Source organism: Xenopus tropicalis, chromosome 3 (assembly GCF_000004195.4).
Source record: "Xenopus tropicalis strain Nigerian chromosome 3, UCB_Xtro_10.0, whole genome shotgun sequence".
In the NCBI taxonomy this organism is placed as follows: Eukaryota; Metazoa; Chordata; class Amphibia; order Anura; family Pipidae; genus Xenopus; species Xenopus tropicalis.
This window is the reverse complement of record NC_030679.2, coordinates 26574927-26719105: the sequence shown is the minus strand read 5'-3', so window position 1 is coordinate 26719105 and position 144179 is coordinate 26574927. Positions and strand designations below refer to the sequence as shown.

Here is a 144179-nt window from a genome sequence, read left to right as displayed (position 1 = left end):
CTGTATAATAAAAGCCCTTTTTAAATTAAATATGAAACCCAAAGCCATTTTTTATTAACACATCCATGCCCAATATAAAAGCATTTAAAAATCCCAGCTGTCAATCATATATTGCCTGCCCCGCCTCTATGCCTTAGGCATAGGAGTGGGGAAGACAGTTACTTTCACTTTCAATTCAGAACTTCTTAGATGTTGCTGTGCCCCTCCCATTCACCCTCCCTTCTCACAATCTAATTTTGTAACCAGTGCATGGTCATGGGTATCAGGTCCCTCCATACTGGCACAGAAACAAGATTTTGGCAGGATTCAAAGCTTTCCTTACTAACAGTGTCCACAAAATGGTGCCTGCCTGCTTGCTGCAATTGTGAATTCCAAGGCTGAAGAAAATAAGATTCAAATAATTTCTACAGTGTAGGTGAAGTTTATTTTGCTTGACAAATACAATAGAAAACAATTTGCAATTATTTCATAGGGTGACAGGTCCCCTTTAAGAATACTAGTATGAATGCAAAGCTACACCTTTATTAATGAAAAAAGTGTGATGTTTAAATAGCAAATATAAACAAATTGCCTTAAAAGAGTAGTGTAAATCAGTGCTGTCCAACTGGCGGCCCGCGACCCCCCTCTGTGTGGCCCCCCGCCTGTCTGGCTGCTTTGATGGCTTACTCTTGTGTAAACTTTAAATGGTATCAGTACTGAGATTAACTGCCCCCCGCATGGTTCTCACCTCAGATTCAGGCTGTAATCCCTCTGTATTGTTTAAAATGTAATCCCCTGTGTTGTTCACACCTGCATTGTTCACCCCCTGCATTGGTCACACCTCAGGCTCAGGCTGTAATCCCTCTGTATTGTTTAAAATGTAATCCCCTGTGTTGTTCACACCTGCATTGTTCACCCCCTGCATTGGTCACACCTCAGGCTCAGGCTGTACTCACCCCCATTGTTCATCTGTTCACACCTCAGACTGTAGGAGCAGTAGAAACCCACAAATAATCCCTGCACACTACAAAAAGAACATATACTGAGGTGGTACTGCAATTAAAAAGTTTTTAAATAAATAGTTATTGTGCAGACTGTAGGAGCAGTGCCAGCATTGTGTCACTGTAGGCTGCCTGTGTGTGCCATACAGCATAGGGCAAGCAGAGTATGGCACACACAGGCAGGGTAGGGCAAGCAGAGTATGGCACACACAGGCAGGGTAGGGCAGGCAGATTATGGCACACACAGGCAGGGTAGGGCAGGCAGAGTATGGCACACACAGGCAGGGTAGGGCAGGCAGAGTATGGCACACACAGGCAGGGTAGGGCAGGCAGAGTATGGCACACACAGGCAGGGTAGGGCAGGCAGAATATGGCACACACAGGCAGGGTAGGGCAGGCAGAGTATGGCACACACATGCCAAGTATGGCACAAACCAGCCAAGAATGGCACACACAGTCAAAGTATGGCACACGCAGGCAGGGTAGGGAAGGCAGAGTATGGCACACACAGGCAGGGTAGGGAAGGCAGAGTATGGCACACACAGACAGGGTAGAGAAGGCAGAGTATGGCACACACATGCAGGGTAGGGAAGGCAGAGTATGGCACACACAGGCAGGGTAGGGAAGGCAGAGTATGGCACACACAAGCAGGGTAGGGAAGGCAGAGTAGGGCAGGTTTTTGCTGTACTACAACCATTAATATGGGTATGGTCATGTGATAACATGGGTGTGGTTTCAAGTTGGTGCGGTTTCAAAAAGAGGAGTGGTCAAACTGGCTTCCATTATCGGCCCTCCACCACGTAGGTCGGAAAAATTCTGGCTCTCCGTACCACAGAAGTTGGACAGCACTGGTGTAAATTATTAATGATAATCAGAATTACATAATACTGCAACCTGCATCGGTCGATTATTATTACATTGGTTTCTCTTTTTGTATTAGGGAAACTAAATATTAGGGGGCATTTACTAAAGACCGGGAAAGAACTTGCAATTAGTGCTCATTCAGCAATTACTTCTTCATCCGGTCTGACTGCAGCCTGTGCCTCACACCTGATAAAAAAAATAAAAATCTGGTGCAAGGTGCAGACTGCAGCGTTGGGGGCTCAAGACATTCCGTCCTTTCAGCCTGTGCCCTCAGCCGCTCCCTAACTTTCATTAACACACAAGTTAGGGGGACATAAAAGGATGCATATGTGCCTAGGGTTGCCACCTGTCTGGTTTTGACCCGGACAGCCCAGGTCAAAACCATCTGCCCGGTTTCCCAAAATACGAAAACCAGGCAGGACTCAGTAACATTGTCACAGCGATTGACCAATTGCAATTGCTATGTCATGGCCCTGCCACCCTGCTACGTCGCCCCTGCCCCCTGCCCAGCTAAGAAAGCCGGCAGAGGTGGGAACCCTATGGGGAAGATTCATCAAGTATGAGTTCGAATCCCAAAATGGGTAAAATTTGGATTAGATACAATAATTTCTGATGATCGAAAATGTCACGAAAATGCTTATGATAAATAGTCACGATAATATAGTATTGGCGATCCGAAAGTCACAAAATTTTCGTATCCGAACGATCGTAAACAGTGGGAAAACCTTTCTGACTTTGATCCTTCTGTGCATGATTTTGGAAGCCTCCCATAGGACTCAATGGTACTCTGCAGCTCCTACCCGGCCCAAGGAAAGTCTCCCATAGGGCTCAATGGCACTCTGCAGCTCCTACCCGGCCCAAGGAAAGTCTCCCATAGGGCTCAATGGCACTCTGCAGCTCCAACCTGGCCCAAGGAAAGTCTCCTATAGGGCTCAATGGCACTCTGCAGCTCCAACCCGGCCCAAGGAAAGATTCCTATAGGGCTCAATGGCACTCTGCAGCTCCAACCCGGCACAAGGAAAATCTCCCATAGGGCTCAATGGCACTCTGCAGCTCCAACCCGGCACAAGGAAAGTCTCCCATAGGGCTCAATGGCACTCTGCAGCTCCAACCCGGCCCAAGGAAAGTCTCTCATAGGGCTCAATGGCACTCTGCAGCTCCAACCTGGCCCAAGGAAAGTCACCCATAGGGCTCAATGGCACTCTGCAGCTCCAACCTGGCCCAAGGAAAGTCACAATACCGAAGCCTGAATGAATCCGAAACTTTTGTACTCGGCGCGACAAATGCGATTTTGTCGCAAGGTAAGTTGCGCAAATTAACGAAAAAGTCGCAAAAAATACACACAGTACGAAAATCTAGAAAAAATAAGTTTTTTGTATTCGGATTCAATCGTACTTTTATGAATGTGCCCCTATTTGTTTCCCCCTACCCATAATTCATAAATGCAACGCAGGCAACGGTGTACTCATAGGGTATCTCTGGGCTCTGAAATGCCAAATCCTGCAGCAATTCTGCAACAAAGGAAGGTGGTGTGCATTGCACCCTTTTTTTCTCTCTTGGAGGTTATAAATTAACCCTATGGAGTTTCCTTGATGAGAAAATGTGTTTTAAAATGTGCATAATTCGTAATTGTGTCATTTTTGTATTTTTTTCTACTTCAAATAACATCAGTGTTTTTAAAAACAAAAATGTTACCTTATTTATTAAAAAATCCAAATAAAAGAAAACGTGAATTGACTAAATAATTTGAATTTTGCCTAGGACAGCTCCCATTGACATGCCATTGCAAGCTTTTTGATACTGACGTTTTATATTTAAGGTTTTTGCATTTTTTTCCCACCTCATAAATTTTGAAAAATTGTGTTTTTAAAACCATAATTGAAATTTATGAATATTAGTGCCTTTCTTTTTCCATTCCTATTATTTAAATCCTTATCTGATATCAAATTACAGTGTATTTTCTGCACAATTCTGATTTTGTTCTTTTTCCTCAGTACCAATAGGGAGTGTGCCTAGTAGTCATCTGCCTATCTGTACAACAGAGCTAAAACAATGCCCTGTAATTAAACTTGTGATAACCATGTAAACTAAATGATCTTTCTCCTTAATGAGGCTTTTATATTCTGCATGATTAAGTCTGATCTTTTCAGCATGCATTATTATTTCATGTCTTCAAAGCAACACAGGACACCTGGTCTTATTATATTTTGACACTTTCTAAGCAGATCAGAATGGTTAGAATACAATAACAGTGGCTTCAAGGCTTTGAAATGCAGGGTTTGTGCTATCAACAATTTCACTTCATTGCATCAAAGGGACCCAAGTATTAATTATTTCGCAAGGTTTTTCAGTGTCGTTTATTGTGTGTATTGGGAATGTTCAGCAGTATTATGATCTCTGGTATGTAGAGTGTATATGTTCCTTTAATAAACCTAGACAGAGCAAAAATGTTAAGGCTCTTTGTTTAAAGGGATGGGGGAGGATTGTGTCTCTGTATAGAGCACAGTTTGCAGAAGGGGAAGCCCATTGGTGGAATTAAAGCATCCCCTTGCACGCATCTTTTGTCATTTATGTTACAAAGACAGTCTTTTAGATATATTAACATTGAGGGCATTTTCATCAGTGCAGTCACCCATGCCAACTGGAGATATGCTCTCAGTATTGCAACTGCGGTAGGTTGAAGAACACGGATCGATCATTTCTTTTTAGTTACTGTACTTGCGCCATTTCCCCAATATTACTAAATGATCATTTTTGGTATATGTTACCCATCTTTATCTCAACTCAAAATTGTGTAATAGAAATGAAGGGATTTTCTTAATTGTCCAAGAAAGGCCTTTTTTAATGGTATGTGTAGTAGGTAGCCTAATGTATTTTTTCAGGTACTGATCCATTTACTCCATAAAAAAGAACCTCAGCTCCTAATCTAAACGGATGCCTTCATGTCTGCTCAGCTGGTGAATATGAGTGAGAAGTCTCACACATATTTCATAGAATTCAAGGGGGCAGGCAAATTAGTTATAGGAAAATACTACAGACCCCTTCATATAAGTGAAGAGGAAAAGACTCACTTCCTGTTCCTGCAAACCAAAATGGTGGCAAATTTTGGGACTAGTCATAATAGTGAGGTATTTTGAGCAGATCATTACTACACCAAGGACATTTTTAATTTTATATTTTGAATTCTTTATTTTATTTTTTTATGGGGATAATAAGGGAAGAGGAAAACAAATGTTTCCAGGTGTAGAATAGAAACTACATTTGCAACAAAAACTTATGTTCCATGTTATGATGAAACACTGCCAAAAAGACTCTTGTCTTCAAAACTATGGTCCATTGATTATGGTAATGCAGTTTTAGAAACTTGGCTAAAAATTGTACAAAGAGTGAAATTATCAGTGGCACTTTCTCTACATTAAAATGGGGATCTTAGTGGGGTTCTGTATTTGGTCAACTTTTATCTAATTTGCTCAGTAATGACTTGGGGGAGGACCAACGACACATGATCCATGCATTAAGTATTAGTCTTACAGGAAGATCTTAAGAAAACAGCTAATTGAGGCTTCTAATGAGATTCAGTGTTAGCAAATGTATATGTAAATGTATCTGGGATTGAAAAATGTGCAGCCATTTACAGTACTGTTACAGTATTTACAGTAAACTTTGTTAACTTTATAGAAGAAGAGGGCAATTCTTCCCCCCTCTGTATTTACCAGCAAACACAAGAGCATCAGTTGACAATAGAAGAAAGCATGTCCCGTTTTAAAGGAGAAGGAAAGTTACAATCACTGGGGGTGCCAAAATATTAGGCACCCCCCAGTGATTGTAATCGATTACCCGAAACCCCCTGTCAGAGGAATACTGAACTGGCCCTGGGTAAATGCAGGCAAGTGATCCACTTCTTCCAGAGTGTATGTAGGCAAGCGTTCCTCCTGCTCCCCCCATCTTTGCGCATGCGCAGTAAAGTGAGAGGCCAAATGTTAACAAAAAAGCCGGCTTTTTCGCTCAACTGCACATGCCTGGGCCCCTGGGATCACTTCTAAAGGAAAAGCAAGGAGCAAAGAGGAGCTCTGAGGGAGCACACAGCCCATCACTAAATAGTAAATCAAGGGAAAGGCTGTAAAAGGGCAATATTTACTGACATATATATTCTAGTTAAACAGGTTACAATCAATGTTACATTAGTTCTGTTCCATATGCTTCCAGTTTAAGTGAAAGCAACATAATGTTTAATGTCTGGGTATTTTGTATGTATGCTTGTGATATTTTGCTTAGTATTTTTGAAATGTAAGTTTTGTTTCACATTCATTCAATGTCTTTTAGTTGTAGGGCTTCTGATGTATTTAAATTCATTTTGAATCCTGCTACGGGACTACATTTGATGTTGTTTACAATAATTGTCGGATTTATAAAAAAGGAGAACATTATCCACAAACGCTATTAGTTTTGTTGGATGGGCCTACCATAACTCTGAAATTCTTTTGAGAAGTAATTTAGTGCTAGAATAAAGGGATAGTAAAAGGGACATACTTGCCTTGTGCCCCTTGATTGGAAATCTACTTGTATTAACATTTTTTGATAGTTCAATACAGTAATAGCTTTGCGCATAGATTGCTGACTAAATGTAACATTTATATTCTCTGCAAATATATATGTGTAAGATTTATCATAGTCTGGATCTAAAGGTAATAAAAAATAAGTAGACAACGTTCCTGTCTCCTGCCTAGAATTGTAAGCCCCCAGGAGTCCAGCAGTACAGCTCTAAATTAGTACAGGTATAGGATCCATTATCTGGAAACCTAGTATCCAGAAAGTTCCAAATTAAGGGAAAGACCATCTCCATAGAATTTTTAAAAATAATTTCCTTTTTCTCTGTAATAATAAAATTACCTTGTACTTGATCCCAGCTAAGATATAATTAATCCTTATTGGAGGCAAAACAATTCTATTGGGTTTATTTAATGTTTAAATTATTTTTTAGTAAACTTAAAGCATGGAGATCCAAACTATGGATCCCTTATCCTGAAGACCCCAGGTCCCGAGCATTCTGGATAACAGATGCCATACCAGCATCGCTTAAGAGCCATCTATTACTTTTTGCAAACAAAAATACTTTGCTATTCCAGTCGGTTTCCTATAGTAGTGCAATATGAACTCTCTCAATTCTGAGCTTTTGCACTTTATCTTTATACATAAATATAATCCTCCAGCATTTCAAAATGTTATTTTTAGAAAGTCTGAGAATAGGGTAGGTTGGATTTCTTTATACTCCATTACAGATTTCAGCCGCTACCTATCCTGTTCCTTTTTTTGGTAATGGTTTTATTCTTATGATGGTGGTATCTTAAGTGTGGTCTGTCCCAAGGAGCATTTTTGGCTTTCTGGAATGTTGGTTTAGTGAGTGGTTTTATGTTTTCAAGAACTGGAGGAAAAGGCATTACATAACAAAACAAAGTTACTACATACAAGCAGTTAGCCAGAGAAATGCCCCAGTGAAAAGAGGTTACATTAGCTTTATTCTCAGACCCAATCTTCTTAGGAATTTGTGTGGTTTGACTGAGGCTTTTCTTCCAGTTCTTGGTATATTTTCTTGTTACAGTTGTGTAACTCCCCAAACGGAAAAGCTTGGCAGCCAGCTCTTTTGTTGAGTGCTTTGGTAGGATTGAGGAAGGTTTGTAGGATTGTTGGTGTCTGTGGGTGGTCTCTGAGTTGCAGCTTACTTTCTACTGCATTTGAGAAATGGTTTGGGGACTTTGGGTAGTTTGTGCCAGCTTCACTGTGTTGGTCACTTGGAGTTGATATTAGGTTTTGTCTCTTCTGCTCCATTCAAACTAGATTGTGATGCTGTTTGTGAGCAGTTCCCCTGTGACTTTCTATGGCCAATCAGTATTGGGCTGAGTAACTTCTCTAGAAGGAACTTCTTGGCTTCCATATGGGGAGGTATGTTGGTGAGGTTATTAACACTTAATTAATAAGTGATTTAAGAGATGGCAAAGAATTCTGGTTCCCCTTCTCTTTTTTGTTTTTATATCTGGCTTCAGAAATCACATTGTGTGTTTCAGCAGAATAGACAGTCCAACTGGAACTGTTGGCTTCTTATCTTCTTATTGTGGCAAAAGGATTCATGGGCAACCCACCTGAGCCTTTCTGGGGTTCTTTGCAGAATGTTGACCTGGGGGGTACCTCCTGGATCCAGATGGTACTCATCATTGGGTAGTATTGAGCTTCATTGGGGAAATTATTTTTAATTTTTGTGGGTGATATTAAAGGAGTTTTTGATGTGTTCTGCAGCCTCCTTTTGTGGGTAGTTATTTATGGGCCTTTTTTCTCTGTCCGTTCTAAACTAGGCCCCAAAGAGATGGATGACATTCAGATGTGTGCTGCAGCCACAGTTTGTGGGTAGTCATGAGCCTTTTGTCCTTGTCTGTTGTACACAAAGCCCCAAAATAGCGGACGACATTCAACTTACCCCCACATATGGCTAATTCTCTCCTATTGCAATTGGAGAACCAGACTCTGGCTCAGCAGTATGTTTTGTGCCACCAGGTCGCACAACTGTGGCTTCTGTATGCAAATAGGAGTTAAGACTTGCCAAAACCCTGAACATGGCTTCCCACGGCAGTTTTCACCAATGCAGGATCAGCCAGGACTCGAACGCTGGTTTGTGTGTTTCTCGCTATGTGCATCTACCTTCTGAGCCCCTGGAGGAGCTTTGGGCTGGTCCTGATCAATTCTCCTGTCACTCTCCTTGTATTCTCTCTGCCTGCTCCCTTTCCTCTGCCCACCTCATTATCTTCATGTGTTTTCCATCTTTAATTATGACCCTTTATAAGACTGTCCTGGACCATTGCACAGTGTGAAAAACCCTTCAGTGTGGGTAAAAACATGGTGGCTTGCATCTGAAAATATCACTTTACACTCTGAGCTGCTTTTGTAAATGATACTTCTGATTTTTCAATGATGGTCCCTTGTTTAAACCCTTTGGAATAAAGCAGATTATGATCTGGTGTAGGATTTGAAAGTCTGCTACCTTGGAAGAGTTTGTTCTCCTTTGGAGCCTTGGTTTATTCCATCTGATTTGTACTCCAAGGAAAAAAGGTGGGGTAATGAACTCTCTATTAAACAGAATAACATGGACCTAAGCTAAATGTTTGGATAAAATTTGCTCCATTTCTACATTGTACCTGCAATCTACTAAATCTACTATTTTGTGTGCCCCTGGCCTAATCAGTATCGGAGGCCCACCGGGCCTGCCACCTCAAGGGACCCCACCCCAGTTCCTGACTCTTTCAGCCAGTCACACTCTTTTCCTTCCAGCACCACTCCACGCATTCGTACAGGCTGTGTCGGGTTACTTTTATTTGCGGCTGGGCAAAGAGCACAAATTCCAGGCACAGGAGGGACCAGGGTCAGTGGAGCCCACAAGGCCTGGGACCCACTGTCTTTTTTCCTGGTGTCCCGCAGGCCCAGTCTGACTCTGGGCCTAATAACAATTAAAGAGAATTAAAGAGATATATGAAAATCTTTTTGAGCTTCCAGGTTTTAGTTCAAAGGTGTATCATCTCCTTTGAGCTGCAATAGAAAGTAAAACTTTACTTTTTTATTTCTAGGAAATAAAAATTGTGTATTTTGCTATGCCGTGCTTTGTGAGTTTTCAACAGGCAGAAATCATAGAGAAGGTACTATGTACAATTTAAAAACAAAACCAAAACGTCTGCACACAGTGACCTTTAACAAAATTTCACAGTTAAAGCGGGTACCACAAAATATGGAACAAATTCCACAACATAAAGTATCGCAAGGGGGTGTTTGTTGTCATATCAGCCACATTAAGCATGGCAGGTACTGTATATCAGAGATGAAAAGATTTTCCGCCGGGGTCACATATTCATATACATTTTTCGTTTTGTCCTTGTGGTGTATTGTTTTCCACTTCTGATATTATCTGCTGCTTTTTGCATGGCTTTTCGATAGGTAATACGCATGCACGGCGTAGGCTGCTAGGAATCAGCCAAACCCAAACAACGTTCAGTGATCATTCTCATTAATTCACAGTACACAAAATTAACCTTTTGAAACTTGCGGTTAGCAGTATATGTAACTGCTTTATCCTGCCCAGTTTACACTCATCGACACCTCCACTGCTTGCAACTGTATTTCACAGAAAGGCAACCTTTGATTTTTTTTTTTTTCTTGTGTGAACTGCCTTTAGTTACTTTCATACACAGGGTCATTTTGAAGAAGGCATGGGGGAGACATGCATTAAATATCCAATAGAGTTATGGGATCTGTTATCCAGTATACTCAGGACCTGGGGTTTTTCGTACAAGTGATCTTACCCATGGATATTCATACTTTTAAGGTGCCCATACACGTGAAGATTTGCTCGCTTGGCGAGGTCACCAAGCAAGCGGATCTTCACTCGATATCCCCACCTAGGGGTGGGCAATATCGGGGAACATGTAGGCCCCAGGGCCAAACAATTGAATTATATTGGCGGCAATGGGGCAGTCGGTTCGGGGACTGCATCAACGAGCCGATGCGGTTGCCGATCCAACTGAATCTTTTAACCTGCCCGATCAATTTCAGGCCAGATATCGGTCAGGTATGGCCGTCGTTTCTGCCCCTACATGGCCCAATAAGCTGCCCAATCGGCCCGTGTATGGGGACCTTAAGTAGAAGGTTTATCAAACTGTGAAATTACAGTAAAATTCCCCCACTCTCTATCAATTCCTATGGGATTTTCAGAGGCATATTTATCAAATGGTGAACTCTAGAGGTGTATTTATCAAATGGCAAACGCTAAGGGGCAGATTTATCAAAATATGAGATTAGAGCTCAGCACAGAAAAAAGGAACCACTTTTTATTCATTCCTATGGGGATTTTTAGGATTGGCGAGGTCACCAAGCAAGCGGATCTTCACTCGATATCCCCACCTAGGGGTGGGCAATATCGGGGAACATGTAGGCCCCAGGGCCAAACAATTGAATTATATTGGCGGCAATGGGGCAGTCGGTTCGGGGACTGCATCAACGAGCCGATGCGGTTGCCGATCCAACTGAATCTTTTAACCTGCCCGATCAATTTCAGGCCAGATATCGGTCAGGTATGGCCGTCGTTTCTGCCCCTACATGGCCCAATAAGCTGCCCAATCGGCCCGTGTATGGGGACCTTAAGTAGAAGGTTTATCAAACTGTGAAATTACAGTAAAATTCCCCCACTCTCTATCAATTCCTATGGGATTTTCAGAGGCATATTTATCAAATGGTGAACTCTAGAGGTGTATTTATCAAATGGCAAACGCTAAGGGGCAGATTTATCAAAATATGAGATTAGAGCTCAGCACAGAAAAAAGGAACCACTTTTTATTCATTCCTATGGGGATTTTTAGGATTGTATTTATAAATGGGTGAAAGTCACAGCTCACTATTTGATAAATATGCTTCTGAAAGTAAATCAAAAATAAATCATTTAAACATTAAATAAACCCAATAGGATTGTTTAGGGAGCAGTGCAGAGTCATTTTAGGGGATTTTAAAATAAAAAGCTTATTTATATATGTCATATTTATATATGTCATCTTTTATTCCAAATGTATTTAAGACTGTGTATGCAGATATATTATTGTGCACACCTTTTAAAAGAGTCTGCAGATCATAAGCTGTGTGGTGGGTGGGTCCGTCCAATGCAAGAACTACATTTTCTTAGCAGACTCAACATTTTATATGTGCTCTGCCATTTGCAAGTAGTAATAAAAAGGCAGGTGACTGCTTCTCATTACTACGTTTATTGTATACTATTAACTATTGCCTTTATATAGCTCTGGTCATTTTATACCGATACACACATCTTCTTTCGCAGCTGCATGTAAGTACGGTTAAGGGTGAGAGATAGAGATGAAGGCACTGATAAAGACTGACATTTCAGCAGAATACTCCTCAGCCCAAGCATTACGGTAAAATGTACCTTGCAGTGTTACCCACATGTTGTGTGAAACTAGAGAAAGTAGTTTGGTGTATGGTTGTGCTTTTCAGTTTCGATTCATTTCAACTTGCAAATCATCTGCTTCATGTGGGTTGAAAATAGGGATTCAAAGTAGACCCTGGCATTTTAAGTCCACAGAGGCCCAAACAGCCCCCACCAGCCCACTAAATAGTGAGTGTCTATGGCATCTTACAGCAGCCCCTGTGACTCCACAGATTGCCAGTCCAGGGCTGTGGGTAATTTTTGATGGACCACTGCATGAATTCATTACTCCATATTTTTATTATTATTATGCTAAAGGAGAAGGAAAGGTAAATACTAACTAAGCTTTATCAGAAAGGTCTATGTAAATACAGCCATAAGCACTCACAGAAACGCTGCACTGACTTCTCTGTCAAAAGAAACAGGATTGGTTGTCTCTTTGTTTTCCTGTGCCAGAGACACACAGCTCTCACCTGCTCCCCCCTCCCTCAAGAATGCTAAGAACTCACTCCCCCCCCTTAGGAATGTGGATCTGAGCCAATCAGCAGGAAGCTGACTCATAGTCCTACAAACTGAGCATGTTCACCGGTCTTGGTCTTGGTGCCGGAGCGAGGCCTTATCATCTGAACAGGGAAATATGGGGAGACTTCAGGGCACTATTGAGGGAACTGAAGGTATGCCTGCAGCTTGGGATTAACTCTTTATTAGCCGTTTCTTCTACTTTAAGGTTGTCAAGAAGAGATAACAATACTGACTAAGCTTTCCTTGCAGGAATCTCACAGTAGTGAAAGCAGGATGGAGCACAAGAATGTTAAGTATCAAGAGTTATTTTAAGGTTTATACTGAAATAAGGTGTATTTATGTGTATCTTTTCCCTCACAGGTAAAGGCAAAGTAGGGAAATAGCAGCAAAGATTCAACAAGGTAAGTACATAGGTGACAAATCAGGAGCATCAGTAACCAAAAACCACAGAAAGAAAAGGGGTTGTTCACCTTAAAATTAAGTTTTAGTATGATGTTAACATTAATATTCTGTGACAGTTTGCAAGAGGTTTTAATTTTTATTTAATTTTTGTGGTTTTTCAGTTATTTAGCTTTTTGTTTAGCAGCTCTCCAGTCTTGAATCTCAGCAGCTATCAGGTTGCAAGGGTCTTCTTTACCTTAGCAAAGAGGTGGTGCTTTGAATCAGACAGACTGTATAGAAAGATAAAGAATAAAATGTAAAAATATAAAAAACAAATAATAATAAGAGTGTAGCCTCACAGAGCAATAGTGGTTTGGCTGCCGGGGTCAGTGACCCATTTGAAAGCTGGAAAGTTGTAGAGGAGAAGGGAAAATAATTCAAAACCTATAGTTTAGAAACATAAAATAGACTGGTTGGAGAAATCAAATGCAAGGGATAGAGTTAACTAGTAGACGATAAGTACATTTTGTATAGAGCTGGAAGTATGAAATTGAATATTACATGGACCAGAGTTATATGGGCACCAGCAGGGTAGAACTAAAGTCCAGAGTTTTGATAACCGAAGGGCAAATGAATAAAAGCAACGTATAAACAATAATAAGTGATTCTGGAACAAGACAGAAGGCAAAAGGCTAAGCAGGAATTTAGTGGAAACTGTCAAAAGGAGCAGGCAGGTTCTGAAAGGTCAAGAAGTCTCTGAAGGCAGAGGAGAGAAAATGGAATGTAGATGATGTGGAATGTGTAAATTTACAGGTAACCCAATGCACAATGCACTCCTGCTAACAAAACGAGAGTGAATGACGAATACAGGAGAGTATTGGGTATCTAATTATCTACCTCTCAAGGACCAAATATGGAGAAGCTTCAGTTCCCCTGTTTGCCCTGTTTAGCTGAAAAATACATATCATACATAAGTGTAACTATACAAATAAAAAATATCCATACAATAGACAAAAAGTGTGCTCAGTACAAGCCCAATTCATTGCACTCATGTACAACAACTGGTTATACTGCCCCTTGAAGGAAGCATGGCTTCATGATGGAACATGCATCATATAAATTACTGAGATTTTCCCTTCTTCCACTATAGGGGTCATTACTAAAACCCCAGAGAGAAGTGCAGGAGCACTAAGGGTGCAAACCGTGCCATTCATAATACTAATCCAAAAAGCATCCATATTTTATATATAGAAGTTTTATAAGAGAATCTTAACCTGGTGCAGACCATGCCAGTTGTGCCTCGGTAAGATGCTTCAGTGGGAGTACAGAATTCTGACAATAGAAAATATTGCCATATACACAACTGGTACACCAAGTGCTTGGTTTCAGTGTGGCTCTTGTAAATAGAGGCCACGGTACAACTTTTTTCTGGGTTTTTCTGGGGCCCCAGGTGCAGTCTCAACCCATGTAGTTGTGCCCCTACTTCTGTATTAATGATTTCAGCAATGGATTAAACTAGTGACCAACTATAGCTGACTGCATTAGGCATGGGGTTTACAACAGTAATCTGCCATTGTATAACAGGACCCACTTTTTTTTATTAATAATTAATATATTCCCTACAAGTACCCAAACCTTGGCAGTTAGCATGATAAAATAGTTACAGCATGGCATGGGGGGTTTCACCCGCCAAACTTACCAACCCTATAGAAGAAAATCATTTGAGCCACTGTTTAGGGAGTAATGATTCTACAGGTATAAGATCTATTATCTGGATACAAGAGGGGTCATTAACAACCACATGTGCAGTGAGCAAAGTGCATTTTTGAGTGCATTTGCAATGTTTTTTTCTTATAATACAGTGTTATTTTTATCCAAAATAAACATAACTGCGCTCACACTTTGCCAATTGCGCTGAAAGTTGCATCTAAAGATTCATTAGATACAAGCAGTGGCATAACTAGATGTTACTGGACCCCGTAGAAAATTTCATTTAGGGCCCCACAATATTATTAAGTTGACCTATTCTACCAAAATATATTGAAAGTGTTCATTAATTAGGGCCACCTGCAGTACTGCACCCCCCTGCAACCCCAGGGTCTGTTTCCTCTGTAGTTACATACCTGGATGCAAGTGTGCTGCTTTTATTGATGCAGGGAACTCTGATGCTAGCACCTGGTCCGGAGGTGGCAGTAGCTCCAGGGTTCCCCAACATCAATAGATGAAACAGCATGTGATCCTAAACAGGAGGCAAGAAAAGTTCTCTTTGCACTTCCATAAAGTTTCACTCAGCGCCACTAAGCGCAAGTTTAAGATATCTTAGTAGAATAGGTCAACTTACGAATGGCTTGGAGCCCTAAATTGAATTTGCTGTAGGGCTCAGTAACATCTAGTTATGATACTGGTTTTATGTGCAAATGACTGTGGGATTATTTGTGCAAATACAACTGCACTTAGGGTCATAAATGAGCCCTAGTGTCTTACCATAAGTTGGAGATCCTTGCAGTAAGGTTTTGCCACCAATATGGATTTATCAGTCACTTTTTCTAAGGCTTTTTGCTTACGTAACTAAAGCATTTTGTGCATTCTGTATTTAGGTAATAGTGTGTCTTTATTTATATCAGTTTGCAGGTATTTTACTGGCCTTGCCAGCAATATCCCAGCCAAGGCTGGAGCCAGTTTTACTAATTTTTTACTAATTTAGTTGTTCCGCCTCCACCCACCTCTGCCCCAAATCCTGCTTCTTAGCCTAATCTGAAAAGCAGTGGCCCAGCCAGTCCCTAAAAGTGCCCGGCAACTGATATCAGTATTGAAATTATGTCATCATAAAATTTGTAATTTGCCATTTTTTCTTTGCAATTATTGTATACTTGTGTATTTACCAGACATTTAAAATATTCCAAGTTTCAGCCCTTGTAACAGTTAAAGGAAGTGAAACGTGTTGGCTTGAATCCATCTCACTCACCCCCCCACATCGCCCACAAACTTATATTGTGGTTTTCAACTGTCAGAGAGTTATTGTGTGGTGGGATAGCTGGGGCCACATTCTGCATTGTGCTTGTGATATAGCACTCTCTATTTCTTCACTTTCTCTCTGCTTTATGCCTTGGAACCTGACACACCCAAGAACTGAAACAACTAAATGGGTTTCTGTTAAGGAATATAAACCTAACATCTTGCCGTCACTGGCGTGACTATAGCGCAGACAGGGGGTCTGGACCGCAGGTCAGCTTTCTCTGTAGTTAAGAAGCAAAGAAAATAGTAATGAAATAGCCCCCTCCTCACCGGCTCTATCTGTGGGCTGGGAGCAGGGGACACAGGTGAGCTCTGAAGATTTTTTTGCAGGGGGGCCTGGTGCCGACTAATTATACCACTGCTTGTACAACAAGGCTCCTGTCATCTTATTCCCATAATGCAGAGTTTTCCCCATAATTCCATAATCAAAACAAACATAATCGCTTGTGTGAGCAAATGGCATGTAGGTTGCAGCTAACAGGGTTCCACAGTGTCAGTTGCACAGGATTCAGCAGAAGAGATCCCCCGATCACTAGAGGAATCATTTATGCTTAGAACTCAACAAATCGTGGCATACAATTGCCTTGCAGCTAACAGTCATTAAAATCCCCGATTACTAAAGGAGAAGGAAAGGTCACTTTATAAAACATAACCCACATATTTAGTCCAGTGTTCCAAGCTGAACGCTCAAGTTTGTTTCTTATGATATTTCAGGGGGTGGATGCAACAAAGGGAAATGAACAGACTTTATACAAGTGTTATCTTATATGGAAACATATGGATTACAGTAGAATAGTGACATATACTATCAATGTACAATGGCAAACATGCCTAAGCTCTGTTTATTTTGGGCTTTTCGTCTCCTTTAAGACTTTGCCCAAATGAACATAGCTACATAGTAAATTGTGGGTTGAAAAAGACAATGGTCAATAAAGCTCAACCATTTGGGTGAAACCCCAGCATCACTGACCTACCTTAGCACCACTCTCTGTAGTTACATAAACATGTACATATACACATACATAGAAGCACACGGATACCTGTATTTTCACATATACTCTGAAATATACACAAATACATAAAAACTTACATACATACACAAAATTAAATTTAGCACTGGGGTTTAAACTTAAAACATTTAACCAGCTGTTGATGCAGTCAATATAAAGGTGTTTATATTTAATAAAGAGTTATCAACATCCTTTCTAGGGAACTGGGTCCAAAACTGCACTGCAAAATCCTGTAAAACTACCAGTGTTTCTAGACCCACTTACATAGAACAATATACGTATACAGGGCCCTGTGGAGCTTAAAACAACATTACATGTGAAAGACCAAATTTTAGCATGAATGTGACTATATTTATATATATATATATATATATATATATATATATATATATATATATATATATTTTTTTTTTTTTTTTTTTTTTTTTTAATGGTTTTTAGTTTAGGGTTTTAAAGAACTAGCAATATTTGTTCATCATCATAAAAAGACCTTGGCCTCAGCTTGCATATTTTCTGGTGCTAAAACAACCTGTAATGAGCAGTGCCAGGGACTTTCCATGATAGGAGGCAAATGGGGGGTATCAGGCATTTCTCTACTGGCACATAAAGCCCTATATCCACAAAGGAAGGGGTGCAGAGAATACTATTGGTGGAACAAACAAGCATACAAAAGTGTTGAGCAATGCATATTCTTTGGTCCTGCTACATTAGTAATGTAGTGCAGGTATAGGACCCATTATCCAGAATGCTCGGGACCAAGGATATTCCGGATAAGGGGTCTAAGGGGTCTTTCCGTAATTTGGATCTCCATAACTGAAGACTACTAAAGAATCAATAAAACATTAATAAAACCATATGGGATTGTTTTGCATCCAATAAGGATTATTTATATCTTAGTTGGGATCAATTACAAGGTACTGTTTTATTACTACAGAGAAAAAGGAAATCAGTTTAAAATTCTGAATTATTTGATTAAAATGGAGTCAATGGGAGACAGCCATTCCATAATTCAGAGCTTCCTGGATAATGGGTTTCCGGATAAGGGATCCCATACCTGTATTTGTGTAAATGCAAATATTTCAATAACCAGCTGATTTTAGTTTCAAAGTTATGGCCATAAAATTGTCAAACCACCATACCATGTCAATGTATATGGTGGTCCTAACTATTTACCTCCGCACTTTTGTACTTAGTGATAATAAATGATGATTCTATTTTCCAATTCAAAAATGTACCAAATGCATCATTTCAATTAAGTCTAAAACAACTGGACTTTTCTGAGTTTTTCTTGAAAACGTTTCACCACTCATCCGAGTGGCTTCTCAAGAAAAACTCAGAAAAGTCCAGTTGTTTTAGACTTAATTCTACTAGATACTGTATATCATGACCTGGATGAATGAGAATCTTCATAGACATCATTTCAATTGATTTTTTACTCTAATAATAACATTTTAAATCTGGTTGCTAGCCTCTGTTAGCTTAGCAACCAGGCATTCATGTGAAAGAATAAAATATGAATAGGAGATGGCCTGAACAGAAGCATAACCATTAAGCAATACTAACAATAATTTTTTACCTGGGGGCAAAGGGGTAAAACTTTAAGGTTCCTGTCAATACTGAGAACAAAATTGCTGTTTTTTTTTTACATGTTACATTTCGGGGGGTACCTCAGTAAAAAGGTGTATATTTGCTGGCAGCCCTGCATAACTGCCAAATCCCAAGTCTGTGTCTCCCAACCAGCGCTAAGATTAGTAGCACCTCTAAAGCCTTTTTTCGGGGGAAAGTACATACACAGCTTATTATGGACCCAGAGCATTGCTTTGTATGTTACAGTGCTGCCATATCTGTTGCAAAGATCCATTCATTCATCAGCCATGGTTTCACTCACTGCTGCTGCTGTTGCTAAGCCTGTTGATCAGTTAAACCTTTTAAGTGCCTCTTCTAACTAGGCCATGCATTGGCAAGTAGTAAAATTACAATTGTAAAAAATGCCTATATAGACCATAGGGCCCTGCCTAAATTGACTGTATGCTGGCTCAGAGAAATCTGCGAAAAGGATTACCACATACGTTAAAGGGCTGTCTATTTTGCTAGCTGTGTGACCGCTATAGGGATACCCACTTAATTGTTGCTGAAGTAGCATTCTGCATTAGAGTCTAATTTAATTTCATGCAGAGCTAGCAGTTAACCCACTAGTATATGAATGATTATATATAGTACCCCACTTAACATGACTTGTCAAGTGAGATATTTTATTCTTTCTATTACTAGAATTATTGGCACCAAGGCAGGTGACACAGTTTTGGTTGATGGCTCCTTGCAGTATGTATTGCATGTGTATATATATATTATTTCAATGCAACTGAAGCTTGTTTAACTTTCTGGGCTCTCTGCCAAACGCTACTTTTAATTAAATTTATATCTTTTTTAGCATTCAGTGCAGGAGATCAAAGCGAAATGAGGGACTTTTCAGTATCAATCTGGGAATGCGGGTTGAGCAGTCAAAAGAGGGACTGTACTGCGAAAATCGGGACAGTTTGGCGCTATGCACAATCCACACAAGGTTTGTAAGGTAAACTGTCCCTTTAATAGCTTATTTGTATATTTAGTCTGTTTTAAAAAGGTTAGCTGGCCCTAATAGAGCCCCACAGGGCTTTATGCTTATAAACCACATACATATTCTGTATATTGTCTTTATAATCCATCACTATAGGCAGCATTATAATGGGCATTTATCATTGGGTGGAACAGTGTTTTATACAAATGGGACAATATAGATTAGGAAATACTTGACTATAAGCTCTGTAGCATTCAAGTAACAGTTTTGCACCTTCTCCTATTGCTGTTCCTAATATAATGCCCATGTGTCTCTCGTGTCTGCTTTTAGGTTGCGAGAGTATCAGGAGCAAGCCAGGGCTGCAGGTAATGCATCTGTTTCTTCTGTAATTCCCTTTCCTACAACTTCAATAGAAACTATTCTCTCGGTCTGTCTGTGTCTCTCGGTGTTTTGCTTTTACACACATAGGTGGGAGCTGCCATACTCTTTGCCCCTGTGCAATGTGGGAGATAAAAAGGAGGGTCGGGCCAAACACGTTAAAAACAAATGGAGGGCTACAGGTTGGGCGCTCTCATTTAAAACATAACTCCTGGTAGTTTAACAAACTCAGAGGATTCTTAGGTGATATGTACAAAGCATCATCATGACTGTCATGTTATAGATGTATAATTGGGATGAGCTGGTTATTTGTGTTTTTCATTTTTAAATCACCAGTTAGATGCTCTATGGGAGAGAAAGTTACTCACTTGTAGACAATACCATCTATTAACAGTGTAAGCCTATACTTGAATAGAGGTACTGTATGCTCCAAAAAAACTCTCTGCTTACCATACAGATAAACTTGTGACTCTTGATCTCTAGGAATAGGACGTAGGGGAGTTAGTCGAGGCAGAGTGTCCCTGAACTATACTCTCAGGTTGATTAAATCACTAGGGCACAAGTAGTTCTTAAAACAACCCCAACCCCGTCTTTATTTGCAGGAATGTAGAACAGATCCATTAAAGAATAGATGATGATAGAGTACAGTTGTCCAGTATATACTCACAAATGGAACTTCTAGAAGTGTTCGCCCTTTAGCGGCAAGTAATGGGTCTGTGAATAGTCTACTTGAAATATCCAACCACAAGCATCAGGCCATCCAGGTGAAACCAGGCAGAACATATCTAACCCTAGGTCTATACACTTGAGTCCCTATAATGAGGGTTGTTCACCAAGGACTCTGCTTTACTCATAGGAATATCAGGCTGCTTACTTCCTACCCTGATCCTAATTCTCACTTTTATAGTGAGCTATTATAAATCTATCCTGACACTAGCTTCCCCAACTGGGCCTACCTCCACCTAGACTCTAACCTTCAACCACCCTTCTGCACAGGTGGAATCCAAAGAGAGAGTGAACATATGTTGACTCCCCCTTCCATAGAATAGAACAATAACCCCTCCTCACCAGTTAATAACTGGCATAGGCTGACATAACAGGTCAGAGGTCAGGACTAAAAAAACAGACCAAGTAACAAGCAGCAACCTACAGAAACCAAACAAGGAATTCAGGAACCAGGGCAGTTTGTAAACTTAATTATAAGCCAACAATATTTGCAGTAGCTCACCGGGTAAAAACTAGCAGCAAGATACTGTCCAGGTTTTGTAATCCGGCAGGTCCTAATACTTCCTTTTAAACTGCTAAAGCTATCAGTGGCGACTGCTTTCTTAAATACATGTATATCATATGTCAGTATTAAAATCCAGAGATATTTCTAAGCACAGTCACAATGAGAGACATGCCCTATCAAAATGGAAACTATGACAATGCTATATTACATAGCTACATGTGTGCATAACAAATTGTCATGCAATACGACACAGCAAAAACAGACATTAATCTTTCTGATACCTTCTTAGTATTTGTGGTGATATATAAGGCAATTGCCCTTGTAGGAAGCAGAAATTTGATTTAAAATTTCAACATAGACAAAAATTAGACACCTCATAATTGGGAAAGTGGTTTAAACTTATGAACCCAGAGCAGAGAAGAACATTACAATTAATTGAAAATTTTTTTTGACTCATATCCTGTAAATTGGGTTTGTGTTATTATCACCAGCAGAAAGTGCTTGAATATATTTAAACAATGGCGTTTTAACACCCAGACACAAATAATTAAAGCTCTTCCAAAATGGCCCTAAAAAAAAGAGGTCAGCATCCCGAAAATCCAAAAAAAGGAGACAGGAAAAAATATATATACAGTTTTTTAATATCTTGAAAAAATCAGTTAATATTCCTCCAAAGTGTTTATCACATATGTCTATGGAGAGCAACCACCTGTACTGAAATGATATCTATAGGGTAGGTATTCTAAACCACCACCAATTGCTTCTATGTTTCTATGTACAGTTTAAAGTCTTTACGCTTTTTTTTTTTTTTTTTACAAAGGTTTAGCAACACTGGCTACTGAAAATTAAGGTTAAATAGGAATATCAGTGCATGCTCCAACTCCTGTCAGTTCCTTTGAATTGTTAAAGTTCATGTATGGGCACGAACGACAGGACTCCCCGACTGACATCTGGCCTGAAATCGGCCAGACCTTGATTGGGCAGGTTTGATTTTTTTGTCAGATTGGTGACAACATTGGCTTGTTGTTGCGGTACCCGAACCGACGGCGCCTATACCCATTGTGTATGGCCAGCTTAACCTGGCATAGACTTGACTGATCCTCAAGCATTGCCCACTCCCCATAAAGACTTTTCATATCTTTTGCAAAAATTCTGCTCATACTCTGCCACCTTATTGCCCATAATATTGGCTGTTGAATTCCTTCTTGGGGTACTAGGCCAAGCCTACCCTCTGTCTCCTTCCAAAGCCAAATCTATGAAGATCTATTGATTAAAAGAACTGGAATAAAATCACAGTCATCTCCATCTGCTTATTTCAGAATTCTTGGCTAACTGAAAAGGGAAAAAGTTCCTTCTAGACTCAGATCAAGAGGGTCCTACATTTTCATTTAAACTGGAGAGTATGAAGGCAGTCTTTAACACCAGAAATAACCACTATAAGTCTCTGATAATATGTTCTGAGTTTTACAATATCCAAGCTGTCTTTCAAGAACCTCATCAACCTAACTGATAGCCTTGTATTTTCTAAGAACTTATCTGCTCATCATTTCTTTATTTGAGAATTCCTTTCAAGCTTCAAGAAATACTCTCTTTATGCTAAACTTGATAAATATTTTTTGTTAAGGTTTGTATATACAGTATTTCTGAAGTTCATTTGAAACCTTTGTGGCAAAACAGTTTTGTGTAGGCCAGGTTTGAGTGGCAAGAATATAAACACTGTTTTAGCTAGGTTTTGTTTGAGTTGGTGTTGCTTCAGCCTAGAGGAGATAGTTAGAGATCTGGGTCCATGTGCATCGAGATGTCTGCATATAATTGATATTTAAACCCAGATTAAGAGATAAGGGGCCTGATTCACTAAAGTGCGATAAAAATTATCGCACGCTTTTTTGCGTTAAAAAACGCAAAATAATTTGCGCACGATTCACCATAGTATTATCGCGTGCGAAAAATCGCCATTTTCACATGCGGTATTTCTCGCGCTAGTTTAACGTTTTTTCCGCGCTGAAAAGAATACGATCGCATGATTCACTATAACTTTTGCACGCTAAATATCGCATTCGGCTATGCGAAAATTAACACCTACTACAGGCAGGCGAAAAATTATACAAAAGTACAGTAAATGAGTTTTTGCAATAAAATATGGACTTACAGTGTTATTTATTCAAGTCTGTGTTTCCCCTAGAGTGACGCAGCCGCCAGTTTGCAGCGAAATGTTCATTTTTAATACAGTAATTTTCTGCAAGTATTGGCGTGTATGGCTAACATGGCATGCGTTCATTTGCGCAACTATTTATATTTGGCTACAAGTGATGAAATGTTTCGCCAGGCATGGATTCGCAGCGAATTTTTGGACGTGCGTTGAATTTTTTTGTGGCGGATTTTTTCATGCGTTTCGCAAAACAATCCGCCAATGGCAAAACGCATGAAAAAATTCGCCACGCAAAAATTCACCGCACATAAAAAAATTTATACAAGCATCAAAAAATAATAGTCACAGCAACAATTTTTTTGCCCGCACAACATTTTTGCCGTTTCGTGGATCTTTCGAAAGATTTGCTAATTTTTCACTAAAGATAACCAGAACACATTTGCTCATCACTAGTGGCTACTATTTATAAGCATCTACTATTTATATGATACCATTTATATGCTACCATTTATATGTGGCTAATATTTATGTACACCATTTATATGCGGCGACAATTTTTATACACTATTTCTAAGCTACCATTCATATGCGGCGACTATTCGTCATGTACCAGCAAATACCGCATTGAAATAGTCTTCACGAGTTAAATAACGCATGCAATATCGCGCGTAAAAAAAGCGCGAGTATGCTTATAGTGAATCGTGCGAAAAATCGCCAAAATTAAGCTGCGGTAAAAATTTTAGTGCACAATAAAAATAGCGCACGTTTTATCGCCCTTTAGTGAATCAGGCCCAAGGTCTACTAAAGGAAAGATTGTTCAGGCAGAACAAAATAGGAAGCCAGGGGCACTCCAACACAGCTCAACTGGGGAAGAGAATTTGTAAATAAACAGAGAATGAGTGCTAAGAGAACCGGGATGTAGCTTGATCACAGATACCAAGAGAACAGAGAATTTGCATTAGAATGGAATATTCAAAGGTATAAAAGCAGAGGATAAATCAAGAGAATGATAATAAAATTGTGCCCTTTGGCCTTGGCAGTCTGGAGACTTGCAACCGTACATATGGGGGAAAGTTAGTAATACAAGCAAAAGAAAATATGTTCCAGTAGGTTACAGTCTAGTGGTAAAAGGAGACAGGGCAGTAGTGAGATAGGCAGACTTTGTCCATTGTAGCCTTTATAAGAATGGGCTTGACACAGGCATGTTTGAGTAAAGAGGGGAAAGCACCAAAAGCTAGAGAGGAATTTAGTATATGAGTAAAAGCAGGAGTTATCACAGGAGCAGACTTGTTTTAGTGATGGTAGGGGCCTCATTTTTGTGATTGTAAGGGCCAGGTTGGTGTCTGTTACCAACCTGAATTGTCTACAATTGCTAATACCTGGTTTGGCCTCTTAACATCTAGCTGTCTATGAGAGCCGTCATCTGACCAGTGCTTAAAGTGAGTGATTCCCAATATTCCCAATATTGGTTGAAACTCGAGAATAGTGTTCAGATTATCTAAAGAGAACACCTGAGTGATGATGCAAGAGATAGTCATCTACTCAGCAACCATAGCAGCCAATAAATGGATTTTTCCATATAATATCCAGTATAAATTGAACATGACTTAATGGAAATATTTGCTACTTGTATTAATGTAATATTAGGCTTTATAAAATTGTTTTTATTTCTCTCTGTGTGCTTTGCTGCGGAGTGTTTTGATTGATTTGCCATGCATTTTTCAGGGGAACAATTGTATAAACAATTAACAATAATGTTTTAAAAAAAGAAGATAGACTTAATTTGCTTTCTAACTTACTGTCCTACCTGCTAATATTTATGTTGACGAGCACAACTGCAAATCTCTAAAGAAAATTCTCAGTATATAAAAAGGTATAAGTTGTAAAAAATGGCCCTTCCCTTTGTAGTCAGATTAGGTGTAATTATAGTTTACAGCATAAGTGTGCAGCTTTCATCGGGTAAACACAACATCAAAGGAAATATAATATTCACTATCTTTCCACACAGCAATTTACAAGCAATAGCCAAGACAACAGTGGTTAATTCCTTGTATGCCCTTCTCTTAGATACATCCAGTTATATATTCTAAAACATTTGGATTTTTGGACATTGTACTGGTTTGGTGACACAGAGATTCCAAAATTTCAGCACTTAATTTAGGTTTGCTTATATCTAAACTAAAACTAAAGTAAAATACTTTGGAAACTGAATTCTGCTCACTAGTTTTTAACATGTGAAAATGTTTTATGCAGGGATTATATAACCAAGAAACTAAGAGGAAGAAAATGTTATACATTGTAAAGTATTTGTTATGAAACCAAGTCATTCTTATTAAGAAACTATGTTTCCCCTGTCTTCCAGCCCTTACTCACCACCATGCTAGAAGATTCCTAAGTTATGCATCACTTTGAGGGAATTTTCAGCAAATACTACTTGGTTATCTTGGCAGCATTACTGATACAAGGGGCTGTCTGGGGAGCTCCAGTTAGCAGCACTCTGCTTTGGATCCAAGATGGCGTTGTATATAGCTGCAACACCACATTGGTGCATTGCTCCACAGCAATGTGACGTCATTGTGTCTCTTTCGGCGCAAAAATTCATAATGCTTTACAGCCCCCACCTGTGCTTGAAACTGACTAAGAGGCTCTTTTTAACCCTTCTGATACCATGCATTCTAGCTTGCTCTTTGGTCCTGACTACAAATCCAACAGGAGCTGAGCAGGCCCTTGACAGGGGTCACTTACTATAGACACCCTGAATGTAAGTGCAAGTGTTCCTTCCTTTACTTCTGAATCACTTGTGGAATAACAATGGTAATTCTGCATATGTTGGATGAGTATGGCCTTTTTATATAAGTGGCTTACAAAATTGTTGGTACATCCTTCTGGATGGCCTTAAAACGAAAAATTATACACCTTACATACCCATGCATAAGACTAGGGGGCACATTTACTAACCCACGAACGAGCCGAATGCGTCCGATTGCGTTTTTTTCGTAATGATCGGTATTTTGCCATTTTTTTGGAAATTATCGCGACTTTTTCGTTACCAATGCGATTTGCGCGAAAAAACGCGAGTTTTTCGTAGCCATTCCGAAAGTTGCGCAAAATCTGGCGATTTTTTCGTAGCGTTAAAACTTGTGCGAAAAGTCGCGCCTTTTTCGTAGCGTTAAAACTTAAAAGGTGCAACGTTTCGCGCAAGTTTTAACTCTACGAAAAAATCGCGACTTTTCGCACAAGTTTTAACGCTACGAAAAAATCGCCAGATTTTGCGCAACTTTCGGAATGGCTACGAAAAACTCGCGTTTTTTCGCGCAAGTCGTAATGGCTACGAAAAACTCACGTTTTTTCGCGCAAATTGTATTGGTAACGAAAAAGACGCGATAATTTCCGAAAAGTCGTAAAGGCACCGAAAAAATCGCAAAAAATACGAAAAAGTCGCAAAATGTTCGTTTTCCAATCGGAATTTTTCCAATTCGGATTCGCATTCGTGTCTTAGTAAATCAGCCCCTAGGTGTAGGCACTTTTGGTGTAAGGTGTAGCACTTTTGAAACACAAAAAAACAAAAGCATTTTGCCAGTGAAAATCCATGCATCCAAAGTTGCTCCTTAATCCCCATATTCCTTGATTGGCTCTTTCCAGGTGATGTTATAAGTCGATAATAGAATGCACACTCAACTCATTAGGATCTTTAGAAGCTCTAAAAACATATGCACTACCGTCAACATTATGCAAAGGACCCACCAAGTTCAGAAAGGTATGGAAAAATAATGGATACGTATAGAGCAAAGACTATTTAGTGTAATAGAGCAGATAGTTACATAGTTACATAGGGTTGAAAAAAGACCAGTGTCCATCAAGTTCAACCCATCCAAGTAAACCCAGCACACCTAACCCACACCTACCAATCTATACACTCACATACATAACTATAAATACAACCACTAGTACTAACTGTAGATATTAGTATCACAATAGCCTTGGATATTCTGATTGTTCAAGAACTCATCTAGGCCCCTCTTAAAGGCATTAACAGAATCTGCCATTACCACATCACTAGGAAGGGCATTCCACAACCTCACTGCCCTCACCGTGAGGAACCCCCTACGCTGCTTCAAATGGAAGCTCCGTTCCTCTAATCTAAAGGGGGGGGCTCTGGTGCGCTGATTGTTTTTATGGGAAAAAAGAACATCCCCCATCTGCCTATAATCGCCTCTAATGTACTTGTACAGAGTAATCATGTCCCCTCGCAAGCGCCTCTTTTCCAGGGAAAACAACCTCAACCTCGACAGTCTAACCTCATAGTTTAAATTTTTCATCCCCTTAACCAGTTTAGTTGCACGTCTCTGCACTTTCTCCAGCTCATTAATATCCTTCTTAAGGACTGGAGCCCAAAACTGCACTGCATACTCAAGGTGAGGCCTTACCAGGGACCTATAAAGGGGCAAAATTATGTTCTCATCCCTTGAGTCAATGCCCTTTTTTATACAAGACAGCACTTTATTTGCTGTAGTAGCCACAGAATGACACTGCCTGGAATTAGACAATTTGTTATTAACAAAAACCCCTAGATCCTTCTCCATTAAGGAAACCCCCAACACACTACCATTCAGTAGATAGTTCGCATTTATATTATTCCTACCAAAATGCATAACTTTGCTCTTGTCAACATTGAACCTCATTTTCCAGTTTGCTGCCCAGTTTTCCAATTTTGTCAAATCGCTCTGCAAAGCGGCAGCATCCTGCATGGAACTTATAGTTTTGCACAATTTTGTGTCATCAGCAAAAATAGAAACAGTACTCTCTATGCCCTCCAAGAGAGTACTGTTCTATTTTTGCTGTTTCTTCTGGTTGGTATGGTAAGGTTTTCTTATGGCTGCACATGTGCTGTAGAGTAAAAAGCCAAACTTTAACAAAGAAATCACCTTTTTAACCCTACTGCACATGCGTCTGGCCCGGGATCCCAGCAAAACAAGAAGAAAGGAAGAGGATCGCTCACTTGCATGTACCCCAAGCTGCCTAACATTTGGAACCTCCCCCCCCCCCCCCCCCCCCCGTGATTTCTAACTTTTCTTCTCCTTCAACTTAATGTATAAAAATCAGAACGAGATAACAAAGTTTGGTGTCAGCATTTAACTGTCCTGCTGTGACAGTCAAGTATTTGTGTTGTGAGTTTAGAGACAACTTCCTACAAAAACACTTGAGTTTCCTTACAAACAAAAATGTCAACAGAGGAAAATAATTCATTCATTAAGCATATTTTTGTATTTTTGGTGATACGTATATTAGAGGTTTCTGTGTTGTGTCATTCTCTTTTGGTTCAGAAGCCGGAGTTCCCCTCTAAACACGAATTCACTAAATGTGCACGCTAATTGTAATGTCACATGAAGGATGCGGCAATGCAACATAGCACATGGCTGCTTTTACACTGGAATTCTGGGGAAAGATGCTGGAATGTTAGCATAAAATCTTAATTTGTGTCCAAAACTGCACTTTGCCCTATTCCTTGTTTGCAAATCCAGCTGGGTCTTGTTATATCCTAACTTAACTGCAAAGGAAACATGGGGATGAAAACCTTGGTTCAAAATACATTAGCATCTCTGGGTTTTATATTTTTGTATGTATGTTTAAATATATATATATATATATATATATACACATACATACATACGTGTTACTATAAACAGTGCTACTGTATCTACTTTTACAGACTTCTTGAATTCAGCATACCGTATATTGCAAGGTGGTGAGAGAATGAATTAGAACAATATAAATTATCTCGAGTAAACGTTGTGTTTATCACCAGACCACTCTGAATCATCTCCGACATTCCACCGCTGTTGAGTGGAGCTTTCAATACCAGCTTTGTGCAACCTCCTTTCTTTAGTATAGGGAGATTTCATGTGAATGCACGTTCAGAGGGCATTATGCTCAAAATAATAATTATTATTTGTGCTAGAAAACAATATGTGATATTGTGGGAAGTAAAACCGGCTTGGAGAGAAAAAAAATACTTACACTTTAGGTCCCTTTTACTTTTAGCTTTTGTTATAGCTTTTTTGGTCTGGTTAAAGCCAAGTTTGAAGCAAGTGGGACCAGAACTATGCTGAATGCACTGCATTAGAACAGGGTCAGAGCAACATGAAGCCAATGAAACATCTGAACCCTCACTCAATGGTTTACAGATTACAACATATAAAAAACAGTGGTTAGCATTTTTTATACCCCTAGAGTCTTGGTTCTATCTTAAGAATGGCAGTTTGAAAAGGGACAGATTATTCCATAAATTGAAATAATAAAACAAAAAAGAACAATTGCAAGATGTAGGGGCACATTTACTAACCCACGAACGGGCCGAATGCGTCCGATTGCGTTTTTTTCGTAATGATCTGTATTTTGCGATTTTTTCGGAAATTATCGCGACTTTTTCGTTACCAATACGATTTTTGCGAAAAAACGCAAGTTTTTCGTAGCCATTCCGAAAGTTGCGCAAAATCTGGCGATTTTTTCGTAGCGTTAAAACTTGCGCGAAAAGTCGCGATTTTTTCGTAGAGTTAAAACTTGCGCGAAACGTTGCGCCTTTTAAGTTTTAACGCTACGAAAAAGGCGCGACTTTTCTCGCAAGTTTTAACGCTATGAAAAAATCGCCAGATTTTGCGCAACTTTCGGAATGGCTACGAAAAACTTGTGTTTTTTCGCGCAAGTCGTAATGGCTCCGAAAAGCTCGCGTTTTTTCGCGCAAATCGTATTGGTAACGAAAAAGTCGCGATAATTTCCGAAAAGTTGTATAGGCGCCGAAAAAAATCGCAAAAAATACGAAAAAGTCGCAAAATGTTCGTTTTCCAATCGGAATTTTTCCAATTCGGATTCGAATTCATGTCTTAGTAAATCAGCCCCTTAGGATTGCAGTCTTTTCTTTTTTCTTTTCAGTTTTTTTTTTTTTAAACCATGACTAAACTCATATACACAAATGTCATTTATCAGAAGATCCAAATTGAAAAAGCACACATGAAAAAAAAGATGCAGAAAAACCAACTTTTTCGTTTTGTTACACGAAATTCGAGACTTTTTTGTATCATTGCACAAAAGCTAGTGTCTGAAAAACCCAAACACCTCTACAACAATGAAGCAAAGAAAGATCTTCCAGTTGTAAAATGGGCATCTGGCATTGACATTGAGTACCCAGATTTTACTATTCCCATAAATCGATATAACATTTGTAATTCTGGTACTTCCTCTCTTCCTTTCCTTCACTGGCAGTTACACTTCCCCTGGTGGAACATTAATAACTTATTAATAGTTGCACAAATATTGAGTACTGCACTACAAACATCACTGTAACACACTAATGGTGTTAGGGCAAATATAACACTGTCGTCTCCATCAGACCTGATTTGGAAGTACTGCCCTAATGAATGAATACACATTTATAGCACCCAGGGGGGGCCAAGCCGACTAGGCGCCCTAGGCAACTCGGTTGGCCACCTCATCCCTGCACTTCCCCCCCTCATGTGTGTGCACATGCGCGTCAAGCAGGGGGGGAGGGAGTCATTGCCCCCACTGCGTTATGACAACTGGCGGGGGCAAAAGAAGGGAGCGCGGGCTAGGGGTAGGCAGCAGAGATTGCTGCCTGGTGCCCCCCAATTGTTGCGCCCTAGGCAGGTGCCTCCTCTGCCTACCCCTAGTTCCGGCCCTGATAGCAGCAGTAGTTCCAAAGCACTCAATACTATATAACAGGGATCCCCAACCTTTTTTCCTCATGTATAAAGTGTTGGTGGGCCACACAAGCATGAAAAAAGTTATTGCGGATGCCAAATAAGGTCTTTTGGTAGCCCCATGCGGACTGATAGCCTGCAGGAGAATCTGCTTGGAATAAAACTTTGTTTCTATGCTTTTGTTTCTAAGTTGTTTTGTTTCTAAGAGATTAGAAAATGGCTTTGAGGCCACTGGGAACAACATCAAAGATAAAAGGGGGTGGTAAGCAACATGTTGCCCCTGAGCCACTGGTTGGGGATCACTGCTGTATTACAACAGGGGTTTGAGATATCAACTAACCCAAAGTCATAAGGGAGACATAGGTGTCAACTACCCCAAGTCATAAAGGAGACATTGATCCAATTTCTGATTCCATGTTAAACAGCAACAAGGAATTATGACTAAAAACATCCAGGACTCCAATCCATCATCCTCCTGACATGTCAGTGTTAGTGGACATCTCTGCTCTTACGATACTTAGGCCATTGCGTCAGTAAGGAAGCTTAGAGTTGTAGATGTTGGAACGACTACTGTTTTTGGCCAGAAATGGATAATAAGCATTAATCGCAGACATGCCAGTAAGAAATGGACAATGAGCAAATGAACCCCAGACATGCCAGTAAAAAAATGGCTAATACACATATTAACCCATAGACAAGTTAGTAAGAAATGGACTTGGTCATGTTAGTAATGACCATATTATCCCCAGACAAGCCAGATCACTTCAAAAAATGGAAATAAACAAATGAATCCCACATGCCAGTAGGAGCAAGAAAAATAATAGATTAAAAAACATTACCTGACCCACTGCACAAGTAGGGATGATGGAAAGGGTAGCGGGGGGCCCAGCAGGGTGATAAGGAAAGCAGTGGGGGAGGCAAGCAAAATAAAGAGGATGTTGACAGGGGCCAAGCAAGGTGATAAGCCAGGCAACGGGGGGGTCAGAAAAAACAGTGTAAAATAAAAGATGGCTGTGCACTTCACAGTAGATCATACGGCCATCTTTCCCATACTAGGCAGATGGTGGATGGCCCAGCAGAGCGATGACTCCGAAGGTGGTATGGGGCCCACCAAAGCGACAGTGTCAAGGGTGGTAGGGGGCCCAGCAAGGTGACAAGGAGTGTTGGGGTGGTGGGGCCAACAGGGAGAGAGACCAGTAATTTGCTGTAAGCAGGGCTCAGAAGGACCAGGGCCCACCAGGATATTTCCCAGTGTCCCAGTCCGGCACTGACCAAACCCTAAATGTTGGACTGTATTTCCCCTAGCGTCTATTCTGGAGGTTTGGCAATAAATGTTAATTTTGTACCCTCTTGTTAACCAACCAGACATGGAGACTGATACCTACTATCAGTGTAAGCTAACACCAATTAGGAGGTTTTTCCATTCATTGGCTATGAAATGAGTTTGTGTAGCATGTGCATCTTTGCATACATATTTATGACTATATGCATGCATATTTAGCATTAGCACTAATCTTTGGAAGATAACAGCCAAAAAGAATTGAGCCATTTTCTATTTTACTGTCCCAGATACCCAACCATTGCTAGGTCAGCGTTACCCTTGTTAGACCAATGTTACAATCTATCTGTATATCTTTAGTTCCACTGGGTGCCAGAGATGCAAGAAATAAGCACATGGGTAATGCCCTTAAAATGCTATGATTGAAAATTATGGATCTTACACACTGCTTTGAAAGAAGTACCTATACATGTCCTAACAAGCTGGCATTAAAACAGGGTAGGGACAATTCTTTAGAAAAAGCAAACCTTGCAACTGGTGGCTCAGAAGGTGTAGGGGACCCAGTTTGCAGATTCAGTATATGTTTATAAAACATATCTTATTCACAAACTTTAGGGGGACTCTAAAATGATTTTGCTGTGGGGCCCAGTAATTTTTAGCTAAGCAACTGAAACAGGTATTTTGGGAAAACTAAAGCCAGAGGACTTGATGGGGAGTCAGGTAGCTTAAGGTGCACCTAGTTGGTCAGGAATTTTAAAGGTTTATGATGAAAAAGCCTGGCCTTCTCCCTCATCAAGCTTACCCTATTAACCAGAGGTTCCAAAAAGAGATTTGAAAAAATCTGCAGCCCATGGTGGGAGGCAGGTCTAGGTGGACAAGGCTCTTTGATGTAAAAGGTGACGTCCCATACAGCATATACTGAGGACCCTTGGTGTAGTAACTGCCTAATTCTAATACTGCTATGTCATCCATAAGGCCTACTATAACTCAGTAGAAGCTGAATAATCGAAATCACAGTCACACCAACCAGGTTTACCTTATTACTTTATTACTTCCATAACCAAACTGTAATATGTATCTCATTTCACCGCAGACCAGTACTTACTTTTTTTATGTTAATTTTTGTTCTTTTGTCTTGTTTTTGCTTTGATGTATTTTGTTAAAAAAAAAAAAAACAATAAAACATGACCTATTTAAAAAAAAACAAAAAAAAACCTGGCCATCTAAGTATGTATGGACCTCTGGGGTTGGTTTTGACAGATCACACTCATTCCATCAGAACTAAAATCAAATCCATTGTCATTCAGCAAGATTATCTCTGGAGGCATTTTCGCTGAGCTTCCTGTCAGGGATCCCCACAAGAAGGGGTCCATTGTGACCACTAGCTGGTCTTGGTATGTTCATTATCCTGTGAGAAGTTTATTTAGGGGTGGAGGCAGACGCATCGAGTTTGGTAATTTCCCATTTTTACCTCCTTTACACTACTTGATCCTAGCTAACATAAAATTAATCTTTATTTGACGCAAAAAAAATCCTATTGAGCATATTTAATGTTAAGGTATAGCGATATAAATTACAGACAATTATCCAGAAAACCCCAGGTCCCATACCTGTATAAGGGCAGCTCTACAATATTTTAACTGGGAAAGGCTTTTTGCAGGGTTAAACAAAGAAGGAAAATGGCATGTGTTTAAAATGTTGCTTAATAATTTTTTTATATTCCCCTTGTAAGCAAGGAAAGACATCACAAAGCAAAACCTTTATGGTTTGATAACATTTTTGGTGGTGAAGTTGGTAAGAAAGAATGTGCTTTTAAGGCATTCAAGTCAGTTGGGACAGCTGAAACCTTCATCAAGTACAAGCAGGTCAATAAAGCATGCATAAAAGCTGTCAAGCAAGTTAAATAGGGATGGGAAAGGTATTGAACAGAATTGTGTAATGATGTGGTAATGGCAGATTCTGCTAATGTCTATAAGTGGGGCCTGGATGAGTTCTTGAACAAGCATAGTATCCAAGGCTATTGTGATACTAAAATCTATATCTAATTATATAGCTATTGGTATATATATTGGTTATACAGTATATGAGTGTATAGAAAGGTCAGTAAGAGTGAGTGTTTATATGTGCACCGGGGTTCTGTTGAAAGGGTTGAACTTGAGTTTGGCTTTTTTTTTACCCAACTTCACTATGTATATTTGTGTGGACCCTGTGCAGGGCATTTATTAATGTTTGTATTTTTATTTTTGCGTTAATTTTTCATGTAAACAAACACAAAATTTGTGTGATTTATTAAGCGTCACTGGTTGGGGATCACTGCTGTATTACAACAGGGGTTTGAGATATCACCTAACCCAAAGTCATAAGGGAGACATAGGTGTCAACTACCCCAAGTCATAAAGGAGACATTGATCCAATTTCTGATTCCATGTTAAACAGCAACAAGGAATTATGACTAAAAACATCCAGGACTCCAATCCATCATCCTCCTGACATGTCAGTGTTAGTGGACATCTCTGCTCTTACGATACTTAGGCCATTGCGTCAGTAAGGAAGCTTAGAGTTGTAGATGTTGGAACGACTACTGTTTTTGGCCAGAAATGGATAATAAGCATTAATCGCAGACATGCCAGTAAGAATTACTTTTTTCATGTAAACAAACACAAAATGTGTGTGATTTATTAAGCGTCAAAACCACGAAAACCACCAATACTAAACCTGCCCTTCTAAAAGCTGTCGGGGTCATGTAGAAGAATATGAGCTGCTGTCCTGTTTTCAGTTGGAAGATTTTCTTTTCCTTCGTGGTATTAGAGGTTTTTAGATTTTTCAGACACCCCATTAGTTGAAAAATGGGAAAAAATTTGGGTGGTTTTTGCATTTTATTTCCTTCATGTAATTTTAATAAATTACTAGAAATCTGAGGTTTTAGGGGGAATGAGTTTAGTCATGGTTTCAAAAACCATGAAAATGAAAATGTTGATAAATGGGCCTTCCCATGTTCAATACACTTAATAAATAAGGGGCAAATATATCAATATATGTGAGACTGCTTTTTGTTAGTGGTTCGTGAAGAAACACAAACACTGTCAAGATTTTTTCAAGAACCCAATTAACTATGTAACTATCTAATACTTGATGGACCTTGTGGAGGGCATTTACTAATGTTTGTATTTTTTTTTAACAATTCATGGTTATTTTGCACTCAAACTTTTCATGTAAAAAAAAATGTGTGAGTTATTAAAGGAGAAAAAAGGTAAAAACTAAGTAAGCTTTATCAGAAAAGTCTATGTAAATACAGCCATAAGCACTCACACAAACGCTGCACTGAGTTCTCTGTCAAAAGATTTGTTGTGTCTGTTTTCCTGTGCCAGAGACACGCAGCTCTCTGCTGCTCACCCCTCCCTCAAGAATGCTAAGAACTCACCCCCCCCTTAGGAATGTGGATCTGAGCCAATCAGCAGGAAGCTTCTGCATAGTCTTACAAACTGAGCATGTATAGGGGTCTTGGTGCAGGAGTGAGGCATTATGGGAACTTTCTTTACACAGCTCAGCGTTTTTTCTCTCTTATGATCATCTAAACAGGAGAAATATGGGGAGGCTTAAGGGCACTATTGAGAGAACTGAAGGTATGCCTGCAGCTTGAGATTAACTCTATTAGTCTTTCCTTCTCCTTTAAGCTTCCAAACCACCAAAAGCACAAATACAAAACATTTTTTGCGTTCTTTTTTGTTTATGCTTTTTCAATTCAGATTGTTTAATAAATTACTGGAAATCTGTGGTTTGAGTGGAAATGAGTTTAGTCATGGTTTCAAAAACCATGCATATGAGAATGCTGATAAATGGGCCTCCCCATGTTCAATACACTTTATAAATAAGGGGCAAATATATCAATATATGCGAGACTGCATTTAATTTATTGATTCATGAAAAAACACAAACACTGTCAAGGTTTGAAAAAGTAAAAGCTGACGAGTTTCTATAGAAGCTGTCGCTAACAACTTTTGCGATTTCCACGAGAGCGTCTTTTCTTCAGGAAAAAATGTGGCTGCAATATATTCTGTTGTATTCTGTTTCTTAAATAAACAAATGCTTGAGGTAAAAGAAATGCAAGAGCTTTAAAGTAATAAAAATATAATGCACTGTTGCCCTGCACTGGTAAAACTGGTGTGTTTGCTACAGTAACACTACTATAATTTATATAATAAGCTGCTGTGTAGCCACGGGGGCAGCCATTCAAGCTGGAAAAAAGGAGAAAAGGCACAGGTTACATAGCAGATAACGGATAAGTTCTGTAGAATACAATAGTGTTTTATCAGTTATCTGCTAAGTGCCTGTGCCTTTTCTCCTTTGAATGGCTGCCCCCATGGCTACATAGCAGCTTATTTATATAAATTATAGTAGACTTTCTGAAGTAAACACACAACTTTTACCAGTGCAGGGCAGCAGTACATTATATTTTAGTTACTTTTATACACTTTCATTTTTTGGTGTTACTGTTCCTTTAATTGTTTTTAATTATAGTTTATTTGCAGCCCCCTTTTTGGGAACACTGAAAAGTGAATTTCATCCTCTTCAGTACAGTTTAAGAAATTATTGATTTTAAGAAGAAAGCACTGCATTTGTCATACATATATATTTATATACATACGGAAACCACATCAAACTTTACTTTAAAGAGGTTTTGTCTCCCTAAAAATAACGTTTTCTTTTATATTCGTGGTTAAGAATATAAGCAAATAAGGGTGAAGTGGGGGCACTAATTTTACAAAAATAACATGATTTTAAAGTAAATTGCAACTTTAGTGTAACCTGAGTTTGCAAGGTGTTTACGAGAGCGAGTCTATTGCGTAATTTTGTTTTACCGAACCACCATAATTATGAGCCATGCACTCGGTATGAACATTATGTGATATTTGTATTCTAAGCCTTGCCACAGTGGGTTTCTTTAAATAGAAGCTATACTTTACTCCCAAATTGCTTAAGGCAAGGGAAGCTGAAATGATGTTTAAATGCAAATGGCGCTACAGTGAATACTGGCTAGTTAACATCAAAGCTTTACCAAAGTCTCTGCATTAATGAGCTTCTTTGTTTCCTGAATCAGACCTTACAACAGGTTTCCCACTCATTGCCAAGGTTTTATCTCCATTTGGGAGGGCTGTCATTTTGAAACCATTTTTTCACATGCAAAACAAGAGTATCAGCTTAACGGGGAAAAATATGCTAAGAAAAAGAAATGCAACTAATCCTTCTCATGGCTGGCACCATTTAAAAAAGGAGAAACGCGTTAGCAAATAGATCTTTGCACTGCTATAAACTGCCACAGTGAGCAAAACCGGTTTAAATTAATTTAATGGCAGTAACAGAACAGAGTAAAATGCTTGAAAGCAAGAAATTTGAAATTATTAAGCAGCTAAAAAGCCATTGTGTACGTAACCCCATTTTACGTTTTTCAGGGGACCAGAAAAAAATTGTGTGAAATCTGGGAAGTACATACTTGTGGGACCACAAAAAAAGTGTAAAATTAGATTCAATTTAAAATCATGGAATGTATAACTGAGGTTTCACTGTACTGTGCATATGTGTGTGTTTTAAGTTGAAAACTTTGAATAATAGCATTTCAGAATTTTAGAACGGCCATATCAGTGCTGTAGTCTCCCGAACTGCCCAGGATTCTTTTCTGTGAAATCACAGGGGTCACCGAGACTCCAGCAAAGAAGGTGATCAACACAACTTTTACTATTATCCAATGACTGGGAGGTGCCAAATGTTAGGTGCACTGGCCCTAATATTTTGCACCCCCCTCCCCCAGTGATTTACATTTTACTTCTCCTTGAAACGCATGCAGGGGTCATTTATTAACTTGAAAGCTGCCATAGGTCACCAAACAAGCAGATCTTTCCCCCACTATTGCCACCGTTGGCAATATCACATTGATCCAATTATTTTGCCTTCAGGATAAACAACCTGATAATTTTACACCTTGCTCACTGTCTTTCCCTGAAGATATTTGCTTCTGTTTTGGCTGCCTACATTTAGCAGTATTGTGTTCCTGAGGGGAAGGTAGGGTATGTACAGTAGTGGTTGTGGCCTACATCCCATTCAGAGGATGTAGGCAACAAACATAAGCTAGACTGGGGGATTAGCACTAAGGGAACCCCAGTTTGTAGTAAATGACCCCAGTGTACCCTTTGTGGGACAGGTTTAGCAAGTTCACAGCACTAATAAGGTTAAGGCAAGCCTAGTTATATAAACTTTTTAGCACCTTTGTGATTAACAGTTTTACTATATAATGAGGTCAAAAAGTAAGGTAATAAATAACAATATCTTTTTTTTAACTTTAGGTGTTTATTAAAGATTTGAGTTTCACAACATCGATACATTCAATAAATAATGATATTAATTATATCATGTTTAAAACTAGAGTGAAAAATAGTAATGCTATCCCTTTAAATCATATAACATGTTAGCAAGAAAGAAAAGAAATGTATCACATTCTAAGAAAAACAGACTTGCTGCGTTATTCTGTGTTTCATAGGACTGTGTTAACAGATCAACCAAAGCTAAAGTAGTAAAGACAGTAAGAGATCTTTAATGTTATCCCAGGCTACACACATGGAGGACATATAATTGCAATTATTTGCAGTTATGGAATATTATATGCTATGCAAAACAGATGTTCTGTAGATAATGTGTTTCTCATTATTAGCCCAGCAATGAGCAGAGATGAACATTTACATCTCCATCTGTTTTCTTTACAGGATGCACTTACTTTTATTATATCTGATTTTTACATTTTAAGCTTTTAATTGTTATTACTGTAACACATTGGATAGATTGGCCACTTGAGGGTTCCTTTTTCCTTCACAGATCCATCCCACTGAAATCTCTAAAACAGCACTGCAAGTTTTTAGGGCTCATCTACAATGTCTTCAAGCTAGGGAGCGAAATGGCAAGCAGTAAATATTGGGCCTCATTGCAGCCACTTCGTAACTTGCATGAAACTTTACACAAAAAGGCATAATATACATTTAATTAAGTACTTGGGTTTATTCAGACACTGATTTGTAAAATATCACTGTGCAAGGATACCACAAGGCTGTGGATCAGGTGCAGAAGTTTTGCCCAGAAGTATCTTCCTTCTGAGGATAAGAGACCAATTATTCCCCCTTCCAATATAATTTACTCTATTCATCCTCTTCCCAAATCCCAGTCAGCTCCCTAGACATTGCCTACATTTCTCCTGATCTACATCTCACAGTTTTACAGCAGACCCATAGTTCCAGACAAACTGGCCACCCAGGAGTGCAATAGAATTTGGAAAGAGGTAGCATGGGTTGGAAGGAATGTTAGAAAAGACGTGCACTGTTCTTGCATTTGTCTTTAAGTTAGAAAATGGCACGTTCTAATGTCAGTAGGTGCCGTTTATAAGGCTATCATTTACAGTTTGGGCATAGGTAAATGGACAAACAGCAGATTATAAACAATTATTAATTCTGCTTATTAGTCAGTGCCCAATTGCGCCCCACATTTATCCTGAACCCATAAGCAGTCACAGGTTCTGCTTCCTCCACAGTTACACCTCTGCTGCTACACCACCAAGTACAACAGTTGTGTACTCCAGGGACACCCCAAGCTATTACTGAACTACAACTGAAGACACTCCTAAATGCAGTTTGAGGGATAGTTTACCAACAGCTTTCTATAGACTGGAAATGATTATTCTTTTTGTAGTGCAGACATATTATGCAATGGATTACACAGATTATACATTATGCTCTGCCTCAGTGGCGCTTACAATCTAAGGAGATGAAAAGGGGATGTCATGAAAGGCACTACATTTGCCCAGGAGCAATAACCCATAGCAACTAATCAGCAGGTAACATTTACTGATCACTTGTTTTAAAGCAAACATCTTATTAATTGCTATGGGTTACTGCTAATGGGCAAACTTACTGCCTTTTATTACATATGGGGGCATTCAATATATTATGGTAAATTTTACCAGGAGTCAGTTCACCTGCCTGTATAAGTTTTTTTTGTTGTGTTTGACAGAAAAGAAATTGGGATTGCCCCCTAGAAGAACATAGAAGAAGAATCTACTAATTACTTATCTCCATGGCATTAATTGCAGACCACAAAAGGTCAGGGGTTGCAGTGTTGGGATAGGCTGTAGGCACTGTTTGGGGGTAAAGTAATGTGGGATCCCTGTTTTAGTCGTTGGCAGGGGCCCAGGTTGCTAGTGAGCCTACTGACTTAGTAGTATGGAAGCCCTTTTAGGACCCCAGAACTACAAGCCACCAGTGCTATAACCATTGTACAATGGTATATATACACTATTCACTATACTCAGTGTTCACAAACACATATTATCAATGTCTATAAAGCTACTAAAATAACTTCAAAATAGGACAAAGCAAACAACGTGAAACAGTACCAATAAAACCTCACCTAGTCAAGAAGAAAAAAAGACAGAAATATTTTAACTTATTAACTTATTTGCATTTTACACGAAAAACATACAACGTATATCAAGCCTGCTGTGAGAATAGCAGCGAATTCCTCATGGGCACCCCTGTCTGGTAGTGAAAGTATGGGTAGTGATAGTAGGGGCAGTGATAGTACGGGCAGCGAAAGTATAGGCAGTGATATAGTACGGGCAGCGATAGTACGGGCAGCGATAGTACGGGCAGTGATATATTACGGGCAGCGATATAGTACAGGCAGCGATATAGTACGGGCAGCGATATAGTACGGGCAGTGATATAGTACGGGCAGCGATAGTACGGGCAGCGATAGTACGGGCAGCGATAGTACGGGCAGCGATAGTACGGGCAGCGATAGTACGGGCAGCGATAGTAGGGGTAGCGATAGTACTGGCAGCGAAAGTATGGGCAGTGATATAGTACGTAAACACAACAAAAGACCTTATACGCACACCCTTAACTCTCCTCAAAAATTTGCGCTCGGTGCTCACTGCTGGGGGATCGGCACCCTCCCAAAGAATCCAAATAGAAGAAAGCAACGGCACTCAGGAGCTACAACTGGGACTAGCCCTTTAGATACTTTATTACGGAAGTGCAACGTTTCGGGGCAAAACAACCCCTTTGTCAGTGATATAGTACGGGCAGCGATAGTACGGGCAGTGATAGTACGGGCAGTGATAGTACGGGCAGTGATAGTACGGGCAGCGAAAGTATGGGCAGCGAAAGTATGGGCAGTGAAAGTATGGGCAGTGATAGTAGGGGTAGCGATAGTAGAGGCAGCGAAAGTATGGGCAGTGATAGTAGAGGCAGTGATAGTACTGGCAGCGAAAGTAAGGGCAGTGATAGTAGGGGCAGTGATAGTAGAGGCAGTGATAGTACTGGCAGCGAAAGTATGCGCAGTGATAGTACGGGCAGTGATAGTAGAGGCAGCGATAGTAGAGGCAGCGATAGTACTGGCAGCGAAAGTACTAGCAGTGAAAGTACGGGCAGTGATAGTAGAGGCAGTAATAGTAGAGGCAGTAATAGTAGAGGCAGCGGAAGTAGGGGCAGTGATAGTAGGGGCAGTGATAGTAGGGGCAGCGATAGTAGGGGCAGCGATAGTAGGGGCAGCGATAGTAGGGGCAGCGATAGTAGGGGCAGCGATAGTAGGGGCAGCGATAGTAGGGGCAGCGATAGTAGGGGCAGCGATAGTAGGGGCAGTGATAGTACTGGCAGCGAAAGTAAGGGCAGCGATAGTAGGGGCAGTGATAGTAGAGGCAGTGATAGTATGGGCAGTGATAGTACTGGCAGCAAAAGTAAGGGCAGTCATAGTACGGGCAGTGATAGTAGGGGCAGCGATAGTAGGGGCAGCGATAGTAGGGGCAGCGATAGTAGGGGCAGCGATAGTAGGGGCAGCGATAGTAGGGGCAGCGATAGTAGGGGCAGCGATAGTAGGGGCAGCGAAAGTAAGGGCAGTGATAGTAGGGGCAGCGATAGTAGGGGCAGCCATAGTACGGGCAGCCATAGTACGGGCAGTCACAGTACGGGCAGTCACAGTACGGGCAGTCACAGTACGGGCAGTCACAGTACGGGCAGTCACAGTACGGGCAGTCACAGTAGGGGCAGCGATAGTAGGGGCAGCGATAGTAGGGGCAGCGATAGTAGGGGCAGGGATAGTAGGGGCAGGGATAGTAGGGGCAGGGATAGTAGGGGCAGGGATAGTACTGGCAGCAAAAGTATGGGCAGTGATAGTAGAGGCAGCGATAGTAGGGCAGCGATAGTAGGGGCAGCGATAGTAGGGGCAGCGATAGTAGGGGCAGGGATAGTAGGGGCAGGGATAGTAGGGGCAGGGATAGTACTGGCAGCAAAAGTATGGGCAGTGATAGTAGGGGCAGAGATAGTAGGGGCAGCGATAGTAGGGGCAGCGATTGTACTAGCAGCGAAAGTAAGGGCAGCGATAGTAGGGGCAGTCATAGTAGGGGCAGCGATAGTAGGGGCAGCGATAGTAGGGGCAGCCATAGTAGGGGCAGCCATAGTAGGGGCAGCCATAGTACGGGCAGCCATAGTACGGGCAGCCATAGTACGGGCAGCCATAGTACGGGCAGCCATAGTACGGGCAGCCATAGTACGGGCAGCCATAGTAGGGGCAGCCATAGTAGGGGCAGCGATAGTAGGGGCAGGGATAGTACTGGCAGCAAAAGTATGGGCAGTGATAGTAGGGGCAGCGATAGTAGGGGCAGCGATAGTAGGGGCAGCGATAGTAGGGGCAGTGATAGTAGGGGCAGTGATAGTACTGGCAGCAAAAGTATGGGCAGTGATAGTAGGGGCAGCGATAGTAGGGGCAGTGATAGTACTGGCAGCGAAAGTAAGGGCAGTGATAGTAGGGGCAGCGATAGTAGGGGCAGCCATAGTAGAGGCAGAATAATGAAGTCGCTGTGACTTTAAGAAGCCGGCGCTGCTGTGAATGCTCAGCCCCCAGTGCTCACAATCAGCAGGAGGTGCGCTTTGATGTGCTTGTGCCTTCCCTTCCCTCACACGGTCACAGGCACCGCGCTCAGTGCATCGCTCTCTGGCCGGCTCCTGCCATTCCATCACTTTCACTCGCCCTGCCACTCAGCCACTCAGCCCCCCAGCACAACTTCCCCAGCCCCCCGTACGGACACCCACAGAACTTTTTCAATGCTCTGGCTGTGAGCTCCGCGATTCCACAGCCGTTCCCTTTGCACTGCCACCCTCAGCGCTAGCCCTCTCCCTCCCTGTAGCCCCGGCAGGGGTAACTCACAGAAATGCCCCAAATGAACAGCGCCGGCGAAGATGACTTGGGGGCCAGCGATGAAATGATTTCCTTCAAGGACGAAGGGGACCAGGAAGAAAAGATACGGGAAAGCGCCTTTACCGAGAGGGATCTGGCAGATCTGAAGTCATCGCTCGTAAACGAGTCCGAAGTCAGCTCGCATCCCCGTGTCCCGGAGAGTCATCCCGAGGTAAGGGCCAACTTACTTTTGGGGGGTGTCTGAAGTTTCGGGGGTACATAGGTGGGGGGTGCCATGCTGCACAACTGCTCAATCCCTGCTCTTTTCACAGGCGATGAGGCGCACACAGGATGCCCAGCTAGTGTATCAGGACAAACTCACAGATCACATGGAAGATGGTAAGTTCCATTAACGAGATACCCCCTCCGCCTCGTCCTTCTTTACGCACGAATCCGCGATTCTGGGATAGATTGGCCAGGCTGGGAGGGCGCTTTACTTCACAGGAGTTCAGGAGAGACTTATTCCTGGCACCTGTGGGCACGTTATGGATGGGCCTTAAAAAGACATGTTTTATAGGCTTGTTCTAGTCACAATAGGATACTCTTGCATAATTCCATCCCTTAGCTAAGCTAGAACCACTGCATCCCCTGGGAACAAAGCGGTGTAGTAGAGGGCTCTGGGAGTTGTAGTGCTGGGGAAACAAAGACAGTTTGCTGGTTATGCAGTCCATGTAGCAATTAGATTGCATGCTCTGTGGTATAAGTGACTTATCATGTTCTCTAGGCTACTTGACCCTTACTTACCAGTTTATTCATTAACTAAAGTAACAAAAAGACACATTAATTACATCTACTCTCAACAGTGCTCTGGGTTGGGTACCCTAGCAACGCTTGGCACTTTAAATTTGATGTGTGTGTGCACACATTTGACTATTTTAATATATTTAGCATTCTTTATGTGATTGGCGCCAACATATTACACAGCCCTACACTGATGCAGTTTCCACTGATATCTGTCTTGTCAGAAGCTGATGGGAAGCCATAGTAGCGCCATGTAACTAATGCCCTGGTTTGTATGGAAACCAAGGCAGGGAGGCAGTGCTAACTGTGTGCACATTTAGATCTACAAAATAGATTTAAGGTATATATAATTATTTCTCCTATAAAGTCATTTTTTTCCAGCCCATTTTAAAGGACAAGGAAAGCCAGATTCACTGTTACCTTTCCAGGTGTACCTAGCACAGAGTAGTTGTAGCTAGCTGTACAATTATAGAGACACTAATTTAGTGACTTAGCCAAAGAAGCAGATCTTACCATCATATGCCTGCCTTTAGGGGGGTGATATTGAGCTCAGGATTTTTATACCTGCTCAGATCAATATGGCCAATTTGCAGCCATATATTGGTCAGTCAGGCTTGTCAGAGGGCCCCATACATGGACCAATAAGCAGCTGAATTGCCAGCTTTTATTGCCCCCTGCATGGCCACCTTTAGACAGTAGAATAACATTTTCTGATTTCACTCTACTGCCCATGCTTGAATCTAAGTCTCAATGCCTAGGAAAGGTAAGTAAAATGTATTGGCACTGCTCTACTTTTTTCCACGGGCCTTAGCATTAGAGATTACAATTAATGTTGAGTTTCTAACATAATGGCACACCCAGTGAATTGAGTTTTTCTTGCCCTTTATCAAGTGATGTAGGCCAGAAAGGGAGCATCCATTTCTACAGGCCTAGAAATCAAAAAGTACAAAAGGAGTTCTTGCCCAAGTATTGGAGGATAAGGATATTTAAAAATCTCGTTATCTTTCTTGCTGGAGAAGCCACCAAGCTCAGTTCTTATATCTACATTTTTATTCTTTGGGTAAAAACTGTACCAAGTATAACTCCTTTTGGCAAGCAAATTATATGTACCGGATGCAGCTTCAAATCTGCAAGCACTGTACCCCTTCGCTTACTTTGAGAGAGCTCCCTAATTGTGTAGGAATAAAGTAGCCTTTAACTTTTCTAAAACTACAACTCTTAGCACCCCACTATTATTTTAGGGATGTTCTGCAGCATCTGGAGCACCAACAATTTCCTTTAACACGTCTGTTCTATTGTTGTCAGCCATAGTATATGATTTTATAGGATGCATAAATGAATTTGCACATCTTTGCACCAATTGCATGTCCTTCCCAGTCATTATAGCTGCTAAAGTTTTGTTTGTGCTCAGAAAATATTATTTGTGCTTGCGCACCACATCAGTGGCATTTCCTCTGCAAGTGTTGTTTGTTGGGTCAGGGGAGTGGTACTAAAATACCACAGGGGAAAATATGCTGTCGGAAAACTTTCACCTCAAGAGTGGAGCCAACAGAACAAGAACGGCGTCGTACTGTACCTGTGTTTTGATTAGTTTCTCTGGCCGACCACTTTGTTTTTGCCTTGAAGTGACACCTTGTGGCATTAGTCATCGCTTTGCCTGCGATCATAGGGTAAACGAAGCTGAAATAAATCACGTTTGAAGTGCAAAGATAAGTCCAATTTTATCAAGAACAAAAGCTGGGTGTCTAGACATTGGTTCGATAAGGAAAGCTTTTAAGCTGACAATTTATTGATGAGAATATGTTTAATATGGATGCAATAAGGGATTTTAAAGCAAAATATTTTCATATTATAAAGGTTTTTAGTTCAATTTTCTGTATGCACATTAGTAATTCTTTGCACTTTTAGGTGTTAAGCACCAAGACGAAGGTATGTACAAAGGATCTGGATATCCCAGCTACCCATTCCTTATGTTATCGGATCCCTACCTTTCCAACGGATCTGTGTCAGCACTGGTGAGTTTTACCTATTTATTACTGAACTGTAATTTGCAGAAATATGTAAGCTCATGTAAGGTCAAAATCCTCAGATGTGCAGTGTCTTTAGTGATGTCTAACTGTAGGAAATGCTTTACCTTTATATTATGTCATGTATTTTACATACCTAAAGTTATAAAACAAACAAGTTGTTTTTGTTCTGTAGCTATATCGATTTAATAGTAATGATAAAACAGTTTCCTCAGAACATGATTTTTCAAGCGTCTACCTTAAAAGTGTTGGTTACCTTCCAAAGAGAGAGTATACTGTAAATAAAGATGTTTTTCTAATATTAAGGGTGAAGACACACAGAGCTACTAGTAGCAGCTACTTGTCGTGGCTACTAAAATAGACAATGCTGATCATATACTGATAACAGTCTCTACATGTGTTTTAGCAGAGGCAATTCTCAGTGTTGTCTATGGCAGGGTATTTTCTGGCATTTTGTAGCCGTGAAAAAGTAGCTTCTACTAGTAGCTCTCTGTGTCTTCACCCTAAAGTTTCATTTGTCCCCACCTCCGGTGTCTCTGGAGCAGCTATGATATGTGTGTGTGTGAGGGGGGTCATTGCTTTTTAAACTGTTTTAATTTGCTACATTAGTTGGTACATTTCTTATATCTGGCCTTGCCAGATAGAAATAGTCTACTACAGGTATAGGATCCATTATCCAAAAAAACTCCAAATTATGGGAAGGCCATCTCCCACAGACTCAATTTTAAACAATTATTTACATTTTTTTAAAAGGTTTCCTTTTTCTCTAATAATAAAAGTACGGTGTACTTGATCCCATGATAAATATAAATAATCCTTATTGGAGGCAAAACAATCATTACTGGGTTTATTTAATATTCAAATGCTTTTTTAGTAGACTTAAAATATGGAGATAAAAATTACGGAGACCTCAGGTCTTGAGCATTCTGGATAACTAGTACCACGCCTGTATATGAAAACACCTGAAAAAGTGTTTGCGAACAACCCTTTATAATGTTCAACAAAGTAGAGTACTTCTCATTGTTTTTATTTTAAAGTGGACCTATATTTATTCTAAAATCAGTTCCCAACCCAAAATTTAATAGAGATGTTTTACTGAGATTTTTTTTTTTTTTTAACATCACTGAGTTTAAAGTTTTGAAGCTGAACATAATAGAGGTATGAGAAGAGAAACAATGAGAGAGGTGACATGACGTAAAGTAGAGAGAAGATCTAGCTGGGATGGTAATTCCCTGTAAGTAGCCCATTGAGGTACTTTCCCTTAGAACTACATTGATATGAGATGAGAGAATTTTCTATTCCCAGGCTGGGACAGTGATGGGTCTAACTCTCAGGAGGGTAATAATTCTGTTATGTATCAGCCATCCAGACTCTTGCCATGCCAGTTTTGGCTGGGGAGGATGTTGATGTTTTTAATGACATTTGTTATCCACCCACTCCAGAAGTCTGAACTTTCTATAGAAATTCAATAGAAAATTGTGTTTTCTCGAATTATGCTGTAATACCTAGATTCTCTTGTAGATCTATATTGCTATTGTATATAGAAGTAGTGGAAACCTTACTTTTCCTTGTTCAGTTTAATTACAATGAGTTTGGTAGTTGAAATGATAATAAGCGGCATGTGGAATATATTATAAAACACATGTGGCCTTTCACATAACATACGGTGGAAAGTATGGGTAGCACACTATTCGTCTTCCTTAAATGAACTCTTCTTGCTCGACTAACTTCTATGATGATTAAAATGGCAATATATTTTACACTAGGTCTTTAAGAGAAATATATTTCCTGCCTGAAAAAAATGAACTAGCTAAGTGATGTCTATTATGTTGCATTGACTTTAATATTTGTGCAAACTTTGATATAAATTTTAAAAGAAGTTTCACCAATGGCATGTCCCCTAATGTCCTATTTAAACTAATAACTGATAACTGTATCATTTGTTTTTTTTTCTCTTTAATGATAAGATGGTATTATTGAGGTTCAGTTAATCTAGTAAAAAATCCACACTTACAGAAAACAACCCTATTGCGTTTTTTTTATCCCTTAATATGGTTTTAGTATATTGTTTTCTACATTATGGAAAGGCCCAGGTTTCAATAGTATATTAGATCCTGTACATAACTAGATAAAAATGTAATTTATTAGATTACAGCATTGCTTTTGCTTATCCTTTGCAAATTTAAAACATTTCTCATTCTAGGACTACTTTTTGCAGGTATATTGGGCTCTAAATAGCTTTAACCACTTTTGTACTTGTATTGATCAACCAACCAATAAGTAAGTCAATATAAAAATCAAATATCTAAAAATGTGTCTCTTATTTGTTTTCATTGTTACAATGTATTGTGTCCAGAGAGTCAAATCATCCTTTTGATTTCCTGGCACAATGCACCTTTCTTACATTATATATTTCTATGTATATAATGAAACATTTTTATAGTGTTGGGAGTGGGTTGCAAAATAATCTGTTATCAAACTTAATTGGTAATAGGGTTACCAGCTGGCTGGTATTCAACCAGCCAAATGAGTAAATCACCAGCTAGGGCCAGTAAATTTGTAATACCTTACAAACCCCTCTCTGTTGACAGATTACCCCTTATAAGGCCAGACCCACCTATACTCTGCCCATTTCCCCACCCAATCCACCCATTTTTCCACCCCATGTAATGCCCACTATCTGCTCCCCCAACCCAAAGGCCAGTACATTGGAGGAAAAAAAGTGGCAACCGTAATTGAGACACATGACATGGACATTGGATAAATGTAAAGAGTAGATGAAAACAGAAGTACATGTATTGGATCTATTATCCAGAATGCTTGGGACCTGGGGTTTTCCAGATAAGGTATCTTTCTGTAATTTGGATCATTATACCTTAGGTCTGCTAAAAATCATTTATTATTAAATAAACCCAATTGCATTGGGTTTTGCCTCCAGTAAGGATTAATTATATCTTAGTTGGTATCAAGTTGGTGTCAAGTACAAGGTACTGTTTTATTATTACAGAGAAAAAAGAAATTAAATCTAAAAATCTGAATCATTTGATTAATTATGGGAGATGTCCCTTCCATAATTTAAAGCTTTTTGGATAATAGGTTTCTGGATAATAGATCCCTACTTGTACAGTGGGAGCTGAGTGATCTTGAATATTTTATTGCTAGAGCTAAACTATTGCTTTATTTTTTCAACACATGAAAAGAGGACTTTATAGGCTGTAAGCCAAAATATAGATATGCAGTTATCAACCCACTAAATCACTTTCAAAATACTGAATCCAGTGGTCATGCAAGTCTGGTCCACCAAGGACTAAGGCTGATGGCCTACGGAACAAGTTAGTCATCCGTGATAGATCTGCTACTGTGGGCGACTAACCGCTTTTCACAGTAGAAGATGCCTTTTCACAGTAGAAAGTTGCTGGTAGAAAGGCCTGCACATCGTTTCGGCTCTCCAAAGTCACACAAAGATGTCTCCTGCAGCCAACTTTGCATGAGTGACTAACTCACTCTGTGGGCCATCAGCCTACATGGTCACGGAATTAAATAAATGGCTGATTTTACTGCCCAGAATCCCCTATGAGCCATTTGTCAAAGGTCTTAGTTATAGCATGATCAGGCCAAACAAGTTTTTACCTGGCTAATTTTTAGACTAGACTATTTTATACTAAGCAGGACTAAAGTAGAAGGTAGTAATATTATAGAGATTATGGGAGCATGGGAGGGTTGGTGCTGTTAGATTCCAGAGACAGTTACTATTTAGTGGGTTGTTTGTGCCTTTGTGTATTTGAAATGCCAGGGCCTATTTTGAAGCCCAGTAATCATGAAGTAAGCACATCTTAAAATGTACACAGAAACTAAAAAGTGTGTCTTTTATGTGTTTTATATACCTTTTTAGCAGTAACTTCCAGTACATTACGCATAGCTGCTACGTCTGGTTGTGCAAGGTCATTGCAGCCAGAGCTACCTGGATAATAATACAGGTATATGATCTATTATCTGGAATGCGTGGGACCTGTAGTTTTCCTAGATATTTTTTTTTTGGTGGTTTTGCCACCAGTATGGTTTCATACACGCCCATGTTAAGTAGCTGTCAGGATTAGTATACCAATCCCCAGCTTTCAAAATGTTGTTGGTTTTTGTCACGTTCTATAAAAAAGAAAAAAAAACTGGGTGAATTACTGTTTTTATATTTCATAGCTCTACCTACCTGAGGCTTTTAACCCACTGTAAACAGTGTTAAATCTCAGTTATGCATAGTTGAAGTTAGGCTTCAAGGAATTTTCTTTCTTTTCTAAAAATGTTATTCTTAAGGCTTTTTAGATAAAAGGAGCTGTAATATTTACTTATTCAGCTTCAAGTTCAGATTCATTTGCGGTTACAATATGTAGACCAATCAAGTTACACTATGTATTCAAACAATGATTGTCTTTACAATGTAAAACTGCCCTAGAACATGTCTCAAAAGGCTAAGCCACATTCTTACACTATAAAGTTTGGACTGGTGTCTCTAGATCTAGTTAGTTCATAATTGTTCTTCTTGCATTTGTAGTTTTATTTTGCCTTTAGAAAAACCATTCTGTTAATGGACCTTCTGGATCCCAAAGCCTTGCAACCTCTTGCTAACTTTGCTGATAAAAGTTAATGTGGTTGTGTTTTTATCCATCAAAATAAATGCAGTCAAAAATAGCCATGTTTTTGGTAATGTGGGTTTCATGGCTGAGAAGCTCTGTATTATAAATATTTTGCTGGTGTGTAAGATGCAGATAAAAATTTTATTTTCTGTATCCTTGCTGTTATAATTTACATTTCTCTTACTTGCACTTTTCTTCATAAATATGAAAGGATTCTTAACAAAAGAGAATGTTTGTCTTTTTTTTTTGTAATGAAAACAAATTAAATAAAAATTCAAGATTTTCTTTCATATTTTGAATCGATAAATGTCACTCTGTATTAAAAAACTAGCCTATAACAGTGGAAAATAGTGTTTTCTGTGCAAATGTGAAGAGCAATTGACATAAATCCTGCAATGCCTATTTTGAAGTCAATCATTCAATGCTAAATACCACACCCTTGAGTTCAAAATTAGGTTTGTGACGAATTTTTCTGTTTTTACTTTTTACTTTTACGTAATTAACTACTTAGTCTGACAGATTATGTTAGAGTCCAAACACTAATGTAAAGATTAAATACTTACTTTGTGAGGCTACAAATTTATTGTTGTTGTTATGTTTTATTACTTATCTTTCTATTTAGGCCCTCCTCTATTCATATTCCTAACTCTTATTCAAACAACTGCCTGGTTGCTTGAGTAAACAGCACCATAGCAGCCCAGATAGCATCTAAAATACCAAACTGGAGAGCTGCTGAACAAAACTCTAAATAACTGGACAACCATAAAAAAATGAAGAATTTATTGACATAATATATGATAGTTTTGTAGATGAAGCATCAGTTCACATCCTGAACTGACTGATTAGCCTGCTGAAGCTTTATTGGGCAATTCTGACATTGGTTCAGAGGGCATGTAGCCTCAGTCATGTACCCACTGAGGTCGCTGTCATCTCTGACTGTTACGTTTCTTGAATTAGCACTAGGTAATCACTTACAGTGCAGCACAATTGTGTAGATCAGGGGTCCCCAAACTTTTGTAGCTGTAATCCAAATTCAAATGTAGAAAATGCTTAGTGCCAGTTGGCTGCCATGTCTATGCTGTTTTAGCCCACGTTTGATAGTACACATAGTAACTTTTTGCTTGCAAGACTTGCCTTGAGTCCCTGTTTTGAAGCCATTGGGAGTAACATCAAGATTGCTGAGCAACATGTGGCTTTTAAGCCATTGGTCGTAATGGTCAGTTTATAATATGTGGTGACATATTATTCTCATATAGCATGGACTGGATTATGTTAAAATGATAATGTCATCAGATATTATGATGTTATACAATGAAATCTGTGAACCCTTTGAGCAGACTGGGGGCCGTAATCATTTGGAGGGCCACATCCAACCTCCAGCTGGACAGTCCTGTCGTAGATGAATAACAAGGTACCAAAGGTAGATTCTGCACTTGCTAAAGGATGTCAGGGGAGTTAAAGATATATTGTAAACCTATGTTCTGTGATTTGGCTCATCCCTACAGACATGCTACATCATGTGCTGTGAGATTTGGTTGCAGCATACTTGATCCCAGTATGTCTGGGGTCTACTGGGGAGCCCCAACCCCCCTTGCATCACATAGTTTTATTTACATTTGCCCAAGATCAGGGGTCGGGTGGCAAAAGCTCGGCAGGAACTGAGTCGGCAGGGCCCACTGCGTTTTTTCCTTGTGTTCCGCCAGCACAGTCTGACCCTGTTTGATCCTAGTAAGGAAAAATTGAAAAACCAAGATCTGCCTCGAAATTTGACTTAGATATTATGTTAATAATAGCATTTTAAATCCTCCAGGATAATTTTACAGTCTGGTTGCTAGTGATCTTTTGAATTTTTGCAAGGCGTTAATGAGCAGAATTATGAGCACCCGAATGAAAGCACAGCATCGGTTCCACAGCTGATTTTGAAAGCATCTATGTGGAAGCTTTTGATGTCTATTTGGCACGGGTGGGTGAAACATCCTTTTCAATACCATCCCACTTATAAAGCTTTTGTTTTGTATTCAGACAAGCAGAATTCTCTCAGTAAATACCACGGACCTTCAAATTTGAAATGGGGCACATATATGTGAACAAATAATAACCCCTGGGAATCCTTTCCTCCTTAACTATTCCTACACATTCAGTGATATATTACATTTTATTACTGCTGCGGTTTTCAGTTAGCTTTCCATATTTGAAGGCAAACAAAGATTCGGGGATGTGGCACACATTAAAAGGACAGTGTGAGTGTTGAAAGCCACACATCATGTTTGACTCATTTCAGAATGAAAACATTCTTAAATCCTGTTAACCCACTGAAAAATAATAAAACACTAAAGGTCAATGTGCTATCCTCAAAACAGACGGTTTCTGATTTTGTTGACATGTTTAAACATGAGAATTTAGCAACAGTTTCTGGTTGCTACCTTAAATGGATACTGTATTGTACAGGTATGGGATCCCTTATCCGGAAACCCGTTATCCAGAAAGCTCAGAATTACAGAATGCCCGTCTCCCATAGACTCCATTATAAGCAAATAATTCTAATTTTTAAAAATGATTCCCTTTTTCTCTTTAGAAATAAAACAGTACTTTGTATTGATGCCAACTAAGATATAAATAATGCTTATTGGAGGCAAAACAATCCTATTGGGTTTCATTAATTTTTTAGTAGACTTAAGGTATGGAGATCCAAATTATGGAAAGACCTCTTATCCGTAATACTCTTGGTCCCGAGCATTCTGGATAATGGGTTCCATACCTGTATCATACTCCTACTTAACTTTTTCATACTACAGGTATGGGACCTCTTATCCAGAATGATTGGTACCTGGGGGTTTTCCCAATAAGGGATCTTTCTGTACTCCAAACCTTACGTTTGGTCAAGATCTGACCAAACCATAATTGTGTGCCACTTGAAAACAAGTTTAAGATCAAGTCGATTAACCAAAATGATCTAAATCATTTATGCTCATTTTTTTATTTGGCCCTAAAAATGAAAATAAAGGCCATTTATAGGTGAAGACGGAGTTGGCCTGCAGATGCATATGCCACACTTTCTTGCTATTGTACCAAATGATCCTGCTGATTAATTTCATAGGTACAGTGGTGGTCATCCATGTGTGTATCTGTTATCTGCTATGTAACCTGTGCCTTTTCTCCTTTATTCCAGCTTAAATGGCTGCCCCCATGGCTACACAAGCAGGTTATTTATATAAACTATCGTAGTGCTTTGGAAGCAGACACAGACCGTTTACCAGTACAGGGCAACAGTACATTATATTTTAAATATTTTAAAACACTTTTTTTTTGTTACAGTTCATTTAAGTATGTTACAGGAAGCCCTGTTTTAGCAACATTTGAATTGGTCGTCTTTAATTTTTATTTTTATATTTTAATATTTTTTTAAATTGCAAGTATAAGGTCTGCAGAATGCTTGGGACCTGTGGGTTTCTGGATAAGGTTTTTTCCCATTATTTGGAAGCTTCAAATTATTTTTGAAGCTTAGTTACCTTATAAGTATAAGGTTCTGCCTTTATTACAGAGAAAAAGGACTTTAATTCCTGTAATTCTGAGCTTTCTACATTAGGGGTTCTAGATAAGTGATACCATATCTGTATTTGCCTCTCTCCAGCCTTTTTCCAACATTCAGTTTAAAATGATGTCTGGCGATTATACCAGCATATAAAAACTTTGTGAGACTACAATTGTACTGTTATTGTAACTTTTTATTACTATCTTTTTATTCAGGCCCTTTTTTATCTTCTAACTTTCATTCAAAACACTGCCAAGTTACATAGTTAAGTTGGGTTGAAAAAAGACCATCAGGTTCAACCCCTTCCAATGCACCCAAGTGCACATACTGATACATACAAACCTAGCTATTATACTCGGGTAAACTATATACTTTAGTACCACAATAGCCTTGTATATAAGGCTTGTTCAAGAAATCATCCAGTCCCCTCTTAAAGGCATTATTAGAGTATGCCTATGCTTAATTTACACCCATTGATATATATGCCTTAAAAATTCCATAGGAATGGGACTGTACTATATGGTGAGATAAATCTATGTATCGAATCGAATGTATGAATGTATTCAAATGCAATATGTCCAGATAACCTCTTTATCTATTTTTTTCTTCTTGCTAGCAGTGTTTTTGAAGTCACTTTGCTGTGTTACATGAAATAGACAACCCAAAACTGAAATTATGTAATATTTTATATGTATTTTAGTATATCATTCAAGATATAGATCCAGTTAGAAATCTGTTTCATTGAAGAGGTGATGTCTGCATGTTATACATTTCTAATATTAGAGGGTGGCCATTAAGTTGTATATAAGAGGTTCCTGCTGTAGGGGGGTTCACCTCACGCCTCTAAAACTGAATACCAGTAAAACCATTTGGCCAGATCATCCCTGAAATCCTCTTAATAAGTAAGGCTTTATAAAAAATATCATGATTATATTTAAGGCTAATGTTTACATAGGGGCAGGTCATAGCCTGAAAGGCTCATGTGTTCATTTACGGGCCAATACTCACCCTGAAGTAGATGCCATTGCTGACTTGGGCATCTATTGGTGTTTATTGGCATCTGGCATCTTTTTGACGGCTAATATAGTTTGTTGTAAGTGCCTATTTGTGCTGATTTCTATGTGCAAGAACCCTATACAATGTATTTTCTGCTTTATGTCCATGAGCTAGTGAACTACTCGTTTAATTCACTGGTTAAAGGAATAATTAAGCAAGACGTTGTCTTTGAAATTTCAGTACGCATCATCCAACTCCATTTTAAGGGCAAGGCTTCTCTCTTTAATTTTTTTTTTAATTTTATTTTTGTTAGACTGTATTTTTTTTTTTCTCATAGAAATGAGTTGTTCTTTGACTCAGCCATATGAAACCCATTAAAATCACTCTTGTAAAATCCACATCACTCTACCACATGAAAGAGTGGATCCTATAAATAACCCTGTTCAGAGGATGCTGGGGTAGTCACAATTTCACTGATCGTGAAATGGGTTTGTTCTTAATCTATGCCTAGAACAAGCCTGCGCTTTGAACTTTCTAAACCATGTTTGTGTTGGGTGTCTTCCTATCATTTAAGTCTCTCTTAGCCATTTATAAGTAGCGCCTTCTTACATAATTAGAGTGTAAATTAAGAGTCCCACAGCACCCATGTTTGCGTACCCTGTGTCTTGGGGCAGCATTCCAAATAAGTATCTGGGCATTTGCAGAGAGTGCGAATGAATGTTTGTGATACAAACTGCCTGCTGGACCTTTTAGAAACCAATAAATCTACATGGAAGTCTTAAAAAATAAAACATTTAAAAAAAGAAATGTTGCATCTATATGTTGTATGCCTTTCATGAGATCATAAAAGCACTCTAGTATCGAAGGAGGATTTTTTTTTCCTCTTTTGGTCTCTCCTATAGCCTGCTGTACAACAACAACAACAAACATTTGTAAAGCGCTTTTCTCCCGTTGGACCCAAAGCGCTGTAATATATAACCCTTTCACCACTGGTAGAAGTTTGCTTTAACAGAACTAAATAGTTATCCCATTTCCAGAAGTTTCACTTTATGGGCACAAAAAGCAATCAGCAGCAATGTGGAACTGCCATTGCCCTCAATCTGCTTTATTTGATTGTTGTTTGTGCTGAAATTTGCTTGTAAAGTATTGAAATATTCTGTGCAGTACCAGTCTTGTACTACACGTGGCAGCAGAGAGGTTTTAAAAAACAGAAGAGCACCAAAGACTGATATTTAATGTGGAACTCCGGCTTCCAAGCCTTAATTTGTTAAAGAGCCTCACACAACACAGAAACCCCTAATACAGCGTTTTTCAACCGCTGTTCCGCGAGATGTTACCTGGTGTGCCGTAGGCAGGGCCGCAATTTTTACTTTCAAAGATACCTAGAGGTGTGGCTTAGAAAGTTGGCGGGATCAGGCTTACTAAGCAGTCAAGGCAAGGGCGGGCGTAACTTATTTTAAGCAAGCGGAGCTTAGGGCGTGGCCTTGCGATACAGGCGCCGATAGAGCGGAGGGGGTGGGGATAGGAGGCGGAGGGTTGGGAGGCGTGGCTTTGTGGGACTGGCGCCGATAGAGCGGAGGGGGTGGGGATAGGAGGCGGAGGGTTGGGAGGCGTGGCTTTGTGGGACTGGCGCCGATAGATCGGAGGGGGTGGGAGGCGTGGCCCTGTGGTACAGTCGCTGATAGAGCGGAGGTGGTGGGGATGGGAGGCGTGGCTCTCGGGTGTCAGGAAGTCACGGAGCGCGGGATTTTTCAATATGCCAGATGAACAGATGAATACGACGAAGAGCATGGAGGCAATTCTGGAATTCTTTGTGCTGTGTGATCCAAAGAAGCGGCCAGTCAGACTGAACCGGTAACCATAGCATTCGGGCTGTTAATATTTCCTCCGCTAATGCTGTATTTATGTCTTTTCACAGCGCCATGCATACTGCACAGAATAGTATGGGCCTGCTCTGGCAACCTGCTGTCCTATTGCTCCATCTGTTTTATAACTTTGTAAAACCTTTGCTGGATTTTATTTGATTATATGCCTTAATTTGGGGCTGGCTCTTGGCACCAATGTACTGGGGGGCACTGCTGCTGGGCACCAATGTACTGGGGGGCACTGCTGCTGGGCACCAATGTACTAGGGGGCACTGCTCTTGGCACCAATGTACTAGGGGGGCACTGCTCTTGGCACCAATGTACTAGGGGGGCACTGCTCTTGGCACCAATGTACTAGGGGGGCACTGCTCTTGGCACCAATGTACTAGGGGGGCACTGCTGCTGGGCACCAATGTACTAGGGGGGCTGGCTCTTGGCACCAATGTACTAGGGGGCACTGCTGCTGGGCACCAATGTACTAGGGGGGCTGGCTCTTGGCACCAATGTACTAGGGGGGCACTGCTGCTGGGCACCAATGTACTAGGGGGGCTGGCTCTTGGCACCAATGTACTAGGGGGGCACTGCTGCTGGGCACCAATGTACTAGGGGGGCACTGCTCTTGGCACCAATGTACTAGGGGGGCACTGCTGCTGGGCACCAATGTACTAGGGGGGCACTGCTCTTGGCACCAATGTACTAGGGGGGCACTGCTGCTGGGCACCAATGTACTAGGGGGGCACTGCTGCTGGGCACAGAGTTAAATTTTTTAACATTTTCTAATGGTGGTGTGCCTCGTGATTTTTTTGATGAAACAAGTGTGCCTTTGCCCAAAAAAGGTTGAAAAACACTGCCCTAATATACCTATCGCTGCAATCTGTTCCTTCAAAAGTATGAGTAAATGCCATTTTATATGCTGAAATACAACTGCAAAACGGTTACTCTTTCTGCATTATTTGAAATGTTGGCAGGGGAAGAGGGCCTAAAACATTGATGTTACAAACTGTAACAACTTCTCCACAGCTTACATACAGCATGCAGGAACTATATAACCCACAATGCATTGCAAACACTTCTTATGTTCTTATTTCTCTGTAGTACTAAAACAGTACCTTGTACTGCATAAATCCATGTTTTTAATAAGGTAATACAAATTACAGAAATACATCCATATCAGAAAGCAAGCATTCTGGAAAATAGAAACCATACTTATGCTGTCTTTTGCAATACCACTCTATAGTAAAAAGAGGATATATGTTGTATGCAGAATGTGTATAAATATTTTTGTCGTACAATTGTATATGTATACTCAATTAATACTGTCAATGCGAGTAGCAGTCCGCTACGAAGCCCTCTGTTTAAACACCTCCCCCCTTCCATCCAGCTACAGCCTGTTAGGCTTTGAGATTGGGAGCAGCTAATAATAAAGAGGGCTTCTCCATGGACTAAGGGTTAACCATATCAAGGATTGCATATCACACCATATCACACACTTCTATATGGAAAGATGGTACAAAAGGAGATTGCCCATAAAGACCTGGATATGAAGTTTGCCATTGCTCTTATGGAAGGCACTGATCTTTTATTATTTTTCATATTTTCTTCCATGCCTATTTGCTATATTGATTCCTCTATGAAAGCACTCGATTTGCATGTCTGAAACAGAACTGGTCATACTTATATTTTTCTGTCTGTAGCAGAAAATACATCTGCTGGCTTTAGGAAACCCTCTGCTATATAAGAATGCAGATATACAGGGGAAGTTTCTTTGCATACAAGTTATGCTCATATGTTTTCTGTTAACTGAATGGGTTGCTTAAACCTGAAACAAACATTTGTACACTGCCCTGCCTCATAGTATGCCTCTCCTGATCCTTCTTTGCCTGGGAAAAAGGACTTTTACTACCTTAGATGTAGGTAGTAACAAGAAATCAGCAATTTTGTTTTGGTTTATCTGAATGCATCTCCTTCATCCAGTTTCTGATACACTCAGCTAAACAATACTTATCTTCTTTAATCTCCACTCTGTCCTCTAAACCACAGCATTGTTTGCCACATTTAACTCGCTACTGTGCCCCCCTCCGCATCGTTACTGTAACTGCCCAAGCCCTCGCTCATTTCTTTAAGGACAAAATTGACCTTATTAGACAGAGCATACCATTTGATGACAATCTCAAATTACCTTGCAACTCACTTACATCCGCTTTAAACTTTCTCCCCTGCAACATTAGATGAACTTACCAAACGTCAGCCTGCTCAAACCCCACAACCCGCTACCTCGACCCCATTACCTTCTCACCTCCATCACCCATTTTCTGATACACTCAGCCCTGCACCTACCCACCTTTTTAACCTCTCACTTTCTACTGGTTCTTTTCCTTAGTCATATAAACAAGCATTAATCACTCCCATCTTCGAAAAACTTTCCCTTGATCCCAGCTTCCCTGCAAACTATCGTACAGTTTCCCTTCTAGTTTGTTAAACTATTTAAGATCCCTGTTTAAGTTTATTGTGAAGTGCTGTGTAATTTGCTGGCGCTATATAAATAAATGATGATGATGAATGCGCTGCATGATCCAGCATGTCCATTGTCCATAAAAGGTGCACAATTTTGCACCCTTAGAAATATATAAGAACCCCGTATAGCAGCATGGTCTAGGATGGGTTGCATGACCTAATTCAGCATTGATAATAGGTTTGAAGTTAAGGGGGGGTTTGTGGTGGAGGGGACATATAGTTAGGTCATAGGCATGTGTAGCTATCCACCATTGTGCTCAGTAAGGGCTGTGGCACACTGGAAGACTAGTCGCCCGCAACAAATCTCCCTTGTCACAGGTGACTAATCTCCCCGGAATAACATCCCACCGGCGAGTATGTAAATCGCCGGTGGGATGGCTTACGCCATTTTATTTTAGGTTTTTTTGTTTTCTTGGTGTCACTCATGTGGCCTTGGAGGTTGGGGGGTACATTAGTCATTAGTTAGCTAGTTAGGGTTTTGGGGATGAATTAGGTAAATTTGGTGAAGTACATTTCTGCTATTTGGTATTTACAGTTCAGTGGGTCCTATGCTGGTTGGCCCTAAAGATGGTTGACTGGCAAAGGTGGGCAGTAGAGGGTCCGGATAGGCGGTGGGTATTCTCTGATCCTCTGCTTGGAGAGTGGTGACTAGATATTAGATATATCTAATATTGCCTGTTGTAGCAAGGGCAGACTGACGGGGAGAGAGAGTGTTTGATATGCTTTCTACTTGTATTATTGTTATGAATTGCTTATCTGTGTTCATTTAAAATGTGTTGATGTTTGGTTGTAACTTTAAAGGAACAGTAACACCAAAAAATGAAAGTGTATAAAAGTAATTACTATATAATGTAATGTTGCCCTGTACTGGTACAACTGGTGTGCTTTCCTTAGAAAGACTACTATAGTTTATATAAATAAAGCTTCTGTGTAGCCACGGGGGCAGCCATTTACAGGAGAAAAGGCACAGGTTACTTAGCAGATAACAGATAAAACCCCATTATATTCTACAAAGCTTATCTGTTATCTGCTATGTGCCTGTGCCTTTTCTCCTTTTTCCCAGCTTCAATGGCTGCCCCCGTGTTGACACAGCAGCTCATTTATATAAACTATAGTAGCGTTTCTGTTGCAAACTTACCAGTTTTACCAGCGCAGGGCAACTGAACATTATATTTTAATTACTTTAAAACACTTTCATTTTTTGGTGTTACTGTTCCTTTAATAAAGCTATGGCCATTATTTTCAACTATGAGATCATTGCACATTTGAATTGAGTAGTTAGGCGTGCAAGTGCTGGATGACGCCTGGTCATGAATTCTTATAACGTCACTGTACATTGAAAAAGAAACTGAAATATTCTGAATGATCTTGGCTAATAAACATATCACCATAACGCCATGTTTGTTGTTTCATTTCAGAAAGGTTACCATGTAACTTTTTAAAACATGCCAATTAAAATGATAAATAATTACCTATCTGCAGAAATCCAGGTCCCAAGTATCCCAAATCCTAAATCCCACTTAATAAAGCCCATACTTGGTGAGTGTAAATAAGCAAATTGCAATGAATATTTAACTTTCTATTAAACATGATTTTAATTCTCCTATGGGCTGGAACCTTGCAATTACACATTCTGCAGACAATCATTTAATACTTGCAGTTAACTAGCATCATCCAACTTAATTGTTGCCTGAAGTGAGTCTTATATCAAATCCAGTGGTGCTTTGAAATGGTAAGACTGTAATCCCTTTTCAAAATGTATTAAATGATTAGTACAATACAGCAATTCATCCTAACAGGTATACTTTTACTAGGACTTCCTCTGGGTGAGGCAACACACTTTAATATATTAAGTGCTGTGGTCTCCTATATAATTTAGTAACCATTTTAGTTATTTTTAATAAATACTTGAGTCTTCTTGCCATCTGAGAAAAAATAAGAATTTATTTGAATGAGGTTCAAATATCTGGCCAGAAAACCTAGTTGGATCGGGGACCGCATCAGCTCGTTGATGCGGTCCCTGAACCGACTGCCCCATTGCCGCCAATATAATACGATCGAATTAGCCTACACGCTCCCCGATATCGCCCACCTGTAGGTGGCAATCTTGCCAAGCGAGCGAATCTTAACGTGTATGGGCACCTTAACAATGCTATTTAATCTTTCCTTAATTAATTTGGTTGAATAGAAATGTTTTTGCTTATTCATTGATAAAGATTGCTTGTTCAAAAGAATTCCCTCTGCACTGATACAAAGTACAGGTGTCATGAGATAGGCCTGTAAGGGTTAATCAAGCAGGCCAAGGTATCACAAAAATCTTCCTCAGGCCTCTGGTCACTAGGGTCTGGAACCAGCCATGTGTAAAGGCCTCACATCCTGGAATGCCCAACTCTAATCCCTGGCTGATAAGAGCCATGCCATGTGGGGGAGTGAAAGCCCACATGGGGGTGAATTAGAGTTCACATTGGGACCCATCATAGGTGATGTGGAGGTCACACCATAACCCAAACTCACAAACATTTATTGTCCCAGAACCCATACCATTTATACTAGAGGTACCAAAACCTGAGTATATGTGTAATTTACTACGGCCGTTCATACAAGTCCAAACATGACTAGATTTGGGTACTCGGTTTGTCAGATAGGAGTATCTGGGCAGGGGCAGGTCACACAGTAGTGATGTTTAGTCTGTATGGGACCGGTGGGATCATTTAGAATTGATGAAGCTAATTTCATCTTTCTATTATGTTCCCACAAGGAGTTATGGACATTGGTATCATTGGACCAGTCCCATACACTCAGTCCATACACAGGAGGCCATAAAACTCGCACTGTGTCCTGCTAATGGTGACACCCCTTGCATTCCTGAGGGAGGGGGAGTGTCCAGTTACCTGATCCCCTGCAAACTGGGATAAATAGTCAGCTCTTCTGACTATACGCTGATATTCTGTGGAGAACCAATTTCTATTGGAAGTTTATCCTGTGGTTTCCCCTTGCCTCCAGGACTAGAAGGACTTTACTTGGTATAGTATAGGACTTCTGTATTTTTCCCTTTTATTTTAAAACTGTTTGTACTTGTTTTACCGTATGTCCTTTTTTGTAACATCTTGTTTTAAACTTGCACTGTTATACTTTTTATAATATTAAATATAAAATTTAATAAGTTTGTCCTTGATGCTCTAAAACGTACCTAACTGTGTTGTGTGCCTTAGCCCTCTGTATGCTGTGTGCTGATTAACCCTTTGACTGCTGGTAAGGAGAGTGTGTGTGTTGGTTCTTTACATTAACCCTTTCCCTACCAGTGTGCTTGGCATCTCTCATCGCCAGTATAAGAAGTATGAGAGTGGTGGCAGCAAGTTGTGTTTGAGTTTGTGAGCGTTGGTTGGTCTTTGGGGTGCTGTGATGCTAGTCTGACCTAGGTGTCAGGTGTGTGAGACTGAGCAGGGGACCCTCTAGACAGCCACGCCTAAAGTCACGTGCGTCTGAAGTGGCGTAATCGTGACGACAGGTATGGGACCTATTACCCAGAATGCTCGGGACTTGGAGTTTTCCAGATAGGGATCTTTCTGTTATTTGGATCTCCATACCCTAAGTCTGCTAAAAATCATTTAAATGTTTAATAAACCCAATAAGGTTGTTTTGCCCCAAATAAGGATTAATTATATCTTAGTTGGGATCAAGTACAAGGTACTGTTTTATTATTACAGAGAAAAAGGAAATTAGAATTATTTGTTTATAATGGAGTTATTGGACTCCACCTTCCGTAATTCGGAACTTTCTGGATAACTGGTTATCCGGTTAACAGATCCTATATCTGTAATCCGTATGTCTGATTCCTGCAGCTATGTTATTACATAGTACTAGAATGTTTTATAAAGGGGTAATGTGTACCCACCCCCCATATAAGGAAACCCTGTAATCCAGGTCCGGGTTTATGGTAATTTCAAGGTTCCCTTGTGTCAGAGCATGTTAAAGAGGACATTGTCTCTCTCCAAGGAGCCTGTATAGATACAAGTACCTACAGTGGAGGAAATAATTATTTGACCCCTCACTGATTTTGTAAGTTTGTCCAATGACAAAGAAATTAAAAGTCTCAGAACAGTATCATTTCAATGGTAGGTTTATTTTAACAGTGGCAGATAGCACATCAAAAGGAAAATCGAAAAAATAACTTTAAATAAAAGATAGCAACTGATTTGCATTTCATTGAGTGAAATAAGTTTTTGAACCCCTACCAACCATTAATAGTTCTGGCTCCCACAGAGTGGTTAGACACTTCTACTCAATTAGTCAACCTCATTAAGGACACCTGTCTTAACTAGTCACCTGTATAAAAGACACCTGTCCACAGAATCAATCAATCAAGCAGACTCCAAACTCTCCAACATGTGAAAGAGCAAAGAGCTGTCCAAGGATGTCAGAGACAAAATTGTAGACCTGCACAAGGCTGGAATGGGCTACAAAACCATTAGCAAGAAGCTGGGAGAGAAGGTGACAACTGTTGGTGCGATTGTTCGAAAATGGAAGGAGCACAAAATGACCATCAATCGACCTCGCTCTGGGGCTCCACGCAAGATCTCACCTCGTGGGGTGTCAATGATTCTGAGAAAGGTGAAAAAGCATCCCAGAACTACTCGGGAGGAGTTAGTTAATGACCTCAAATTAGCAGGGACCACAGTCACCAAGAAAACCATTGGAAACACATTACACCGCAATGGATTAAAATCCTGCAGGGCTCGCAAGGTCCCCCTGCTCAAGAAGGCACATGTGCAGGCCCGTCTGAAGTTTGCCAATGAACACCTGAATGATTCTGTGAGTGACTGGGAGAAGGTGCTGTGGTCTGATGAGACCAAAATAGAGCTCTTTGGCATTAACTCAACTCGCTGTGTTTGGAGGAAGAAAAATGCTGCCTATGACCCCCAAAACACCGTCCCCACCGTCAAGCATGGGGGTGGAAACATTTTGCTTTGGGGGTGTTTTTCTGCTAAGGGCACAGGACAACTTATTCGCATTAACGGGAAAATGGACGGAGCCATGTATCGTGAAATCCTGAACGACAACCTCCTTCCCTCTGCCAGGAAACTGAAAATGGGTCGTGGATGGGTGTTACAGCACGACAATGACCCAAAACCTACAGCAAAGGCAACAAAGGAGTGGCTCAAGAAGAAGCACATTAAGGTCATGGAGTGGCCTAGTCAGTCTCCGGACCTTAATCCAATAGAAAACCTATGGAGGGAGCTCAAGCTCAGAGTTGCACAGAGACAGCCTCGAAACCTTAGGGATTTAGAGATGATCTGCAAAGAGGAGTGGACCAACATTCCTCCTAAAATGTGCGCAAACTTGGTCATCAATTACAAGAAACGTTTGACCTCTGTGCATGCAAACAAGGGTTTTTCCACTAAGTATTAAGTCTTTTTTTGTAAGAGGGTTCAAAAACTTATTTCACTCAATGAAATGCAAATCAGTTGCTATCTTTTATTTAAAGTTATTTTTTCGATTTTCCTTTTGATGTGCTATCTGCCACTGTTAAAATAAACCTACCATTGAAATGATACTGTTCTGAGACTTTTCATTTCTTTGTCATTGGACAAACTTACAAAATCAGTGAGGGGTCAAATAATTATTTCCTCCACTGTACATTTCTATCTTGGAACCCTGGTTTTGGAAATATATGAACTTTCACAGAATACATTACTAATAAAACAGGGGCCAGGAAATGTACCTTGATCAATTGCCTCTTTTTGTGCCTTTGCAGGAAAATTTGGTTGAATTTTAGCTATAATTTGCATTTACGTTATACAGCCTTGTAGCCTTGAGAATTACATGACTGCAGTGGGATTTCTGGGATCCTACAAAGGAGGTTACTTGTAAGAGTAGCAAGGGAACTAGCCCCGACTCCATAGGCCTTGCAGTAAAGTGCAGCAATTCTTGGAACACAGCAATGATTCTCAAAGGAGGAAAGGCTTTAAAAAAAAAAACAAAACTGAAACATTAAAGTTGACTGGTTAAAGAAATATTACACATGTAATTAGAAAAATATTTTTAAACATGCTTGAATTGGTGCCCCTGGAGAGATGATCAATGTCAAACATATGTTTTAGATTTTTAAATCTTAATATTCATTGTATTGTATAAGTAATTACTTGGAGCCATTTAGTACATAAGTATATATAATGAAAATATAAGACATTTAGCAATCCAATGACATTTTGTTTTTGACCCACTGAATTAAAAGGTGGAAAAAGCAGACCTACATGTAAAAATATTTTGGCTTAGATTCTAACCACAAAGAGTCAATAAACCTTCACTCCTGTGCATTAAACAGAGCACCTTGCAACACAGGGTGACAGCGGAGGAGGAAATGGTCAGTGCCTTATCATGTGAACCCTGTTACAAAATGGGTTAAGTATTATTTCTGAGCACTAGACAGAGAAATTCTTGGTAATTTATGACAAGTGTAAAACCAACCCTTACGGTAACCTGCATTATTTGTTTTGTGAGATACAGCTAACCTGTATTATTTGTTTTGTGAGATACAGCCACTGGGCTGTATTGGAGACTGGCAAGACTGAGCATTACATGAGACTTAGACAGAGGCACATAGCTTGTATGGTGCAAGAAAAACCACATAGCATTGATTAGATTGGGCAACTTGGGACAATGCTGGTAACTTCATAGCCATGGCATCTACATTTTCAGATCATTTTTCAGATAAATGGATAAACAATACAAAAAAACCACTTTAAATCTTATGGAAATATGGATATATTTTTGACTAAAGGCTAGATATAGTATATAAAACAGAAGCAGAGAGAGCAGGAATTCTGTTGGAAGAAAGGTCTCTCTCTATAGTAGAGGCCTATTTATTATGCTGTGTAAAACAAAATTTGCCAAAAAACACTGTGCAAAATAAATGCCAAATTTATCAAGGTCTGTTTCATTTTAAGCCATCTAAATGCCAGATTTGATGCTGTTATTTTACACTGCTTTAGACCTTGTGTAAGTAAGTTCTGGTGAAAGTCATTGTGAGAAAAAACACCTACAAATTAAGTTGTTTTTAAGTGTTAAGGTGGCCATACACTAGCAGATCCGCTCGCTTGGCGATGTCGCCAAGCGAGCGGATCTTCCCCCGATATCCCCACCTACGGGTGGGCGATATCGGGGAGCATTTAGGTAAAAAAAAAAATAATCCGATCGTTTGGCCCTGGGGCCAAACGATCGGATTATGTGGGCGGCAATGGGGCAGTCGGATCGGGGACCGCATCAACGAGCCGATGCGGTCCCCGATCTGACCGGATTTTCTAACCTGGCCGATCGAGATCTGGCCAATTTCAGGCCAGATATCGGTCGGCCAGGCCGCTCTGCTCTCCCCCATACACGGGCCGATTAGCTGCCAAATCGGTCCAAGGGACCGATATCGGCAGCTATAGTCGGCCCGTGTATGGGGACCTTTAAAGCCCAGCGTTGTGCTGACTTTTGATGCTGTTTTTTGCACCACATAATAAATAAATAAATAATAATAAGTGTCCAACATAACCTATAAATTAGGATTATAAAATAATTACATGTAACTAGACCAGGGCCAGATATCTATTGGATAGGTTTAAAAGTCCCATCAGGGCGAGGGTCAGATCGGCTAGTTGATGGTACTACGATAGAATACTATGATCTACATACAGTAGCAGTTTGCAGACTTTACAACATAGAGAAAACTGATCTCATTTTATGAAAACATATAGATGGCCACCACTCCACAATCATAGATTTCAGTGTTTTTGATATATTTTGTCTATCCAGTTATACCAGGTCTGTAGCAGTCACAAGCATCTGATTTTTCAAACAATGAGTTTCATGAGTTCCAAAAGGACTGGTCCAAGGTCTTTGATTTTACCTGCTGTAAACCTAAAAATAATAAACTGTGTTTTACGGAACTGTCTGGAAAGGGTTGGAAATGTTTTCCAAATAACTACTGGATTAAGACATATCAGTTGAGGTTTGAAGTGGTTTCAGGGATAGGGAACAAGTATAAAGGAAGTAGGCAGTGGCTAGAGGAAAGCAAAACAAGAATAGGGCAGAAGGAAATAGCAGACTGAAGTCTATAAATCCTTGGACAAGGCTGTAGGCCAGTGGAGGGAACCAAAACCTCTGCAGGCCACAGTTAGAATGCCTTGTTCTATAATATTTCCCATAAAACTGAAAGCATTTAAGAGATAAAAAAAAAAACATTCCTGCCTGCCCTGCATTTGGATCCTACAACCAATGTCCCTGCTGGTTGACTGTGTAATTAACACATTATGGAAGACAGAACCAACAACCCTTTACAATTTTAGACCTCTGATACAAGGTTAAGGGAACCTTGTGGAGAATATAGTAGATGCAGAACTAATCAAAAGGTGACAACAGGAATTGTTAATGTAGCTCTGGACTGTGTATAATAACTACTTGTCAGTTTATTTGTTTTTTTCATTTTTGCATCTGTACATGTTCGGCTGACAGCTTACATTGGCTTTAACCACAACAATATTGTGCTCTCTACATCACTTAGTAGAAAACAGCCAGGTGTGTTTGTGGTTAGCCGCCTTTAATTGTTTATTTGTTCCACCCTTCCACCACTGATTAGTGTACAACATCAGAAAGGCATCCTTGAATTAACTAAGTAAAACTAGGATTAGATTTAGGCTGCAAAGATATTTCATCATACGAACATGCCAGAGCATTGCCTCTTAAATTAAATATCATACTTTCTAGCATTACTTTTTAATTTTCACACTTTTTTACATACATACAACATTTTCAAAATGTACAGACTAAAGCTGGCCATACCAATATTATCGTATGAAAACTTGTTTCTTACAATATCCAGTGCGTGTAAGGCAAAGGCTGTGGATATCAGTCGTCTCGTCGATTGGGCAGGTTAAAAGATTTGGATCTTAGTTCGTTTAGGGCTGAATCGGCAGAAGGAGGTAGAATTTCTATTGTTTCTACCTCCATATCTGACAATTCAGCCCTGAATGTCAATGGAGGGTAAGAACGATCTTTCCTACAACCAATGGTCGCACGAAAGATCGTTATGGCTACGTGTATGACCACCTTAAGCGAACATAATGTGTAAATGTATACAGGGTTGCAAAGGGGTAATGCCCCTACATTGCACCTACCGCAATTTCGGGAGCAGTTGTGCCAAATATCTTTACAGTCTGCCTGCCTTTATTTTCGGTGTTCAGCATGTGCCTATTCTTTTGTCACAACTGACCAGGGTGCTGAGGGAACCCAGGAGCGACCGGATGGTCTGGAGGTGGCTGTAGCTCCAGGCTTCCCATGCCCTTTAATAGTGGCAGCTGGGCTTGACTTGGAACAGAAGGCAGGAAGCACTGAATGACAATGAGCACAAACGTACATAAGTGCAGGGAGTGCAGGGTGTATCTTTAACGAAAGTGATTTTAAGAAGAATTGACTGCGGAGAAAGTGCAGGAACTGCAGCTGCGCTTGTGGCTGTGACTCCTTATTGGAGCCTTATAATAGGAAATCAATTTTTATTTACATTTTTTTAAATTAAATAATAGGCAGAGTACATTTCCAACACGTTCTATTGTTTTTACCAAATGTGTTTACATGTTTATATGGCCCCATTAATACCAATCAGGTGGGCTAAATATAAATATACACAGGCCTATGGGTTTAAACTATATTCTAAAAGCTACACAAAAAAAAAAAAAACACAGGCATTGGTGAAGGCAACAATTTTGCTTGTTTCGTGCTGCATTTATTAAAGTACAGGGAAAGCCCACAAACATGAACTCTTTTATGAAAGGCTATAACTACAGTGGCTTGCAAAAGTATTCGGCCCCCTTGAACTTTTCCACATTGTCACATTACAGTCACAAACATGAATCAATTTTATTGGAATTCCACGTGAAAGACCAATACAAAGTGGTGTACACGTGAGAAGTGGAACGAATATCATACATGATTCCAAACATTTTTTACAAATAAATAACTGCAAAGTGGGGTGTGCGTAATTATTCAGCCCCCTTTGGTCTGAGTGCAGTCAGTTGCCCATAGACATTGCCTGATGAGTGCTAATGACTAAACAGACTGCACCTGTGTGTAATCTAATGTCAGTACAAATACAGCTGCTCTGTGACGGCCTCAGAGGTTGTCTAAGACATGGGTGGGCAAACTTTTTGGCTCACGGGCCACATTTACTTACCCCCGGGCCGGACCGGGGCAGGGCCAGGCCAGCGTTACGCCCCCTTCGTCTCTTTAATTCCGTCCCGCCAAGGACACTAAGTCTCGCGTGATGAGACTTGGCGTCGTCGGCGAGCCGGATTAAAAAGGCCAAGGGGCCGGATGTGGCCCGCGGGCCGTAGTTTTCCCACCCCTGGTCTAAGAGAATATTGGGAGCAACAACACCATGAAGTCCAAAGAACACACCAGACAGGTCAGGGATAAAGTTATTGAGAAATTTAAAGCAGGCTTAGGCTACAAAAACATTTCCAAAGCCTTGAACATCCCACGGAGCACTGTTCCACCGATCATTCAGAAATGGAAGGAGCATGGCACAACTGTAAACCTACCAAGACAAGGCCATCCATCTAAACTCACAGGCCGAGCAAGGAGAGTGCTGATCAGAAATGCAGCCAAGAGGCCCATGGTGACTCTGGGGGAGCTGCAGAGATCTACAGCTCAGGTGGGGGAATCTGTCCATAGGACAATTATTAGTCGTGCACTGCACAAAGTTGGCCTTTATGGAAGAGTGGCAAGAAGAAAGCCATTGTTAACAGAAAACCATAAGAAGTCCCGTTTGCAGTTTGCCACAAGCCATGTAGGGGACACAGCAAACATGTGGAAGAAGGTGCTCTGGTCAGATGAGACCAAAATGGAACTTTTTGGCCAAAATGCAAAACGCTATGTGTGGCGGAAAACTAACACTGCACATCACTCTGAAAACACCATCCCCACTGTCAAATATGGTGGTGGCAGCATCATGCTCTGGGGGTGCTTCTCTTCAGCAGGGACAGGGAAGCTGGTCAGAGTTGATGGGAAGATGGATGGAGCCAAATACAGGGCAATCTTGGAAGAAATCCTCTTGGAGTCTGCAAAAGACTTGAGACTGGGGCGGAGGTTCACCTTCCAGCAGGACAACGACCCTAAACATAAAGCCAGGGCAACAATGGAATGGTTTAAAACAAAACATATCCATGTGTTAGAATGGCCCAGTCAAAGTCCAGATCTATCCAATCGAGAATCCTTGGCAAGATCTGAAAACTGCTGTTCACAAACGCTGTCCATCTAATCTGACTGAGCTGGAGCTGTTTGGCAAAGAAGAATGGGCAAGGATTTCAGTCTGTAGATGTGCAAAGCTGGTAGAGACATACCCTAAAAGACTGGCAGCTGTAATTGCACAAAAGGTGGTTCTACAAAGTATTGACTCAGGGGGCTGAATAATTACGCACACCCCACTTTGCAGTTATTTATTTGTAAAAAATGTTTGGAATCATGTATGATTTTCGTTCCACTTCTCAAGTGTACACCACTTTGTATCGGTCTTTCACGTGGAATTCCAATAAAATTGATTCATGTTTGTGGCTGTAATGTGACAAAATGTGGAAAAGTTCAAGGGGGCCAAATACTTTTGCAAGCCACTGTACATATAAAGTGCTCTTGCTTCGTATGAAATCATGTTTTTTTTTCATGTGGTACTAGCATCCTTGCCAAAAATAGCACTTACTAACCCCATCAGTTTCCCATGATGCTTTGGTCTGAGACTCAGACCAAGACTACAGTTCTGAGCATTGGAATCTGTCTAACTTTGCACATAACACAGCGGGTAGAGCAAGTATTCCGCTGTCAAGCCACTAGTGACCCCTCAAATGCCTGCCTGCAAGAACACTTTGGGCAATAGCAATAGCTTTCCATTCCCATAGCAACACAGCTACTGAGGTAGTTTAGTCCAGCACCGATCAGGGAGAGGTCTTTAGCTACCTTGCTTCTTTGGATGACTTAAATTAAAGTCCACAAGAGTGTCAGATGGGCAAACATGCTAATACATGGTTGTGTTGTCCTATAATGCTAATGAACATTTTATGGAAGAACGCATGAGCAGTGCTTCTGATAAAACATCTCTGGGCACATATAAAGGAAATTCATATACAAATATCAAGATATGTCAAGAATAAACAATTCAAATAAGAATAATGTTGCTGCATCATTAGTTTAAACCCAAGTGAATGAGCCCCAGCTTACAGCACCTTTAGGCAGGGTGGGACAATAAAATACTAAATGGACAATGTTGAGGTTATAAAAGGGATGGCTCGGCTTGGCCAAGATGGAACTGTGATTAGGTTATAAAACAATAGATCTACTAGCCACTTTTTGACCTTACCATAGGCAAGCCATGGTGACACCTAAGACATTGTAAACCTTGAGCAAGCCTTAAGCAATCTCCCTGGGGCAATCATTGAGAGCCATGCTGGAAATAAAGGCAGACCTCTCTCGGAAGGTCAGGCAATGCACAGGACAGTCCTAACTTCTGATCATTAATTGCTGCATCTCCAGTCTTATATACAAGCCCTCAAATAACACAAAATTGCTATGGAGAAAAAGGAACATTTAAATAACAGGCTTAAATGGAATACAATGGCTTGCAAAAGTATTCGGCCCCTTGAACTTTTCCACATTTTGTCACATTACAGCCACAAACATGAATCAATTTTATTGGAATTCCACGTGAAAGACCAATACAAAGTGGTTTACATGTGAGAAGTGGAACGAAAATCATACATGATTCCAAACATGTTTTACAAATAAATAACTGCAAAGTGGGGTGTGCGTAATTATTCAGCCCCCTGAGTCAATACTTTGTACAATCACCTTTTGCTGCAATTACAGCTGCCAGTCTTTTAGGGTATGTCTCTACCAGCTTTGCACATCTAGAGACTGAAATCCTTGCCCATTCTTCTTTGCAAAACAGCTCCAGCTCAGTCAGATTAGATGGACAGCGTTTGTGAACAGCAGTTTTCAGATCTTGCCACAGATTGGATTTAGATCTGGACTTTGACTGGGCCATTCTAACACATGGATATGTTTTGTTTTAAACCATTCCATTGTTGCCCTGGCTTTATGTTTAGGGTCGTTGTCCTGCTGGAAGGTGAACCTCCGCCTCAGTCTCAAGTCTTTTGCAGACTCCAAGAGGTTTTCTTCCAAGATTGCCCTGTATTTGGCTCCATCCATCTTCCCATCAACTCTGACCAGCTTCCCTGTCCCTGCTGAAGAGAAGCACCCCCAGAGCATGATGCTGCCACCACCATTTTTGACAGTGGGGATGGTGTGTTCAGAGTGATGTGCAGTGTTAGTTTTCCGCCACACATAGCGTTTTGCATTTAGGCCAAATAGATCCATTTTGGTCTCGTCTGACCAGAGCACCTTCTTCCACATGTTTGCTGTGTCACCCACATGGCTTGTGGCAAACTGCAAATGGGACTTCTTATGGTTTTCTGTTAACAATGGCTTTCTTCTTGCCACTCTTCCATAAAGGCCAACTTTGTGCAGTGCACGACTAATAGTTGTCCTATGGACAGATTCCCCCACCTGAGCTGTAGATCTCTGCAGCTCCCCCAGAGTCACCATGGGCCTCTTGGCTGCATTTCTGATCATTGCTCTCTTTGTTCGGCCTGTGAGTTTAGGTAGGTTTTACAGTTGTGCCATACTCCTTCCATTTCTGAATAATCGCTTGAACAGTGCTCCGTGGGATGTTCAAGGCTTTGGAAATCTTTTTGTAGCCTAAGCCTGCTTTAAATTTCTCAATAACTTTATCCCTGACCTGTCTGGTGTGTTCTTTGGACTTCATGATGTTGTTGCGCCCAATATTCTCTTAGACAACCTCTGAGGCCTTCACAGAGCAGCTGTATTTGTACTGACATTAGATTACACACAGGTGCACTCTATTTAGTCATTAGCACTCATCAGGCAATGTCTATGGGCAACTGACTGCACTCAGACCAAAGGGGGCTGAATAATTACGCACACCCCACTTTGCAGTTATTTATTTGTAAAAAATGTTTGGAATCATGTATGATTTTCGTTCCACTTCTCACGTGTACACCACTTTGTATTGGTCTTTCGCGTGAAATTCCAATAAAATTGATTCATGTTTGTGGCTGTAATGTGACAAAATGTGGAAAAGTTCAAGGGGGCCGAATACTTTTACAAGCCACTGTATCTGTATAGTGGGCCTGCTTTCCTGAGAGGCAGAACCCAAAACATTTTCTCTAGTTCTTTTGTGGGGGAAATTGCCCACATTACTCTAAAGATGGCATAGATCAGCTAGCATTTTTTATTGACCGTGTCCTATTCTAGAAGAGTTATTATATGAATCAGAAAAGGTACACCTTTTTTTCAGAGCTCACTACAGACCAATGTAACATATACATAAATTGCCATGGTCTATTGGCCAACAAACCTATAGCTATTACCAACCTTTACCATATTGATCTCTGACCTTATAATTAACAGATTGGTGCTCCCTTTTGCTCAACAGGTGACTAACTTATGAACCATGCTGGACAAGCTCAGCTTAAACTCCCAAACCAGCAGTAAATTAGCAGAGCGGGAAGAAGCTCTGCAGTTTACAGATGTGCGGAGGTGGAAATGACTTCATTTATTTCCCACAGCCTCTGTCGGATGATGCCCCAATGCAACGTGTCCATTGGTGGAATCTGTAAAACCTGACAGATTGTAAAGTTTTAGCCCTTTGTGGCTTTAAAATGGTCATTTTAGAGCTGTAAATCCACAAGACTTTAGGGCAGTGGCACACGTGGAGATTAGTCGCTCGCAATAAATCTTTGCTATTGGGGGCGACTAATCTCTTTTAAATGTCATCCCACCGACAAGAATGTAAATCACCGGTGGGATAGCATACACAACGCTTTGGTTTTCCGAAGTTTCTTTGCGAAGGCAACTTCGGGCGACTTCAGGAAACTGAATGCAATCCCACCGGCGATTTACATTCTTGTCGATAGGATGGCATTTAAAAGAGATTAGTCGCCCACAATAGCGAAGATTTATTGCGGGCGACTAATCTCCACGTGTGCCACTGCCCTTATTTTATTATTTCATTACGGTAATGATGCTTCATTGTTATTTGTATATGACAATAAAACTTGAAACTTAAGGGTTCAGATTTGGTTTAGCTGGACACCTTGGATTCAACAGAATCCCTGTCATGACAAAGTGTTTGGATTTGGCAGAAATTCAAACTGAATACTGCCTTTGGTGCATTCCTAACTAAAATACAGTACTTTAATAATTTGAATGACACACACCTATGACAGGCCCAGTGAGGCAGCACACGGATGTTGAATGGAATGCAGACATGAAGACTCATTTACAAATGCAAGCACAAACTGCCAAAATTGGCACACCATCAACATTACTTAGATACTGTATGGCCATAAAATGTCCATGTTACCGTACCACCACTTCTAGCTAAATGTCAGGCGCAGCCACAGGTGGGTGGCTGGCAGGTAGGAGCTTATATGCCGTGTAATATGGGTACAGGGGGTACTTCACTTGTGGATAGCCAGGAAACAAGTTATGCTGCTGAAACATGATTTATTAATGAAAATTGAGTAATAACAATATGGAAGTCCTTACAACAGGCCAGTGGTCAGAGGCAGGCAGAAGACGAAACAAATCCGTAAAACAGGCAGAGGGTCAGGACTGGCAGCAAACAAGGAGGGTCCGGAATAACGGGCAGTGGTCAAAGGCAGGCTGAAGGCAGGGAGAGTCCAATAATCAGGCCGAGGTCAAAACCGGGAGATCAAACAGAGGTAAGGAACAGGAGTCGTAGAACAGGGTAAGGTAACGGAATCAGGCAGGTATGCGGGCAGGAGTCGGGCAGGAACAGGGACTGGAACAAGCGGGTAAGGTCACTGGAACGTAAAGGGCTTAATGATCAAGCAACCAGGGGCTGCTTGTGACAGGCTTATAAAGTCCGTTAATTGACCGATTGGAACCACCTGGGCTAATTAAGGGAGGAGAAGGAGAACATAAACACAGAAGCAAAGAAGAGGGGTTAACAGAATGTTCAGGCTGGATGCCCAAAGTCTCCAGTGGCTCAGTGAGGTAATGCAGAACCTGCCCAACATAGAGTCCAGAGTTCTGGTACAGGCAGGTCCTGACACTAAACCTCATATGGTGGCCCTAACGGTGGTCATATGTTTTTTTCTTTATTGGTTTTTAAATTTAATTAGAAAGAAGAGAAGAGGAAGTTATCAAAAGTGGGGTGGGTATATACAGAGAAAGAAAGAGGGTGTTCCTGTCTCAATGGCACAGAATAACAAATCATACAAATCAGGTAGTTATATTTAGAAGAGGCTTGCATCTTGCCTTGTCATTGCATTTCTTGGCAAAAGTGTCTGCTGACCACAGCATTGTTATTAAAGCATGATTCTCCCTCACTGTAGCTTTTATAAATGAGAGATCACCAATTCTTACACCCATTTTGCATAAGACCAGAGAAAGATAGGTTGCACTAAGATAACATGGAAATCTGCCTTTCTTCAACTACAAAGAGGATTATTGGAGTGTTCCATTACCAAGTGAAATATAATAAAACATAGTATAATGGACCAACAAAAGCTCAATACAGACTTTACAGCTCAGTTTCCCTTAATATACCTGGAGAAGGAAAGGTAAAAACTAAGTAAGCTTTATCAGAAAGGTCTATGTAAATACAGCCATAAGCACTTACCGAAAAACTGCACTGAGTCCTCTATCAGAAGAAACACAGGATTTCTTGTCTCCTTTTTTGTAAACATGTTCCTCTGCATCAGACTTCCTCTCTCAGAAAAATTCTTCATTCCCAAGGCCTGGAGTCTGCACAGCTCTCTCTCCTTTCTCCCTTCTGCTACCCCTTCCCATAAGAATTTGTAAGATCTAAACTACCAACGGCTAGAGCTGCAGCAGGAAGCTACGAAGGCCAAGCTAAAATGGCAGCTGCAATCTGAAACAAATGGAGGAAGCTTCTAGGGCTCTTTACTCTGGTATGATAAAGCTTTCTGCAGAATAAATAGTGTTCTAGGTGGCACTAATGTGGCAAATCTATTGGCAGTAAAATGCCAGAATGACTTTCCTTCTCCTTTTAATACATCTGCCCCTTACAATGCAGTATCTCATATTGGCAATGAAGGAATTGACAGGACACCAAATGGAATATTTCCACTAGGCTTCCCCATAGGGAAAACGAAAAAATATACTATACTAGCCTTTACCCATTGTGTTATAGTGTACAGCTATGTTGATGCATGTCTTTGATTTTTGTTTTGCAGATTGTGTTGTGCTGCCTTTGTATTCTTAAGTGAGTTAGCAGCCTGCAATTATTCAGATGCACAAAGAAAAAAGACACTAATCAGTTTAGGCTTGTCAAGCTTGCTACAGTTGTTTTCAATCACTGCCTACCACTAGTCCATGGTTGCATTCAAACCAGATTATATGGTATGGCTTTAGTGTGGTTGCTTAGTTGGCAACATTTGTCAGTGAATCATTAACAATGGCTCTTTTTTTGATTACTAGATCTACATATGGAAATGTTTTTGCCGAATACTACTCATGTCTGTGAAAAATATAATTATATTTTGTTCATAATTTCCCTCCCCCATATTTCCTACTTTTTTACATGAACTCATTCAGTTGGGCTTATGTAGAAAAGGAGCATAAACACTGTCTGAACTTCCAGATATAAATATAAATATGTTTCTGTTTTACACAAACATACCTGATTCCACAGATTGAAGGGCACCATGATTCTGGGTCTGCTTTCTATAGTGTGTGGTACACAGACTTCAGTCCAGAATTCATCACCTCCTATTGGACATCAAACCGGGCTTTTATGGTTTCCTTTCCATTTGTGGAATCAGGTATTTCTGTGTATAAATAAAATACATTTATATTTATATCTGGAAGTTCAAATAGTTGATGCACCTTTTTCACATAAGCCCAACTGCTCATGTCAAAATAGGGGGTATATTTTCCCTTTAACAAAACATACTGCTTTTCCTCTGTCAGGTCAGTTTGATAAATAATTAAATTAAAAAAATATATTTGAAATTCTTTTACTTTCCCCAGTACACACACACCGTGGTCATCAGTAAGAAATAAGAAAATAGGCAAAAACACATGTTTCAAATATGTTGATTATATCCAGCAGCTGACATTCTACCGCTGTTGGCAGCTTTCCAGAGAGGCAATTCTGATGATCCTTACCCATCTGGCTGCAGCCATAGGGGGATCCTGCAGGCAGGGTTGCCCAACATGGCCCTGTTTGATGTTGCCAGCTATGATTAATGCTAAATCTTATTATTTCATCCAATTCTTGGAGTGGGCATAGAAGTTGAAACATTTTTCACGCTGTCCTAGATTTTATATTTTCCCAGAATTTATTTTATTTATTTTATTTAACGCAGACCCCTGGCAAACGTTTACTGTATTTAACTGTTATATAGACTACTACAAAAAAAATAAAAAAATACAAATTATACTTTATTAGCATCAATTATACTTTTATTATGGGATATATATAATTCACTGGAAAAACAGTTTTTGCGTTTGTCCAAGATGGGTACACTTGTTTTGTATGGGGGAAAGGCTAGTACACGTATTGGCCGCTTATCCGGAAACCCATAATCCAAAAAGATCTGGTTTATGGGAAGATCATCTCCCATAGACTCCACACCATATCAACAAATAATTATTATTTTTAAAACATATTTTCTTTTCCCTGACTAAGATATAATGAATCCTTACTGGAGGTAAAACAATACTATTACAGAAAAACCCTTTATCCGAAAAATTCCAGGTCCCATACCTGTATTTTATGCTAGCTAATATATCTGGTGTTGCGAAGAATATCTCTTACATATTGTAAAGTAATAGATTTTGTATTTAAATCACTCTGCATGTACACTTCGCTTTTGACCTTTTCCTTCTTATCACTTCATCCAATTCTGGACAACAAGACTTCTTTTGGGCTTCTTCCTGTCTCTGGAACTCTCAGCCTAAACTATACTTTTCCGTGGCTGACACAGGATATGGTACTTAAGCCTCTCTTAGAGAAAAAAAAATTCAGCCCAGCCATGTTTAACTGGTTTCTGAATTCAACTCTGTTTTCCCACATAACAGTTTTCATGTAAAATTTTTGTAACAATGTTTGTGCACGATGCTTTCATATTCTATCTATCAGCATTGGTTACGCATACTCATTTTAGGCGCTAAAATAAACACAGACAATGGAAATTTGTTGAAAAATGGGGAAAGTTTTTGGCTTACCTCAAACGTTTCTGACCCAAAAACCTGTTACATTCTGCATATCACAAACCACATCACTTGAGCACCCGTTTGCATGCGATGTGACTATAGTAGGCTTCAAATGAATATACTTTTTGTCTTGAAACCTCTTGTACTGTAAATAATGATTTTGTTTCAAAATGTTTGAAGTTGACCATAATATTTGATGTTGTTTACCTTTATGTCTAGAACAGATGGAACTGGTATTTTATTATTATCTTAAGTGTTTTCATAGCATGCACTGTTCTGCATCTGACAGATGTAGAAATTGTAGAATTTTTTGTTGAAAGACCATGGGCCCGATTCACTAAAGTCCGAAATAAGGAGTGCTATTTATAGCATGCGTTAAAAATCTTATCACTTCTTATTTTTCGCTCGATTCACTAAAAGGACACTTGTCATAATTAAGAAGCGATGTTCTTGGCGTTATTTATCTTGCAACGACATATTTTCAAGCAATATATTACGCAGCACACAACATATTACGCAGCACGTTGCTTGAAAATATGTCGTCGCAAGATAAATAACGCCAAGAACATCGCTTCTTAATTATGACAAGTGTCCTTTTAGTGAATCGAGCGAAAAATAAGAAGTGATAAGATTTTTAACGCATGCTATAAATAGCACTCCTTATTTCGGACTTTAGTGAATCGGGCCCAAGAATGAGTAATTATTCTGGGCAACCGAAAAGTCGAAAAATAGTTTTAAATAATGTTCTGTTAGTGTGCACTGAAAAGAAGTGTTTGTTTCAGAAGCTGTACTACAGTTTAGATGAAAAATCTGATATGTAATCATTGGAGGAACCATTCATGCTGAAATTGTGCTATATGGCTCACATTTACATAGCAGACAACCATAAAACTGTGTAGAGTTTGTTGGTTTTAGTTAAACGGAGGACAAATGTTTGTATGTGTCATTTACTGAGTGGCAATTCTTTCAAAACTGAAAAAGTAGGCTGTAAAGGTCAAAATGTGACCAGCACTCCCTTCTTTGAGAAAAATCCCTGAAAAAGCTCATAATGAAGACCGAAACATTGGGCTAGTACTTGTAATGTGATGGAATAAAGTCACAAATTTTGGCAGAAGAGTGCTGGTCTGGGTATTATCTCTCTCTTTCTGAGAAAGAGAATTTTCTATATAAAATATGCAGTCCTGAGAAAAATATATGATGCCTGGATGTTCTCTATTGGCGCTGAAATATTGGTTATTATGACAATGCACTAATCAGTAAATACATCTTGTTTTATACATTCCTGTGCCTTGCCCTCTAACTTTTTAAAAGCATGCATTTTGTAAAACGTTAGTCCTAGTGCATCTGAGATGTTCTTAAAGGAGAAGGAAAGTTAGGAAACTCCCAGTGATTGTATTCCCTTATTTCAGGGGTAGCCCCCATGTGGACTGGTAGCCTACAGGAGGTTCTGTTTGGCAGAACACCTGGTTTTTAAGCCTTCCAAACTTGCCTCCAAACCAGGAATTCAAAAATAAGCACCTGCTTTGAGGCCACTGGGTGCAACATCCATGGGGTTGGTGAGCGACATGTTGCCCCCGTGCCACTGGTTGGGGATCAGTGTCTTACTTTGATGATCCCATTAGCAGAAAACTGGACCGGCCTGGGGTTTTCCCAGCAAGCACCACAGAGCGATCCTCTTCCTGCTTCTTCTTTCCTTGTGTGGGTGTGCATGCAAAGCCAAACTTCAACAACAAAAAAGCTGGAAATTTCACTTTAGTGTGTATGCGTTGACCCTGGAGAGTGAAGAAAGACTAAGTGAAAGAAGAGGACCGCATACATACGTTCCATTTATACCAAATATCTACCTACTTGTCATTTAATTTTACTTACTAGTTGAGGTACCCTTCATAACATTAGAACTAAGATCAGATAGGTATGGCGACCTCTACTCAGCTTTAACAAAGCTCAGTTCCCTTGAAAACCCCCTCCTTTATATTAATGTGCTGCTAAATAGCTCTCTGAAACTACAAACTAGCACAGTCTTATTGGTCAGATGGGCATATCGGTCTACCTCCACCGCACTCCCTCCTACTATTTGTGTTTCTCAAGGCTCTATTTTAGGCCCCCTGCTGTTCTCAATGTATACAACCTCTCTAGAGAAACTTCTTCAGTCATTTGGACTACAGTACCACCTTTATGCTGATGACACCCAAATCTACCTGTCCAATCCTGACCTCTCTCATTCTGTCCTTTCCCAAGTCACAAACTGTGTCCGCCGTCTCGTCCTGGATGTCGCAGCGCCATCTGAAACGGAATCTTTCTAAAACAGAATTCATTATATTTCCTCCAACATCCTCCCCTGTCCCTCAGGTTTCATCTTAGACTCCCACCTGTCTTTTACACCACATACCCAGTCACATAGCCAAATCTTGTCATATTTACACAACTAAAACACTCATCCAGTCTTTTATCATTTCCTGCCTTGACTACTTTAACTTACTCCTTGCAGGCGTTCCAACTCATTGCTTTTCGCAACTCCAATCTGTTCTAAATGCTGTTGCCAAACTCAGTCATCTCAAAATCTTACCATTCCACATCTGTCACTTCCTTATGCATATCTCTCAAATCACTGTCTCCCAGTCTACCCTAGAATCAAATTACTAACCCTTAAGCTGGCCATACATGCACCGATAATATCGTACGAAACCTCGTTTCGTACGATATTTGGTGTGTGTATGGCATGTCGGCGAGTTGACCAAGATCGCAGGAGGCTGCTGATATCTGTCGACTCGCCGATCGGCCAGGTTAAAAGATTTTGATTGGGCGCCATAGAAGGCGCCTTAGCAAAATCTGCCGCCAGGGCAGAATCGGCAGAAGAAGGTAGAAATCCTATTGTTGTACCTCCTTATATGCCGTTTCAGCCCTGAACGGTAAGTGGCTGATTGAACGATCTTTTCGCACGAAAGATCGCAAATCGCCACGTGTGTGGCCACCTTAAAATATAAGGCCCTTACTAATGAAGCCCCTTTGTATACCTCAGCTCTAATCCCAAAATACACCTCTTCAAGCAACATACATTTTGCCTCTGACCTTCACTTCTCTTCTCTCATCAGTTTTCCCATTCCCTACTGCAAGACTTCTCTCGGGCTTCTGCCTGTCTCTAGAACTCTCTGCCTTAACTCATCAGACAGACTCTTCCCTTCCGTCCAAACTTTCAAAAGCTTCCTAAAGACCCATCTGCTTAGGGAAGCATATTCAGTGTATCTAAACTGATCAGTCATTTATATATGTATCATAAATCATCAATCAGTATCCATATTCCTTTTGTTTAAGTGTACCCTTAACCCCTGTAGACTTTAAGCTCTTGCGAGCAGGGCCCTCTGATCCTATTGTTACTATGACATCCCACCGGTGAAAATTTACATTTTCGACAATCAACAAATGATTGTATCTCCAGTACTGTCTGAATTGTATGGGTGCACAAAGAGGGGATGTTGGCCATCACTAACAGTACCTGTAACTTGTAATGCTATACAACAGATATACATTTTAGATTTACATTTTCAACAATCAACAAATGATTGTATCTCCGGTACTGTCTGAACTGTATGGGTGCACAAAGAGAGGACGTTGGCCATCACTAAAAGTACCTGTAACTTGTAATGCTATACAATAGAACCGTGCAGCTAACAATTTTTGTCACATTCATGCAGGCCAGGACTGGCAATTTGTGGATTCTGGCAAATGCTAGAGTGGCTGCTGTAAGATGCAATAGACACTCACTATTAAGTGGGCTTCTGGGAGGTTATTTGGGCCTTTGTATACTTAAAATGATAGGGCCTGTTTCAGGCCTCTCAGAGTAAGAACATGGAACTCACCTTAAGTTATTGTTATACAAATTGCATGGTGTTTGAAGGGACTTACATAAACCATACTTATTATTTTTCATTTACCACCACAGGGGGAATACCCATTGCATGACTTACAGTGTACTGTGGTAGGTATTTCCAGTCGCTGAAGACAGTTATGAAGGATATGAAATGAATGGGTAATTCAGTGGCCTATTTATTGCAATAGATCCACCAGAGCTTATGTGGGACTTTCACCCTCAATGCTCATCTGCCCTAGTACAGCACAGACTGTGTGGGTGTTTGTGTGATGTTATTGCAAAAGGTAGATAAATCTTGTGGCAGCTCCAGCTCTCTGCTTGTAGCCAAAAGGAAACATCTCCCTGCCATATTATGCAAACTGAGTTTTATCTCCACTTAATCTGGTCCCATTAAACATGCAAATTAATATTAAGTATGTTCTGAGTCTGGATGTTGTGGCTTGTTGTAATATTAATCATGCATTTCTACAGGATTGCTGGGGATTTTCAGCTCTACTATCTGCATTTATGGGTTGACAGAAAAATGTTCAGAGGTTTTGCTGTTATCTTGTGTTCAATAATATTGTTTCATTAATACTGGCACATGTAAGGGGCACTGCAGTATGTATTGATTGTTAGTACTGTATACATGACTATTTACAGTATACCAACTGACCTTAGCTTACAAAGCAAAGTTATTTGGACATGCATAGGAAACTGGCTGCAGTAATGTGTACATAGCTTGTCAATGGTACTTTCTCTACTTGAAGGCTCTTAGTGGGGTCGCATAGGGTCCTGTATTGGGTCTACTTTTTTTAATAAGATTAATTTAATAAGATCTTTATTAAACAACAAAGGAAAAGAAAAACATGTACATTTGTACATGCTGACGATACGTGGCTAGGTGAACAAAAATGCTATTGTGCCTTTGCCCAGGGGCATGTATTTAGTGTTTAGATCAGGCCCTGATTTGTAGTGAGGCCACAAAGGCCCAGGCTTAGGGCAGCACAAATTTAGGAGCAGCATGCCGCCCAGCCACACCTAAACTTTCGTATACGGAGTTCAGGGGACAGCCTGCGCAGAAAACTTCAGCCCGTTCTAAGTGCTCCGTACGTGAGCTAAATGGATGTGCGTGCGCGCAATGCAGAGGTTACTGGGAATTGGGGGGGGGCTCTGGGCACCATAATTAGAAATCCAGCGTTGGTTAAGATACAATCTCTGATCACTATGCCTTATAATAAAGCTTAACCAAACTGCAAATTTTTGATGGAAGGTAAGAAGAATCACCTGAATATACTCCCCAGTGCCAGCACTAACATGCAAACTGAGAATATTTCGTTTTTTTCCCAGTCTGTTCTACTTTACTAACCAAAGCACAGGCTTCCTTTATTTTATAATGTATCTTTATTTAAACATTATACCTTTTATATAAACATACATTTTCCTTTGTTTTATTTCTGCAGTTTTTCTGGTAGGGTTAAACACACCAAACTGCACAGTGGAAGGTATTTGTCATATTTCTTAAACCCACAGCATTTTGGAGACACTGCCCACACAAAGCGAATGCTTCATGTGAGAAATAAAGTTCAGTCACAAACAAATGTTTGATATTTTCCTTTGGTTCTGCCTTTTGTTTGTTGTGTGCTAAGCCGCCTTTGTTTGATTTGGCAGCTGTTTGTTGTGTGGTGTCAAGAGCAAGCTATAGAAGGCAGGTAGTGGTAAACCAATACCCTATCTCTCAAACTCTCAATTTTCAGTTAGATTGTTTGGAGACCAAGATCCTTATTCTGTTATAACCCTCAGTTGTTCATCTGCTGTGCTAACCAAGAGCTGCTGGGAGCTTTTATTTGCCAGCCGTCGCGTTAAGGAATATGAGGAGCTGCTTTCCTTATTTCCACAGGGTAACCAGTTGTGCACACACCATTATGGCTTACCAAGGTCGGAATGGGCTGGCAGGACACTGGGAAAAAACCCGGCGGGCCCCGCCCACCCATACCTGATCCCTGCTGGCACTCCCTGAGGCTGCTGGCCTCCCTTCCCCGATCGTGCCTGGTTAAGTGTGAAATATGCATGCTCAGGGGAGCAGCCGGGGGTTGTGGATGCAGCGGGGGCCCCTGGAGTGTGGAGTGGAAGTCCCGGTCTGGCTTCCTGGATATATAGTATTTGAGAATTTCTTTTTTTTTTTGTACAGTAAAGGATAATTTTCAATCAGATGTTTTCTTATTTAGCAGTAGATAAAGTTTGCCTGACAACATTGTGTAATATTGCTTAAAGTAGTGTTGTTATTGGCATTTTAACTGTCTGCATTGAGAAATCCATTTCCTAGCATCAGTTTTCCTAGCATATAGGAAGGCCATCTCCAACAGACTGCATTTTAATCAAGTATTTTAACATTTGAAAACATATATCCTTTTTCTCTGTAATAATAAAACCTTACTGTCATGCCAGAACAGTATTTCTCTGGCATGTCCACAATTAACCTGGCACCATTTGGCTTTGGGTCCCCAAGAGACCCTTAATTAATTAAATATGCAACAAGGGACTGTGGGAAGGTGATACACTTATCTGGGTTAGAAGACAATTCGGAGCCAGACCATTTGGGCGGGGAAACTGGGGCAATTGGTTTCTCTTATTTGTTGATCAAAGCTGTGGACCTAAGACCTGCAGGTGGTGCAGCTATGAGAAAAATATGGATTATAAAAAGGGATCTATATCTCCTTTGCTTTAGTGTTCACATCCTCATAAATCACATATTGCTTATGAGGAGGTCCCATGCTTCCTAATGATACCAAACAGGGACTGCCTATACCCACCAGTTTGGAGGGATAGTTTCTGGGGGACTGGAACAAGAGACACCCCTCGTGTTTGGTATCATTCTGATCGCCCATATATGGATTAAAGCAAGCCCATATTTTCATCATAATATTGGATACTAGCAAGTGCCAATATTATGACAATAAACAAGCCTGAGAATTTTAGCCCTCTACAGGGGGTCACAAGGAACAAGTTCCTGGCCACTCTCTCCTCATGCATATGGTAATGAGGGAGGGTCCCAGCAGGGGATAAAAGGGCAATAGACTTAGTAACTAGAGCTCATACTTGAGGTCCCAATTCTGTTGGGGGTGTGTGCCCAGGTTTCCAAACTCTTGCCTCAGGAGGACAAAAAGGAAATTCCTAACTTGGTAACGTACATGGGGTTTCTCTGTGTTTTATTCCCTTTTATTTTATTTACCGTTTTGTATGTGTATGTCTCTTTTTGTAATATCTTTATATATGCACTGTTTACTCTTGTAATATTAAATATAAAATTTAATAAGTTATGTCCTTCGGCTCCAAAACTCACGTAGCTTGTATGAATGCTTGGGCCTAACTGTATGAACCTCTTGTCTGTGTGTAAAGGGAAAGTTGTCTGTGTAAATGCTTATTAACTAGTTGACTGCTAGCAGGAGAGTGTGTTTGACTGTAATTTAACCCTTTGGCTGCTAGAGTGCTTGTTGAATTAGTGGAAGCTAACCCTAACTACAGTGAGACAGAGTGTGTGATACAGTTTGTGTATTAAGAAATAGTACCTGTTGTGGAGAGCAGGAAGATATTCAGATTAGGTTTCTATCGCCTGTTAATGATAGATGGTGGCAGCAAATAGTTATTTGGGGCGGTGGTGTGTTTGGGGGTGTCTGACATTAGTCTAACCTGCGTGTAAGGTGAGTGTTGCCCCTTGTACCCCGTCCCGGTGAAACGTGCGTCTGAGAGTGGCGTGATCGTGACAAGTACCTTGTACTTGATCCCAACTAAGATACAATTAATCCTTATTGGAAGCAAAATCATCTCAGTAGGTTATTTAGTGTGTAAATATTTTTTTAGTAGGCTTAGTGTATGGAGATCCAAATTACAGAAAATTCAGAAATTCCCAGGTCCCGAGCTTTCTGGATAATAGGTCCCATACCTGTATTTATTTCCTTTCTAGAAAGCAACATAAGCCTTGTCTTGCGTTACGGAAGGGAGTCTAAGTAACTTTCTAATTTACATTAATTATGAATATCTGGCTCTGACTTTTAGAATGTTGCTAAACCAATAGATCAACACACAAATGCAGCTTTCAGTAGTAATTACATTTACCAGTTTCTTTAAAACCATTTTAAATGTTTAATGTGTATTGAAAAAGTTTCTTAATCTTGGCAATTTTGGGCAGCACTATTGCAGAGTGCTTGCATGTGAGTTATGACATCACAACATCCATTTAGTGATGGATTCAACAAATGCCCATGCCCATGATACATGATGCCAGCACTCAGGACTCAATGTGTGGCCACAGTGATGCCTGTGTTAAAGGGGAACTCCTCCCAATACACAGCTTCAGCTTTTTGAAACGTAAACATAATTTTAAGCAACATTGCACCAGTTAAAAAATATGCAGCCTTTTCATGGTTTTTAATGTAACAATATGGTTTGGAACAGTTCCCTGTTCCCCTGCTGATCTGGCTGACTACTTTGAGACTCAAATTAATGCAACAGTAGTCGACTGTCATCAGCCTGCCTTCAGCCTGCATCCTCCCAATCCTACAATTCCCTGCACACGTGATGGCAATAAGGAAAGGAACATCACAGTGCAATGCATTGTGGGTTATGTAGTTCCTGCATGCTGTCTATACGCCAGTGGGGGCCAGACTTTTCGCGGTCGTGGTTGACCGGAGGTATGCGTAATGCGGAAGTGTGGCTTGATTGCGTATGTACGCATTAACGCAGCATTTCCTCATCCCCGGCTTGATTGCGGTCCACCAGAAATTCACAGGGGATCTACTGGTGGTCCTCGATCAACGTATTGGCCACCCCTGCTATACACTGTGGAGAAGTTGTTACAATTTGTTCTGGCTGGATTTCAGCGTATAAAATGGTAATTATCCATACTTTTTAAAGGAACAGATTACAATAATAGGTGTTGTTAAAGATTTCTGTGTAGTTTCTGTGTAGTGTGGGGCTGTCTTTGTTTCAGAAGCCGGAGTTTCCCATGTCTCTAGCACATGCATGTGTGCCTTATTCCTTTACCAGCACACATTTGGGCAACAAGAAAGGTTGGGGGACCCCTGTCCTAACACATAAAATGACCTTGTGTGATGAAGAATAATTACTAGCTCACAAAAAGTGGTAAGGTTTCGGGCCTCTACCAGCCCCTTTAGCAAGCCTGATATGGCTTTTTGACACTTTTTGTGAGCTAATAAAGCACTTTTCACTGCTTCACACCAACAGTTGTGCCTATAGTATAGTTACTACATTACTATAGTATAGTTTCATAAGATTGATTTTCTGGGCCCTGGCAGTTTGGGGCCCCTACCTTACATTATTAGGCACCTGACCCTTACGGGTATTTTTAGACTGTTGGAAGCACTCCATCCTATGTCTTACTGAAGGATAATTACTAATAGCATTACTTTTAACTAGCATATTTCTAATAGTTATAGTGGGGATCTAAGTTTTAGCACTTGCACATATATAAGGTTTCTTTTTGAATAGTTTATTAGACTTTAAATGTTTGATTCTAGTAAATGAACTATACTTATTTCCAGTCATAAATGCAACTACCTAGCTAGTGGTTCCCCTCTGATTCATAGCTAATGGTGACAGTGAGCATTTCACAGTGACTGTCAGATGTACTAGTAAATAGTTGTCCTGTTTCAATGTATAGGCAGCAGGAAATCTTAGGCCACTCACCTACTGTCCAGAATATTTCTCCTTTTTTCACTGTTCATCTTTTTGCTGTCCCTTTTTATTTTTCCCCTTTTTTCTCTGCCTCTCTCTTTCAAAACACACAGAAAGCCAAATGGTTTGGTAAACAACAGTAATGCATAGACGAGTGGTTACAAATTATTATGAGATTTGGGTTGTCATGGATAATGTTTAAACTATCACTGCTATTGTAATGTTTCCCTATATGTTACCTTCTTAAATGGACAGTATAGCCTGGGATAGAACTTGAGATGAACATACTTCTTGCCTGTTGCTTTCATCACAACAAATATAAAGCTTTTGATATTTCTTGAGCTGAAAAAATTGAAACAGGGAAACTGAATCTACTTCATATCTGGTCCATGTAAGATAGATAGATTACCACATACAACCCCCTGTCTTCCCCCTTTTGCTGTGATTGTTTTGTTAGCAGGAGTACATAATGTGTAATCATAGGTAGATCAGGGTTCTGTGACACCTCTGTGGCGATGGTCAGTAGGTTTTAAGGTTCACTTTTCGGGTTTCTAGCAATAGTGATCCAGATAACCTACAGCAGAAATAGTTTAGGGAGTGATTATAACCTGAACCACTCTTCAATACTGTGGTCCCTTCAATTCATCCTAGCATCCTAGAGATATACCTCCAGCTATCAAGCCTTGTTGGAGCACAGAGCTGCTCTTTAGGATGAAGACACATGGAGCTATCATTTACTGATTTATTGCCACTACGTGTGTTTTAGCAGAGGCTCTTCTCAGTATTGTCTATGGCAGGGGATTTTCGGGCGTTTAGTAGCCATGAAAAAGTAGCTGCTACAAGTTGTTCCGTGTGTCTTCACCCTTAGGCCCAAAGTGTTCTTGAGAGGCAACTTCGGGCGACTTTCTGAAACCGAAGCGACACATATGTCATCCCACCAGCGATCTACATTCTTGCTGGTGGGATGCCATTTCAGGGAAATTAGTCACCCACAAAAGTGAAGATTTATCATAGATGCCTAATCTCCCTGTGTGCCACTGCTCTTAGGGTGAAGCTCTCTCAGGGTGAAGACACACGGAGCTACTAGTAGAAGCTACTTATCACTGCTACAGAAATAGATAACGCTGATCATTTACTGATAATCATCTATACGTGTGTTTTAGCAGAGGCAATTGTCAATATTGTCTGCAGCAGGGTATTTTCTGGGGTTTTGTAGCCGTGACAAGTAGCTGCTACTAAGTAGCTCCGTGTGTCTTCACCCTTCACTATAGGTTTTGCCTGATTATCTTGCGTTCCTAGAAGTACTTCTTGCAAATTTAGTGCTGTAATCTGACTTACCCTTGTTCAAGGGGTCTCTGTTCTCTTACTTTCACTAGAAGGGTTTTCCCTCTAGGGCAGGACTTTGACTTTGGCTCTGCAGACACATCCACCTGAAGAGAGAATGGAAGGCCCTTTCTAATCACTATATTAAAGTGTGACAGGAATTTGACGGTAACCTGTGTTCCAATAACATAGAAATGTAAATGTGGCTTCTGCCTAGTAACTAGAGGAAATTAAACTAATTGGGATTTAAACTCTATGGGCCCCTACACATACATTGTTTGTTTTATTCACCTGCCAATGTATCTGTTGGAGACGGCAGTATGGTTATGTAATAAAAGGTTTAACATTTCTATAGCAATATTGTCCAACTGGCGGCCCCCTCTGTGTGGCCCCCACCTGTCTGGCTGCTGTGACTGCTTACGTTTGTGTAAACTTTAAATGGTATCAGTACTGAGATTAGCTGGCCCCCTGCAATGTTCACACCTCAGATTTAGGCTTTAAAACACTGTAAACACCCACATTGTTCACCTGTTCACACCTCAGCCAGACTGTAGGAGTATTGCCAGCATTGTGACACTGTATGTACAGCCTGCCCTATGCTGTCTATGTGTACGGCACGCACAGGCAGGGTAGGGCAGGCAGAGTGTGGCACACTCAGGCAGCATAGGGCAGTTATAGTATTGGCACACACAGGCAGCATAGGGCAGGCAAGGTAAGGCATGCACAGGCAGCATAGGGCAGGCAGAGTGTGGCACACACATTCAGCATAGGGCATGTAGAGTATGGCACACACAGACAGGGTAGGGCAGGCAGAGTATGGCACACACAGGCAGCATAGGGCAGGCAGAGTATGGCACACACAGGCAGCATAGGGTAGGCAGAGTATGGCACACACAGGCAGGGTGGGGCAGGCAAAGTATGGCACACACAGGCAGCATAGGGCAGGCAGAGTATGGCACACAGTATGGCTTCCATTATCGGCCCTCCACCATGGAAAAATTCCGACCTTCAGTACCACAGAAGTTGGACAGCACTGGCATATAGCAACCAATCAGCAGGTAGAATTTACTGGTCACCAGTTTAAAAGCAAACATCTTATTGGTTGCTAGGGGTTAATGCACTGTGGCAAATGTTGTGCCTTTTATTTTGGGGGTTAGAGTGTTATAGCTCTCTGCTGAGAGCCTGTAAGCCACATCTCCAAGCAATTATGAGCCCAATGCATACACCGCTTATATCAGCCAGTAAATTCAGTACTAAGGGGGGGATTTCATAAATTGAAAAAAAATGTAAAGTTGCTATGTGTTTCAGCAGTCCTTGCAGCAACAGTTAACCTCAGTCTCCCACAGTGCTACAAACTGTCAGAACACAGGCTGCTTATAGACATTGATAGCTGTCCCTCATCTGAATTTAAAAATTTAATCCTGCTTTTTCTTTAACCACATCAACTACAGTCTAGACCACAGCAGTCACGAATATGAGTATTTTTACTGAAGCGAGTAAAGGTCAAGGAAAGCCTGATTTACAGCAGGGTGTCAATATGTTAGATACCCTACTCTTTATCTGTTTGCTAAGATTTTTTTCCCCTAATGGTTATTACATTTAGGAAGAGAAATGCACCAGCTGGCAAAAAACATAAAGCAGCGCAATGCCACGCCACCTTGTTTCTAACCTTACTCAGTCATCCCCTCACAGTACTAACCATGGGAAGGGAAAGTAAGGTGGGGTGATGCTGCATTACTTTAAATTTTTTCCTAAAAGGAACAATAGCCCATGGACAAAAAATACAGATTGGATTTATTGGTGGGTGCCCAGCATGTGAGTGATTAAGGCGGCAGAGATTTGGCAGCCTTTATCAACCGATCTCTGCCTGAATTGGCCACTTTTGCTGTGCCACAACAGGCTAATCTGGTCCTTGGCCTAAGGCCAATGATTTCAATCTTACTTTGGTCCTACGGAGAACCAACAGGTAAGGACCATGTTGACATGCCAATGCAGTCCTTACCCAACAGGACTTTCAAAGGTATCTTAATTTTTTGGCAGGTATCTATTTTGCAATCTTTTGCCTGGAGCGACAGAGATGGCAGCTTCTATCACCTCATGTATGGCAAGATTTAACCTCCCCAGAATATAATTATAATCTAATGGAAAGCAGCCTATTGGTAACATTTCCCAAATAAAAATGTCAAGGGAAGTTACATGGCAGGAGTCCCATAGACACCAACAGGGTCAGTGCAATTGTCATACTAGGCTGTCCAGGAGTATTTTCAAGCATTTTTCATGCTTACTTATATCTAGAATGGCAAAATCTGCCATTACCCTAAAAGCTTTTTGCAGTATACATGCATGAACATTAAACATAGCGTGAATATTATTACCATTGAATTTTACACCTGCTAACCACTTAAAGGTTGCGTTTACTTTTAACAAAGCCCTTCAAATGTGGTAGTACTTGCCAAAATAAGCATTTTTTTCAAATAACAGTTACAGAAATGAGTCATTTCAATAATTCTAAGAAAAAAGAGCACTTACATGATTATCAGGTTTTGTCCATCTCTCTGGTGCCTCTCTTTCAATATGCTAAGGCAAAGCAGAAACTGTTGGGCCAGCATGGTTTTAAGTGCTATGCATATGCCCTGTGTCTTCTTACTCTCTACTTACTTTGTATAGCATTCATTGTATTGGCGATTGGATTATCATAGACAAGGGTCTGCTGAACAGTCTGATACCCAATATGCATAGAATTATAAAACTATTTGGCATTTAGAGGCTCAAAACAGGCAAGAAACAGTAGTCAAAAACAATGCAGAATGCAAAAACTATTGGGGCTGTGACAGACGGCGCCTGCGACAAGGGAGATTTATTGTGCAGCAATATCTCCCCATCTGTCACAGCCCTTAATAGTTTTTGCATTCTGGATTGTTTTTGACTACTGTTTCTTACCTCGCGGCGCGGTGATTTGCTGAAATCGCTGAACTTGCCTTGACTAGAAACTTCGCGATTTCGGCACCGCGTATGCCATCCCACCGGCGATTTACAATCTAACCGTTGGGATGGCATTTTGGGGAGATTAGTTGCCTGCGACAAGGGAGATTTGTCGCGCAGCGACTAATCTCTCCGCCTGTCACAGCCCTTTAACATCCAGTTATATCAATTAAAACAATAATAATGACAACACACTGAGATACAGGTAGTTGGTCAAAATATTAATTCCAGTTGTCTTACAGTACTACTGGCACAAAAAAGCAATAACCAGCAATACATGAAAAATCACTAAAATAAAATGTGTTAAAGTAAGTGTGTGATAACATAGCTGATAATAGCTGCCCACTCGGTCCCACCGGAATGAGTTGGAAGCTTATTGGCCTTTTGCATGTGGGCCTGCCTGACCAGTATCTGATCAAAATTCAGCCACATATCACTCAGGTAGGTTTGACGCAGGTGGCCAAATTAGGCTGAGATCCACTTGTTTGCCAGCCTCACCAAACAAGCTGATCTGGTAGTGTATGGCCACTTTAGTGTTGGCTTGTCTGTGTGGTTTGGTGCAAGATGGTAGAACATGCAGGAGGGCCGCTACGTGGTCCAAGATGAAAGGGAGGGGGCACTGGGAGTGGCTAAATGGCAGTACAACAACAGTCGCATGGTTTTTACATGGTGTTGTAATGTGTGATTATGAATTTTCTTGGTGAGGTTCATAGCGCTGCTATTAAAGTTAATCCAATTTAAGTTGCACCTATCACATCTATATTATTTTATGTTAATTCTAAATTGTTAAAATCTTCCCTCTCCTTTTCCCAGTCCAGCAAAGTTCCTGTGGTACAACCATCACACGGAGTTCATCCTCTCATTCCCTATAATAACGAGTCCTTCAGCCATGGCTCCCATTCTACACACCTTCCCGCCGATCTGAATCAGAAGCAAGGTAATATAAAGTTACCCAAATATGACTTGAGTTACATCCATTTTGATGCAGTATAATTTAAGCAAAATATCCCCTTACACTCAGTGACTGTTGTTCAGTAGAAATATACTAATAAACAAAAGATTGTGTTGAGAATGTGTGAGATACTAATAAAATTGTTGTATAAATATGGAGTTTAACATTATAAAATTGTCCAAGTCAGTAGGTGAATGGCAAATTATTCTCACAAAATCTTCTTAATATTTAAAAACATGAGTGTGAGTTTGTGTTTAATGTAATAACTAAATATAGCATCTTGCTATGGTGTGAACAGAAAAAAACTATGTTCAGATAATGTCTTTTCTTAATATTCTAGTACAAACAATTAAAATTAATTGGGGCAGTCCATTTTCTTTGTGACACATTTATAGATCGTCTTTAACCTTAGCAAAAATTATGGGTGTAGGGGCACACAGGTCTTCTGGATAAAAACATGAAATGCTGACCCAGTTTAAAAAAAAGTGCCCCTGGGGGTGCTTCCTTTCACTGGTGCCTCTTTCTTTGGCCCTGAAATAGACATACTCATCAATAAAATCACTGGAGAAAAGAGCTGCTTCCTTCCCAGGAGAAGAAACCCAGAGCAGCCAGCACCCAGTCCAAGTGTGCCTTTCCACCCTCTTCCTTTGGTAAGCGCTCCCTACAGAACTCTGGATTTCAAGTTACTTACACGGCACTAAGAAAATTTTTATTCTTCTAGTCATGATGTACAGTATCTAGTAAAAATAAGTCTAGAACTGGACTTTTTGCGTTGTTTTAAAAACATCTGACCACTCCTCTCATTCTGATTGAGCAAAGAACAAACTTGTTCTAGGTTCAGCTTTTTTTTACTAAAGAGAGTAATGTCTTGTTATAGCCATTTTCACTTCACACTTCCAGTCCTGTAAATTGAAAAATGAACACCCTGCCTCTGTGATGATCATGGTATCATATTGACTGGATCAAACTTTCACATGTCTGTGAGTTTCAGCTAACACCTAACTGAAAATGTTCAATGGAACCCTTGTGATTGGATGTTGGTAAAGGAGAGGTACAATCAACGAGGGTGCCAAATGTTAATCATCTCCCCAGTGATTGTACTCACTTACCTGATACCCCAGGCTGGTGCTCCTGTTAGCAGAAAACTGCACTAGCCCGGGGTACCTATGAGCAATCCTCTTCCTCCTGTGCAGAAGAGTGAAAAAGCTGGCTTTTTTTTTTTCTTAAAGTTTGGCTTTTCAATGCGCAAACAACGTAAAGACAGAAACGAAAAGATGGGTAATTCCCTACCACTCGGCTGAACTGAAGAAGCCGGTTGGATAAGTTGTGAAATGTTATAAAGAAAATTCCTGTTGCTTTACACTTATTTCTATTACACTGCCACTGCAATATCAGAAAAAACATTAAAAACAGAAAAAATATCTTGGACTTATTAAAGGCATACCCTAACCAAACTTATCAGGACAAATTCTGCCAGCAACTTTTCTGCCTGGTGACACCAGGTTTATACATGGCAGGGTCTGTTCATTGCTGCACTGGCCTATCGCCAACTTTCTTGGTTAAGAATGTGGGTTCTGTTATCTGTTATCAGCCACAATTTTCTTGACCCTGGGAAGCGGTCCCTAAACAAGACTGTGTTCTACTAACTTACATCTTTTTGGTGGACCCCCAAAGTGGATCTAACAGCAGTGAAATTCATTCTCCAGCTTCCACTGTACTGTACCAGGATCTACACCATAGCGATTGCTCAGATTTGGCCCAAACTCTGATATCTGCAAACTGTTAATAGCCCCACCATATAGACTTGGAGCTCATATTACAGAGCCACTGTCTGCATTCCAACTTAAGGACTTTGGCATTGATGACCTTGCTACTGAAAGTGCCATTTGGGTAGAAATGGGTTTTTCCAACAAGGTAACCAAGATACTTCTACTGGTACAAAAACAGGCATACAAACACATTTGGAGAACTTTCTTTTCCTGGTGCAGAAACCGAAAGCTTAATTTGGTCACACTTCTTGCCTATTAGACTTTCTACAAGCATAGGAAAAAAGTATTGGGAGTCACTAAAGTCTAGTCTCTAGTCTAGTCTTTCTTTCTTACCAGCCCCCAATTCTGCTGTCGAATTTGAACCTTGTGTTATGATTTCTCCAGAAAGTCCTCCTTCAGCCCTTGGCTTCCATTGACATGAAAGTTCTTGAATCAATCTGTCTTGTGTATGAAAAAATATGGGCAGGACTAGTTGCTATAGTATGGTTAGATTAAAACTTTGTCACTGACAGGTAAGGTGGGGAGACTCTACAGTTACAGTGACTTTCAGATTGCTGGTGTGTTTACATGAAACAGTGTTTCAAGGGAAAAGACACCCTTAAGTAACTAGAAATTGATCCTAGACATTTGAGTTCCTTGTATTGGTTAGACAAGCAGAACAGCTGTAAATGAGCTACATTGTGTTTCATACTGGCCCCTGGCTTGTGTCTCTGTGGTTATTCTGGGAATAAATGGGCATCCCAGTTTTTAGACAGTGCAGTAAACAGTCATGATGCAGCAGACGTATGTGAAAGGTAGGAAATGCAATTTGACTGTAGGTGCTTTATATGACCTGATTAAGTTCTGTGTGTGGTCATAAAAATTGAAAGTCTTTCTCTCTGCATTATACTAAAAATGAGATCAACACAGTCATCCCTTGAAAAGCACATCATAAGACAGGAAATAGTTGCAGTGCCTTAGTGAGCATATTTGGTCTGCTTTTGGATTTTACAGGACTATGCTTTACATAGACAGGTTTTTGTGGTCACCTCTATAGATGGTATAAAATAGAAAGAAGTATGTGAACAGTCTCTGCGCTTTAAGTCCAGTTTGCTGTATGGCCAGGATGTCAAAGGGGAGTAATGGTACTTAAATTAATACACGCAGATTAAAGGAAGTACAGCAAAAACAGTCTTAAAAAGTGTTTCCGGCCACAAGGTGGTAAAAAAAAAGAAACAGTGTTGTGTATTGATTTTCATGTTGATTAGTTGAATAAATAGCATGTAAATGTTATGCAATTACTTGCCTAAATGATAATTAGTTTTATTTCTATGCTGGCAAAACCCAAGAGCAACAGGTGAGCAGGGTTGGTTTTAGTGCATAGCAGAGAAGAACTTTACACTGGGCACTTAAAACAGAAAAGGCCCAACAAAATAGAGTTACACAGAGAAATATAAATGTATATGCTAAAGGTCTTTGCAGTGTTGCAAAATATTTTTCCACAATAGCAATGCAAGTTCAGCAAAATGTACATTTTTCTCTGTGTTAAAAGAGACTCTTGACCCACTCCAAGCACTGTGGCACATTCCATTTTCTCTTATTAGGGCCTATAGAGAGGAGGGTACGTGTGTATTTGCATAATTAGGGTGTTACAGACGGAGGTGATCTTTAGGTTTATGGTACACCGTGTGGCTGCAATGGCCATTTTATACTTAAGCCAATAACAGCCAAGAAATAACGGCATCTGTGGTTTTTGAGTATAATGTTGACTCTTTTCCTTTGCATCATAACTGCATAGTTTTTGAATAAAGTCTTAGTTTGTCAAAGTATCTTCAAGTTATCTGAAAAACTAAAGACTATTTAATGAGGTAAAGGTGCCTGCCCATGAACATCATAATCAAAACATAAAACATCTGTATGGATCAGCCCAGAACTACACCTGTCTGGGGCAATGTTAGCATTGGACACTTCAAGCTCGAGGATCTTGGAGTCTCTTAAAGGAACAGTAACACCAAAAAATGAACGTGTATAAAAGTAACTAAAATATAATGTGCTGCTGCCCTGCACTGGTAAAAGTTGTGTTTACTTCAGAAAGTCTACTATAATTTATATAAATAAGCTGCTATGTAGCCATGGAGGCAGCCATTCAAAGGAGAAAAGGCACAGGCACATAGCAGATAACAGATAAAACACTATTGTACTCTACAGAACCTATCTGTTATCTGCTATGTAACCTGTGCCTTTTCTCCTTTTTTCCAGCTTGAATGGCTGCCCCCGTGGCTACACAGCAGCTTATTATATAAATTATAGTAGTGTTACTGTAGCAAACACACCAGTTTTACCAGTGCAGGGCAACAGTGCATTATATTTTTATTACTTGAAAGCTCTTTAATTTTTTGGTGTTACTGTTCCTTTAAAGAACCTTAAAGGCAAAAATGTGATTATTGGTTTTTCAGTTTGATTTACCATTGATTTACCTAATGTTTTCTTAACAATAAAAAGATTTTTACAGTGAGTTCTATATTGTTCCACAAATTTGTCTTCTCTGTTTTGTTATATTAACATATGTAGTGATAATATGTGAGTGCAGAGGCTGAAACAGCCTGGTGAAACACTATTTGGTATCTCAGGTAAACAACCGACACATAAAGCCTTGGGTAATTTTTCTTAGAGCTTAAAACCTTTCACTTCCCTCTGAACTTTTTTGCCGGTCATTGTGCATTTGCTGTAAATACTGTTTGGAGACAAATGTTAAGCTGTTTATATCTCACTAGGTGTGCATAGACCTGCCCAAACAGCTGATATCCCCACCTTCTACCCTTTGCCTTCTGGAGGAGTTGGACAGATATCCCCTTCAGTGGGGTGGTAAGTATTGACATTCTTTACTTCAGATATATATGCTTTTTTCATAAATATATATATATATCTGAAAAAAGGAACAGCACTCCAATCTGATATTCTTGATAAAGGTGCCTGATGACATGATATGAAATAAATCAGGTGAAACACAGATTGAAGTTCTGGTCCTTTCTTCAGTTATAGTAGTAAATTGACTATGCAACCCATGGATTAGGCAGACTCCACTGGAGGTGATCTCCTATAGGGGACGAAGAGCTTCATGTGCCTTTGCCCTGAGCAGCGAAGATCTGCTCATCCACAGATACCCACAATATCCATTATTTTCCACTCCCGTTACAAGGCTGATCAGTAATAAATTCATATTCACATTCCCGACATGCTTATTCTTCTTTAGAATTGATTAGTAAATAATCCTTCTGCTTCTATGACATGATATTTGATGCTTCCTAACAGTAGCAATTAAAATAAAGCATGTCTAGTCCTAATCCTTTTTTTTTTTTTTGTGTGTCTCCTTTAAAAAAAAGTGTTTTTTTTTTTCTATCAATCATTATTTCACGCTTAATTGCAGTAATTAGCATGTCACTCTAATTTTGGGCTCTTGTGTCCCATTGAGTCACAAAATGTCAGCAGTGGATTAACATTGGGTAATTGTTTCTTGCCTTTAGAATAGAACGTGGAACTTCAAAGGCTGCCGAGCGTTCTTCATATATTATTGTAGGACTTGGATATTTGTTAATGTGATTAGAACATACATGATTAGCTAGTAAGCAGTGTGGGAGTGACTGCTGTCTGCCACCTCATACTCTCCGCTGCCTTCGCTCCAGTGCAGGTTTCACTGAATACATAAGGGCTCTGATGGATATATATCCGGTTACAAGCCACCACATAAATGTACAGTCTCGGTAGACCTTGATAAAATAAAAAGGAAACCTCCATAAAACATAAATAGTAAACATCAGCCTTAAGAGCTAACTCTAGTTTGCTAAAAGCATATTGCACCTTGCAACTGATAAGTGTGGTACAGTAACCGTGTAAGTACGTACGCTATTTCCGCACACCAGAGGAAATGGTTATAGTCTCCACTTCCTGGTCATTCTTTCAAAATAATATTTCTCTGAATTGTTGTTCAGTGGGAGCTTTTATGTAAGTTTTTACTTTAGAGTTTATGTCCATTTGAAAGGGATCTAAAGAAAAGAAATAATTCCAAATTATTTTCTATTGTGTTTGTCAGACTTTACCTACACTACATAAATTGTATACATTTTGTTTCCGTCAGTCTTGGAATTCACAGTCACAGCAAGCATACAGGTGCCATTTTGTGGATACTTATTAATGCATTAAAGGCTTTGCATCACGCCAAAATCTGGTGTATGCTCCAGAATGTGGCACCTGATGCCTATGCACAGGCAGGCAGTGAGGAGGGAGGGGGATGTGAGCAGGGCAGTGATATCTAGGAAGTGCTGAATGGAAAGTGAAAATAATTGCTAACCTTGCCTGTATGCCTGAAACAGGCAGGCAATTTATCATTGACAGCTGAGATTTTACCTTTATAACAGCACACACCTGCCAATCCAGAACAGATGAAGAACAACTTTTTTTAACTGGGTCACATGTTAAATTTATCTCGTAGGGGCACATAATACATTTGCTAAAAAGATAGTTTACCCGCTCTGCATGGTTGGTTTTACTGAATAGGGCTTGTCCTGAAATCACTAAGGGTGCCAAATGTTAGGCACCACCCCCCGATGATTATAATTACTTACCTAATAACCCACATCAATTCTCTGTTATCAGAAAACTGCATGGGACCCCAGGGTACTTCTGAACAAACAGCGTGGGGCTATTGTCTTTTCTGCTTCTTCACTCTTCAGTGGCCCTAAGCCAACACATGTACGCTTTACTGCACCTGGCACTGGCCTAGGGGAATTTTGGGGTTCCAAATTTTATGCACCTCTCCACTGATTATAATTGCTTATCTGATACCTTGGGCTATTGCTTCTGGTCACTAAAAACTGCAGAGGCCCAGGGTACTACCATAGCAGCCTTTTGGCACCATCTTCTTCCTCTTCTTCTGCCTTCTCTTCATTTGTGTCTGAATGCACACATGCAGTACAGTGAAAAGCAGAACTCGTAAGCAAAAATTTGGCTTTTCACTCTACTGCGCACAAGCACTGGCCAAGGAGAAGACCGAACATATCATAGAGCAATCTCTATGTGGCACTTCTACAGGAATACAGGCCCAGGGTATCAAATAATTGATAATAGTAACTGATAGCACCCCCAATGATTTTAACTTTGTTTCATTTTTAATTGTTGTAACTGAGAGAGGTTTTTACCCCATAGGAGTTTAGAGGGCCATACGTTATGGGTTATATCTATGAAATAGTGAAGTTAGAGTCCGCCACTGTGAAATTCCGCCACTCTCCATTCATTTCCATGGCATTTTTAAAGTTATCAAAGGGAAAACTTTTACTTTCACTCATTGATAGAAACTGTTTTAAAAATCCCATAGGAATGAATGGAGAGTGGCGGAACTCCACCTTAATTCCTAACCTCATTCTTTGATAAATAAACCCTGTATATGAACCCTGTTTAACTCCAGCTGAGTACTAAAACCATTGTGTTTTGTGTCCTGGTTTCTTAAATAGCTTCAGCCACACTAAGATTTCATTAATTTGGGGTAACTTGCCTTTAACACTAAATTTAATTAATGAAGTGACCATTAAATATGCTGAGGTGGGCACACACAGCCCACTTAAAAGAAGGGAGGCCGGTGTTCCTTTTCTAAAAATATTTTCAAATACTGACTCGATGAGTTTCTTCCTGCTCACAGGCAAAGCCAGCCTGTCTATCCTATCCCTTCTTGTGGGTTTAGACAGCCATACTCAGCGACATTGTCCTCTGGCCCTTCCTATTCCAGGTGAGTATTACATGGGTGAGACAGGGCAGGAATCCCTATTGTGCCAGCTTCAGCTCCTGCACAGCTCAAGCTTTTTATCATCAGCCTCCCAGCATTTCTTGTGTTTGCCAGCAATTCTGTCTCAGCTTATTGTGCAGCAGCATTGAAACGCTGTGTCTTAAACGTCATGATGTACTAATGCCAGAGCCAAAAACGAGCAGCTTTTCTGTATTCTATTGCAAACTTTTGTCCTGTACCTAAAAATAATTTAACCTTCCTTCCAGGCCACGTTGTCACCTGTTGACTTGCAAACGGAGAATAATTCTTGCGCAACCTTTCATTTGAGATTAGTTCTGTTCTAGATAAGAACCTGTTGGTCTCCAACTATTACTTTGGGCTACTGTGTTGTTAGTAACGTGTGGCCCAATTTACTCTCCCAGAGTCACTTAAGGTCCCCATACACGGGCCGATTATAGCTGCCGATAACGGTCCCTTGGACTGATTCGGCAGCTTATCGGCCCGTGTAAGGGCAGAACCGAGGGGCCTGGCCGACCGATATCTGGCCTGAAATTGGCCAGATATCGATCGGCCAGGTTAGAAAATCCAGTCGGATCGGGGACCGCATCGGCTCGTTGATGTGGTCCCCGAACCGACTGCCCCATTTCCGCGTGCAGAATTCGATCGTTTGGCCCCAGGGTCATATATAAACTATTTGTATTCATTCTGTGGGTATAGTTTTCCTTTAAAACTGTTGACAATTAATTGTTACCTGCTAATTTAACAACAAAACCCAATTTGTACCTTTAGCTGTTGTGATTTGAAACACTTGACATCAGGGCTGATACCTAGGGCCCAGGGCTGTTGGTGCAGGGCGGCACACTTGGGCACCATGTCTGCTTCAGAAAGCGCAGACCATTTCTTCACTGCCTGCCTTAATATATTGAACCTCGTGTGCTTGAGAGTTAATCTACCACAAATTTACTGGGGCAGTGAAGGCCCGCCAATGAAATGTTGCCCTGGGCCCACTGGTATCTTGAAGCGACCCTGCACTCTGCTTGACAGGATATTACGTTTAAAATCGCTAGCTAATGGCTCTAAAATGACAAAATGGCGATGCTACATAGATGTGTTTGTTGGAAAGTAAATCCAAAGCTAATGGGTCCCATATATGCATCCTAAGCTATTAAACAAAAAGAAGATAATGGATTTCAAAGGTTGTTGTATCAATCCTCTTTAGAAATTTAGAAATGCTGCATGTCACTTAAACTGGCCACAATGGGCCGCTCAATTCACACAATTCAATTTACTTAATTCAGACTTGAAGAAAATTCCAGTGTTTGCTCTCTATAGAAGATTTAATATGATATTCCCGTTGAGTATAATAACTCTGCAGAAGGCTGTTAAACATGTACTCTCCATAAACACCTATTGCACTGGCTCTTGGTGCAATTATCCCTATTCGACAGCAGTTCATGGGTGTAGGCTAGTGGTTGTTTCGCCTCTTGCAAAGCAATAGAGCATATTATAATATCAAATTATAATATCAAAAATTATAGAAACAAATTATACAATTTTGAAAAAGGTTGATTTTTTTCAGTGTGGATGACTGAAAGATTGTTTGTCCAATCTTTTAAAATGTAAGATATACAGTATATATATACTCCCTTATTCAGAATGCTCTAAATTATGTCATTATTTAATAAATAATCCCATTCTTTTTCTCTGTAATAATAAAACAGTACTTTGTACTTGATGGTAACTAGCCTGCATGAATCCATGTTGAACAATCCTGTTGGGTTTGTTTAATGTTTAAATCATTTTGATCAAATTTAAGGTATGGTGATCCAGATTATAGAAAGATCCTTTATCTGAGAAATACTAGGTCCCAAGCATTCCAGATAATAGATCCTATACCTGTAATTCTGTACAAACATGGTAAGAATTCAGAATCCTTTGCTGAGAACACCCTGCTTTGCTTTTCATACTACGCCATCTAGTGTCAAATAACTTTCCCTATACCAAGAGTACATGCTCTTTAAACATACGGTAGAAGACATTAAGTTGTTTTTAGGAATGATTAATACCATTTTTGTTCATTCCAAATACAAATTCATGCCACAATTTATGCAGCACTTTATAATAATATTATAACAAAAAGAAAATGACAGTAATTGAACAAACAAGGGTTTTAGAATGGAACAAGAGCATTAGATTTAGCTTTGTTTCATGCATCAGTGCTGACCAGCTTTTATATACACCACACATCCATTAAAATAAAAGAGAATGTCAGAAATTCCCACAAAAAAAGGACATTTAGGGGCAGATTTATCAAAATGAGAGATTAGAGCTCGTCGCAGAAAATTTCACCCACTTTCTATTCATTCTTATGGGATTTTTACTGGTGAAACTTGGAATTTACTATTTGATAAATACACTTCTAAAAATCCCATAGGTCCCATCCCATCAATAGAAAGTAGGTGAGTTTCATTTTGTGTGGTGAGCTCTAATCTCACATTTTGATAAATTTGCCCCTTAATGCTTTGCTTGGTCAAAAAATTGTAAAAAAAAAATCCCATCCAAGTTATAAATATATTTACCAGATAAACTGATACCGCCATCCCTCTCTATACAGAATTGTACCTCTTCTGCTTTAGTCCAAGGGCAGGACAAAATTGAGCTAGTGGCAATACCCAATATACCTAGCTTAGTGAGGAGCCAACAACATACTGTAAAGTTCAATGCAGTATTTGGCATTCTGACAGCTGACACCCACCCAGTGTGACCAAGACTTGACAGTATGTGCAGAAGCACCAGTGCTCTGACAGAGCTGAGTATTTCTCTAACCATGAGCAAGCATTATCTTCCACCTTCCCTACCAGTCAATGAGGATACTTACCCTCCAAATCAGACACCATGCGATAATATTCCTCTTATAAATTATATATATTGCCTTGAATTAAACAGAATGTGATGTAACTACAAAAAATGGCTATTAATAAAACAAAAAAATGGACTCAATTGCCAGTTCTTGTTGTCTAGTCCATGTAACTTTTTATTTGCTTTGTCTTGCTTTTCGCCTGCTTAGTTTTGCCTTTGCAGTTGCTCATAATGTAATGCTGTTATGTATAGGACAATGTATAAGCAAATAATAATGGGCCTTCTGTTTGTTTTTATATACTTTGCTAAGGTTTCCTCATCCTCTGATGCTGAGCCCCAGCATGCACACGACCGGGATTCCTCACCCAGCAATAATACCGCATTCAGGAAATAAAGACATAGACTGCTATGAAAGAAATATGTGAGTACTTTAGCTATAGTATGTCATCCTATGTCATGAACTGTATGTCAAAGTTTGTAGGAAGCGCTATACATGAGTCTTGTTATGATTCTGAATGCTGATAGTTAATTCACAAACAAATTCAATCCCTCATCCCTACCACTTAAATTATAGATCTTTGCTTAGGACTTGCTTAGACAGAACTGGTTCTCTTTCCCCCATCCAACGCCCACATTGTTCCCGAGGTATCTATCACAGTTAACAATTCTACTATACCCCATCTTCAGAGGTGCCTTGGGGTTATCCTCGATTCTGCCCTGTCCTTCACGCCTAGTATCCAGTCACTTATCAAATCATGTCACTTTTACCTAGGAAATATTTCCAAAATATGATCATTTATCCCCCAAGATGCTGCCAGAATTCTTATTTACTCTTTTATCATATCTCGCCATGACTACTGTAACTCTCTGCTAATTGGCCTTTCCTCGAGAGACTGTCCCCTCTCCAGTCCATAATGAATACTGCTGCCAGGCTCATACACCTCTCCAACCGCTCCTCCTCTGCCATCCCACTCTGCCAATCCCTGCACTGGCTTCCCCTACCATCCAGAATAAAATTCAGACTAATGACTCTCACATTCAAAGCAGTCCATAACTCTGCCCCACCCTACATCTCTAAACTTATCTTGAGATACCAAACAACCCACTTGTTACACTCCTCTACTGACTTGACTCAACTCCTCTCTCATTCCCTCCTTACACACTCACATTCACACACACTCTCTGGAATTCGCTCCCACAATCTGTCAGACTTTCTCCCAATCTCTCTGCCTTCAAAAGATCTCTAAAAACACATTTATTTAGAGAAGCTTACCCTCATTTAGTTTAACATTACCTCAGTGTGCTGCTAAAAGCAATACCCTGTGCCGCACCTCTCACAACTCTGGTCATGCCCATTCCCACACCTTGTGTCTCACCCCTTTCTCCTTGTAGATTGTAAGCAGTTTCGGGCAGGGCTCTCTTCACCTCTTGTATTAGTTATTGATTGCTTTATATGTTACTCTGTATGTCCAATGTATGAAACCCACTTATTGTACAGTGCTGTGGAATATGTGCGCTTTATAAATAAATGTTAATAATGAGGTTATACATAGCTGAGGCACTTATGGCCTGTGCCATTGTCCTACTTTCTATAAGTCATTCAGTGTCATACGTGTTGATAGAGACAGACTATGAGCAAACTCCTGGAATATAGGAAGGCTATGGCAAGTTATGGTCAGAGTTGAAAACAGTAAACCACAAGTACCAGCACGATAGTTTCTGGTGCAGTTATTTTAGGCATTAGTATTGTAAAAAAATTGGTATTTTCTCATCACTTTTATTTAGGTTGATTAAAATCATTTTTAAGTTTCATTTATTTGCTTTTTGGTTTTTTTTGGCTTTTATATTTCCTTTTCAACAGGAAACCACATTCTGAGCCAAAGAGAGAAAGAGAGCCCAAGAAACCTACTATTAAGAAACCATTAAATGCCTTTATGCTGTACATGAAAGAAATGAGAGCAAAAGTGATTGCAGAATGCACGCTAAAAGAGAGTGCAGCCATTAATCAGATCCTAGGGAGAAGGGTGAGAACAAAATTCTATTTTTCTGTTATTTTGTAAATGGCTTTTGGTTTGTAAGGATCCTAACCTAAGAATTTGTTTTTTTTTAATAGAAATACCAAATTTCTCAGATTATCTCTGCTCACAGGAACCAGTTCCCTACTCCTCTTAGGCTCACATTGTAATTAAACCCCTCCTCACCTTGTCCCATTGTGAAGTAATGGATTTTGGGACTTGTAGTCCCTGCTTTTCTAACAATCTGTGCACCACCCATTATGAAAAGCAGAGGAACTTCAAGTTTCAAAATCCATTACTTTGCAATGGAACAAGGTAAGGGAACAGTTGTGTTACAATAAGAGTCGGACTGGGCCGGCGGCACACTGGGAAAACACCAGGTGACCCAGACCCAAGCCCCACCCTGTGTGAGGGGGAAGGGAGGGCCTGGCCATGGATGAGTGGGTGGGCAGCAGGGGCCCCTGAGGGGGTGTGGGGGCCCCTAGGGTAGCAGCCCCTATTGGCCTTGGACACCCCAGTCCACCGCTGAAAAAAATACTTCTTGTATTAAAACTGGAAGGTCATCCCCCCAACTGAGCTCACGTTGAAAAAATGGGGGAATATTTCCCTTTAAATTTGTCTTAGAAGGGACAAATTCCCACCTGACTGCAAACAGCTATTTATATGAAGTGGGAAAAATTGGGCTAAAAACCACTCTTTAAGAAGGCAGCCATGCTCACTGCCTGCCACATCCCAATCTCTACTCATTCAATAAGGGAATGCTACCTTTGACAAGGTGTTCTTTTGATTTATAAATGTGTATATTTGCCAACATAGTGATCATTTAACCATATCTAATGATAGTTGGGCAAAGGTTTAATCTGCGCCCATATTTTTGTCTCCTGTCAGTGGCATGCATTGTCCAGAGAAGAACAATCAAAATACTATGAACTGGCCAGAAAAGAGAGGCAGCTACACATGCAGTTATACCCAGGCTGGTCTGCAAGAGATAACTATGTAAGTAGCTCACTAAATCACTCTCAACCAGACAGTGTTAACAGAAGCACTAACATGTTGATAACATGTACATAAACATAAAGGCTTTTACGATCCCTAGGCACAGAAATGTAAAGGATCTCCATTGTGGCAAAGGAATCTCTGCAAAGAAAACTTTAATAGGCTGATGTGCGATAGATCTCCCCCATAGAATCAAGGGTGGCTGATGTGTACCCTATAGACCCGGTATTAACAAAGCAGTTGTACCGCAATCCGACAGATTTGTATTATTGAAACCTTTTTGTTGTTGCTATTGTTTTTTTAATACTTATTTTATATCCATCTTTTATACACTGGAGATTACGTGGGCAATCATGGCTTTCTTTATCATTCTGTTACTATTTACAAAAAGATGCAGGATAGTGTATGGCTAAATAGTTTAATAAAAGACACAGATTTCACTCTGTGTAAGAAACCAAGGACCCTGAGGGACCATGCATTATCATTACATAGCCTTTTGCAGTGGATGGGGCAGTTTGATATCCAGTTAAAGTCAAATCTTAGGGCAAATGCTTATTTACTATGTTTGATATCCCTGGAACTGTATAAGAGTGACTGCTTTGATTATGTTTTCATATATCTGGACCACAAAGGCCAGTCCCGAACCCAAAAACTATGAAGACCCCTAGACACTGTGGGAGCAAACAATAAGCAAAGAAATGTCTCATAAACTTTAAAGGACAAGGAAAGGCTAAGTCATTAAAAATGTTAAGCACCCCCAAGTGACTTTAATCACTTGCCTCGTAGCCCGGGGTACCTGGAGCGATGCGCTTCCTCCTTCCGGCTTTGATTCAATAAGACTAACACAATAGGCGCATGCACAGTAGAGTAGAAAGCCGACTTCTCTGTTAAAGTTCCACTATTCACTCTACTGCGCGTGCGCGCGCGGTGATACAGGAAGGAGGAAGCGCTGCAGCTACCCCGGGCTGGTGCTGTTCTCTCCGTACAGGGGCACCAGCCCGGGGTAAAAGGTAGGCAATTCAAGTCACTTGGGGGTGCCTAACATTTTGGCACCCCCAAGTGACTTTGCCTTTCCTTCAAAAAACCACAAACTTCAACGTGTTATAGTACGTATATACCATCAGAAGCACAAGAAAGGCTTTTACTGTTCAATCTCCATTTGCAAATTGAATGTCCCCTTAAATCACATGTGTCAAACAACGGTCCGGGGGCTGAACATGCCCCTTCTGGCTGTTTTATTTGGCCCCTGGTGACTGTGCCTGAGCACGCAGCACCAATTGCCTGACTGCACTGTGACTGTGCCTGACCATACAGTATCTTAATAAAAATTTGGCCAGCGACTTGGCCTGTGTTTTAGATTTCGGCCCCCTTATGTGATTGAGTTTGACACCCCTGCCTTAGATGGTCTGGCCAGAGATCTTATCACAAAGGCACCAAGCAAATGTCAAGCTAAAGTATGTAATGGGAAAGTGGCAGCTGTATGAGGGAGGAAAGAGTGCACAAGTTAAGATAAGAAAGAGTAAAGATCTAGGACATGAAATACTGGGACAAAATGGCATAGTTGATTTTTATTACATCTGCATTGCCCTTGTACATTAACAAATTGACTTGATGTCATGTAAACTGTAGTGTAACCATAGAACTGAGGCTTATTTGCACTTAATCTTAATTACACTTTGTATTTACAGGGAAAAAGAAAGAGAAGAACCAGAGAAAAACACCAGGATTCTAGTTCAGGTAAGAACACAAAACCAATTTTTCACATTTATGTTAAATTAATTTAGCGGTTGCCATCTGTCTTCTGGTATCCTTGGTAAGACTTTATTTAGCATACAAATTACTATTGTTTGTTGCTGGAAGAAAGTTAACCCTGCATATGAAGGATTATGTTCACCCGCTCTAAACAACATTGAGACCCCCATAGGTTAATCAATCCCTAAACTAGAGCATAATCTGCCTAGTCTCTTAACTTTAATTAAGTTTGGTTGCTGTAATACTGTAAGTAGTGTCGTACTGGTATGCCTGGGGTCCCCCAGAAAACCTTAAAAGGCTCACTCTCTAAAACTATTTTCACTCCAATTTTCTCACTGTCTTTATTTTCCTAGTCTATTCTCTTTGCACACTATTATCTATCCTTCCCTCCATTTCTCCTTTTTATTCTCATACAGAAATGGAGAATCACTATGATATAGGCATACAAGGCCAAATGGTTGGGTGAGCAGCAGGGACAACTGACACCTGGGCCCACTGAGCATATTCCCGATACACTGGTGGGCCAGTCCAACACTGACTGTAAGTGCTTAGGGAAATTATACCATTGCCCATTGTCATGAACGATATATTGACTGCATTCCTTTCATACATTAATATTTTCTTAGTTTCTTCACATATTGAAGAAGGGTTGCTGCCTTCCCCATGGGATATCTTTCTGTTACAGTAGCATCTCAGATTTGGCCTGCAGGGAAATGGATATAATGTTCATTCATATTAGTAAAATAGTTCTGGGAAATGACAAGCATCTAGAAACCCGTGTAGAATGTATTGCCTAAAGGCTATTACACTTTGTACTATACTCAAAGCAAAGCCATTATTTAGGGCCTCATTAACAATGACAAGGCCCCAGTTCACTTTACAAACCTTACATGTATATGACAGAACAGATCTTGTATCATAAGGCATAAAACAAGTAATGAAGGGGGGTGTAAATGATTAAATTACAGTGGATATAAAAGTCTACACATTCCTGCAAAATGGCAGGTTCCTGTCACAACCTTTTTTTGCAAAATTGCCATCTATATAAAAGCTGAAAACAAATCAGAAACATTGTAGTTAAGAAGGAAAAGCAAAAATCATGCAAAAAACCTGCTTGCATTACTGCGTGCACCCTTGAAAAATGAACAATGTGGCTGCATTTAGAATGAACTAATCACATTAAGTCTCATCTCATATAGTAGTTAGTATACATCTGACATCAATTAAAGTGGCTCTGATTTAGCTCAGATAAGCTTGCCTGTTACTGTAGGATTATTCTGCTTGTTCTCATACTCCAAAACCCATGTTCCACAAAGAACTTTCAAAACATGAAAGGGATCTTTTCACTGAAAGGTGTAAATCTGGACAGGGGTACAAGTATTCAAATCACTAAACCTTCCGAGGAACATGGTGAAGGCATCAACAAGTGGAGAAAATATGGGTCAACAGTGACTACCAGGATGTCTCTCCAAGACTGATGAAAAGACAAGGAGAAAACTGGTCAGGGAGGCCCCCAAGAGGCATACAGCGACATTAAAGATGCTGCAGGATTTCTTGGCAAGTACGGTTTGTTCTCTACATGTCATAACAATCAGTCGTATTCTTCATATGTCTGGGTTGTGGGGTACAACCCCTTCCACAAACACATGAAAAATATACTATAGTCTGGTAAGACCAAGGTCGAACTATTTGGCCAGAATTCCAAAAGGTATGTTGGCACAGAAATAACACCGCACATCACTAGAACACCACTCCCAGAGTAATGCATGGTGGGGGCAGCATCATGCTTTGGGGCTGCTTTTCATCAGCTGGAACTGGTACTTTAGTCAAGGTTTGTCACAAAACCTTCAAGCATCTGCTAGGAAGCTGAAGATGAAGAGGAACTTCGTGACCCAAAGCAATACATCTAACTCAACAAACAGTGCCTTTACCAAAGGAGGATCAATGTTCTGGAATGGCCCAGCCAGAGCCCAGACCTTAATCCAGTTGAAAATCTGCAAGGGGACCTGGAGAGAGCTGTTCACAGGAGAGATACCCTCGCAATTTGACAGATCTGAACATTTTTTGCAAGGAGGAGTGGCCAAAAATTGCCAAGTTCAGAAGTGATTTTTGTATGATTTCTGTTTTCTTTAAACTGTTTCAGATAGATTGCAATTTTGCAGTAAAGGTGGAATAAGTTGTTTTTTTTTTATTAAACAAAAATCTGCCGTTTTGCAGGGATGTGTATAGTTTTTATATCCAGTATATTTTTATACATAAAGATTTGAATGTAGGCGCAGAGTAAATGTAATTTATAAGGAGTAGCAGAATGTTATAATGCAATGCATTCATTTTTGTGCAATGTACAAAACTCGTAAGACTGCTTCTCTGTAACCACACATATATTTTGAATGGTTTCACTCATTTTATTTCAAGATGTTGTGGTTTTTGGAATCTTACCATAAGCTTTGCTGACGCCTTAACAAAACTTAGAGAAAATGATAGATGTGGCCAGACATCATTATGGGTGTGCTAAAGGGGGAAAAAATATCAGAAGAAGATGAAACATTGAGCAATAGCCACTATGGGAACAAAATGCTTCAAGCATGGCGAGCTTTAGCCTTTGGCAATAATGGGTAATGGATTCCATCTATTAGTGTTATGGTTAAAGGTATTTTAACAGGGAGGGCTCTGCATGCCAGAATAGTTTTTTTATTATTATAGTTTTTATAGATTTTTTGAAATTTTACAAGAAATGGAAATAAGGTATCGCAAGATAAACAGTGCAAAGGTCAATACATTACATATGTTTTTCAACAGCATTTAGTTTAAAGTGGACATTTTAAAAGATCATGAAGGACTAGTTAAGTAAATATGTAGGTAAAAGTGAGTTCAAAAGTTTGGGCATCCCTGGTCAGGTTATGTGATTTGGTAATGAATGAACTTTTATCATACATGTGCTGAATTTACCAGTTTGGAAGTAAATAAAACATAAACGTTTGAGCACCTTGCCATGTGAACCACAAGTGTTATCTTTTTGTCTAAAGGCAGCCATAAGCAGGCCGAATAAAGTTGCCCACTGTCAGCAGCTTATGGGCCCATGTATAGGGCCCTCCAATGGGCCTAACTGACCTGTATATGTTAAAAAAAAAAAATCGGGCAGATATCGATCAAGCAGGTTTGAAAATCCATAGGGGTGAAGATTTTATCATCTTGTTGATCCAATCCTCAGATTAACCTGATATTGCCCACTGAAAGGTGTTTGCCTAATGAGTAGATTTTTCAGTGTATGACCACCTTTAGTTAATTAGCAAGTTGGGTCCAGGGGTGATTCTAATCTAGATACTTGCAGTGCCCCTACTACCCACACTTACCTTTCCTGCACAGGAGGGGGTCACATCGCTAGTGCAGAGAGCATCATTAATGCTCATAAAGTTACGAGGAGAGGCTTTTTGCTGCTCCTGGTAACTTGGGGTTGGCTGCTGCCTGGTTGGAACTTAATCCAAGCCAGATAAACCTTACACCATGCTTATACCATGGGCCTCTCTAAGAGTGAGAATCTAATAACCAGACGGGAATTATTTCTAGACACAGGAGCTTGTTTGCAACAGTGCTGTTACCAGTATTAGATATAGAATGGGAACTGTTGAAGCTGCTACAATTGTTGTGTAAATTGACCCATTCAGGTACTTGAATCTCCTTAAGTCACTCCTTAAGCTGGCCATACACGCACCGATAATATCGTACAAAACCTCGTTTCGTACGATATTCGGTGCGTGTATGGCAAGTCGGTGAGTCGACCGGTATCGCAGGAGGCTGCTGATATTGGTCGACTCGCCGATCGGCCAGGTCAGAAAATTTTGATTGGGCGCCATAGAAGGCACCTGAGCAAAATCTGCCGTCAGGGCTGAATCGGCAGAAGGAGGTAGAAATCCTATTGTTTCTACCTCCTTATCTGCTGTTTCAGCCCTGACGGTGTGTGGCGGATCTGACGATGTTTCGTGCGACCGATGGTCGCACGAAACATCGTCAGATTGCCACGTGTGTGGCCACCTTTACTCTTGAGTGTTTTGCCATTAAGCACAAATGCTCCACCCCAGTCTGTTCCAGATGAGTTGCGTTCAGTACGCCTATTGATGCTGGGGATCCTGGAAGTTTTATTTTTTCTGCAGGCCAAGTATCAGCCCCATGTTGCATCAGCCTTAAAGGAGAAGGAAAGGCTAAGTCACTTGGGGGTGCCAAAATGTTAGGCACCCCCAAGTGACTTAGATCGCTTACCTTTTACCCCGGGCTGGTGCCCCTGTACGAAGAGAACAGCACCAGCCCGGGGTAGCAGCGAGCACTTCCTACTTCTCTTTCGCTTGCGCGCGCATGCGCAGTGGAGTGAAAAGCCGAACTTAAACAAGAAAGTCGGCTTTTCACTCTACTGCGCATGCGCCGGCCCACGGATTTAGCCGGCAAAAGGAAGTAGGAAGCTCTCACTACAAGTACCCTGGGCTGGTGCTGTTTTCTCCATACAGGGGCACCAGCCCGGGGTACAAGGTAAGCGATTAAAGTCACTTGGGGGTGCCTAACATTTTGGCACCCCCAAGTGACTTAGCCTTTCCTTCTCCTTTAAAGGCTGTGATTTCTGCCAAAGTATTGAGATGTAAAGAGTAAGACATGGTGCCCACAGTTTTTTATTTCCAAATCTGTTAAATTTAGCAAATAAATAGCAATTGTGCATTAAATGATTAACTTTGTTCCTGGCTAAGGCAAGGAAGAGACATTCATTCTCTGCCAGATCTTTGCTGGAGCACATATGGCTGAAGCACTTATTGGATAATGATAGATACTGTTCTTCCCATACATTACATAGGGATTCTGTGACTAAGGCAAAATGCATATTAAGTGTTGGTTAACCAAAATGCTAGCTTCTCTGTTCCAGGGGCGGCACTGATTTACAGCTGGCTATGCTTTAAGAAAAGTCTAAGAAAGTAGAAGTTTAATGGGGTGGGTAGGACATGCTGCAGTCTGCAGCGCCAGGCTAACTAAACAAAAAGAAAAAAAAAATATTTATGGGGGGTTTTTTTTCCCCTTTTTGTTTAGTTCTGATTTGGAATTTCAGCACTTATCTGGTTGCTAGGGTAATAATTACCTTAGCAACCAGGGAATAGTTTGAATAACTAAGTAATATAATAAGTGATAAAAAGTATATAAGTATATAAATAAGATATAATAAGATATATGATAAGATATAATAAGTATATAAAATAAGTAATAAAAAAAATAAGAATACTGACTGAATTCCAATACTCTTTGCAGCAATCAGACCCCTCTAAACTTTAAACATCATGTAAAATGTTAAAAGCTCTGAAAAACTGAATGTAACAGCTTGTTGTTCAAATGACACAATTTTTGTAATTGCTCAGTATTCAGTCAAATCCAAAAAATTATGGATTCAGTGCATCCTTTGTGTTTGCAAGCATTTCTTAATGTAATACAATTGTAATTGAATCATGCTGGGGAGTCACTGTATTTATTACACTGCAGTTATACACAGGAGAGACAGAAGAACTAGCTGCACCAAAATCCACCAACCAAGCCTTTTTCAGATGCACACGGTCTGATAGATCTATGGAGGGTCCGTAACCAGTTCACATGCTACTCAGCAGTTCCCAACTCTCTCTCTCTAGAACTGACCTAGCACTGAGGTGCGAGGAGACCAATAAACTGGTACAAAGTATAGATATACTGACAATATCTGACTATATCAGATCACTCCCCGGTGTTACTAACTCTGACTGCCTCAACCACACCTGCCGATAGGCTCTAGAGATAGAGCCTGTACTGGGCCAATCATAGAGATATGATTGAAATTATCCAAAATAGCATGGATACATACCTAGCAACCAACCTGGAAGATACCCCCCCAGATATTACATGGGACGCACTAAAAGCGTACATCAGGGGGAAATTTATAAGTAATATTAAGGGTTACAACTTAAATACAGCAGCTGTTATCTCCCATAAATCCCAAAAAGTGAGGGGAGCAGAGGCTAAATACGTTTCTGACCCCACTGATAGTAGGAAATGTGAATGGCAGCAGTGCAAAGAAGCCCTTAATATTGCTCAGGTAGAGCTCACTGAAAAATATACCCTCTTCCAAAAAGGGAACATATTTGAGCAAGGAGACAATTTGGGGAAACGCCTAGCAATACTATCCATAAGGGTCTCTATACCAGCAATAAACCAGGTCTTTACAAACTTTTACTCAGAACTATATACAACTAAACCTCAGAGGATCTCAGACTTTATCTAGACTCCATGCAACTCCCCACAGTCTCACAAGAAGTATCCCAACAACTAGCGAAGGATATTACACCATCACCCTCCCATTAAATAAACCCAATAGGATTGTTTTGCCACCAATATGGATTCATGAAGCTTAGTTACCATCCAGTTCAAGCTACTGTTTTATTATTACAGAGAAAAAGGAAATCATATTAAAAAAAATCAAATAGAATTATTAACTTACAATAGACTCTGGTGGCCTTCCTGTAATTTGGAGCTTTCTGGGTTTTCAGGTAAGGTATCCCATAGCTTTCAGTATTAAGCCGTGCCTAATTAATCCAGTAATACACTGAATTCAAAGTGATATACTGTCACTTTAGTAAGTGATACATATTCTCCAAACCACTGATAGTGATAAACTCTGTCTCATCCATTTGGGATGAACTTCATATAAATGTGATTTCATATTAATACATAAAGAGATTCAGGCATTGCTATTGGATGATTTGGTTATCCTCTATACCAAGGGGGTGACAAATAAGGGCTGTGATTGGCTATTTGGTGGCCCAATGAGGACTGGCAGCCTACAGGAAGCTCTAGTTGGCAGTATACATGGTCTTTTTGTCCCAAAACTTGCATCTAAGTCAGAAATTCAAAAAATAAGCACCTGCTTTGAGGCCACTGGGAGCTGGTTGGGGATCACTGCTCTGTAGGGTCTCGGCACTGTCATACAATAACTGATCTGTTTCCTACTTGAAGCAAACTATGTCTTTGTAAAATACATACCACAAGTTGCCACAATACATGTTTTTATGGGTTATAAATGTTTTGGGGGTTTTTGTTAAACGCTGTGCATTTTCTCATTGGTACTACTGGTTGCCTGAATACCTTCATGTAACATGGATTATTGCATGCTATCTGCAGTTTCCCTAATGTGCGAATAACAAGCAGCACAGCTGGAACTGGGTAATGACTGTGTTTAATTTGTAATTTACCTGATCTCTGATTTGGGTTATCAGTCCACCTCTCATGGCTTGTATCCAGCAAACACATCATTGGATAAAACAATGTGCCAACCCCAGATACAGAGATCCAGGTACATGTAATATTTCCAGTCCATGTGGCCCTATTCAGGCACATTGAGACCCACAAATCTTTCTTACCTCTTCCAAATGTGAGACAAGCTAATAGGCTATGCCATGTTTTCCTTTTTCTCTGCGTGTCTGTACTTATAACATAATTGTTTTCAGCAAAAGTTAGTGATTAGAATTCAGGCTTTTTGCTTTTCTAGTGGCTAAATTTATGTTGCATCTTCTTTTCCTTTTTTTGTGCGTGCCTTTGCATTTCCCTGTGCATGTTGCTATACTCAGACCCTGGCTCCCCTAAGAAATGCAGAGCTCGCTTTGGCCTCAACCAACAAACAGACTGGTGCGGTCCATGCAGGTGTGTATGATATACAGTCTCATGTCATGTCCTTGCTGTGCTTTCCTACCCTCCCTGTTCTGCATGCTCACATCTAACAGGAATGCCTTGCTAGTGTGAATACCACTCTTATGCACAGATCTCATTGTCTGATGGGACCCCGTTAGCAAATGTATCCGTTTTATATGTACGTTAACTGTGTAGTGTATTTTTCAGTTATTTTTCAGTCATTGTTGAGGGTCTCTCAACTCTCAGAACTTTAACCCAGGCTATGTTTGATAGCTCTTTGGTATTAATTATGCTATTAGTTTAGATATCTTCTCTAATTAAAGGTGGCCATACAGGGGCTGATTAAAGCTGCCGGCTCTGGCCTTCTAGACTGAGTCAGCAGCTTACCGACCCAAACATAGGGTCGGCCGACAGGCCTTCCTTATCGCTCTCTGGCTGAGAATCAGACTGGTTTGATATTCTCATTGGGGTGAGAACCACAGCAGTGTGTTGAGGTGGTCCTCTCCTTGACTGCCTTTATTAGTGGCAGTTGCTGTCCTGGGGGCCAAAGGATCAAACCAGTCTAATATCGCCCACCATAAGGTGGCCATAATCTAAAGTTGTGTGTTTGCTTTAGAATTTATAACTACAGGTATAGAACCCGTTATCCAGATTGCTCGGGACCAAGGGTATTCCGTATAAGGGGTCTTCCTGTAATTTGGATCTCCATACCTTAAGTCTACTAAAAAAAAACAATAAAACATGAATTAAACCCAATAGGATTGTTTTGCATCCAATAAGGGTTAATTATATCTTAGTTGGGATCAAGTACAGGTACTGTTTTATTATTACAGAGAAAAGGGAATCATTTAACCATTAAATAAACCCAATAGGGCTGTTCTGCCCCCAATAAGGGGTAATTATATCTTAGTTGGGATCAAGTACAGGTACTGTTTTATTATTACAGAGAAAAAAGATATCTGTTTTAAAATTCTAAACTATTTGATTAAAATGGAGTCTATGGGAGATGGGCTTTCCGTAATTCGGAGCTTTCTGGATAACGGGTTTCCGGATAAGGGATCCCATATCTGTACTGTAGTTTATATAAAGAAAGCTGCTGTTTAGCGATGGGGGCAGCCATTAAAACTGAAAAAAGGAGAAAAGGGCACAGGGATATAGTGGATAACAGATAAGCTCTGTAGAATACAATGGGAATATAAGCAGTTTATCGGTTATCTGTAACCTGTGCCTTTTCTCTTTTTTTCAGTTTAAATGGCTGCCCCCATGGCTACACAGCAGCTTTGTTTATATGAACTATAGTAGTCTTTCTGGAGCAAATAAAGCACTTTTACCTGTGCAGGGCAATACTGCTTCATATATTAATTACTTGAATTTTTTGCTGTTACTGCTCCATTTGTAGCAGTGCATAAGCAGAGATGACCTTGTAGTATGCCCCCTTTGCTTTTGGAGACCTTCAGTTTCATTCAGCATATGTAAATACTGTATTTGGTGTTTCCTTAGCTTATCCTTGTAACTAGATGTCTGCCCTACAAATGTGTTTTGATGTACATGATTTTAATATATATGAAATGATGGATTCACCCTTTGTTTACAGATAACTCTCTTCACTGTTCTTAGGAGGAAAAAGAAGTGCATTCGGTACTTACAAGGAGAAGGACGATGTGGCAGCCCAGTTTCTTCCGATGGAAGTGCTATAGACTCTCCTCCTTCCCCATTAAATTCACGGCATTCCATGCCATCTTCTGCTTATCCTACAGCCAAGCTTTCTAGCCCTGCTGATTCTGTACAAAGTGCTCAGTCTTGCTCTCCATCATCGTCATCTAGCACGGTCAGATCCAGCCTTATATCCCCAGGATATAAAGGAGCATTCTTGTCCCAAACTGTCAATGCATCTGAAAACTCTTGAATTCGGTGCCATCTTCAAAATATTGTAGCACCATCTTGGCCACATTAACTGTTGTCAGTGCTGCATTGGACACTTGGTAACGGCTCCCACGCTTCTCTGTAGCTGGTGAGGGCTCATCGGTTGCTGCTTGCAAGCTCAAGACTTGGGAAAATGTCACCTTGTTGGCAGATCATTTGGACTTTTTAAAGATCTTCATCTTTCTCTTCCTCCATTGTGCTCCCCTTGGAAAGAATCTGCTTTTTATGCAATGTATCTTAGTGAACAATATTTTAATTACTTCCTATTCGACAGTATTTTGCAGTTACATTTGCCCAAGACTAAGAAAAAATCCTAAGAACTAGATAAACGTGTCCTCCAAAAAACTAGCACTTGAAATGTGACGGCAACATCACCATAGCATTAGAACAGAAATGCACCTGGCGTAAAGCAGATATAGGTGAGCTACAGTATATGCCTGCTCAGTTCTTTCTACCAAGGTAGAGACGGAATATGGTTACCATTGAATTTCACCCCTGGAATACTGCATGGCACCCAAATATAAAAAACCTGAAGCATAATTAAAATATACAAAGAATAAAATACAAAACTTTCATTGACCGTATGAAGAAAATTCTATAGTCTGCTCAAGAGTTACCCGGCCGTGTAAGAACCACAGGTTATAATATTAATCGATAAAAAGTCTGTGTTTTGGGGTTCCACAATAGGCAGTTCAAAAGTAGCCTAATTTCTTTATTCCTGTTGCATCCTTGGCCCAATCAGTAAAGGTGACCTAGTCGAGTAAGGCAGAATCAGCAGCCAATAAGATATGATACTAGAAAACATTTGAATTAATTATCATGATGTATCTTACATCCTACCCATGCAGTATTAAAGTGTAAATCATTTTGCAGCCCTGAGCCAGACCAAGTGAGACCCTATATCTAATGGTCCTAATGTCCGGGGAGAAATGTTAATCTGGTATTTGTATCAGTATGGATATTATGGAACAGAATGACATGCACAATGGCACATCCCCAGACTTATGATACTACAGCAAATGGAAATTAGCTTGCTGATTGGCTGTGGTGATGTGTGAGTTGGAAGTGCAATTATTTGCTTTAATATCAACGCTTTATATAGTGGTACTTTATGTAGCTTTGTGATTTAGTTTTTTTATTCATTTTTGGTTAAAAAGTCCAAATCAAATTCAATGTGGATGCACACCCTATTATACAGAAACTATATGTATGAGTTTAATATAAAGTCACCCATCCATGTTTTATCCTGTATAAATCTAAGGGCTTTAACAGCACTGAAACTAGCGGGACTATAATGTTCTGCACAACCAAATCCAATCCTGTAATGTCTTATTGTAAAGAGTCTTAAGGACGACACAATACAGATTTTCGGAAACAGATGATGCGGTTTTGTCAGGTTTACTCAAATGAGGGTTTGGACTTCAGTCCTTAATGCAGCCAATTATTGTAAGATTTTTAGTGTTTGATTCAATTACAGACACTATTCCTGCTTTTGCTGAATTTTGTTGCACTAATGTGTTTTTATATTTCCTTCCTTCTGTAATCCAGAAACCCATTATCCAGACAGCTCTGAATTACAGGAAGGCCATCTCCCATGGACTCCATTTTAATCCAATAATTCAACTTTTTAAGCATAACTTTCTCTGTAATAATAAAACAGTACCTGTACTTGATCCCAACTAAGATATAATTACCCCTTATTGGGGCAGAACAGCCCTATTGGGTTTATTTAATGGTTAAATGATTCCCTTTTCTCTGTAATAATAAAACAGTACCTGTACTTGATCCCAACTAAGATATAATTACCCCTTATTGGGGGCAGAACAGCCCTATTGGGTTTATTTAATGGTTAAATGATTCCCTTTTCTCTGTAATAATAAAACAGTACCTGTACTTGATCCCAACTAAGATATAATTACCCCTTATTGGGGGCAGAACAATCCTATTGGGTTTATTTAATGTTTACATGTTTTTTTAGTAGATCTCAAGTATGGAGATCCAGATTAAAGAAAGATCCCTTTCCTGTAAGCATTCTGGATAACAGGTCCCATACCTGTATATAGAAGTTCACTGCATCTGTTGAGACCCAAGTAACTGTTAAGATAGCAATATTTGTCTTCCTTGGAAAAGCTTCTGGGTTTTGTGCCAAGTTCTAAAGCCTAATTCAGCAAGAGAATATAAAATAGTAATCAGTGGCCCATTACTAAACTTATATTAAAGTAAGAAACAAAGTTAATGGAGTAGCGATGTGTTGCTTTTCATCATAACCCTGAGGGCAGAGGGTACCCTAAAACTTTCCATTTATAAAAATCTTAGAACTGTGTGTTTGTGTCATGTAATTTTGACATAGGGGTAAAATTCTATATTTTATAAATCTTTGTTTTCTTTATTTTTCAGTTACCATTTCTCCTCCCACCCTTATTTCTGTTGAGTTTCTTTCATGTCTGAATGGCCTCAATACCAACATTTTCTCATGTAAATCTCTCCAGGATCTCAGGGATCTTATGTTGTCTTCACTGCTGTATTTGATGGAAGGAAGTTGATCATGCCATACTTGAACTTCACTTGAAATTCACTTGAAATTCACTCTTGAAAGTGCCAGCACAATAAGCTTTAAGGGGGTTATGTAATAAAAGTTTGCCCAGGAGCAGTAACCTATAGAAACCAATCATCAGGTAGAATTTTCTGGTCATCTGATTACAAACAATCATCTTATTGGTTTCTATGGGTTACTGCTCCTGGTGCCTTTTATTACATATGGGGGTTAGATTGTTAGAACATGAAAAATCATTGTTTGGCTTAATGCAAGTGTTGCTTTTTAGCACAGTGTTATTTGGGCAGAGAGAAACTGACCTGTGCTTCAGGGAAAAGCTGGGCATTGTTGGGGGGATATTTTGGTGAGAACTGGACAAGACAGCATTGTGGAATAAAAACAGAACAACATTTAGGCTATGATCATACGGGGTTACTTTCCAGTTGCAATGAACAGGGCAAAAAAGGTTACATTTAAGGGTAAGAACCCCCAAAGCAGTTCAGTCGCCTGTGATAGATCTCTGCTATCAAGGGCAACAAACCGCTCTGAAATGGCTTTCCACTGGCAACAATAGGTGTCACCGGTGGAAAGCCCTTTGCATTGATTCTATTGCAGGCAACTTTGCATGACTTCGGAAAACGAAGCGACGCAAAGGGCTTTCAATCGGTGACTCGTTGCCGGTTGCCATTTCGGAGCAGTAGATGCCCACGATAGCAGAGATCTATAACGGGCGACTAAACTGCTCCGTGGGTTCTTACCCTTAAGTGGCCAACCCCGGAGCAACACAAACTAGTGTTAGCCATGAAAGTCTTTAGGGAATTAGACTGCCTGAATCTCCTGGGTTAGCTTTGGTTGGCTGCTTTAAAGCAAACTGGCAGATGATTGCTAAAGCTTTGGGCCAACATATTCATGTTCTGGTGAATAGATAGAAATTGGTCAGGATAAAAACTTCATCTTGCCCAATAAGAAGACATGTTCCCCCGCTCCCACAATCACTTGTGGCATTGGGTCCATGTATTGCTATATAATCACTAGTTTAAATTGTAAACTTTCTGGCTGTTTTTTATTTAAGCCACTTATGTTTCTAACTTTTTGGTTCTTGTGGTAGTTTATACATTACCAGTGCACAGATGCCACAAAAGTGATGTCAGGGGGTTGTTATACAGAGCTCATTATCACTAGTAACAACTAATTTGGCTAATTGTAGGAAATATAGCTTGAGATCAAAGCGATACTCCATTGGTGCTTTATAAGTTAAAGAAACTAATAGTGTATGGATATTTAACTAATGAACAAGTAAAGGTAAAATCACTGGGGGTGCCAGTTACCCCGGGCTGCTGCTCGTCTTCTTCAAAAAAATGCCCCAGCCTGGGGTACTTCATTCTGAGCATCATGGCACAATGGCAGCACCCAGCCTGGGGTAACAGGTAGTTGCCTAGATACACTATGGTTGCCTAACAACTGCACCCCCTAGTTACCTTAGCCTTCCTTCTCCTTTTAAAGTTATTTTACTTGTGTTGAAAAAAGGTGTATATAGGTGTTAGCTGCCCGTATAATACAGAAATGTTTTTATTCTTTATATATGAGGCTCATCTTATGATCACGTGCGACCATAACTCATCAGAGTAGCACAGTAACGGTCTCATTAAATTAGTTTTAATCCAAACATAGACCCTCATTTAAATTGGAGAACATGCAATGAGCCCCTTTCCGTATTCGTTGTGGCTGAAGTTTTACGAGTGCTGCCCCATGCAGCCGCTTCCCAGCATACAAACTGTCATTTCCAGCTGTCACCTTCATTCTCATGACTGCTGCTTGCAAGCAGAAAATCGGCAGTAAACTGTAGTCTTTAGTATTGCAGGAAAAGACATTATTATCTAAACTCATTTATGACCTTTGTATGTGTGTATAGTAGGGTCTTTTTTTAACTTTGTTACTGGAACAAAGGTTTTTTTTTTTTAATCATAAGGTTCAGGAAAGATAACTCGCACCCACAGAGCAGGTTTTAGTGAGCCAATTAGAATCTCAGCATGCTGACCAATGGCAGTGGGGAGTGCTTCTCTGCTTTCCCAGCAGTCCCTGTGCATGCTGCCCCTATTGTTATGCCCAAAAGAGGTGTGAGGGAATAGTTCTGCAAGACCTAGAGGAAAACTGACTTCAAGGTCCAGGAGTCAGTGCAGAGACCAGAGAATACTGAGAATACTGCCTTCAGTTTTAAACACAACGTTAAAACCCATTGAACAAATTGATAAAAAATATATTTTGTATAAGTTCCTGAGTGCCCATCCCCTTTATAAACTACTATACACCATTAATCCTGCTGGTTTTCTGATGATATTTGGGACCATTACAGGTGATTAGTACTCTGAGAATGATGTATATTTCATTCCTATTTTATTAATGGAATAATAACTTTTTTTCAGTGTAAAATGCTGAGGAATTAGCTTTTCTAATGACTTTATTGAATATCTCTTCTGAAGAAATGACTGAAGTGGGCTCGGTGCCATCAATAACACTTCCGGTTTTTAGTGCAGAGCCCTCGGGCGGGGGGGGGGGTATTTGGTGAGAATCAGCCATTGCCTGTCTGAGCTAATGTTGGATCGACTGAATTAAAGGTTTGTTTGGGGGGAGGGGGTTGTTTATTCGTTTTGGCACTTACTGTAATTTTGGAAACTGTTGGCCATGGCCCGACAGCTGCACTTTCCTCTGATAATGGTTATTTGTAATATAGAAATGTACATGATTTGGTATTTACAGTCACAGTATTTAGAACAGGAATTCTGCTCACAGGTCCAACGTTTATGGTACAAGAGAACATTTCAAATCGTTTTTTTTTACTGTATAAAGAGAACTGTATTTTTTAAGTGAAAAATATTTTTGAGGGATGGTTCACTTTTATAGACTCCAGAGGTGTATATTTGTGTATAGAAAATGCAGCAAAATCCCTCAAAAGGCTTGTTGCCATCATTTGGATTGGGTTTTGGCTTCATCAGAATCCTGCAAAATGTGCTGGGGGGGTTGAGCAGGATCCCACGGCCGTGCACTACAGTATTGTGCCCCTGTGCTTGTTCCTCTGCCTTTTGTTTTGTATTTCTCTGTGAATAGACGGTGAGCTTCCCAAGGAGAAGTGTTTTTACACTGCCTGTCTGATGTTCATTTGTTGAGAACAATTCAATAAATTTGTAGTTTTCCTATATTTTGTGAATTTTGTCTTTTTTTTTTTTTTTTTTGCAGGGCGGCCATTGATCAGCAGGGGGCTAAAGTTCTACCCAGCAAAGCAGGTCTCATAGGCAGAAGCAGATTCACGCTCCGTCCTTATAGGGCGACATTCACAGACCATTGTTACTTAGCAAGGGAATTCCAACAGGGCTTCCAGATTAACCCTTTCATTTCCAACCCAATTCCACACTTGTTTTGTGTTTAACTACAAGTCAGTTTTGGACTATTTTGTGCTTTCACTTTAGGTTTTAAAGTTTTTTCAGTGCGATTAGTAGTACAACCTGGTCGCTAATTTCTTCCCTCTTACACCATCCCCACTCTCCTTACCAATAAAGTAGAGTTATCAGATCACTTGAAAATTAAGGAACACGTCTAAAAAATCCAGCTACCAGGGCTAAACTGATTGCATTTTAATCCAACATGTATTTATTAGACGTGTCCCTGAATTTTCAAGTGATCTGGTTACCCTGCAATAAAGCAGTTAGCAGCACACTGAGCACCCCAAAGCAATGGTGCAACATTATTAGAGTCCCCCCAGCAGGGCTTATGGTGGGGAAACTGCTGCAATCCCAGCTCTTTCCCCTATAGTTCCACCAAGTGATCTTTCCTTCCATGGCCAAACAGTCAAAGGAGACTGAGATCTGTATCTTTTTTCAGATTCCAGCTATCGCCACTATCACTAATACATATTTTCAGACTGAAAAACTTACAATATCAGAGGTTCAGGTTTGATTCAAGCTGTCACGTTCCAATTGAAACCAAGAAGGTGAAACCAATGAAGTTTTACAATGGAGCTTCTTCAGAGAAAAAGCCAAGCCTACAGTGTTTAGGTTTTGCTATGTAATAGTATTTTTATTGGCGTGGATATATATATATATTTATGGGGGTTTCTGAGAAGTGCTCTATCAATTCTCTGTAACTAAACCAAGAGCCTTTTATGGTTTGTTTCTAACCTTGTTCTTCCTTTCTTAGCAGGTTCCTTTGGTATTAAGGTTGTTTAAAAAATACTCTATATTTTTCCCTAGCTGGATGGCCTTACACTATACTGCAATGTTTGCCCTTTATTGTGTCCGTAGACCCTTCCCATTTTGGGTAGGAATGGCAACTATAATTAAGGGCAGGGTTGTTAAAAAGCTTTAAAGATAATTAGTTAGTTGGTTTAGTTTTATACCAGGCCAGATTACCAGTTTACAAGACCTTAGGCGACAGCCCACACCCACCCCAAACATACAGCACATAACCTGGCCCACCCAGTGGGACACTGACTGATATGCAGTTTTAGTTTATGTTTGTGACAACATTTCTTGTTCCCATAGTTCATGGGGCCCTAATCTGGTTTTGGAAAGGGGGCCCAGCAACTTCTACTTACACCACTATAGGGTACAATAGATTTTATTTATTAACCACATTTAAATACATAATACCCATTATCCCCATGGCCTCGCATTCAGGATTATGTAACCAAAGATATAAAGTACAGGTATGGGATTTGTTATGCAGAATGCCAGGGACCTTGAGCTCTTTGCATAAGGGATCTTTCTGTAATTTGGATTATTATACCTTAAGGCTGATTAAAAAATCATTTAAATATTAAATAAACCCAATAGCATAGTTTTGCCTCCAATAAGGATTAATTATATCTTAGTTGGGATCAAGTACAAGGTACTGTTTTATTATTACAGAGAAAAGGGAATCATTTAACCATTAAATAAACCCAATAGGGCTGTTCTGCCCCCAATAAGGGGTAATTATATCTTAGTTGGGATCAAGTACAGGTACTGTTTTATTATTACAGAGAAAAGGGAATCATTTAACCATGAAATAAACCCAATAGGGCTGTTCTGCCCCCAATAAGGGGTAATTTTATATTAGTTGGGATCAAGTACAAGGTTCTGTTTTATTATTATTACAGAGAGAAAGGAAACTATATGATTAAAATGGAGTCTATGGGAGATGGCCTTGTTTCTGGCTAACGGGTTTCTGGATAACAGGTCCCATAGCTGTACATTGCATTCAGCCATTCACTGAGATTGTGTACAACTGCATTAACCAGGTTGTTTTTGTCTAAAATATAAGGGGCAATGTAATAACGGGCGCAGTTTCCACCAGATCTAGTAACCCATAGCAACCAATCAGTTGTTTGCTTATGGTAAATGCTACTTGCTGATTGGTTGCTATGGGTTAGTAGACCAGGTGCGACTTTTAGTAAATAGCCACATTAGTGCTTTTTCAGTATAAAATCCATCTGCATCTACCATCAGGTATAGTTTATTGGGGTGAGAAGGTTTTGATCACTCTTATATTGTACGACAATATTTTTGAGGAGTTGGTGGGAGTGCTGACACTTTACTTCTCATGCTCCTTTTGCTTTGTCCCAGAGAACACAAACTTGTGCATGGCACGCACGTACTCGGAACCGCCAGTACAGGAGAGCTTCAGCTTTATCAGTGGCATGAAAAACTGGGTGGTAAAGTATCTGAGAGACGGGGTGGGAGCCTCGATGGCTTCTAGGAACACCTGAAAAAAAACATACAGTTAATGGGGGCTTTGCTGGAAATGCTCGCTGGCCTTTGCTGAATGCTGGTTAGTGCGAGTTTTGGGGAGCCTGTTTGCTTTCTCAAATATTTCTGGAAGCCTTGACAGGTGAGACTGAAGGTGGAGACTAAACTGCAAATTTAGATACTTTATTCTACTCTATTCAATATAATAATCTACAGGTTCTGTAGAAAATAAGAGAAAAGCAGGGCACTTCAAAATAGCATTTGAAAAATGTATTATTTATTCACATGAAAAACCTAATGATTTTCGACCCCCACCAAAAGAGGGGGGTCTTTGTCAGGGGCATACAAAAAAGGACTGCCTTATTTGGTGGGGGTCAAAATGTGTTTGCTTTTTCATGTAAAGCTGGGGTCCCCAACCTTTCTTACTCGTGAGCCACAGTTAAATGTAAAAAGACTTGGGGAGCAACACAAGCACCATAAAAGTTCATGGAGGAGCCAAATAAGGGCTAAGATTGGCTATTAGGCAGCCTCTGTGCACACTATCAGCTTACAGGAGGCTTTATTTGGTAGTAAATCTTGTTTTTATTCAACCAAAACTTGCCACCAAGTCAGGAATTCAAAAATAACTCCCTGCTTTGTCATGTTGCCCCTGAGCCACAGGTTGGGGATCACTGATGTAAATAAATAATATATTTTTCAAATACTAACACGTTTCGACCCCCACCAAAAGAGGGGGGTCTTCGTCAGGGGCATACAAAAAAGGCCTGACGAAGACCCCCTCTTTTATGTAAATAAATAATTTGTTATCTGCTAAGGGCTGGGACCAAATAGGGAGAGAAACAACTATTGAAGCCACGTTCAGCCATCTTCTGTCCCCAGGGCATCACTGAGCAGCATTAGGGGAGAAATAAAATGGCAATCTGTGGGTTCTGGCAAATGCCAGAGGGGCTGCTGTAAGATGCCATAGGGCAGCGGTGTCAACTCAACCACATAAAGGGGCCGAAATCTAAAACATTTGCTAAGCTGTGGGCCAAATTTTTATTAATATACTTAGTAAGATACTAAGGGGTATATTTATCACAATGTGTAAAAAGTGGAGTAAGACATTACCGGTGATGTTGCTCAGCAGCCAATAGATGCTTTGCTACTGTTGAAATCTGATTACTGATTGGATGCCTTGGGCAACATCATCGGTAATGCTTCACTCCACTTTTTACACAGCATGATAAATATGCCCCTTAGTCTTAGTTACTATGTGAGGAAAATGGAAATTGATCAGGCTGGATGGTCAGACACACTCACCAAGGGCCACATAAAACAGCCAGGTGGGCCGGATTTGGCCCCCCGGGCCTTGTGTTTGACATATATGCCTTAGACAGTCACTATTTATTGGGCTGTTTGGGCCTCTGTGTACTTGAAATGCCAGGGCCTATTTTGAATCCCAGTCTGGGCTCAACCTTCTCTTTCTAATACCAGTATATTGTGGGAGAAATATACGCTACTCAGATGAAAGATGCAGTTAAAACACATAGGGGCCGATTCACTAAAGGTCGATAAAACGAGCGCTATTTGTAGCATGCGGTAAAAATTTTATTGCTTATTATTTTTTGCGACTTAATGCACGATTCACTAAAAGGACAGGCGTCATAATTAAGACGGGATGTTCATTGTGTTATTTAACTCACGATGAGCGTTTTTCTTGCGTTATTTCCCACCGTGTGCGTTATATATTTATATATATATATATATATATATATATATACGTGATATAATTCGCCGCTTGCTATATTAGCGCATGATTTAAAGCATGTAACCATTACTTTCTGGAAACTACTGTTCTGAAAATGACCATTTCCCTGCAAACTGGCGGCTGCGTCACTCTAGGCCCAACACAGACTTGAATAAATCCCACTGCAAAGTCCATATTGTGTTGCCAAAAGCTCACAAACCGCAATGTTCTTTAAGTATCGCCTGCCCCAAGTAGGTGTTAATATTCGCACAGACTAATACGATATTTAGCGCATTTTATGCTTCATATGTGTTTGTTTGTGAATACCCTGCCTTGCAATAACTCTCATGATGCTGAAGGGGCAGTATAAGCACAAGTGTGAGACATGGATTCTAGTAGTGGGTTAGAGAGTAATATACACAGAGTATATAGAGTGAAAACAAGCCAAAGTAGTGAGAGATATAGTGAAACAAGGAGGATTTAGAGAAGGAAGAATCATGAGACGGTTGGACCTGCAGAATCTCTTCTGTGTCCTGGGCCACGTCCTGGAAGAGTGAGTGGCAGTGCTGCAGGTACTGGGCATATAGTGAGCGCGTGTCGCTGTCCCCTGCCTGTAGGCGACTGTCATTTGCATCCACGCCATGCAGGTTGTTCATGAAGTTGGTGCTCACGGGGCCGCACTCAATGAGGCTCACACTTAATGGGGAGATGCAACATCAGGATCACATTGACGCTAAACCCATTACAAATACAGTAAGTAAGTATTTAGTGAAGGTGTTCATACACCCTTATACTCACTGAATGTTGAAATGCTGTAGCACAATAGCAAGGCTTTCGCACAACCCTTCCACTGCAAATTTGCTTGCACAGTAGATATCATTGAAAGGGATACCTGTTAATAGAAAACAGTAAGATACCCATACAGACTCCGCTGATTCTTAACTTGTTGGTTATGGGTGGGTGGGGGCCTCAGGGCGCCCTATTTTCAAATCTGGCCCTGGAAATGCCCTTCCTAGTGATTTTGTGAAGGCAGATTCTGTTAATGCCTATAAGAGGGGCCTGGATGAGTTTGTGAACAAGCACAGTACAGGCATGGGACACATTATCCAGAATGCACGGGACCTGGGGTTTTCCGGATAAGGGGTCTTTCCGTAATTCAGATCTCCTACCTTAAGTCTACTAAAAAATTATTTAAACATTAATTAAACCCAATAGGATTGTTTTGCATCACATAAGGAATAATTATATCTTAGTTGGGATCAAGTACAGGTACTGTTTTATTATTACAGAGAAAAGGGAATCATTTAACCATTAAATAAACCCAATAGGGCTGTTTTGCCCCCAATAAGGGGTAATTATATCTTAGTTGGGATCAAGTACAGGTACTGTTTTATTATTACAGAGAAAAGGGAATCATTTAACCATTAAATAAACCCAATAGGACTGTTCTGCCCCCAATAAGGGGTAATTATATTTTAGTTGGGATCAAGTACAGGTACTGTTTTATTATTACAGAGAAAAGGGAATCATTTAACCATTAAATAAACCCAATAGGGCTGTTCTGCCCCAATAAGGGGTAATTATATCTTAGTTGGGATCAAGTACAGGTACTGTTTTATTATTACAGAGAAAAGGGAATCATTTAACCATTAAATAAACCCAATAGGGCTGTTCTGCCCCCAATAAGGGGTAATTATATCTTAGTTGGGATCAAGTACAGGTACTGTTTTATTATTACAGAGAAAAGGGAATCATTTAACCATTAAATAAACCCAATAGGATTGTTCTGCCCCAATAAGGGGTAATTATATCTTAGTTGGGATCAAGTACAGGTACTGTTTTATTATTACAGAGAAAAAAGAATTTATAAAAATGGAGTCTATGGGAGATGGCCTTTCTGTAATTCTGAACTTTCTGGATAATGGGTTTCCAAAAAAGGGGTCCGATACCTGTATATATATATATAGCTACTGATATGCAAAAAATAAAGCCTTTGAAAATAATTCCAAAATTTTAAATCTAAAAAGTTGATGCCCTTCCCACATTAGTACAATGTCTAATATGCAGCACTGCCATAGGGTGAGGCCCACCCCCAGACTAATGTTATGGCCTTCCTAATAGCCCATAAACAAACTGGCAGAACTGGGCCCAAACGTCGTCCCCTTGGCAGTGCCAAACAGCTGCAAAAGGTTTAGAGCAGAAGTTGCTAGTATAAATTCTACTCTTATATTAAATGACATTTAACTGTTGCAACCCCTTGGTCATGCCCTGGAAGAATATACAGTGAATAAAGTCACAGAGTTCCATCACCATATAAAAGCATGAGGCTGATGGCTTTTATACAGGTCATGGGTGACTGCTACTATCCTCATATTTTACAACAGGTGGTACTTTATTAAAATAAACAAGTTTTAGTGAGTCATTTGACAAAAATTACATCACTAAGCTCCAATTATAACTGATGACATCACTAAGCACCATTTATAAGGATATAATTTACAGTTTGGTCCCATAGTGAAATGACCAAACTGTATATTATATCTATATAATGAATTTACATCCAAATTTTTTTGGTCCATGTGATCTCTTCTATGACCTATTATCCCTACATTGTATCTATAAGATATGAGGGAATGTGAAGTGGCCTGCTGCTCTTACTGTTGGTCTACAAATTGTGATAGGTTCTAATTATTGCCTTAAACTTAGACATGATTGGTCCTTGGGGCACACACTCTATTATGTAAAAATGGAGACAGAACAAAGGTATTCTGGGTACATATTGGTTCTTTCTCATTTATTGCTTTCTTCTTTTATTCATAATTATATCCATCTTACTAACATTTTTTAGGTAGGGCTGTCACCTGTCAATGTTCTTATTGGCCAGGGTGGGGGGCAGGTCCATAACGGGACAGGTCTATGACATAAGTGGGGACGGGACATGATGTCGGTGGGCCACATTCAAAGGCAAATAGGGAGCAAAGTGGGTTATAAATGGAGCTGGGAGAGGGGATAGAAGGTGGGACGGGGGTGGAGGAAAAGTTGTTACAAATTTACCGGCCCGACCCTGGCTTGTGTTTTACCAGCCAGATGGCAACCCTATTTTTAGGGCTTGTTACAGTGTTTTCTCTACATACTATACTTTATTCTATCTATCTATCAAGCTTCCTTGTTCCCATACAGAAACAGGGAATGACTATGATATAGGCTAAATAGATAGAAACAATAGGGCCCACTGACACCTGGGCCCACAGGGAGTTTTCCTGGTATCCTGGGGGCCAGTCCGACACTGGTTACTTATATCCCCCTTCCTACTTAATCAACCCAAAAGCCTTTAATAGACTTGTACACTGTTTTTTCATTTTTTACCAATAAAAAGAGTGGAGAATAGGTGAGCAAATAGGAAAAAAGAGAGAAATAATGGAGATTTTTTTTAAAAAATGACAGAAAAAATTGAATAAGGGGGTAATGAGGGGAAATTGGCAAGAAATGTTACGAGTGGAAGAAATTATTTAATAAAAAGAAACAAGAGGAAATGCAGTGGGTGCAGCTTACTGAGAAAGGGAAATAAGGAAGAGAATAGTAGATGAAATAAAAGCAGAAAGGACAATAATATTAAAATAGGTTAATAATATATACAGGTATGGGACCCCTTATCCGGAAACCCATTATCCAGAAAGCTCAGAATTACGGAAAGCCTGTCTCCCATAGACTCCATTGTAATCAATTATTTCCAAATTTTAAAACTGATTTATTTTTTCTTTGTAGTAATAAAACAGTGTCTTGTACCTGATCCCAACTAAGATATAATTACCCCTTATTGGGGGCAGAACAGCCCTATTGGGTTTATTTCATGGTTAAATGATTCCCTTTTCTCTGTAATAATAAAACAGTACCTGTACTTGATCCCAACTAAGATATAATTACCCCTTATTGGGGGCAGAACAGCCCTATTGGGTTTATTTAATGGTTAAATGATTCCCTTTTCTCTGTAATAATAAAACAGTACCTGTACTTGATCCCAACTAAGATATAATTACCCCTTATTGGGGCAGAACAGCCCTATTGGGTTTATTTAATGGTTAAATGATTCCCTTTTCTCTGTAATAATAAAACAGTACCTGTACTTGATCCCAACTAAGATATAATTACCCCTTATTGGGGGCAGAACAGCCCTATTGGGTTTATTTAATGGTTAAATGATTCCCTTTTCTCTGTAATAATAAAACAGTACCTGTACTTGATCCCAACTAAGATATAATTACCCCTTATTGGGGGCAGAACAGCCCTATTGGGTTTATTTAATGGTTAAATTATTCTCTTTTCTCTGTAATAATAAAACAGTACCTGTACTTGATCCCAACTAAGATATAATTACCCCTTATTGGGGCAGAACAGCCCTATTGGGTTTATTTAATGGTTTAATGATTCCCTTTTCTCTGTAATAATAAAACAGTGTCTTGTACCTGATCCCAACTAAGATATAAATAATCCTTATTGGATGCAAAACAATCCTATTGGGTTTAATTAATGTTTTATTGATTTTTTAATAGACATAACGTATGGAGATCCAAATTAAGGAAAAAACCCTTATCCGGAATACCCTTGGTCCCGTGCATTCTGGATAATGGGTCCTATACCTGTATATATATAAATGTATGCCTTGCCAAAGCTTTCAGTGCTTTTACCTTTTATTATGATGCTAATTATTATTATTACCTATATATTCCTATATATTTCTGCCATGAAATGTTGTTCCCTTTCTGCCTGCACTGCCTGCTAAATGCAAAATGACTCCGTACGCTTTGTACCTTGCAGGCCACCAACGCTGCTGGAAATGATGATTCTGCCAGACTTCCGCTGTTTCATCCCAGGAAGAAAAGCCTGAATGGTGCTGATGGTGCCAAATAGGTTAACATCAAATATTTTCTTCATGGACTCATAGGAGTGACACTCGAGAGGCCCCATCAAGCCGACACCAGCGTTGCATACTGTGGGGGGGGGGGAGAATAAGGCATTTACATGTAGCTAGAGATAGGGAAATGGCATGTATGTGCAAGGAATACTGTAAAAACACAACTGAATGAAAATCACATCAATACATTCATTTCTAAAAAATAGCATTTTTAAAAAAATTTCATAATAAAAATAATAAAGTGATAAAATAGTTTGAATGTTGAACATACACGTCCCACTGACCTATATAGATGCCATTTTTGAGATCTTTTTTTGTCATTCAAAAAACTTCCACATTTAAATTGTGGTTTCCGAAACTTGAATGTTCAATATTTATTAAGCGCAACCAACTTCCCTCGCTAAAAAAACTGTCAGCATCCAAAAGCTCGCGAGTTCATGCAGAAGTCAATGGAAGTTGTCCTACACCCACCTAGAATATCCACTCGTTGCTCTTTTATCTTCTCAGTGGTGGAAACGACTGACTGCTGGTCTGTCACATCCATCTGGAGGATTTCAAAGGTGTCGGCGTGACAGTCTCTGACGCACTCCATTAAGTTCTCCTTCTTAGATAGGTCCCGCATGGTGGCATACACTAGGGGAATGAAAAATAGACATATTAAAGGGGCAGTTCACCTTTAACTTAACTTTTAACATGATGCAGACAGTTTGCAATCGGCCGCCTTTTGTTCGGTTGTCCAGTTTACTATAGCAACCAGGAAGCAGCTTGAAAAGAAGACTAAAATCACAAACAGTAGAAGGAACTTCAAGCACATCCAGACAAGGAGTCTGCTAATAAACAATCTTTATTCTTCCATTTAATATCAAAGTGCCTGACGCGTTTTGTGCGCATGCGCACTTAATCATAGGAAAGGTCATAACAGGATTTAAATAGTGAAACAACGATGATGGGCAGGACCAAACCACACCCCCACCAATCTAAAATAGAGATTAGATTGGTGGGGGTGTGGTTTGGTCCTCTGGTGAGCTTTTTGTATTTGAGTTGAACTTATTATATACAAGAACTTCTTTGATCGTTTTGGGATTGAATATGCTTGAGATAGGCTCGGGGTTTTTACACCCGGGTCTCCACCAGTGATTGGTACACTACACTATCGTTCCATTACACATACTTTAAAGAATAATTACTTTACAACACATTATTTACCCTGTTTTGGGTTTGTGTATTTTTGTGTAAAGAAGACTGTAATATAAATAGTAGAGGGTCTAAATAAAAAGATGAGCAATAAAAAGTAATAATTGTAGCCTCATAGAGCAATAGTATTTTGGCTGCCAGGGTCAGTTTGAAAGCTGGAAAGAGGCAGAAGAGGAGGGCAAATAAATCATAAACTATAACAACTGAAAAGTTGCTATGTTGCTAATAGGCCATTCTGTAACATACTAAACATTATCTTAAAGGTAAACTAGATTCCAATAAATAACATATCTCATCTGTGGGGGAAATCAGTAGAACCATGATACAAGGGGGATGATGCCATTAAATAAGACGTCGCACAAAGTACACATTTGAGGGCACTGAAGCAAAATATCAGCGCTTTGCTTCAAAACTAAAAATAAAAACAGTTTCTAAAGGGAAAGTCCTTAATACTTTTTTTTCTTGCTGATCTTACTCTCAGTTCCCCCACTGGGTCGCACAATATTGGTACAAATTATTGGCACCATAGGCTGAAAACAAACACAGAAAACAATGACCAAGCGCAAGATGTTATAGACCCTCAGTGGTTGCGCCCAGAGGGATTTATTGTCAGGGAGATGAGCACACAGCTAGATAAAAGGGTTGGTACCTTAGGGCTATGACACACGGTGCTACTTGTTGTGACTACAAATCGCCAGAAAACACCCTGCCATAGACAATACTGAGAATTGTCTCTGCTAAAACACACATAGAGACAATTATCAGCATTGTCCGTTTTGTAACCGCAACAAGTAGCTCCATGTGTCATTGCCCTTATAGTTACCAGAGGAAAGAGCTGCAGTGCTTCCAAACAACCCAGCAGGGAGATCTTTCTGTTTTGCAGGTAGCAAGTAGAAATTCCTACTCACAGACCCCCAGCTTGGGGGAAGCCTATGAAATTAAAATGCAGTACAACAGGATTCCTCTTCTATAAAAGCAATATAGGCGGCAGGGGCAGCACCCATAGTAAAAGTTGTTTTTATTACCATTAAAAGTATAATAATATATTGCACTTACATACTTCATATGTACATACATGTGAAAGTCACTCCTAGTCATGTGGGCTAATGTGGGGTGCAAGGAACAGTCCTATGCTGCAAAGTAATGGAGTTGCTGTGAACCTTGCGTTCCTCCCAATCGCCACCGGCAAAGGTGACATCAGGCCTGACATGTTCCGATTGAATAATTTTCTCAGAGGTAATTCCTTTAATCCACACTGGGGCTCATTTATCAACACTGGGCAAATTTGCCCATGGACAGTAACCCATAGCAACCAATCAGTGACTGGCTTTTTTCAGCCAGCTGCAGGTAGAACAATGAATGCAAGAATTTGATTGGTTGCCACGGGTTTGACCAGTGATCATAAATGACCCCTACAGTCTTCCTTAGGGCAATCGGTCACCTGTAATAAATATCTTTTGTTGTGGCGACTAATCTCCAAATGCAGTCCCACTTGTAATAATAGTATATCGCCCCATGGGAGAACATATGCATCGCTTTAGCTTTCCAAAGTTGCCTCGTGAGGAACAAAATACTTTTCATCTCCTACTCATGTTTATGCATTAGATGTGGTTGGTACGTAACAAATGGCTTGCCTTGCATAGAGAACTTTTTAAGTCAAACCAAACCATGTACCTACTGAGCACACAATGGTGTTCTGGTTGTGCATGAAGAATATCCCTGCCAAAGTATGCAATGTGTGCAGATACAGAAACTAACCCCCATATGTAATAAAAGGCATTAAGTTTGCCCAGGAGCAGTAACCCATAGCAACCAATAAGATGCTTGCTTTTTAACAGATGACCAGTAAATTCTACTTGCTGATTGGCTGCTATGGGTTACTGCTCCTGAGCAAACTTATTACCTTTTATTACATAACCCCCTTCATAATATAATATGGGTTTTTGTTATCAAAACAACAGGCAGAAAATATGTTCACAACCTTACTCATTGCACTCATGGTAAACAAGGGGGTACACTGCCTCTCTAAGATTATGGTCTATAATTGGGCCTTTATGTTGCTGTTTTGATTTATGGTTACAAGTACAAGTTGCCCTTCTGCTCTGGGTTGCTCCTACTGGGCTAAAATGTGCCTTTTATTACATATGGGGATAAATGTTATATTGTTTAATGAACTAAACTAAAACTGCATATATTCTTTGCGTGTTAATCATGCAAAAATGAAGCTACTCCATGTTTGCTCCTTGCAAGGTAGATCATTTTTAGGCACAGATAAGCTTTATAGGTACAGTGATATCCTATAGATTTAGAGCTCTGGCACACGGGGGAGATTAGTTGCCCACGATTAACTCCCTGTTCGCGGGCGACTAATCTCCCCGAATTGCCTACCCCTGCCATCCCACCGGCGAACATGTAAGTCGCCGGCGGGATGGCAGACACGGTGGGGCAATTTCAGGGAATCGCCGAAAAAGACTCGCGAGTCTTTTTCGGCGATTTGCGCGAAATCGCGCCGCGTCTGCCATCCCGCCGGCGACTTACATGTTCGCCGGTGGGATGGCAGGGGTAGGCAATTCGGGGAGATTAGTCGCCCGCGAACAGGGAGTTAATCGTGGGCAACTAATCTCCCCCGTGTGCCAGAGCCCTTAAGTTTCCTGTTTCCTTTGCTATAATATCATTAAGTGCTGTGTCATTTGCTGGTGGTTATGTAAACAAATTATGTGGCATCTCATTCCATTGTAAGGCCAAGTATTATATACTATATATATATATATTATTGTCCTGGGTTTTGGTGAGTAATAGGAACTTGAACCCACCAGGATGGAGACAACAATACATTTTTATTACACTGTCACCTTTATTCTTTTATGAACGGAATCCTATTTCTTGAGAATTCTAATAGCCGGCATGGCTCAGTGGCTCCTTTTGAAGGCCAAGGGGGATATGAAATTAAGGGAACTAAGTTTGCCCAGGAGCAGTAACCCATAGCAACCAATCAGCAGGTAGCACCTGTGGTCACCTGTTTAAAAGTAAACATCTTATTGGTTGCTATGGGTTACTGCTCCTGGGCAAAATGAGTGCCTTTTATTACAAGAGTTCCAGTAACCCTGTCTATTCACTTGCTGTATTCAGTTAACCCTTGGGTTGCTGAGCCTGCTATTAGAAGTCTAAAAATTCAAATATCTCTTCTGAAAAAAAAATGTAAACTGAAAAAAAGCAGAAAACCCTAAGTTTACATCAATTTATTTTTTGAGTTTGGATCCCCTTTAAAAGGACGATGTCTTACACAGCAGTCTGTGGAGTCAATGGACAGAAAGAGGGCTAAATACTATGGAAGGTCACATCTGGCCCACTGGCTGGAGCATAAAATCGGTTTCCAGTTGCACAACCCCCTTAGTCAATAATTGTAGTACCATGGTTCCTGCTTTCTGCTAGACATATAGCGATGTCCCAAATTGCATACAAAACAGGAGCTAGAGACCACGTGTACTTATTAATAAACTGGGAAAGCTCCCCAGCTAATAATATTAAAGGGGAACTTTGGCTTCAATACCACAATTTGTTAAAGAGCCCCACATAACACAGAAACCCCTAATATACCTATCACTGTAATCTGTTCCTTCAAAAAGTATGAATAAATACTATTTTATATGCTGAAATCCAGTTACAAAACAGATCTTTTTCTGCATCATTTGAAATTGTGGCAGGGGAGGAGGGACTAAAACAAATTGTAACAACTTCTCCACAGCTTACAGACAGCAGGCAGGAACCACATAACCCACAATGCATTGCACTGTGATGTTCCTTTCCTTATTGCCATCACGTGTGCAGGGAATTGTGGGATTGGGAGGATGCAGGCTGAAGGCAGGCTGAGGGCAGGCTGAGGGCAGGCGACTACTGTTACATTTTATTTGAGTCTCGCCGTAGTCAGCCAGATCAGCAGGGGGCAAAGTTGCTTGAAATTATGTTTATTTTCAGAAAGCTGAAGTTGTGTTTGGGTGGAGTTCCCCTTTACTAACGTGCAGTCTCTGTCTCCAGCTGGACAACCCTTCATTAACATTTTGTATTAATTAATTTTGTATTAATTGTCTCTTTTACCAAAAGGTAAGATACAGATCAGCTGCCCTTTCTCTGAGCAGTGTAAGCCAGTGCTTAGCTCTATGAACATGGCAGCTGATACACTCCATTGCATTGAGATACAGAGATATTTACTAAGCTGTCGCTTGCGCACAGACCCATTACTGCTCTGCACCCTTCAGAACTCAGTGGCTAGTGGTTTTGCGTGACAGATAACCAAGGAACACTCATTAAACAAGCCTCGGTGTTATAATTTTAGTTCAGTAGCTCATTAGAAGGCTGCAGAGGGAATATATATGATTATATTTTACCTTTAAACCTTTGGTAGGAGTCAGAGGCCAGACGTACTGCCAGGCCCAACCCAATTCCGGAAGAACATCCAGTTATAAGGACCACTCTCTTCTCCATCCGTGCTGCTTATGGGAGCCTCCAAGCAATGAAGCAATGTTGTGTGTGTGGGAATCCAGAGAATGTGTTGGGGATAATATCCTTAGTCTCGCAACCCTCCCGGGCCCGTATCTCTTATGTTTGGTCTATGGTTTGTAGCTCAAGGGTATCAGATGTTTCCTCCTCCGTGTATCTCTCAGCTTCCCTCTCTGTATAACAGCTCTCCCAAAGGGCACTGCAACTATAAAAGTATCACAATTTGTCTCCAGATGTTCTGACACAATACAGCAGCTTTCTCAAAGAAATAACCAATAAAAGGACATGCCCACAATGGAAGCCACTATAAGACTTATGGTCCTGATCCATTGGGTTTGTGGTTACATGTAAATATATAGTGCCAGGAACCATTACAATTCATTAATAACTAGCCAGTTGGTGGCAATGCATTATACCAGGGGTCCCCAACCACTGGGCTGGGTCTGTGCTAAACTGGGCCACCTGTAGTGCCAATTACCTGTGATCCCAACTCCATGACAACAGCTTTGCGAAGCCCAGGAAGCTTTCTACTGGTCGCAAAAAGGACCAAAGTACTTAAAGCTCCATATTAAGAGTCAGGGGATGTCACCACTTAGGTGGGAGTAAGAAGAGCAGAGGGGCTGGGGGCATCTAGTTGCAGGGAAACAAGCTCAGGTCTATACCCACCTCCCCTGGTCCTCGGAAAAATTGTCTTGCTTGAAACTGGTCCATAATGCAAAAAAGGTTGGAGACCAATGCATTATACAGCCGACATTTTGAATTCTTCGAACTTCAAATTTGCTTAAACTTTACAAGACAGTAGTAACGCTGAGTGCCCTTGGTAGTGTTGGCCCAACACTATATACCAAAGTTCCTACATACAGATGTTCCTACAGACCATGTTGCCTGCTTATTGGCCCCTGTATAGGAGCAATTTATCTAATGAGGGCTTGGCACCCCCAGCAAAAAAAATATATATATATATTTTTGAGGGGCCCAGAGCATAGTTACCTTGCCAACCTCTGGCCACCTCCCACCTGCCTGTTTCCACACACTTGGCTTCTGTCACTGTCCTCCATTCCCCATCCACAGCTAAGAGAGCGATTGGGGATGGGGGAATTTTTTAGTAAGTAGTGTTCTGGCTGTTATGTTAGACATCTGCCCACTCCAGCCTTTATAGATGACATTTTTGCCTAACTAACTATATTGAAAACATTTTTTATTTTGAGTAGTCTATTTTACCCAGTTTCATTTTTACACTGAACTGTTCCTTTAAAAGAGAGATAGGGATATTAATTGAGGAGGGCCTAAATAGAAAGATAAGTAATAAAAGATAGCAATACCAATAAATTGTAGCCTCAGAGAACAGTAGTTATTGGCCTGCTGGTCACAGTGACCCCCATTTGATAGCTGGAAACTGTAATAAGAGGCAAAACATTTAAAAAACTAATGAAAAATAAAGAAATAAAGGGTCCAAATTACCCCAGCAACCAAGCTTTGATTATAATGAGAGACAGTAATATGAATAGGAGAGGGTCTGGATAGAAAATTAGGTAATACAAATTAACAATTACAATAAACCTGTAGTTTATTGAGACCCCCTGTTATAAAGCTGGAAAGAGGCAGAAGAATTCAAAAAATGAAGACCAATTGAAAAGCTGCCTACAATTGACCATTCTATGGCTTAAAAGCTAACCGCTCCTTTAAGGCAACTCACTCGTTTTAACTCTTTAACGCACTGTGGTTGATGTGTATAGAGATATTTGGTAAATGTGTTATAGTTCAGTGAGACATGAAATAAAATGTGCTAAAATTTCCTATAACTCCACCAGGATTAAATCCACAGCTAACTCCATAGTCTCTATCTAAGAAATTCCGGCATGTTGTGTCTGGAATTCTTCCAGAGTCTCTCACTGTTAAAACAATCAGCTGGACCAAGGCAAAAGATGTGACCTTGGTATTTGTGTTACATATTCAGTTCAAGCTAAACACAGGCTGCCGCGGGCACTGCAGGCACACATTGCATTAGTTAGCTTAGAGGAATGAATGAAGGGCCAAACGAACAAATTCGCCTACATGCCTCCCCGATATCGCCACCTGTAGGTGGGGATATCGGGTGAAGACCCGCTCGCTTGGCGATCTGCCTGTGTATGGCCAGCTTTACACAGTTACTGGGTGCCTAGGGGCCCGTGCCTGCCTTACATGCCTCCCAATGTGCAGCAGAGATACCACATAGAACATATTGGCATTATTACCAGCCAATCCCAGTGCCTGCTATTCACCTCTGGCCTATTCGAAGGCAGGCTCTGACAGCAGCAAAAGGCACCATCACTGATCTGAGCACCTACTTGGCTTTTAGTTTGTCCTTTTTTTTCTTCTACCAATGCTGCATTTTAGTGCACTTTGACATACACATTATGTGTGATATAGAGGGATACAACATGTTCAGCGGTTCCATTAATATAGTCACAATAGAGCACTACACAGTTGTTTGTGTGTTATGGGACTGTGATTGCCTATATGTGACATGGCAGTGCCCACGGGCGGTGCTCAGACAGTGCTCTGGGGTAAGGCTACTGCCACACAGGGTGTTATCTCGGCCTGCCTATACGCACAAGCAGAGAAACCTCCCCTCCGCTCTGACCTGCACTTAGCGACACTGCTCCAGCCTAGATGCACCCACAGAATAGATCTCAGGGGCCAAAACACCAGTAGGGTTGCCACCTGGCCAGAATTTGACCAGCCTAACAGGAAAATCAGTAGCGAGGGCCGGCACTGGTATTAGAATTAACTGGCTGGTAAATTTGTAATGGCCTATAAATCCCTCCCTTTCCTGACCTTCTCCACAAAGGCCCGGGCCTAGGATGGCATGCCACCCCGCCGCAGGCAAATTTTCAAATTTTGCTCCCATACGGAGCAATGGGGACCTCTCCCTACTGCTCCATATGGGAGTTCTAACTTTGGCACTGGGGCATTAGCGTGGTGGTGGTGGGGTATTCGCGCATGCATGTTCGCGGGGGGGGGGATAGGGGGGCGCTGAATGGGGGTGGCCTCGGGGCGCCCCCAGTAGAAATCCGGCGCTGGGTATTGTCACAGAAAAATGTGGAAACTCTACGAGTATGCATTTTCATTGTCTGAAGCCAGGCCGACACATCCTCTTCTGGGTGCAGCCATACCATAACCTGGAGGGGTGATTCCCCAGCCTGCGCTTACACACAGGCCAAGAACCCCCAATCCCCATGTGGTGGTAGCCTAAAAGTTATTAGCATTGCTGTGTTTCTGCTATTACACCAGCTGAATGAGCGATTAAGACTTAAAGCCTCTCATTTTTGCAATGAAGGTAATGCTATGGGTTGTAGGAAAAGGCATGTAAATGCACAAGGCTATCATATTTTTTTAAGACACACTCGTTTGTAGGAACTTTTCAGTGAATGAGTAATATTAAGCGTGGATATGACCTTCCAAGTAAACATATAATAAAAATTTGACAAACACTCATGTATGTATGTACTTCACCGTTCATTGGATGATACCATTGCATTCATAGCCTGGGTAAAGGTGGCCACACACTGAAAGATCAGCTGTCTTCAAGGTCACCAAACAAGTGGATCTTTCCCCAATATGCTCGATATATTGGACTGATCCAATCATTTGTACCAACAGTCACATGATCAAATCACATTTACAAGATATAGGACATCAGGGTGAAGACCACATCATTAAGCCGATGAGCTCCTTGACCTTTAGAGGGATTTGTAACCTGCTGATTGGCAACTGCATGATTTTCTGCCACATACCTGCCAGGTAGGCCCAACTGAGGGCCCCATACATGCACCGATAAGCTGCTAACTCAGTCCATTGTCAACTTTTATCGGCCTGTGTACGGCCACTTTAAGTCAACTGCTATTATAAGCAGTAACCTAACAATAAGCCTAATGTGCCTTGATGATACTACTAATTTAATTAAGGCGGGGGGGGGGGGAAACCCATGTCCAAGTTTAATGCACCACCTACATATGCCAGCCTGGAAAAACCATCCCTGAACAAAGGCCTGCGACACCGCTTGTCACCAACATACAATGCCGCTTTGACATCCTTACCCCGGCGGTTTCACAACAGTTCACACTTCCAGTCATGTACTTTGAAGGATTAACACCTTCATCAATGAGGATCAGGGTACCATTGTGATTGGATCATACCTTCTTACACCGGTCAGTTTCAGCTAACACCTAACTGAATAAGTTCAATGGAACCATTGTGATTGGATGCCTGTGACTGTACTACCATCAAGAGTTTAAATACCGGGGAATTCCCTACCAGTCACTTGAACTGAAGAAGCCACTCGGATGAGTGGTGAAACGTTTTCAAGAAAAACTCAGAAAAGTCCAGTTGTTTTAGACTTAATTCTTCTAGATACAAAAAAAAAATATTTTTTTCATTTCTTGAGCTCAACAGAGAAATAGGGAAATTGAAGCTACTCCATGTTTGTTCCTTGTGAGGGTAGATCGGATTACTAGAGTCCTTGAATTGAAAAGACCAGAAGATAGGCTCCCTTTCTGAAGTTTCTAAGGACCACATACAAATATATCCACCCCATTTTTCTATATTTATATATATATATATATATATATATAAATATTTTATATATAAAGGAACCACGTCTGAAGTGGTCTCATCTTCCATTCTCCCATTACACAGGGCACGTAGTGAAAGCTAAAGAACCCAAAAATGTTGAGTCTTTAGCAGGCACAAAATCATAATCAGGTTCTCTGCTAGGAAGGTAAACTTTCTAATCCTGTTGCAGGGAAGGGATACCAGACCAAGTCTTGAATCTATAGGAGTTTTCAACTAAGGGATTTTAAAGTGCTTTTCTGTATCTTCAACCACCATCCAAATTTCTGCACTACATCTCTGACACTGCTATGGTGTTGAAAGAGAATCATTTATTATCTGGCAAGTAGCAACAGGTAACATAGGGTTGAAAAAAAAAAAAAGACCAAAGTCCATCAAGTTCAACCCTTCTAAGTAAATCTATCCACTCCCATACAGACCCGTACTGACCTATCTATCCACTCACATACAGACCCATACTGACCTATCTATCCACTCACGTACAGACCCATACTGAC

At 40.3% G+C, this 144179-nt stretch overlaps 2 protein-coding genes across 8 annotated transcripts; one reads left to right on the top strand and one right to left on the bottom strand.

The window, feature by feature from the left end:
* Positions 1-42851: 42851 nt before the first annotated feature.
* Positions 42852-119865, top strand: tcf7 (transcription factor 7). 7 transcript variants are annotated; one of them, XM_031897793.1, is made up of 12 exons: positions 42852-43491; positions 43592-43658; positions 45969-46075; positions 93596-93719; positions 98257-98347; positions 101175-101261; positions 104428-104538; positions 105979-106141; positions 107021-107128; positions 108817-108865; positions 116503-116575; positions 118181-119865. In XM_031897793.1, exons 1-12 carry the CDS (start codon positions 43294-43296, stop codon positions 118467-118469), a joined length of 1467 nt encoding a protein of 488 aa, XP_031753653.1. In that variant the 5' UTR covers positions 42852-43293; the 3' UTR covers positions 118470-119865.
* Positions 119866-126473: 6608 nt separating this feature from the next.
* Positions 126474-139525, bottom strand: hsd17b1 (hydroxysteroid (17-beta) dehydrogenase 1). Its single transcript, XM_002935908.5, has 6 exons — positions 138960-139525; positions 133852-134013; positions 133277-133456; positions 129267-129360; positions 128981-129164; positions 126474-126755 (listed from the first exon to the last, which is right to left on the bottom strand). Exons 1-6 carry the CDS (start codon positions 139054-139056, stop codon positions 126585-126587), a joined length of 888 nt encoding a protein of 295 aa, XP_002935954.1. The 5' UTR covers positions 139057-139525; the 3' UTR covers positions 126474-126584.
* Between the last annotated feature and the right edge of the window lie 4654 nt (positions 139526-144179).

Excerpts from the sequence above, each read along its gene's own strand:
- tcf7 (XM_031897793.1), top strand. The coding sequence starts at position 43,294 with ATGCCCCAAATGAACAGCGCCGGCGAAGATGACTTGGGGGCCAGCGAT. Across the intron at positions 107,129-108,816 it reads GGTCTGCAAGAGATAACTAT|GGAAAAAGAAAGAGAAGAAC; the intron begins GTAAGTAGCTCA and ends TTGTATTTACAG. Across the intron at positions 116,576-118,180 it reads GACTGGTGCGGTCCATGCAG|GAGGAAAAAGAAGTGCATTC; the intron begins GTGTGTATGATA and ends CACTGTTCTTAG.
- hsd17b1 (XM_002935908.5), bottom strand. The coding sequence starts at position 139,056 with ATGGAGAAGAGAGTGGTCCTTATAACTGGATGTTCTTCCGGAATTGGG. Across the intron at positions 129,165-129,266 it reads CTACAGCATTTCAACATTCA|TGTGAGCCTCATTGAGTGCG; the intron begins GTGAGTATAAGG and ends CTCCCCATTAAG. Across the intron at positions 126,756-128,980 it reads ACACAGAAGAGATTCTGCAG|GTGTTCCTAGAAGCCATCGA; the intron begins GTCCAACCGTCT and ends GTTTTTTTTCAG.